The following is a 144,179-nucleotide window of genomic DNA, read 5'->3' on the forward strand; positions in this document are numbered from 1 at the left end:
CCGTGTCCTTTAAATATGGAGGCTGAAAAGGAGAAGGAGAGAAATTGTAACAGAACAGGTAAATACTGCTGTGGCTAATAACATTGAAGAAAGTATTGATAATGTACAACTAGATGAAACCTGTGATGACCAGGTTCTGTTTTTGTCATGTTTCTGTGTGTTTGGACTTTGTTTTATTTCATTCATGTTTCTGTGTGTTTGGATTTTGTTTTATTTCATTCTGTTTCCTTGATTCTGTGTGTGCTTATTGTATTCAATTATCCCTAGCCTGCTTTATTATAAGTTCCTTTGTTTCAGGTGTGTTGCCTTGTTAGTTTGTATGGTCCCTCTCATTTATGTCTTTTGCCCCAGCTGTGTCTCGTTCTCTGTTCCCCTCTGTGTATTTAAACCCTGTGTTCTCTCTTGTTCCTGGTCAGTGATTGTACGTTCCATGTGAGTGTTCCTGTTCCTGGTTCTGAGTTTATAACGTTCTGAGAAATTAAAGTCTACTGCTTGCATTTAGATCCGACTACCGCCTTTGCTTCCATGCAAATTCATGACATAATCACTGACCAAACAACGGATCTAGCAGGTAGTTCCCAGGACCCCGTGATGGATCCAGTAGAGATCATGCGTCTCCGTCAGGGGAATCGACCCATCGAGGACTACGTGACAGACTTTCTGAAACTGGCTCATAATCATCCCCTGAATGATTTGTGTTTGTTTGTCGTTTGTTTTCCGTGAAGGACTGTCTGAGCCCCTCTACTCATCGATGCCCATGCTTGATCCTTCCGGGACTCTGTTACAGTATATCGAGTGGGCTCTTTCTATGAGCGGTTCGTCGTTTGCAGTGGGCTTAGCGGAGGAGGTACAAGCGCTTCACGTCTGCCCAGCCGGACCCACGCTCCACGTCTGCCCAGCCGAGACCGCGCTCGACGAACCTGAACCTCACGTCAACCACGACGAGCCAGAGCTTCATGTCAGCCTCGACGAATCATTGAACAAATCAAGCCCAGTGAAGAGCCGTCGCAGAAGGAGAAGGAGGACTCGTTGGGCTCGCCAGGCTCCGGAGGGCGTTCCCAAACTCCTCGCCCTGCCGGCCCCGCCTCTGCGCCTCGCCCTGCCGGCCCCGCCTTTGCGCCTCGCCTTACCTGCGGCCTTCAAGTTCCGGGAGGCTTCTGTTGAACCCGGTTACAGCCCAGAGGTTCCTCCCGTAAATTTCCCCAAGTATTTTTTGGGGGGGGGCAGGAGGTACCCTGAGAGGGCCATGGAGGCGGCGCCTACATGGATCCTTGCACGGCTTAACACGCCTGAGCTTCCTGTACCGCCTGAATTTCCTATGCTGCTGGTCCCGTCCAGTTCTGTGATTCATACACCCTGGTCTCCGTCTAAGTCTGCTCCACCCTGGTCCCCGTCTAAGTCTGCTCCGCCGTGGCCACCCGCACGACCTGCTCCGCCGTGGCCACCCGCACGACCTGCTCCGCCGTGGCCACCGGCTCCGAGGCCGTCCTGGAATCCATGGTCCCTAGCTACCCTGTCTGGGACTCCAGGACGCCCGCCCCGCCCCGCCCTCCCAGGTCATCGTCTTGATCTTGAACGGCGTGAGGTCACGCCTTTCGGAAGGGGGGAATTATGTGATGACCAGGTTCTGTTTTTGTCATGTTTCTGTGTGTTTGGACTTTGTTTTATTTCATTCATGTTTCTGTGTGTTTGGATTTTGTTTTATTTCATTCTGTTTCCTTGATTCTGTGTGTGCTTATTGTATTCAATTATCCCTAGCCTGCTTTATTATAAGTTCCTTTGTTTCAGGTGTGTTGCCTTGTTAGTTTGTATGGTCCCTCTCATTTATGTCATTTGCCCCAGCTGTGTCTCGTTCTCTGTTCCCCTCTGTGTATTTAAACCCTGTGTTCTCTCTTGTTCCTGGTCAGTGATTGTATGTACGTTCCATGTGAGTGTTCCTGTTCCTGGTTCTGTGTTTATCCTGAGTTTATCCTGTTCTGAGAAATTAAAGTCTACTGTTTTCATTTAGATCCGACTACCACCTTTGCTTCCATGCAAATTCATGACAAAACCGCTGCTTTACCTAACAGTGAAGAGGGCTCTAGTGTGCTTACACAAGATTGTCCCACTGAAGATACGCACAGTGCTTCCGTCATTAGCACACATGTACTGTGCATGGAAGTGTGAAAGTTGATGAGGAGCTAGTTGTTGCCGGGGTAGCTACTAGCTAGTGATTCAAAATATCCAGAAAAACAAAATGAGATCGAAAACTTGCAGGTACAAAGTTAAATCTGTTGTCACAATGAACTGATGACTTATTTGAGAATGACTCTGAATGTGAAGGTCCAGATACTGGAGAAGAACATGAAGTAAATTCCCAAGGAAATTACTTACTTTAGATGTAATGCCTTATTTGTACACAGTTCCACAGTTGAGCAATTTTCTAGCCTACAAATCAGAGAAAAACCCAATTTGGAAAAATATTTTCCTGATTTGGATCTTTTCGTTGAGTCTGGTCCTACTGCTATGTGAACGGCGACGTTGGAGGAACTGTATAAACCAATACGCTACAGCCTTAAAAAATGTGTTAGCATGGTTAGAAAAGTCTAAATTCGCATCTGAAAAACATTGTGTTAAGTCGAAATAAGAAAGATTAAATCACAGACAGACGCGAGCAGTAGCTTAGCAGTTTCTCTTTCTTTACTTCCATCACATCTTCTTTTTGAACATGTAAACACATCAGTGCCACCAAGTGGATATCAATATTATAGCGATGCAATAGAGGACACAACATATGGAAGTAAAATAATGACAAATGTTTTTGAAATAAAAAAGCCTGTTGAATTGCACTACTTGAAAAAAATATGTATTGCATTAACCATGCTTGCATTTTAATGCATTGTATTTTTAGGGCTTGCATTTTTATGGGCTGAAATTCAACATGGTTGTATATTTAAGCTGTGAATATTTCAATTCAAAACATTTCAAACACATTTTCATTCATAAAAATTCAATAATCCATTTTCACCTTTCATATTTCACTTCCAAAATATTCAAACTGTTTAAAAATACAACCTATAATATTCAACAGGCAATTTTCGGTCCACTTTATTTCGCTTTACAAATTCGCTTCCACAAATTCAGTGGTTCAAATTCGACAGTAAATTCAACATTGACATCCAGGAACTGCAGGAAAAGCAGTAGATTACCGAGCATACTCTCCATCTGCTGTTAATCGATCTCACCAGCAGGGAGTGCAAGCGCGTGTTGTTGACGAAGACCAGAGCAACAGTTAGAGCAAACCATTCATTCATTCAAACACTGATTTATAGAAATGTAGGTGTATTTGTGATTATTTTGAGGGCTGCTTTTATGTTTAATTCAGTGTCTTCACGGTCCCTGTAGCCTACATGCATCTCTCTAACGTTATACCGTGAACAAGATTATAATGTTATTCCCCCGATGCTGATGTTATGTTACATTTGAGGTAGACATATTTCTCTTGGTTGTTCAACTTTAGTTGCCTTAACTTTATATCGCGGTGATGTGCTGCGCAGGTTTCCCTCAATAATTCAGGCTTGCTGGACATATAAAACGCTTAACATATCTTAATGGACTAATACAGTGATATTATAAAAGACCAAACTCGCACCTTATTGAGAAGGCTGTACTATATGGCTACAGGCAAGCAGATGGACTCAGAATATGAACTTAACACACAAAGTTTCACGCGTTTCCCAGTGATATACTGGCTATAAAGTTCGCTTGACATTGGACATTCGCACATTTAGGGACCGTCTCTAAAGTGACATACGACATTCCGTTTCTAACTTCAATAGCATTGGAAGAGAATGACTTGCAGTCATAAAAACAACTGTAAGTGTTCATGTAGGTGTCAGACGTGATGCACACCTTTTACATTTTTTATATTTATTCATAAATAGAAGTTTGCTATTGAAGTTAGAAACGTGTGTAGCCTAATGTCGTATGCAACTTTAGAGACGGTCCCTAAATGTGCGAATGTCCAACGTCAAGCCAACTTTATAACCAAATATAACTGGGAAACGCTTAGCGTGAAACTTTGCTTGCACGTTAAGTTTATATTCTGAGTCTGCTTGCCTGTAGCCATAGTACAGCCTTCTCAATAAGGTGCGAGTTTGATCTTTTATATCACTGTAGTTAAGCTACGTTAAGCGTTTAATATGTCCAGCAATCCTGAATTATTGAGGGAAATCCTAATACTGCAACACATCGCCGCGATATAAAGTTAAGGCAACTAAACAACCAAGAGAAATATAAGTCTACCTCAAATGTAACATTTGTTCTGTACATTTGTTTGTTCTCGTTCACGGTAGAGAAAGATGCATGTAGACTACACAGGGACCGTGAAGACCTGAATTAAACATAAAAACAGCCCTCATAATAATCACAAATACACTTACATTTCTATAAATCAGTGTTTGAATGAATGAATGGTTTGCTCTAACTGTTGCTCTGGTCTTCGTCAACAACACGCGCTTGCACTCCCTGCTGGTGAGGTTGATTAACAGCAGATGGAGATTATGCTCGGTAATCTACTGCTTTTCCTGCAGTTCCTGGATGTCAATGTTGAATTTACTGTCGAATTTGAACCACTGAATTTGTGGAAGCGAATTTGTAAAGCGAAATAAAGTGGACCGAAAATTGCCTGTTGAATATTATAGGTTGTATTTTTAAACAGTTTGAATATTTTGGAAGTGAAATATGAAAGGTGAAAATGGATTATTGAATTTTTATGAATGAAAATGTGTTTGAAATGTTTTGAAATTGAAATATTCACAGCTTAAATATACAACCATGTTGAATTTCAGCCCATAAAAATGCAAGCCCTAAAAATACAATGCATTAAAATGCAAGCATGGTTAATGCAATACATATTTTTTTCAAGTAGTGCAATTCAACAGGCTTTTTTATTTCAAAAACATTTGTCATTATTTTACTTCCATAACAACATCTTCCCCTTTTCAGAAAGAATACAGCAGTATGTATATCAAAACTGAAATAAACTAAATCAAAATAAACAAGTATTTTGAAACAACAAAATAACTGGTTTTAACTTTTCGTGTCTTTCTCATTCAAATATTAACTCTGCTTTCTCAGTTCTTCATTTCCTTACACATCTAAAACATAGTCCTTGGTCCAGACGGGTTTTTGTCTAACTCTCACAGACCTATTCAACGGACTTCATTGTTGTTCCATGTTGTACCTCAGTAGGAGTAACACTTCCATTTGATTTCGGCATTTCAGCGAGTCGTGAGGCATTCCACACCTTACCATCATCAAGCAGGTAAGAGTCTTCACCTTTCTTCTGTACAACAGCTTTTGGATATGTAAACTTCCGATCACCCTTCTTTACCATCCAATGTTTCTTAACTCGAACTCGATCACCAGGTCGGAATCTTGAAGGCTTTGCATTTCTCCTGGCATCAGTGTACCGTTTAACCTTGTCTTGTTTCATTCTTACGTGTTCTCGTATCAAGTTTCTGTCAGTTTCTTTTCTCGGAAAGTCCATGATTTGTAACTTGGTTCTCATACATCGACCATGGAGTAATTCAGATGGTGTAACTCCTGTAGTAGCATGAGGAGTACTTCGATAGTCCATCAAGAATGTTTGAGTGAACGTCTTCCAAGGTTTTCCTTGAATCGAAGCAGTTTGTAAGCAGTCTTTTAGAACTCTGTTGAACCTCTCGACTTCTCCATTCGCACGTGGATAATAAACAGCAGATCTGAAATGTCTTATGTTTCTCTCTCTCAGAAACTCAGAAAACTCAGCCGAGATAAACTGAGGTCCATTGTCGGAGACCAACTCCTTTGGATTTCCTTCTCTAGTAAAAACAGTCATCAAGAACTGCTTAACAGTGGATGTGTCAACCCTGGACACAAAAGCGACTTCCTGCCATTTGCTGAAGTAATCCACAAGCGTTATTGCATATCTGCAGTCTGACGGTGCAGTTTCGAATGGTCCGACAATGTCAATGGAGATCTTTTCCCAAGCCGCAGAAGGCAATTCAACAGGGTTGAGAGGAGCATTATGTATCACAGCAGACTTGTCGTTTTGTTTACACGTCTGACAGTTGCGTATCAGTGCTTCTGTCTGGTTGTCCATCTTTGGCCACCAGTACAATTTCCTAAGTCTTTGCTTTGTACGAACCATACCTTGATGTGATTCATGTGCCAGTTCAATGAGTTTCTTCTGTAGTTACTCAGGTACCAAGAGACGGTATGTTCCTCTGACAATGCATCCATCCACTTCAGCGAGTTCATGTCGGAGAGGGAAGTATCCCCGTAAGTCCGGATCAAAATTTTTCATGTGTTTTGGCCAACGTGTCCGTTGGTATGTACGCAATTTAGCGAACACTGAGCAGTCGTTACATGCAGACTGGAATTCTTCCTTGGTGATTGCGCTGGAAGAAAATGAAATCATAGCAACGGCCTCAATGGTTTCCGCAAAGTCATGTTCATTGTTAGCAAGAGGCAATCTTGATAAACAATCAGCAACACTGTTCAATGGACCAGGGGCCTGTTTCAATAAGGAGGTTCAACCAACTCTGAGTTAAAACTTGAACTCTGAGTTGACTTACCCTGAGATGGGAAACTCTGAGTTTTCAGTTACAGATCAGCTGAAATTAGTTAGTTCAATCAACTCTAAGTTGACTGACTCTGAGTTAAGCGCGTGCACCACAACTATAAAAAGCCATTATCAATGGAGTGCAGATATCATGAGTCACCATGGCAACAGCCCCAGACAAAAAGAGGAATTACTGTTATACAGCGTTGGGTGTAATTAATTACCAAGTAATCTAAATATTGTAATTTAATTAAAGGGATTACTCTTAATTCTTCTGTAATTTAAAATAAAATCTGATGTATTATAATTACATTAAATAGGCTACTGCATAGACTATAGAACAATTCTGTATAAAACAATAGTGGATTTAACATACATTTTTAAAAGGTATATTTTGAATGTAACCTTCTCCCTCTACACACTTTGGTCAATTCAAGAATAATTCATGCACTTGTATATTGTTAATTTGAAAGCTTTAGAAGTGCAGTTTCATGTCTCTCCTCGTTGTATTGTTCAAGTGGTTGAGGTTGATATGGGACTTAGTAATTAGTAATAAGTAGACCAATACTTTCTAAAGATAGTAATTATTACATTAATCTAATTATACTGTTGAAGATGTCATTTGTAGTAGTAATTAATAACTATTTTAGAGTATCTTACCCAACTGTTATAATATCAGAGGTGAAACTGGAAGAACAGTTATTCTACCTAATTTTAATTTGCATGTAGGCTATAGGTGCAATCCTGCAGGCATTAAAAGAATGTGGCAGCAGCTGCAAATTAAATATAAAAACATAATTAAATCAGGTAAGGCTTGAGCATATCATGGGTGTAGATTTGTGTACCTGACTTTACAAACATTTGACATGTTATTTTTTATATAGGGTATTTTTGATATTTTCATTTATTTTACTTTGGGTTGGGTTTTCCGTTGGTCCCAACAGATTCTGATAATAATATCTAATATCTGTCTTTTGGAGCCTCCTGTCCCAACAGAACCCCAGGCAGTTGTAAGTAGCCTACTCAACACACCAGAAATTATGACAAATAGTAGGCCTATTATAAAGTGTTCTCAACCAAATGTTCATCTTCACAGGATGATGGGGATGAAGAAACAGTTTCTGCTGCCACAGAGAGGCCAGAGGTAATGTTAAATATTAATATAATATTATTAATATAATGTTTATTAATATAACATTATTAATATAACATTATTAATATAATATATTTATAATAATATATACCCCCCAGGGTCCATCAACTTCTGGTGCACAGATGAACACACAGCAGTGATTTTCAGTAAATTCCACAGTTTAATTCTGTAGAATTTGTTTAGAACTACATGATGTAACTCTAATCTACTGTATTTTCAGTTGCCAGTTAAGGAGTTATATTCATCTTATAAAAAATTTGTGAAAAAACAACAGTAAAAACAGCAATGAATAAATGTACAGAAAGAATGAATGAGGTGTTTAAACACCGCTTCCTCTTTAAAAAAAAGGGGAGGAGACCGCAAGAAACTCTGGGTTTACCGAAGAAAACCTGCTCCCGACCAGGTTAGGTTCACAGAGTAAGTTGCCATGGTAACTGACTCTGAGTATAAGTTACCTCTCTTTCAGAAACGGGCTTGACTTACTCTGCTTTCTCGGGTTTGATATACCTCCCATTCTGAAACGGAAAACCCAGAGTTTCCCTCATTTCAGGGTTAACATACTCAGAGTTTTCACTTAACCTCCTTTCTGAAACAGGCCCCAGGTCTGTATTCAACATTGTAATCAAACTCCATTAAGCGTGCAGACCATCTACCAACACGTAACCCAGCTCGACTATTTCCTTTACTCGTGAGAAGAGTAGTAAGAGCTTGATGGTCAGTGCGTAGTAGGAATTTTCTTCCCCACAACCATGTACGCCATTTCTCCGCAGCCCAGACACATGACAGTGCTTCCTTCTCGACTATGGAATATTTTCGTTCAGCATCAGACAAGGAGCATGAAGCAAACGCAATGGTTCGTTCTGTTCTTGTGCCATCCAGCTGAGTCCAAACAGCACCCACACCATAGTCTGAGGCGTCACAGGAGACGATTGTGCTGTGATTGGGGTTGAATAAGGAAAGAGCAGGACTATCCACTATTGCCTGTTTGACTCGAACAAAACTTTCTTGTGCTGCAGTAGTCCAGCGGAATTCACAGTCTTTACGAAGTAAGGCTCTCATTGGCTCAACCAGAGTAGCATAGGCAGGCTCGAACTTACTGTACCAGGCACTAAGACCCAGAAACGACCGTAGTGTAGTTGCATCAGTAGGAGGAGGTGCATTTGTAATTGCCGTAACATGTGCATCATGACTCTCATCATCTGAGAGTCTGTATCCAAGAAAACTAAGTGTTGTCAAGTTGAACTTACACTTTTCTGCATTCAGTTTCAACCCAGCTTCACTAATCCTGTGCAGAACAGCTTTGAGATTGACACTGTGAATGGCTTCGGACGCACCATGGACAATCACATCGTCCAAGTAACACTGTACACCATCAAGACCTTTTAAGATCATGGTCATCATCCGTTGAAAAGCAGATGGTGCCGAACACAGTCCATATGGTACTCTACAAAACTGATATAGGCCTTCATGGGTAATGAAAGCAGTAAGTCCTCTACTCTCCTCGTGTAATTGTACTTGGTGGTATGCATTTTTTAAGTCAAGAGAAGAGAACATCACTGATCCATGCAACTCAGACAGTATATCTTCGATCAGTGGTAGGGGATGACTGTCTTGTACCACCGCCTTGTTAGGTTCTCGTAAATTAAGACACATACGAATTGTGTTGTTTTTTCGTTTTGTGACCACGATAGGAGAAACCCACTCATATGAATCAATCTTCTCAATTATACTATTCTCCTCTAGTATCTTCAGTTCGTCTGACACTGCTGCTCTCACTGATAAAGGTAAATGACGGAGTTTTTGTTGTACAGGCTTAACTCTAGAGCGGATCTTCACTTTGTGCGTGAAATTTTTAGCACATCCAAATCCAGCAGCAGTTGGTACGGATACAACAGGACTATCAGCAGAAACAAATGAAGTGCTGGATGATTGAAGCATTGCACAGTGAGTAGCAGGTTCAATCAAGCGACCACCCTTAATCTCAATGCCCAGTGCTTTACATAAGTCACGTCCACTGAGAGGAGTTCCTGATTTGACGATGTTAAACTCACCAGCAACCGTCATTCCGTAATATGTCACGTTCAGTCTCAGGGAACCACACACCGGTATGTTTTCCTTTGAGTAAGTCAAAAGCTGCACTTTCGGTGGTGACAGAACACATGAGCTGAAGTATTCTTTGAATATGTGTTGCGGTAGGATTGATGCACCAGACCCTGTATCCACCATCATCCTAATGGTACAAGTCTGTGAAGGCGATGTGGGCGTAGCTATAGTAAAAGTACCCACTGGAGCTCCCTCATCTGTATGGGAATCATTTACACACAACACTGTCACTTCAGGCAAGCATACTTCATTAACCGACTGTGATGCTGTCTTGCACACCTTTGAGAAATGTCCAAATTTTCCACACGTTCTACATTTGCAGTCTTTAGCAGGACAGGACTTATCATTTGCAAGGTGGTTAGCAGACCCACAGCGGTAACACTGCTGCTGTCCCTTCATACGTTTATCCTCTTTCGACGTAATCCTTGTTTTATTTTTGTACCTTCGCGTTTTTTCTTGCCTCTGAATCGCTGCTATTTGTTTTGATTCCCCCTCAGTAATGACTTTGGCGTCTGCTACTGCCGCTTCAATTTGTCTTGCAATAGCTATCGTCTTTTCAAGGGTTAAATCTGGTTCTAGTGACAGTCGTTCACGGATTCGAGGCATGGACGTTTTTTCCACAATCTGATCACGGATCATTTCATGCTCAATATTGCCAAAAGCGCATGTTTTCACTAGCTCACGTAGCGCTGCAACGTAATGATCAGTGGACTCACCCACGGCTTGAGCGCGTTGTCTGAAGCGATATCTCTCTGAAACCACATTCAGCTTAGGAGAAAAAAACTGTTTCAGTGCTTGTAACGATCCGTCGTAGGTATCAGCGGTAAGAGGCAATGTATTGTAGATTCGTTGCCCTTATGTTCCTAAACAGTGTATCAGCAGTGCTCTCTTTCTCTTGGCAGAAAACTCTTCTCCGCCGATTGCAAGCAGGTAGTTCAGAAATAACTTTTCCCAAGCATCAAAGGACCGTTTTGGTTCACCTAGATTAAATCACAGACAGACGCGAGCAGTAGCTTAGCAGTTTCTCTTTCTTTACTTCCATCACATCTTCTTTTTGAACATGTAAACACATCAGTGCCACCAAGTGGATATGAATATTATAGCGATGAAATAGAGGACACAACACAATGATCTTATGAAAAGTGTTAAAAAGCAGATGTGGTTTGTTGCTTTATGCCCCTTTGTAATTATTGTCATGACTTTTAATACTGAGTCTATGAATATCAATGGCTGTCGTAGTACAATAAAAATAAATGATCACTTCAGTTATTTAATTGTTATAAAGGCTGATGTGATTTTGCTTCAGGAAACGCACACAGATTTGCAGAACCAGTCACAGTGGTTTAGCGACTGGAAGTGTTTTAACGATTGGAAGGGCACACATGTTAGTACAGGGGTGGCTATTTTGTTTTCAGAGTTTTTAGATAATACCAGGAAGAATATTACGAGTAAATGTTATTTTGTTTGACACTTTTTTGTGAACTTTTTCTGTTTAATGCTCCAAGTGATGGCCAAGAGCATATTACTGTTTTTGAAAACCTATCAGATGCGTTATCGGACTGTCCCCGGGGATAATATTATTATATTGGGGAGGGATTTGAGGAATTAATAAGGAATTAATTTGATTTTTTATTACTCAATTCTAATTTGTTAAATCTAATTAATAATATTGCTTTTAATCTGTTGCCTCATTTTTATTGATTAGATATAAATAAAATCTATGTATTCATTTTTACAGTGAAGAGTATCAACAACGCAAACTAAAATTGATGCTTTTGTTATTTATTTTTATGAAGATTTATATCATTCAGAGCCATGTAATGGGGAAGAAACTGACGTACTTCTGTTATTTACAACGCTATCTCACGACCAATTCGTACGAATTTGTACGAGTGATTAAAAGGTGGCTAATTCGTACGAATTTGTACGACCTCACTCGTACGAATTTGTACGATTTGTCTAAACCCACGTGACGGTTGGGTTTAGGGGCGGGGTCAGGGGTAGGTCATTCGTATGAATTCATACAGGGGGTGGTGATGGCGCAATGGATAAGACACATGCCTTTGATGTGAGAGACCCGGGTTCGAATCCACTGTGAGACACCAATGTGTCCCTGAGCAAGACACTTAACCCCAAGTTGCTCCAGAGGCGTGCGACCTCTGACATATATAGCAATTGTAAGTCGCTTTGGATAAAAGCGTCAGCTAAATGAATAAATGTAAATGAGTAAATGTAAATACGATTTTGGCAAATCGTAAAATATGTACGATTTAGCAAAAAACGTACAAATTCGTACGAGTGAGGTCGTATGAATTGGTACGAATTAGCCACCTCGTAAAATTCGTACGAATTGCCGTGAGATCGGGTTGGTTATTTACCACAATTATCAAAGAAGGACAAGATGGATCTTGAGAGCCTTTTGACAACTAAACTTTCCCCTGGTTTGGACGGTCTTTCAGAAGAGTTTTTATAAGGCTTAATAATCTGGCATCTTCAATGCTTTGGCATAAGGTTACAGTGTTAGATCCCCCTAAAGAACTGCTTTTAAAGATTCAAAATGCATTTGTTGATTTCTTTTGGAATGGCCATCATTGGCTTTCTCCTGGGGTGCTTTATCTTCCCATTGCAGAGGGAGGTCAAGGCCTTTTACATGTTGAATAAAAAAATTGCAGCAATGAGACTACACACATCGTAACAACTGCTGCACTGCTCTGATGGTATGCCGTGTGTATTCTTAAATATCTTGGAGGAACAGACCTTGACAAAGAGTTATTTTTTAAACGAGAAGCCTTATGTTGAAATTATGTAAAATATTCCTCTTTTTAAATTCTATGTATCAATTTTTCAATCATGGAGTTTGTTAAATTTCTCAAGAGTGGGTGATGAAAATGATGGATGCAGAATCTTTGTTTTTAACCCTCTTTTTAAGCTAAAGCCTTAACTATCAGGTTCTGTATTAAAATGTTTTTTGATTTCTGGAATAACTAGAATTATGGACCTGCTCAATATAACAAAAGGTCAGTGGTGAATGGCTCAGAGATGAGATAGAGATGCTTTAGTGACATTGTGCGAGTTTGGAAATATGGTTTTTAATTGGTAAATATATTTATTTAGTTAGTTAGTTTGTTTTGTATATTAGCTCTGTAATGTTTTGGAAAATTGTGTAAATTAAAAGGGCTTTAAAAGTCAAGTCTCTCTCTCTCTCTCTCTCTCTCTCTCTCTCTCTCTCTCTCTCTCTCTCTCTCTCTCTCTCTCTCTCTCTCTCTCTCTCTCTCTCTCTCTCTCTCTCTCTCGTTTCATGTTCCCTCTTTCTCTCCCTCCAATCCATTTCCCATTTAAAGTGTCCTGGAATCATCCTGCAAATGTCAATTAATAGACAAATAGATTTCATCTCCTCTTTCGCACTCCTGCAGTCACGGTGAATGAATTTGACCTTTCCATCCTCTCCATTGTGATATAGTTTGATGTTTTGGTATTATTATATATTTAGGACTTGCAGGGATGTTTAACAGTGTATGTTGCTTCATGTTGTCCTTTCAGAATTTTACAGACATGAATGCTTTTGAATTAAATATATAAACAGATGTGCTTCCACATCTTCTGATAACTTTACTTCAGTATAAATATTATCCTCACTAGATGTTTTTTTACTCTAACAACAAATAATATCTTCATGTTTTTGTGACGGATGCCATTTCATGACACAAAAATTTGTTTTATATTTACTCAGATTGATGCCAAAAATTATATTAAAACATGCAAGAAAAAAGGCCAAATGGTAACACTTTACAATAAGGGTGCACTAATAAGCATTAATTCATGCTTAACTAATGCACAGATAATACTGAATTAATGTATTACTAATGATTATCTAAGCTATTCATTAATGATTGCCTCATTAGCAACTAATGAAGAGTCTGTCTGGTTAATATATTAGTTCATACATGAATTGTTATTAATTAAATATGTAATTGTGTATTAATTCCATAATCACTTATTTTATTAACTAATAGTGTTCATTCATTTGTTAATTACCACAATGAGCCTAATATGCATTAATACATTATTAATTACAACATTAGTAGTGTGTCAATTACTACAATTACTAGATGATGAGTTAATAATGATGTAACTCAATAAGTAAAGTCGCAACATAATGATTGTTAGCTAATGATTAATTAATCATTAATGACCATCACTAGCGTTTATAAAAGCTGTTTATTAAACACTGGTTTCCAAAAACATTGTAGTAATTGACACACTAATAATGCTGTAATTAATAATGCATTAATGCATATTAGTTTACCTGTATTATCTGGAAGTTGAAATATAAGGCTTTGGCTCATTGTGGTAATTAACAAATTAATGAACACTATTAGTTAATAAAATAAGGTATTATGGAATTAATACACACTTACACATTTAATGAATAACAATTCATATATGAACTAATATATTAACCAGACAGACTCTTCATTAGTTGCCAATGAGGCAATAATTAATGAATAGCTCAGATAATCATTAGTAATACATTAATTCAGTATTATCTGTGCATTAGTTAAGCATGAATTAATGCTTATTAGTGCACCCTTATTGTAAAGTGTTACCAGCCAAATATTTAAATTGCCATAAGAACAAAATATACTCTTTACTAAAAAAAAAAATATTGCAAAACAAATGAAATTATAGAAAAGAAAATTCATCAAAATAGTGTAACAATGTTGTTGGATCCTTGCAGTGCGCTTGTATGTGACCAGAATCCAATGCAATGAAACTGAAAAAATCAAAGGGAGAGGCTTAATGAATTTGAATAGTTTGGGCATGGAATTAATTATTTTTTTAATACTTTTAATACTCTACTTTTTTTAAATATAACTAGAGAACATTCAGGACATAACACCCATTGCGTGTGCCTTTCTTAAGCCCAGAGCATGTGTCAACGTGAATCCGTCGATCTGAAAACATACAGACAAATGTTGGAATAAAATGAGCATACCTTGTACAATAACAATCATAATATATATATATATTGGATTCTCCTCCTTGCTTTTCCCTTGGACCAGACACTTTGTGAACATGTTTAAGCAAGTTACAGATCTCATGCAATATGGGAAAGGATTTTTCTGAAGATACAAACCATGAAATAGTGCATGATGTCTTGCAAAAAACAACTAATATTTTACTAAAACTGAATCGAGATTATCAAACTAAGATTTAGAGCACAAAATAACTCTTTCAGATAAAGGCTTGTTAAGGAAAGTTTCTGTTAAACAAATTAATTGGATTAAAAGGGAAGCTGTAAAAAAGACACTGTTGAGCAGCAAACATATATAAAGCTGCTTGTGTCTCTGTCTGGAGTCCCAAGTACCTCTCCATGCAGGCTGGAGTTTGTGCATAAAGTTGCATTTCAGCCAAAGCTCACACATTTTCCACTATTTTCACTTAGTATAAGTTTAATCTACCTTCTAATGCAATCACTGTAAACAACTTCTCCTGTGTTTGAGAGATCGAGTTTCTCTACCTGTTCTGATACCTTGACCTTATTAAGAAAGTCAAAACAGCAGATCATCTCAGTAATTTAATTTCCTGCTTCCTTGTCTTTCCTTTGCTTCATTCACCTTGGCTTTCCTCATTATTGTAATGTAGAAAAGAGAAATGCTTACATTTTGGTTTGTTCATTTTTACCCTTGCCCTGACTCTTCCATTATGATAACCATAAAATCACTATGTAAAATCCATTAAGCTTCCATGTCTTACAGTCCTGAGTGGCATCTCAATCGGCAGAAGTCTGAGTCACTCACAATGCTATGGTTGAAATGATTGACATATTTGACCTTTTTTTTTTTTGTTTATGTTTGTCCTTGGAAGCAATAATGTAATTTGCTTACGGAGACAGCCTATGAACAAAATGCAGATATTTTAGCTTCCCTTTCGAAAGGTAACTCGCACTGCGTCGAATGACGCTTTGGGGAATGCCTCAGGCATGACAGGTGTCGGATGTCACAATAAAATCACGGCAATCAGATTGACCGGTGACAGCCCATGAATCATTAGCGTGCAACCTGGAAGTATAAAAGGGCGCCTTGCAAACATGAAAATCATCTTTTCGTCTTCATGGACTTTTCTATTTGTAAACGCTGAAGGATTGCGGTAAGATAAATTTTAAAATGAAACGCACGAGGAAGACTGATTGTTTTCAGAAGTGTGCTGACCCATGCCCAAGATATTTGCCGCCAGGTGACACACATGAACTGTGCGTTTTCTGTCTGGGTGAAGAGCCCGCTCAGGCGGTTCTCTATAGGGAGCCTGTGCAAACTGTGAGCGTTTTTCTTTGAGAACGCACTGCTCTCATCTGGCCCTTTTCTCGAGTTAGGAGGGCTCAGTATATGGACCTACAGTATTGATTCAGGTCCCGCTCGTGCTGAGGCAGAGCGGCGACTTGCATCATGGGCATCATCTCTCCCAGAAAGACCTCGCCGATTGCCTTGAGAGGGGTGTAAACCTCTCAGACGATTCGGCGGCAGACGAGGGTGAGTTGAAGGTGGATGAGGAAGACTATTCTCCTACTGTTCCTACAGTGAGTGCTCTTCAGGACGAGCAGGAGATGGATGCTGAAGGTGATAATCAGGTAGATCCTGAACCCTCTCAGCCACCCTGCCCCGTGTATGCTGAGCTGGTGGATGTTATTGAAGGCTGCAGCTGCCGTGGAGGCGCGTTAGGGGAGAGACGGCTTACGGCAGGCTTGACGATTGGTTTCTCCCCAGCCATAGACCACCAGCTCGGGCGAGCCTTCCATTCCTTCCTGAGCTTCACAAGGAGATCGAGAGGGCATGGAAGAAACCATACTCTGCCCGGATCCACCGACATCAGCGGGCTAGTTTCGCTGATGTTGAGGGGATCGGAGAGCATGGGTATGTGTCGATGCCGCCTATTGACAAGACATTTGCAAATGTGACGTTCTCGTGTATGGGCGGGCGTCGACACTGAGAGCTCCAACCCTGCCATCCAAACCGCTGAAGACTACAGCACGTTTGAATGGCAGAGAATACACGGCAGCGGGTCAGGCCGGTGCTGCCCTGCACACCATGGCGGTGGTTCAGGCGTACCAGGCCGACCTGCTGGGGGATCTCGACCAGGGGGCCACTAAACATACTGCCGCTTCGATCGGTCGGTCGATGGCGGCGATGGTGGCAACAGATTGTCATCTGTGGTTAAACCTGGCTGACATCGGGGAGAAAGAGAAGGCCTTTCTCCTCGACTCACCGATTTCGCCCTCTGAACTTTTTGGCACCTCCGTGGAGGCGGTGGTTGGAAAGTTCAGGGAGGCGAAGGCGCGCTCAGCTGCTTTCAGGACCTGTATACCGCTGAGATCCAGATCCACGCCCAGACAGGCGGGAGGGCCTGGCCCTTCACGGTCCGAGGACTGTAGACAGGGCCAGAGAGCCAGTGTCGCCTCTCGTGCACCCCCTCCATGGAGGAGCAAGTCACAGAAAAGGCATGACTCCCGCAAGAAGAGGGATTTGAGAGAGGTGATCCAGCTCAAATGCATGCAGTGTTGGTGATGGATCATCTCTCCAGAGGGTTTGATTACATCTCAGCCCTCTCCTCTCTTCCCGACTCCCCAGGCTTTCTTACATCAGGCCTGGGGCTGGGCCCATGATGAGAACGATGTTCTGATGGCCCTCATCAGCTTGGTTAGTGAGATTGCCTCTTTCAGGCATGTAAAGTGGTAGACCCCATGTTCATAGAGAACCGTCTGGTGAGTCTTCACTCCACACGCCGCAGGTGAGCTGAGTGGTCTTCTCTAAGAATTTTTTTTTTTTGATGTATTTCTCTACAGATCTTTTGTTCCCTGTGTAGAGTTATGGTGTCATGCTATTGTACATTAAGTTAAGGTAAGGTAAACTTATATTGATATTAGGGCCCTGAAGTTCCCCTGTTGGCTAGAATGATATAAAGAAGCATCATGTTACAACGCTGCTTGATTCAAGCAGATAGATAGTGGCTGTTAATGCATGAAAATCCAAATTCAGCATTAACAATCACCATCTTTATTCTAACTTGAAGGGCTTTGATAACATATCTGTGAAAATCCCAAAAGGGCTCTTGAGGCCAGCTTACCTCTGGTGGTTGGTCTTAGTAGTTCGGGCAATAGACTCACCGTTAGTAGCTAGCCGTATTAGGCCTCCTGTGGGTGGGCCCAATAGTTATGTTGGTGTAGTATGGTTCCAACAATGTATGATTGTAGCAGAATAGACTTGCTATCAGCTAGCAGGCCCGACCAGGCCTCCCTGATAGGCGAGTCCCCAGCAGTATGAAGATGGCTGACAGCACTGACTTGCTTCAGGCCTAGTAGGCCTCTTTAATCCTCTAAGTGAGTCTGCGAGTGACGGGTATACAAACAGCAGTGTTGATGGTCAGGCTCTGACCTTAGCAGGTTTTTTTGACCCTGAGCCCCATCATGGGGGGCTCGACTGTTATTTCTCTGGCCAATCAGACAATTGGCCTCAGTGGGCCTCTCTGGAGACAAGCCCCAATTACGATCAGCCGAATAGGTTTGACCACTGTCAGGCGGTTGGCCTTATCAGGCCACCATGTAGCTCAGTCCCCAACCTCTCTGGTTCGTGGCAGTTAGTATCTTACATAAGATGTATCAAGGTTAGATGTTGTGGGAAGGAGGAGGCGGGAACCGGCTAAAGTTCAACAATTTTAATAATAAATAAATAAACAAATACAAAAACGAAAGTAAAGATGGCAGTCCCTCACGGTCAACTGCCGTCACACATAATAAAACAAAACATCAAATAAAATAGTCCAGGCCTGGTCCTCTCTCTATCTTCACTATCGTCGCTCCTCCTTTTATGCTTCCGCTCCTCCGTGAGAGATACGAAACTGGTGCATCACGCCGGTGTCACTCATCAGCAATGACGCCACCGGCCTCGCACCATTCTCTCGTGGCCCTCTGCCTCTTCCTGCTCGCCACAGAAGACTTTCAGGAGAACGGCTTTAACAGGCCACTCCGAGACTGAGCCCCAGGACCAGCTGGCCTTAGCAGGCCGCCCTGGGACTGACACCCGGATTCAGAGTTCATAGCAACCAGTTGTTTAGCTTGCTATCAGGTAGTAGGGCTCTTCAGGCCTCCCTGATGGAGAGTTTCCACGTATGGTGGTTATCAGGTAGTAGGCCTCACCAGGTCTCTCTGAGGGCTAAGTCCCAACCTTAGGCAACTGGACAGCTAGCCTGACTAGCTATCAGATAGTAGGCATCACCAGGCCTCTCGGAAGGCGAGTTTCCACATTTGGTGGTTACCAGGTAGTAGGCTTCACCAGGCCTCCCGGGAAGACGAAGTTTCCACATGTGGTGGTGGTCTCAGGCCTCCTCAGTGTTTTGAAACACAAACGCTGGGTAGATCCGTGGATTGAGCAGAGAAACTTTCCTCGTTGGCAAGGGTTATAAGCGCTATGCTGAGTCATGCTCTCCGGCTGGGCAGAGTGGTTAACTGTCAGCTTTGCAGTCCCTCGGGTTGGATGCCTTATCTAAAGGCAAGTGTCCAGAGGCTCTGTCTTTGGACAGACAGGAAGTTGGCCAGTGACAGCCCAGTGTGACCCCTCAGGTGAGTGGTTCTAGCGTTTAATTTGAATTAGCTGGTTCTGACAGTTGTCACTGCCACTTGGCATGCACTCCCCTTAGCATGGCGGCGTGGGTATATTGTTCTCCAAAGCATCATTCGATGCAGTGCGAGTTCCCTTTCAAAAAGGAAGGTCTCAGTTTACGACTGTAACCTATGTTACAGAAACACTTCGTCTTTTCGCCATGCCTCGGGGCCTGCCTGCCTAACAGTCCCTTTAGACGATAAGGTTATCATGTTTTCAATGCGCCCTTTTATACTTCCAGGTTGCACGCTAATGATTCATGGGCTATCGCCGGTCAATCTGATTGCCATGATTTGATTGTGATTTCAGACACCTGTTACGACTGAGGCGTTCCCGAAAGCGTCATTCGATGTGTCTTCTTACCTGTTCTCAGAGTCATTTTCTGCTGTGTGGTTATAATAACCCAACGGGTACGATTTATATCAAACACTGTTGAAAACCTCAAGGCTGTTCTTGGAAATAAAAAAGGACATTGAATTATATTTGTGTAGTATGTTAACCCTCTGGGGACCAAAAATGCGCCGGTGTGTTTTCCTCAGTTTTTTTCACATAGCAGCAAAATAGACTTAAAATACTCCCGTAATTTTTTGTCATACAGGTAGACTTGTAGTCAAGACCGCATAGACCGAGTCCAAGACACTACCAAGACCAGAGGGTATCGAGACCAAGACAAGACCGAGACCAAGACCAAGACAGACCAAGTCAAGACCAAGACCAAGTCGAGACCAAAACCGAGACCAAGTCGAGACCGGAGGGGAAAAAAAACAGACTAGTGTTGAAGCTAAGCAATAACCTGTATGAATTCAAGAACAGCAGCATACTAGGGTTCAGCCGCAGTTTACATTCAATACATATTAGACGGTATTACTTCAACTACACAGGCAGAACAATACAGAGACAGACCATGTCGTGTGTGTGACTGTGAGCTCACTGTAAATGTTTTTGCAGACTGGGTGAGATCAACTATGTGTAGCAATTGCATGACGGCTGTTACTGCACTATTAGACTCCCTTAACTTTTGTGTACTGTTGAGGACTGACATGACTGGTACTACTGACTGGTTCATCTGACAAAAACATCAAACACCTCCAACACCATCTTGCTCCTCCAACAACTATCTAAAGAATGAGAAATATGTAACCAATTGAAATTATACTTAATGTGTAGATGAAATCGTAAAATCAAATTAAATATACACAATTATAAACTTGGATAAGGCCTAATGTTTAGTCAACACAACAGAGATATGCAGATGATATTTAAGACCATTTATTTAGTCTAACACCATCTTAAATACAATACTGTAATCAAACAACACACACACACACACACACACACACCGTTGACGGTGCGCTCAAAGTCATCTGTCAGTTGTGCAGTTACCCAAAATCTCTTAAATGAAGTTAAAACCCATCATGTCACTGATATGTGATTTTTAAATCAAGTGATCAAAGTGCTCGTTGCGCTGCGATCAGTGGCGCGGATACAGTGTTTTCTCGTGTGGCTCGCACACACGCCGCACTGTCTTCACTCGGACGCGCGCTTCAATCCGTTGCGGATACTCTCTATTCGTTCTGGTGAAATCACAAAGCATAATGCACACAAACGTGTCGCTGCTTGATATACAACCACTGATGAACATAATCGGTTTTGATGAGAGAAAAAAAAAACTATACGAGAAAAAAAAACTATACGAGTGCGGATTAGAACCCAGAACCTCTAACACAGTTGGTGAAAGTTTTACCGTTGGACCATTAAGATATTGTTCAAATAGGCGAAACGGCTGTGTCACAAAAAAATACATGCATGTGATTGGTTGCATTTGAAGGGCGCGAAATAATAATAATGTTGCATTATCGAACGCTGTGTCGTCGTGGATATTGTAGTATTGTATTGCTAAATCCCCCGACCACAATGTCGGTCTGAGACAGCGAGACCTAGACAAGACCGAGAGGTCCGAGACCAAGACAAGACCAAGACCAAGACCAAAGACCGTCAGTTTCGAGACATACATCACTACATACAGGCTTAAGAAATATGAAAAAAATAAACTGTTAAATGTCTTCTTATTTATGGGTTAACTTCGAAATCGAAATAAAACACTGTTTTTTTGTAAAATAAAGAAAGTAAACAGGGTGTGCTTTCTGCCTCTCCGTCTCCATTACTTTTTTTTCTAGTGCATGTCTGTAAACTTAAACAAAACTCAGCGAATATTATTCACTCAGACATGAGCTATATATCTCTATAATTATTTAAGTGTGTAGTTTTAAATTATCTAATTCAAAACTAAAACAAATATTCTCTGTTTATGTAATCTATATAAAAAGAGCGAGAGATCAGCCGTTCTCATTATCGTTCTGGCACCTCATTACTCTGCTAATTTGACACGCCCATGGAGAGCGCGCGCTATTCAAACGAAGATAATCTGAAGCAACACATGCAAACCAGTCAACGCCCACAACAGCTGGAAAACACACTGTATTGAGGAATAATAATATCGTGATAATCCTGGAAATCAGTGGTGACTGCTGGTCTTTCAAAGAGGGGAAGCTCATTTTCGGCCTACATCATAAAAATGGTCCAAAACTTCCATCAAAATATGTGTATCGTGATTGTCAAAACATTAGGTAAATAAACAGAATTTTATTAAATTTAGTAAAAACATGTTACAATGTTTACATGGTACAATGACTGTAGGCTACTGATTTTATTATTACTTGACACATGATTTCATTTCAATTCAATTGTATTCTTTTGATTTGATTCGGATCTTGATTCAATATCGATTCATTTGGATAAATATTAGGTAGCCTAACTTACATTCATTTTTTTTTTGCAAGAAAAAAAATCTCATCTAATGCTGTAAACATACAGAGAGCCCTGTCAGCTGGTATTATTATTAAAGGTTAAATAACAACTCAAATTAAATATAATACAAATATAATATAAATATGTCATACAGTGCACATATTTAGCAAAATAATCCTCTCTGTAGCTAAATTTTCTAGCCAACTAACGTGCAATGGTTATTAAATGGCTTTCTTGATCCTGAGGTACGTTAAACCTAAACGTTGTGACATTTTTCTCCAGCTGTTTTATTGATCCCTTTCCGCGTTGAAAAAACACTGATTGCTCGATATTAAGTATGAGCATGGCCGTGAGTTGTGGGGGGCAGGGGCGGAGCCAGACGATGTAAACATTCGGGGCTTAGCCCAAACCTAGGGGGGTCCGGGGGCATACTCCCCCGGGGAGATTTTTTTTCCCATTTACGTCAGCTAAATGCACTATTTTTCAGGCTGTTTGAGATAATAGAATGCCTAAAAATCTATACACTATCTGGGAAAATGATGATAGTTAGGCCTACTCGGTAAAAAAAAAAAAAAAAAAAACTGGACGCGCGAATGAGGTGAATTCGCGCCTGCCGTGCTAAATGCCTCATTCGTGCCGCAGGACCTCCAGACTGGCATAAACGCATCTTCACATTTACTTAAACATTGAAATCACTCGCGCCAGACGCTCTAACGTTACTCGCGTTTGGTGTGAACGCAGCATACACTTGTCCGCGGTTCGTCCGACGCTACTTCTGAATCTCTCTCCGGCCGGTGAGGTTTAGGCTACTGTTAGTGTTCCATATAAAAAACTTTATGTCCATATTAACTTCAGCCGGTTAGCCAGTAAGCTCGCTACGACGCCGGTGAAAACATCAACAGCCCGCCAGCCCCTGATGACAACGACGAAGAAGAAGATTTATATTCTTCGTTAGTTTTTTATTGGCAGTTGGCAAACAAGCTGAGTGATGCGCGATGCATTACCGTCCGCCACCACGCACGGTAATAGAGCTTTTGTTTCATTTTTTGCCGCTCCAGTCAGAAAGACTGAGAGGAAATGAAACAAAGTTGAAGTTATTTTAAAAAACCTAAAAGATTCGGGGCTTTTGACAAAACATTCGGGGCTTAAGCCCAATTAGCCACCCCCCCGCTCCGCCCCTGGTGGGGGGGTTGGGGGGGAGATACCCCCCCCTCCCCCCCCCCCCCAAAAAAAAATATTTAAATCTATGCATTACAACCCCCCCCAAAATGTATACCATGATCACATGAAAACCCCCCCAATGTTCAAACCAAATCTACGCCCTTGAGTATGAGGCATATACATTTTGGTAAGTTGTATTGGATCTTTCAACATGCTGATTCGTGTTTATTTATTATTTACTAACGTTAGTTGTAAAGAGTGAAAGATGATCTGTCACGTCACATTTACAAGTGCTAAAGCGATATTTATTGTTTGAATTTCGTAATACAATTTACAGAATTGGAGAGCTGAGAAGTTGCTTATCAAAAGTAACCTTCTCTTTGTTGTCTGTCAGTGTCGGTGTCCTCTTTGCTTCGCGATTTTTCCCTGCGTGAGAAAAGCGTTTTTCAGTTTACTTTTCACTGAGCTCGAATAGCTTCAGCTATTGACAGAAATTCTGTCAATCAAAAGGAGATGACAGACCCTCCAATCACCACGCAGACGCCCGGAGTCCGGGCCCACCCACTCCTCCATTCCCCCCAGAGACGCTGAGCGTCCGTGGGCGGGACATAATCGCAGCATTTATCCAATGACCGTCTAGTTTCGGAGCACTGAAAAAAACTGTTCAAAGCAGCCCCATTGAAGTCAATGGACGCTCGGCTTCAACAGAAAAATGCACTGTGACGCTACGGGAATGAATGAGAAGGAAATCGAGTCAGCTGACCAGCTGCTGATTCTGAACAAACTCGTCTTCGAGATGAACGTGTTCAAAAGCATTTTTAGTCAATAAAATGTTAACAAAATAGTACATATATTTGACCATTAATTGTTGACATTATAGAGGAAGCCGAGCTTCCCTTGCAGTCTTAAAGAAATCGCCACTGCTGGAAATTTTACCTCAAACGTGCTGGAGTAGCCTAACAACGGATCCAGCTGCAGATCAGTAAGTGCTTTGTTCTAATCGCGATATGAAATGGTGTCTGCAAACCACAAAAGACTGTTTAAATTTGAATCGCGTTTCTGTGTTTGAATGAATGCATGGCACAGATAGGCTATTGCTGTTGTTTACTACAGCTCGCACGTCTGTGTGTGAATGAATTATTTAGTTTAGCTTTTAGCAAACTCTCTATATTGCCTACTGAGATGAGTACAAATCGACTGAATACGCTGAAATAAAATGTCTTTGTATAAGCAACATATTAAACTGCAAATTAACATTTATGCCCTAATATATATTATAAAAGACAATATGTTACAGACGAAATATGAAAGACAACATTTAATTTTGGATAGATTATAAAGTTTTTACTGCCACATCAAAACCTAATTTACAAGGTGCAAACAAAATCTTAAAAGGTCAATATAAGCCTTCTCTTTAAATTATTTTTGTGTTTTATTAGTGACAAATTTGGGGAGAGGATAGCCTACATCCAAAACTTTCTGAAAATACGAATGAGAATTAACTGCACAATTACTTTAAATGTTTACCTTGGATATTATACAATTTGCAAGCATACAAGTTTGTTTTTTCAAGATGTTTCCAACTCTGAACCAATTCTGTAGTTATTTATATATATATATATATGTGTGTGTGTGTATGTGTATGTGTATGTGTGTGTGTGTGTGTATATATATATATATATATATATATATATATATATATATATGTGTGTGTGTGTGTGTGTGTGTGTATATGTGTGTGTGTGTTGTCTTTGCATTCTTTCTTGTGGCTCAGTGACACCTGAATGAAAGGCTCATTAGTATGCAGCATTAGCAGGTCTTTGTCTTCTCTCAGGTGTGAATGAGGACATTATTCATGACCTTGTTGGATCATTCACGCCCACCTGCATATTGCCTTTCCAAACAAAAAGTGTCTTACAAAATTTAAATACATCTATTGTTTAATGTGAACGATTAGCCCGGTTGATTTTCAGATAATTTTGAAGTAAAAACTCTAGCCGACAACTTCCATTAGTCAAAAGTATTGTGGGAATATGTGAAGTTGGTCGTTTGGGGTCTTATATCAGACAATTTAAGTTTGAGTTTTTTGAATAACCACGCATAAATAATATTCTCTCAAAAATGCAAACATGTACATACATGTTGCTAACATATTATGATAGCCATGTTCGTGCTAAATAGAGTGTAATTACACCTTTGCCATTAATGTTTATAAGCAACAGAAAAAAAATACAAATATCAGGGCATGTCAAAACATCTCAAGGACCCCAAAAACACCTTGGTCCCCAGAGGGTTAAGGTTCAAGAGTTATTGAAAAGAAAATCCAAACAACTATCTACATGAATATTATTAAATTTGAATGCAACTAGAAGATAATGTAGGACTACCAATGAGAGGTCATATTATTCAACCTCAGAACAACTCAAAAGACTCAACAAAGAAGATACAGAATAACACAAAACAGCTCTAATAAGTCATCCTTCATAATCTTTATCAACACACGACCAGTCCTAATGGATTTTATTTACATGAATTTCATGTGACAATGCCATTGAAATGCACTACAAAAAACTGCCCTGGATCAAGCGGAGGTGAACTGTCTTGCTCAAGGTCGCATTGTCATAGCTAAGAAATCACTCTTTTTTTAAAATAATCAAACCACCAATTAGTTACCATCCCTGAGACTAAAGGGTTGGTTCACCCAACAAAATGAAAATTCTTTCATTAATTACTAACCTTCATGTTGTTCCAAACCTGTGAGACTTTCATTCATCTTTAGATCCACTTTATTGTTAACCACTTTATTTACAAAATATTAATCTAAATTAGTGTTTTTTTTTTTTTTGTTAGTCAGATTGAATTCAGTTTAGATTTTTAAGAGTACTTCACAGCAGACATCATTATGTGTTTCATATACTGGAACTAGTAAAGGTTTGTCTGACCAGAAAACATGAACCCTGTTGAACATATCTGCTGAAAGTACAGTCAAAAATATAGGTCTATATATTCTCTTTTTTCTTTTCTTTAGTTTTACAGAAATGATCCAAACGCAATGTTTGCAAATCAACAACAGGCATGTGCCACCCGTCACAGGCAAATAAACATGTCGGCTATGTAAGTAAAAACACACACACACAAAAAAAATAGTAATTTAATGTAGTTATTAACTTAACATGAATTCATACAGTATTGCTCCAGGTCATAAAGGCTACAGTACCATTGCAAATACTGTTGGACAAAATAATTGTTTTTTTTTTTTTAAGACTGGTGACTCCACATCCTCAAGATAAAATAAACATTTACCGTCCTGAGTTTGCAGTGCATATTGAATGTGATGATATTAAAAGGGCGTGTACCATGTAATAACGGCAAGAAAATATTTTTTTTCTATTGTGATAACTTTGTAAGTCACTAACAAACAATTCTTAATAACGATTAAGGAACAACAGACTAATCCTTAAAGTGTAATTTCGCCAATTTTCAACCTGCTTGGTATTGTTATAATGTCAGACGTATGTAAATTTATTAATTAATGTTTACCCGTGTTACCTGAACCAAGAAATTCACTTTTATTTGTCAGCAAAAGTCCGCCGGATGACTTTTGACAGCTGGTTGAGCCAAATGGTAGAGCACATTTTGAGTCACTATATTTTATTGAGAGGAGTACCTAACTAAACTCAAGAATGAGACAAATGGCTAAACACTTCTTCTAACATGGATGTCAGAAACAAATAAAGCACTCCTGCCATGTAAACTGTTCTTGGTGAAATTTTTGCAAGGTAAGCCTTTTTTTCTTCTTCTCATATTACACTGTAAGAGCCCTACCTTTACAAAAATTATGTTACTTGTAAACCGTGCTCACCCAAAAGGTTGATTTGTCACATTATGGTAAACATAGAAAGGCTAAGCTAATGTTTTCAGATAATCCATTTCTGCAGTCAAAATTAACTATTTGCTGAGAAATATAGACTTCTGATCATTCATAGCTATGAATAACACAGCTATGATTATTTCTTCAGATAAATTCTTAAGTATGTATTTTTTTTTGCCACTTTTGGATATTTTTTTAAAAGTAAATATAATGAATTCATAGAATTAATGTGTAGAAATCATAATTATCAGAGGCAATTGCTTGAATGACAAATGCTGGTTTACTAACATTACTAAAATTGTAAGAGATTGTTATTTATTTGTTTGTTGTTGGTTTATTTGTTTTGTTTGTTTTTTTAAATTACTAAATGTATGTGTCATATATATATATATATATATATATATATATATATATATATATATATATATGCCAATATATTGGCAATAAACCAAACAAGTGGGGTTTTAAAGTTTTCTGCAGAGCCAGTTCATCTGGCATCATCCATGACCTGCTGATGTATCAAGGGGCATCCACATTCTTCAATGTCACCCTTAGTGAGGAGGAGCAGATGCTACCTTTAGGAGCCAAAGTGGTGCCAACTCTATGCAAAACTATACAAGTTCCGACCATACCGCACTGGTGGAGCTCGTTTGATGACAGATAAAGAGCTGATTAAGAGAGGACATGGGTCTTATGACTACAGGTCTGCTGAAGGGGTGATTGCAGTAAAATGGTTTGACAACAAATGTGTCAACCTTTTGAGCAATGCCAGTAGGATCAAGCCTCTTTCAGCTGTCATACGGTGGTGCAAAGAGTCTAAGGAAAAGATCACTGTCCCGTGTCCATCACACATCCCTGCTTACAATGAGCATGTAGACTTGGAATTAAGCCTTTTTCCCCCGTTATTGATTCACGGGACCGGACACCAGTTATCTTGCCAAGAAAAACCTTTATTCTTATATGTCAGGAGAGAAACTTTGAGAAGATGTTGTATTCATGCCAGGTCTATGTGTTTCCGTGTTTCTCTGAGGTGGTACAGTTAGATTGAGCTTACAGCTTCTATGTAAGGTAACAAAACATGTTGCTTTGAGCTTCTTAAAATTGGAACGTATATGTCATACGTCCACGTCATGCTTAAACATGTCGCAATCCACTACCATATTAAGAACTATCCTTGTTGTTTACATTTGTGATACACTTGCATCAGTGGAAACATACTACACTGTACACACGCCTCTTAGCAAAATATAGCTTCCCCCGTCTGACATGTGATCCTCACATGGATCCATGCTATCTATAGTGTCCTCATGCATTCAAACACATGCATTTAAACTCCATAAGATAATACAACTGATTATGCAATTATGGCAATCGGTTCAGCGAAAAGAGGAGGCGTGTTCCGGCGCAAAAGATCCCTGGTGCTATTTTGCAGTTTGAGAAAACAATTCCGCCACTGACCAGGAAAAACCTAGTTTAAAGACAGTGGCGCGTTGCGCGTTAATCATATGCTATTTTAAGGGCGCATGCTTGGCCATTATGTAGCGTGTGAACAACGCGCATACACCTTGATTCTCTCATCTAAACAGACGCAGCAGTTTTCATTTTTGCAAATCATACATTATTACAAGGAAACATACGAGGGAAATCATTGTTGTGTCCATGAAGATGTGAAAAAAATAGGCATAAATCTAGCTTACACATTTACCCAAATTATTATACGCCTGTTTAACCGAAGCTAATTTGGGTGGGTTTCTCCCATCCCCATACAATGTCACTTTTCTGTCTTTTACGGCCCTGACGAGAACATGGTCTCCTCGGCTGTGAATCGCTCCTGGCGTGCGCCTGGCAAATCCGCCGTTATAGCAATCCGCCGTTATAGCAATCCGCCATGGAACAAGCACGCCTGCTCTTAAAGGGAATGTGAGAAGACGCTCTGATTGGTTTATTTTACGTTACGCCCAAACCACACCTATGAATAATGAAGCTACTTCAGACCAACACATTTTAGATTTGCGTCGGGCGCAAGAGTAATTTATCCCGCCGGTATCTGCCCACAAAGTTACTTGCGTTTCACGTTTTATACTTTTGTTTCAGATCGATAAAATAGGGCCCACTGTTTTGCACGTTTAAAACGTTAAAGCTGCTTGATTTCAAGCAATCTATTGCATAAAGTGCTATTTAAAGAAACCTGACTTTTTATTAGAAAGCCTAATTCCAGAGCTTGTGCAAACATTGATGAGATGCTTTTCTTTTGCTTTACTTAAAAATGCTTGCTGTTTTCTCAAGTTTGTTGTCCGTTTATTTTGTTATTGAGAGGAAAACAAAAAGGAACTGGATGAATATCTGAAATCTGACTTGTGATGCAGCTTGAATTATAATAACACCGTGTTCGTTCGTTGGTCAGGGTTACGACTGTAACCCCTGTTCTCTGAGAAGGGAACACTGCGTCGATGATGACACTTTGGGGAATGTCCCTCAGTGTAGCGCCTCTGAAGCATGAATGAAACTAAGCCAATCGTGATTGGTGCTGCATCATGACATAACATGTGTCGGCATACACAGAAGCTACAAAGGGACGCCGGCACACAACAGCGTTGTGAGAGCAACTTAGGTTGCAGCACTAGAGCACTAGAGTGCCTAGCGTAGAAAGGTTGTCCAGATTGTAAAATCTGATAAAAGTATGAGGGGTGGCTCATCCAGCTGCATCACAAACTTCTTGGATCGGGCCCCCGAAAGGAGGGCTCTAGAGAACGCCATGCCTCTGGTTGAATGAGCCCTCACGTCCATAGGTGAAGGCAAACTGTGCACCTGATAGGCCATAGCCTGAACGATCCAGTTGCTGATGGTCTGTTTGGATGTGGCAAGCCCCTTCTTGGGGGACCCGAAGAACACCAGCAACTGGTCTGACTTCCACCATGAAGAAGACTTCTGAACAAAAATTTTGAGAGCTCTGACAGGGTAGAGCAAATTAAGTCTTTCTTTATCCGCTGTTACGTGAGGTGGAGCCTGCAGAACCAAAAGCCGTGCCACATAATGTGGCACTTTAGGAACATAGCCTGGCCTGGGATGCAATATAGCCTTAATATCGCCTGGAGCAAACTCCAAGCACCCATGAGATATAGAAAGCAGGGCTGGATGCGTGAGGGAGAACCACAGTGGATAGTGTGTCGTCTCTCGAGACGCGAACAGATCCACTTCCACTTGGCCGAACCTCTGACATATTGACTCCACCACCTCGGGGTCTGCTCCCTGATTCTGATCTCCTGAGATGCATGTTGATCTGAACCGACGCTCACCTTTTGCGCCTGTCTGTGGGCGGAAAAGCAGGTAGATGGCTGCGGCTGCCCACTGGGGGCAGACTTCTTGGATTTTGAGCGGCGAGGTAAATACTGCTTGAAGGCTGCAGATTTTTTTATAGCCTCCTGAAATCTGTCCACGACAGTGTTGATTGCGTCGCCGAACAGGCCAGAAGGCGCAATCGGGGCATCGAGGAAGAAAGCCCTGACTTTCTTCTTGATGCCCGATAGATTTAGCCATAAATGTCTCTCCGAGACCACCATAGCCGCCATGGAATGGCTGACAGTGCGGGCCGTTTCCTTGGTGACTCTGAGAGACAGGTCTGCAGCCTTACGCAACTCCACCATGTCACCTGGAGTTGGTCCCTCGCACTCATAAATATAATTTAGAAGGTCGGCCTGGTATGCTTGAAGTACTGCCATAGCAGCCCGACCCGCAGTCATATAATCCCTGCCCACCAGGGTTTGGGATACAAAAAGGCACCAGGGTTTTTAGGGACGCCACGTCTGGTAAAAGATCCATCTGCGGCCTCATCCCATAGCCACACTCTCTCGCCCCCACAATATTACTGTAGTCTGATACGGGGGGATTGGCCAGACAAGAAGAGTGTGGCTTTTCCCATGATTTACACAACTTGTAAATCTGGAAAAAAATACAAATCCTGGCAATGAGGTTGTTCTCTGTGCTGCAGGAAGCGCTCATCAAGTTTGCTTTTCACTTACGCTTCCTGCCTTTCAAGTGGCCAGCTGATATTTAATCTGTCCACGTCACGAGAAACAACCTCAACCAGGTCCTCATTTACGGGGACATGGAGTGGGGAGTCATCTCCAAAATCCCCGTCCTCGATGCTGAGCACATCCACTTCCTCGAAAGCAGACAGCTCAAACATCGGGATCTTTGCTCGTGAGGAAGAAGCCGCTGGGCGGGCTTCCGCATGAGGCGGTAGAACATCGGAACTGGCAGAGGATTCCTGAGGAAGTGCCTCAGTGTCAGGAACCCCTGTCAGATCCATTTGTGAACCCCATGTTGCCCGCACGAAGGAGATCGCGAGCTTGACCAGCCTCGTCAAAGATGGCCAAGCGGGAACACTCGGATCGGTAATTTCTCACAATCCTCACAAGCAGCTCCCTCGAGAGCTGCCTGAGCGTGCTGCGCTCCCAAACAATGCACACACAATTGGTGTGTGTCCCCACCCGTGATATAACGAGGGCAAAGATGCACACACCGGTTGTACTACTGACTCACCATGATAATATATGTATATATATATATATATATAATGTATAGTGCTTGCAAAATGATAGACAACATCAAATATGACACACACGACAGAGAGCATTTGCTGAAGAACAGAAAGCTAATGCTGTTGTGTGCCGGCGTCCCTTTGTAGCTTCCGTGTATACCGTCACACGTAACGTCATGACACAACACCAATCACGATTGGCTTAGTTTCATTCATGCCCAGGCCCGTCGCGACAAGGCAAGCAAACCAAGCAATTGCTTGGGGCCCCGAGCTGGCCTGGGGCCCCAAGACAACGACTGGTTAAGAATAAAATGCAACGACAAACTGCGTGAGCACCCCTTTGATAGTCAATGTAGTAAAGTGCAATGACACTGTTATCGGGATACCCCTCAAGAGGGCCCCTCTCGCTGACAGCAGCCAGCCAACCACGCGATCTCTGCGGCCGGCAAAATACAAAACCTCCTCGGTAGTCATAATGAAGCGGAATTATGCTTCAGGAAGCCAGAAAAGAAAAAGAAAAACAAGATAGTGGTAAGGGATAAATTACACTGGATAAAATAGCTCTACTTGTCTTGTACAAATGGTGTAATTTTGCAGCAGGTAGGCTAGCAAAAATATGTTTATGTTAGCTACCTGCCTGTCGGCAAATGCTGCTGGTAACGAACAGTTAGTGCAACTTTTTTTTTACTGTAATGTGTTTTTTAACGGGATAAGGAAGATGCAGATCTGTTCCAGAATCACTGTTTATCGTATTTAATGACATGACATATAGCTTGTAATAGGTTTTGATGAAAGTGGCATAGCATGCTATAGCCTACTAACTATTCCACCGAGATAATCTATTTATGGGGGTTAGGAAAACCACACAATAAATTCTGTGCATCAAACATTAGCTTGGGATGATTTTAAGCATTGGTAGTTGTGAAAGCAGCTGCATCCCTTCCCTTCTAATATCAAAATATGGAAATGCTAACATATCTTTTCGGTAACACTTTATAATAACCATCATTAATAGATGGTAAATTGTTAGTTATTTAATCTTTAGTTAATTGTCATTTAACAGTTAGCAAACAGTCTTTTTACCCATCTATAAACTGTATTTAACCAGAAAGAGGCAGAGGAACATGATTTTTTCATAGCTTATCTTAATGTGCTAGTGTCGTGTGATATACGGTAGTAACAGTTTACGCAAATATGACATTATTTTTATAAGTCACCAATGGACCTTGAACAGTTACTTTATTCTGTGTGGCAATTTTTACACTGTTACATTTTGAAGTACAGTATCAGGACAACCCACGTGTTTTACTGGTACTGTTTATTAACTATTTAACAAGGTATTATAGTCATCTGTCACAACTCTATAATAACCTTCCAGATAATGTTAGACAGTTTTGAAATTAAGTAATTTAGATGCAAAATGTTCCTGTTGTTGACATTTTTTTGTTTTATGATGCAATGAGTTTCAACATGCGTACACACAAAGGATAAACAATGTACGTAAATATATACTATATACTATACTATACTGATATACTAACATCCAATAGGGAGAATGTCTATAGTGTTTCAGTAAAATACGTCATACATATAATTGTTTACAAACATTTTGAAGAACTTGGAGAACTCTAATCAGATGGGTAAAAGATCAAAATGAATTATGATTATGGCATTGGTTTGATTCACAGAATAAATTATTTGAATGCGCATGTTTGAGCACTATGAGATAAAGCTTGTCATTTTAATAAAGAATCAATTCCAGTTTTAATTAGTTTCTCTCTTTTCCTCATATCCTCCATCTCGATCCGGCCATATATTGATTAACTTCATCACAAATCACACAAACGCTCCCAGCTTTATCAATGGACATACCAACACACAATACTGAAATAATAAAGCCCGTCCAGAATATGTGCAAGTAAAACTGTTCAAGCCTGCCCGTCTCATGTTCATCTCAACTAAACTCCCACAAGTGTCATAGACATAGATCCCAAAGCAAGAGCTCTCTCAGATCAACACAGAAAGCAATATAATAATCACAACATGTATGTCATGGAATGCTTTCGTTTCCACTGAATTTCTTACCTAGATCTGATGCCAATGGATGGAGTTTTGAGTTTTCTCCATATCCAGTCTTTCAATCTGTGTGGCCACACAGGAGCCACAGCGCCACCGAATGAAAATGTGGGGAACTACACAAAAACTGTAACACTGTCAGAAAATATAAATATCAAATTTATGTAGCCTATGACATGTATGATTTATTAATTCAGAGATGTGTGGAAAAAACATGAAATGCGTTCCACGTACACAAATGCCTTTCAAACACTTTGGACATGCTTTGAGATCAAAAGGTGAAAAAATGTATTCAAAAATATTGTCAGCTGCTAGAAAGTGAGATCTTAAGGCAATACATTTTTGTGTTTGTTTTAAACCTATTTAATGGATGCCTCAGAGCTGAGCGTTTCTGGGGGCATTTGCTGGGAAATTGCTTCTGAGGTTCCAATTATATTTCAAATTACACTCAAATTAGGAAAAATGAAAAATCCCTCCTTTTTAAATAAGAGCAGGAGGACAGAATGACACTGAGAAAACTGTAAATGAAGAACCGCAGCAGGACAGCAGCTCAATAACTGTGCTTATCCACATGATGCACTTCACTTCAGATACTCATTTATTTGTCTGTTTTAATCTATTTTTTAAAAACATTATAATTATTACGCCGCTAACATCTTTGTCTTGACTTGCTTGATCAACTGTAAGTATTAAAAAGCAATGTGGTGTTTTTGCATATCAGTACAAATAATGAGTTCATAAGAGAATTAAAATCATTGTTTGTTGGTCCTGTTTACTTGCACATAAGCAATCGGTTTATCATTGTTGCTTCATCTACATTAAAACTGCAAAGCATCTCAAGAAATAACACTCTAGGTCTGTCCAATCACAGAGCAGTTTGGGAGAAGTGTTGCTCATGTGAGAGACGGTTTATGGATAATAACAAACTTTTACGGGAGAGATGAAAACCCAGAGCAACCATTAGGGAAAACTATAAGTCAGTGAAGAATCACTGCAAAGAAAAATAGCTTTCTGCAAAGCTAAATTTGTCCACCATAATTTTTAAAGGATAAGAGAACAATCAAGTGTCGGTAGAATTTAGTATTAACGGTTAGTATTTTGAACAATTTACAAAGAGTTCTGAGATTTTGGACATAAGGGGTACAAAAGAAAAGAAAAAACCCAAATGAAAAGTAGCTTTAAAAGGGTAATAAAAAAATAATAAAAAAATGCTATTATAAAGAAACTCAATTGGATCTTATCAACAAATAATGTCAGCACCATAAAATCAGTATGTGTCTGATACTTCTTTACGGTTCACATCATTGTGAGTTCTTTTAATGTCACTTAAAGAGCAGAAGCTGCATGATTGCATGCAGGCATAACCTACCTTAAAGCTGAAATATTAATGACTGCTCATTGCTTATTCTGTTTTATTCAGCAATACTGAAAGAATGCCCATTTTCTCTGGTAACAAACCTTAGCTGTGATTTGAAGAAAAAAAAAAAACCCACACATTTTGCATTTTGTTGTATGATTTCAACTTTATATTAAAAGCATTTAACATGTTCTTGGGAGGCTTTCTTATTTTAAAACAATAAAAAAACTATATATATATTAAGATTCATTGTTTTTACAGATTCAAAATTATTTGTACATATCTGTAAAAAATTAAATAAATTTTTTTTTTTTAAAGGTACACCGACGTGGATTTTTTGGCAGTAAGAAAAGGTAAATATACAATAAAATCTAACTAGAATTTACTTTGGAATTAGAAGAGCATTTTTAGAATAAAAACATCAATAGTTGCATCAGAAGTATAGCGTCATCATCAGTAACTCACGTTGTGTGTTTTGATAAAATAATCATAATTTGTTTATTATGATTTTTTCCCCCCTGAGGTGTATCTATAATTTTAATAAATTATTTAGTTGTTGACAAACGTGACAGTTTTAAGTCAGTATACAGTATATTTTCAGTGTACGATAAAATCTAAAAATATGCCTCCAACTATACCCAAATTAATTTAAAACAACAGATAGAAATATCAGACCAGAGAGAGAGAGAGAGAGAGAGAGAGAGAGAGAGAGAGAGAGAGAGAGAGAGAGAGAGAGAGAGAGAGAGAGAGAGAGAGAGAGAGAGAGAGAGAGAGAGAGAGAGAGAGAGAGAGAGAGAGAGAGAGAGAGAGAGAGACTCTCTCAGGAGGTCAGATGTCAGTCTTTAGTATTTGTTCTAAAGTAGAGAGAAGGTTCCTCAGGCCGTACATGTATCCCTCATCTGGACTGTTGCTCGGAAATACATGAGCAAAATCGATCATCTTCACCTCCACTGCCTCCTCCTGTCCAAACTGTTTCTTATCCCCCATTCCAATTTCCGCATGTTCCTCTTCTACACTTCCTGCACACATTCTGTTAGCGTTGGTCTCACGGCAGTACGGATGACTGTGTGTTAAACTGCCCTGAACGCTCAGAGCCTCGTGGTGTTTGTTACATTTGCTCTGTGGCTCCCCCTGCTGATGTCCTGTTCCTGTCTCAGCTTGCGTGTGTTTCCATCCGTTGACTGTGTGAGGAGAGCCTTCATACACCAGCAGCAAAGAGCTGGCGTAGAAATGCAGCTGAGTTTGACCCTCAAACCAGCGGAGAATGCTTCGGATTTTAGAAATGATCAGGGAAACTGCATGCCTCTGTAAATCTTCACCATTATGGAAGAATCTAGTCAGGCCTGAGGAGAAAAAAAAAAATCATAGATTCATTTTTGAGTTTTGAGACTACATGATCACACACATTTTCCAGTCAAATTACATCAAATCACTGGGAGACAATTTTAGAGCTGAACATAATGTTATATCCCAGGACATATTTTCTTTTGATTTGTGTAAATGAGTTATAATAATAAGTGTTCTGAATCTGATACAGGATTTGAATTGTTATATTGTGGGGGTTTTTTCTGGGTGTTTTTCTCTCTCTCTTTCGCTCTCTCACTCTCTATCTTACAATGCTCCAAATGAACATCATTGGCTTTCCTCAGTAAGCACGTGGATTGGATCCTGAAAGAAGGAAGTGGGGATAAGAGTGGAGAGGAGCAAAGGACAAGGATGAGAGTCCTTTTTCCTCTACCCCAGACACCTCAGTGCAAGCATGTGAACGTCAGTCTGTTCCTTGTGAAAATTGTTGCATTGTTGTGAAATAAGGGGACATCCGCACACCGAGAGTCGTTTTCGATTATTCCCTGCCGGTCTTCCACTTCAGGGTATCATGAAGGGCTCTCACAAGACACTCGACACCAGCCATGAGGGTTGGTTCCCTTGCGGAATTTTGTTGAGGCATGGCAATGTCTCCCCAATATATCTCCATGGGTTCTGCGCACTGTAGAAATCGGGTAATCGGGCTGCAGTTCCGGGTCCGCCCACCGAAGTTCAACAGGGTGGTCTGGACTGCAGTAGACCCACAGCCCTGCTGGTAAACTCCCTGCTGGTAAAGGAGGCCATATAACATGTTCCTCCACCAGACAGGGAGTCGGGGTTCTACAGCCAGTACTTCATGTTTCCAAAGAAGGATGGAGGGTTGTGTCCAATATTAGATCTAATACATCTGAACTGGTCTCCTATTATCGTGATCCAAATCAGATCCGAGGACTGTTTGTCACGATAGACCTAAAAGACGCATACTTCCACGTCTCAATCCTTCCATCTCACAGGAAGTTCCTGCTTTCGGGGGCAAAGCATAACAATATCGGGTTCTTCCATTCGACCTAGCACTCTCCCCTCGCTGGCAGTTCGGCATCAGGATGTCGTCCTTGGCCATATTCAAGCTTGGGGTTGAGACTCGATACGAGAAAGAGCGTGTTGACACCCGCCCAGCGGACTACGTTCCTGGGGGTGGGGTGGGACTCAACGACGATGCTGGCACGAATGACTCCTGCATGTATCGAGTCCATCCTGGCCATGGTGACCAGGATAAAGCTAGGCTGTGCCATCACTGTGAAACAGTTTCAGAGATTGTTCCATTCTATATGATCAGGGTTACGCTTAGATGCCTTCGTTCCCTGTCCATATAGAAGAAACCTTGGTTCCTGTCCCAGGGCCCAGTGTGGGGAGGACCATGTCACCGAAAACCGTTTCCACATACGCATCCCTCACTGGCTGGGACGCGGTCATGGACGGTCGCTTTTCGAGAGATCTGTGGCAGGACTGGCACCATTCTTGGCATATAAATTGCCTGGAAATGCTGCCGGTCTTCAGGGCTCTGAGGAGCTTCCTCCAGACGTCAGGGGTCACCACGTTCTGATGCGACAATGACAATGTTTCGGTGGTCTCCTACTTGATTCATCAGGGGGGTCTGAGATTGCGCCCTCTATCCAGATTGGCGCATCAGATCCTTCTGTGGTCCCAGGGGAAACTGTTATCTTTCAGAGCAATGCACGTTCCGGGGGACCAGAATCCGAGAGCAGACATCCTGTCGAGGCAGGGGCTGAGGCCCGGGGAATGGAGACTTCACACCGAGGTGTGAAGTCGATATGCGAGAGGTTCTGCCCAGTGGATTTGTTAGCGTCTCGAGGGACGTCCCACTGTCCACTGTGGTTTTCCTCTCACCCACACAGCCCCACTGGGGTTGATGCCTATCAGGTGCGCAGCTAGCCTTCACCTTCGGTCATGAGGACTCATTCAACCAGAGGTGTCCTCCAACACCCCATGGTGTCCTCTAGAGCCCTCATTCAGGGGCCCCGATCCAAGAAGTGTGCGATGGGCCACCCCTCATACTTTTATCAGATTCTATAGCCTGGACATTCCTTTTACGCCAAGCCCTCTAGTGCTCTCGTCCTAAGTGTGCCTGTGCGCAGCTTCACACTGGGACAGGCAGGGCCTGTTGTGGCATAATGGGTACTCGTTCCCCAAAGTGTTGTATCGGCACATTTAGAGTTCCCTCGAAAGGGAACATCTCGGATTACGACTGTAACCCTTGTTCCCTGAGAAAGGAACAAGACACTGCGTCCCTTCGCCAAGCCTTCCCCTGCCTGGGAGCAACTTGCTCCATCACAGAAGCTAACGCGGTTGTGTGCTGGAGTCCCCTTTGTAGCTTCTGTGTATGCCATCACGTTACGTCATGACACAACGCTAATCAGAATTGGCTTAGTTTCATTCATGCTTCAGACGCGCTATGCTGGGGGCATTCCCCAAAGTGTCGTATCGACGCCATGTCTCGTTTCCTCTACTCAGGGAACAAGAGTTACAGCCGTTACCGGAGACATTTTGTTCTTCCCTTAGTAAGATTTTGTTTTTGTGTTTTGTTATTTTGGCCCTCTCCTTAAGCTTTTTGTTGTTTATCTGTATTTAAATAAATGTTTAAGTATTTATCTGCTGTGGTTATTAGTGCTGGCAAAATCAAGATCAAAGATGGCTGTAAAAATAAATCGGAATTGTTTATCCTTTTGACCTCCCAGACAGGCCACATCTGGTACATGTAGATTCAATGCTATTTGTATTGTCTTTCAGATATGGGCATTTTTTGTTTGTTTATTATGTTGTGTTGTGTACTACTTTGTACTTTTTGTTTTGTGCTGCCTATCTTGACCAGGACTCCCTGGTAGAAGAGGTATTGTATGTCAATGGGACCTTCCTGGTTAAAAAAGAAATAAATATATATATATATATATATATATATATATTAAAAAATGCATACCAGATGTGTGCCAGATCTGGGGCCTCATTTATAACTGTTGCGTACGCATAAAAAGAGGCGTACACTACTTCCGACGCATAAGTTGTGGTTTATAAAAAAAATCTTGACGGGAAAATTTGCACACCTGCGCGCAAACTCTGACCCATTCGAAGGAACATTTTGGAGACGAAGCAGTTTGGCGACACTGATGGTGAGCTGAGGTACTGACGGGAGATGGAGGAAAACTACTTTATATCTTCATTATAGACAGGTTTCTTGTATACAAACAATACTGGATGCGTGCACATTCAAGAGGCAAAACCGCTAACAGGTGTTATGCTGAGTTCCGCATTTTCAGCATCATTAATCCAGTCTTCAGTGTCACATGATCCTTCTAAAATTTTAATTTGATAAAAAAAAAATTATATTAAATTTGATATTTTTTTCAGGATTCTTTGATGAATAGAAAGTTCAAAAGAACATGATTTATTTGAAATATAATCTTTTGTAACATTATAAATGTCTTTACTGTAACTTTACTGTATCATTTTAATTAATCATTGATGAATAAACGTATTGATTTCTTACATTTTAATCCATCTTTTTGCAGTTAGTGTAGTTTACAGCACAACAGTTTCTCTGAATCTCTCTCTATATTAACACAGTATACTGTAATTAAAAAAACAACAATGAAATAGATAGATAGATAGATAGATAGATAGATAGATAGATAGATAGATAGATAGATAGATAGATAGATAGATAGATAGATAGATAGAGACAGACAGACAGACAGACAGACAGATCCATGTGCCTTAACATAAACAAAATAAAAGTAAAAAATAAATTATTGGAGTCAGACCATTTTTAATGGTGTCCTTTCCAAGACTGCGTCCATAGAACTGGTCAAGAGTAATGTAACCGTCTGAATTGATCTGGTACACCTGAGGTGAAAAGATGATAGAAAAGAAGATCAGAGGAGATCCATCAGAGACATTACAATAAAGAAAAATATGAAAATATGCTTCAAAAAATAGTGACCTGCCTTGCTGTCTAGACTTTAGTAAATGTACAAAATTAGACAAATGTAAATGCTGTCTACATAGGCATCGCACTAGGTTTTAGAACAGCACTGGAGAAACTCGCATGCATACAGACTTAAAACTGTGATGAGCCTCACTGGATGGATCCTTACAGCCCTCCACACTACAAAACAAATGAAACAGACTGAAATAACATGGAAAGCAAGAACAAGAGAGAGAGCGAAAAGGAAGGAGAGGGTGACAGCAGCTGGCAAATATTTCCCAGCCTGGAGACACTGAAACCAATTAGGTGCAAAGAAACAAGTACGCAGAAACCAGAGAGAAAGGATGATAAACTGAGGAGGGACTGGAGGAAGGAAAAACTGAACAGAGGAAACGAGATGGAGACTTCACACTTAATGGAACTCACAAAAAAAAAAAAAACAGTCAATAATAAACATTGCAATCTAAAATGCATTGCAGCAACAGCATCAATTCTACAATGGACTTGTTGACCTGACTCTTTTCCAGGGTCATTTTTCTGTCCTTGCAGTAAGAAGAATTTGGCACAGTCAGTCATACTGTATGGAGCTACCTGGTGTGACATAATTGGCAAAATGTAATTTTGCTTTTTATTTATCATGGTTGGTTTAAACCTTGCAACACCTACTGACTGTATATTATACCACACAATCTGATTGACCAGGCCAGGGTTTTTTCTAAATTGTTGATGCCAAGGAGCCCCAAATTTGATGATCCAAATATATAAAGGCAGCTATATAATATATTTTCATGCATAAAGACCCACTTATACTGTGTGAGAAACTTAACCAGTACCAGGTGTGCAACATAATTAGAAATCATGAAACAAAGAGCGGGAACAAAATAAACTGGAACAGAACACAGGAAAACAAGGTGATACAAACTTTTTGAAGGCTGTTTACATGACATCCGGTTTCAACTAAAAACTTTTTATGCACTTTGGCTATTCATTTGCATGACAAAGTGCAAGTTTTTGAAAACGATACCATTATTGTCTCTGTGACTACAAAAACGTCAATTTGTAAAAACGGTCATGCGCATGCGTATTACCAAAAGTCACTTGAAAGTCAAGCCTGCAAGGTTAGCAAAAAAATGCATAACACTGTGGTACAAAAGACAAGAGGCTGTTTGTTTGAATAGATGTCAATGGATGAGAGGCTTCACTATGCTGAATAAACTGCTTATCTGTGGAAATAGCTTATGAATTGACAACCCATCGGCTAATCTTCAACATGTTTGCTCTTATTAAACATTTGTTTTAAATTGAAGAGTTTACACTGAAAAAAAAAAATGCTGTTTTATAGGAGAAGTCATGGACAATTGTGCGACAGGTATGATTAAGTTCATGGCACTTCTCATTCATTTTTGGTGTTTGACTGTCGCCAATACGCTTTCTCCAATGGTAGAGCCACGGACCTTCATTTTTCCCAATAATAAGACCATCTCTGGTATTACGTGTTCAGTCTATAGGCACATAGTATTTCTTTACAAAGTGACATCGCAAACTACTGGCCTGGCAGCATAAAGCATTTTTAATTGGTTTTGTGGATCCACGTGAACAGGGACCATTTTGACAACATTGTCGTCTGTACAATGAAAAACATTTCCGTTTTTAGTATATTGTTGTCTTGTAAACGTTCCCTAATAGTCCATAAAACAGAACATAAACCTGACAGAAAAATTCAATAAAAGGTCGGTCACTAACAATCCATGCAGTCAATGAGCATGAAATGTCACAGTTTGTATCATGATAAATGCATCGGATCTTTAGACTCAATGATGGAATTAATGTGATCTCTTCTCATGTTCCCTTCTTCACAGTGCAGCACAATGAGGAGTAGAGAGCAAAAGCAGAGGAGTGTGTGTAACTGACCACTGGTTTCATCACAATCTTATCATCAAATGTCTTATCAGTATTCCTCAGAGGTAATTAACCGAGTGTCTGGATAAGCTCTGGATATCGATCATGCCTTAAGACAGCAGACAGGGATTTCTGTTCTGCAGCATTGAAGGCGAACCTAGAGCCCTCAGGTGATCTGAAGCTTAATATTGTGTTTATGAACTCTCACAGTTTGTAATAAGGAAATCAGATACGAAGGAGAGTATACGGAGATAAAACAACAAGGGAAAAGGAGATCCTGCATAATGAGTATAAGGAAAGTTAACAAATCACACACGCATGCTGTCTCACCCTCATTCCCAGTAACAGGAATCCGATCTCTTCCATCAGAGGATACTTGCTAATCTGCTCTTCGCGTTTTTCTAGTGACGCAAACGGGTCGTAACTTCTCTTCCCCATCTTTACATCCATGATGCAGGGCCGTAAGAACCTCTTCGTCACATCCTCCAGTTTCAGATACAGCTCTGAGATATGAGAGATAAAGAAGACACGGTTTTGTGCATTTGATGACAGAATGACAGCCGTTGTTTTAGTACATCTATTCTTATGGCTGGCAGACGAGTTTTCTGTTCAGTGTTCTACATTGTTGTTGTAAATTCTGCTGATTTGTCACCAAGATGGCTAACACAGTTTAAAAATGACAAATGACTTGTGATAGTCTTAAAACCATAATGTTAAACCAATATACATACACATGGGCCTACTGTTCAATACACAAAGTTCGATAAGATTATTTCATGTTTTTGAAGGAACCCAGGAAGCTAATGTTCTCATTAAGTTATGAAAACGTTATTTCTGAATGGTCCCTAAATGTAAAAACGAGAACATTGTGTTTTATATTTTTGCAAATATTATGAGAACATTGCTTTTGAAAGTAAAAATAAAAAATATGTTTGAATATACGTTACGTAAAAATATTTATTTATTTTACTTATTTTTATTTTTTTAAATAAGATTATTATATCATTTAAACTGCAGGCCCAACTAGAGTTGCCGAGTCGAGGAAAACCATTAAAACATGTATTCTTCTTCGGTGTCTCAATGGCTCACAACTGATTTCTACAATCACACTGAACACTGTACCTTTAAGTGATGTTTCAGAGGCCAAGCCTCCACGATCAGTGAATTATTTCTGACAAGTTCTTTTTCAGTGCTGTCAACTGACACAGTATTTATGGTGTCATCACTGGGATGGCCACTCACAAACACAAGTAGGCAGACAGAGAACAGCAGTGTAAAGTCCAATGATAAACTGAACACTCCTTTAATGTCCATAGACTACATACAGACTAAACAAACACACACACTGCAAAGCACATGTACTTTGGACACATGGCAACATGCATAATGATGATAAGAGCATTTTAATAAGCTTACAAAAAAAATGCCACTGCTGTGCTGGATGACACCCCATACCACATACCAAACCATCTATCAATTATTAACTTATTAGCAACCCTCTAAATTTGCCAAACATAGATAACACTCACTAGAGCTGACCTTCAAGCTTGACTGCTAAAGGAACCATTTTAATGGACAGGATTGCTGAGTTCAACCGTGTGACACAACACTTCATTAGTAATTTAAAGTCAACTTGAAATTGCATATGACCTTGCATTTGATCAATGTTCCTTGTGCATGATTCATCTGTGCATATTATTCCAAATAAAACAAATATTTGCCTTCATAATCTTATCAAAAAGTAACAACGTGCTCCACCCCTGTTCAATATACCCTTTTTTGTTCTTAAATACATACGATTATGGAAGTAAAATGGGCTGCAGATGTTATGTCATGTTAACATCCACATCTTGGTATGAAAACTTGGTTACACTTTATTTCGATAGTCCACTTTAGACATTCTACTAACTATAAGTAACTTTTCAACTACATGTCAACCAATTAGAGTATTAGTAGGCTGTACTGTCAGTAGACTGTTAGGTTAGGGTTAGGTGATAGGGTTCGGGTTAGGAGAATAAATTGCCAAGTTACTTACAGTCAATATAATGTCTGTTGGGGGACCAACAAAATAAAGTGTTAGCAAATATTAAGCAGACAGTCTACTAATACTCTAATGACAGTTAGTTCACATGTAGCTGCAAAGTTACTTATAGTTAGTAGAATGTCTAAAGTGGACTATCGAAATAAAGTGTTACCGAAAACTTATCTCACCATGTGGCGACTCCCGTGGTGCCCATGTGCCGTAGAACCTGGGAAGATGTTGTTGCAGGTCTAGTAGTCTTGTGTCTGTGCAGTCTTTGGCATACACCTGCAGGAAAACAATTGTGCCTTGTGACATGTGCCTTTACTCTGAAACCAGTAGTGTAACTATTGGTAAATTGGTAAGATTAGTTGGTAAGACTTTTTTATGTTTTTAAAAAATAAATTTATTTTGCCCACTAAGGCTGCATTAAAAAATACAGTAAAAACAGTAATATTGTGAAATATTATTACAACTTAAAATAACTATTTTATATTTATTTATATATATATATATATATATATATATATATATATATTTGTTTAATATTTGAAAATAATTTTCAGCATCATTACTTCAGTCTTCAGTGTCCTTCAGAAATCATTCTAATATGCTGATTTGCTTCTCAAGAAACCTTTCTTATTATTATCTATGTTGTGCTGCTTAACATTTATGAGGAAACTATAAAAAAAATTCAGGATTCTTTGATGAATAGAATATTTATTTAAAATAGATTTCCTTTGTAACATTATAAATGTTTTTATTGTCACTTTTGATCAATTAAACGCATCCTTGCTGAATAAAAGTAGGGCTGTCACATTTCCTCGATTAAAGTACTCGATTCCTCGATTGCAATTTACCTGTGTTGATTAACCGGCAAAGTACCGGAGATGGCACATTCCAAGGATGAGAATCCATGAAACGCATGATTAGACAGGTTTTATAAGGCTGCACAATGTATTTAAACCATTTAAAAATCATAATATAGCGTAGTGCTATTATAACTGCGACTTTAAAAAGTATAGCCTTATGTGCTGCGGGTTAGGAGTGAAGCGCCACGCTTTATTTACATGCATACAGGTTATGTGTTTCTCAGAGCTGCTTCGTTCACACTCACAGTAAATGCTGCTCAACACAAAACCAGTCTCTGCATGTGATGTTTGTTTGGGTTTCCAATAATGTGCATTTGGGAACGCATATTAAGACTGGTGTGCTTTGAGTTTCATATTGAAGTGTTGAACTGTTATCATTTACATGTGTGGAGCGCATCTCAGCAGCTTGGCTAACAGACAGTATGCTGTGAGTTTGGGTTGCTTATACCGTTCATCTAGCAATGCAACGTGCACCATTTCATTAGATTTGTAACGTAAGCCTACGGAGAATACATCAACATGTTTGTTTCTATGCGAATTGTTGTTCGTCGATTTTTATTACAAAAAAATAAATAAAAATCCAATTGTCGAAATAATCGACCGATTACTTGATTACCTTCTTAGTGACAACCCTAAATAAAAGTATTAATATATATATATATATTTTTTTACAGTATTTATTTTAATGGAGTGAAAGGTGTTACTGTATTGTGCTTGGCTGTCAGGAGTTTTTTTCTAGTATTCAGGGTGTTATTTTGGTTTAGGTTTGTCCCTCTGACATTATTTGCATGCAACTGTCGCTGCCGTATTGTACAGTGGATTTAAATTACCTGTGTGTAGAAGTGCATCTCCCGTGGGCCTCTCGGAGGAGGTTGTAGCTGCTTCAGAATTGTTCCATCAGGATGCTGCAGAACACCTGTGCAATTATAGTGAACCAAACACTGAAAACCTGTCGGCACTTTATCATCATGACAACGTGTGACTATTTTGAGTGTGAATGCTTTTATGGCAGCCGGGAAAACATCTGAAGGAAAACTTAGGAGAGAATAAAGCCACATAAATGACACTATAAGAATTAGCCATATTAAGTAGTGCCAACAAACTCAGGATTTAATAAATAGGGTACCTAAATGGGTGACAGGAAGTTGCAGCTGATAAGTGATTTTTTTTTTCTTTATGCTTTGAAGCATGTAACTATGGTTGGGTATCAAAAATCAATTCCAATTCTAAAATCAGATACTTAACATTAGGCATCAGATACTTGTAATGAAATTCAAATTTCGATTCTGCTTACCGATTCCTGTGTGCAAATTTAAAAGTGATTTCAAACCTTTTTCAAGCGCAAGAAGACGCAGAAGAGAACTCAATTCAGCACTTGCTCCGTGCGCGCACATCCAAAGCAAGTGCATAGAGCTGACTGTCATAGTGCGTGATACCGAATTGAGTTCTCGTACACGTCTTATTGCACTTGTAAGCACAAATACAACAACATAATGTCAAAATATCCTTGTAAACGCAGTCGGTTTAGTCCTAAGTGCACGTAAACATTTGAGAAAGAAAACGCATGTGTAACAGTTGGGACTACCAAAAAGTTTCGGCGGAAACAGCTATTTTCGGTTTCGGGCCGAAATGGTTTTGGACTGAGTGACCAAAATAATTATATTATCTAATGCTGCATTCATTTTATTAAAATACAATAAAAAACGTAATATTCTGAAATATGTAATACAATTTAAAATAACTGTTTTCTATTTTAATATATTTGAAAATTTTATTTATTCCAGTCATGGCAAGACCAATTTTTCAGCATCATTACTCCAGTCTTCAGTGTCACATGACCACACATAATTATTATATGTTGATTTGGTGCTCAAGATTCAAGAAACATATCTTATTGTTCAAAACAGTTGTGCTGATTAAATTAAATTTGGGTGGAAACCTAATAAAATAAAATAAAAATCTGGATTCTTTGATAAATATTACTTTCAAAAGAACCGCATTTATTTAGAATACAATTATTTTGTAATACAAATATATATTTTTAATCAAAAGTTATCCTTTGATAATAATGGTAGGTGATACAGAATAGTAATTTTGGGGTGAACTATTCCTTTAACACAAGAAAAGACAAAGTGCTGACCACTGGCAATCTGACAATCCATCAGATAACAGCTCAAATCTCATTCACTCAGAAAATCCCCATGACAGAGCCACAAATGACACATAAGAGTTAGGCTACTGCAACAGAGGAAATGATGTCATCTGACTATTGGTAGATAGAAGGTAATTGTTTCTTTTCATAGAAATCACCATGACATATGTTAAACAAATGTGACAACAATCCTGTGACCCTTTAATAAACTATAATTAGTTATCTAATACTTTTAACACATATTACTCAACCAACCCTGTTAGGAAAACCTGTGCAAAGTCCTCCACAGGTCACAAGTAAATTTACTCTGAGAAAAAGAAAAAAACAAATATTTAAAGAAACATGTAGGATTCCTGTTGGAATTTAATAGTTTATAGCAACAGTCCTACAAGATCCTTATAAACAAACAATTATCAATAGGATAAAATGTCCTATATACCATTAGGAAAATAATTTAAAGAAAATGTATAGATCAATCTGCGGTTTCCTTTATTATTCCAACATTATTCCACAAAATACTCTTTTTAGAAAGAAAGGAATTACAATTGATCCAGTAGAATGCCATTTGATTATTATAGGATTGGTTTATAAAACTATAAAATTGGTTTGATAGTCATGTAAAAACTTTTTGATAATGAGTGTTCATAATCAAATCCAAACAGTATGATGAAATCCAAGTCCAAATATCAAACAAATTAACTAGACTCTGATATTCACATTCCTTCATTAATCCATAAAACCTAAAAAAAACAAAAACATTACACATAACTTACAGCATTAATAATAACTTTACAGAAGTTAAGAATAAACTGACCAGTGTTATTGATCCCGCATTTATGGCCGGCCACCTGATGAGAAAAGGGCACGCATCCATCCAGCAGCACCTGCTTTACTGACCCTTTCTTTTTATTGTCTTTTTCCAGCGTTCGAGCTGATGAGTCCATGATTTCACCATCTGACACGTTCAGCGTGAACTTATCCAAGTTGAACGGAAACTGGAAAAACTTCTGTAAATGATTTTCCATAACTGACAGTTATTATATTAATTTAAACTCAAAATGTCTCTTTCATCTGAACAGATAGGCGTCTGGAGCCCCGAATGTTTTCGTTCATTCACTCGTCTTTAGTTTGTATCTACACTACCAGAGCGCGACGCCTCGTTCGGGTTGTTGAATGAGTCGTGACGCGAGCACGCAGTCCACCAATCAAAGTTGGCGTACTCACAGGTTGCGTTCTGGTTCAAGCATACTGTCTATGGGTTCAAGTGAATGGGACGTGACGTCGGCACGCAGTCCACCAATCAAAGTCGGCGTTCTCACAGGTTGCGTTCTAGCGTCCCGTCCGCGCTATTTTTAATTTTTAGAAAAGTAATTGTTTCTAATTTTGAATCCGCTAATGGATTTAACTAAATTCACAATTCACAAAGACGAAATCCGCAATCTAAAGAGGGGATTTAAAATAACGCAATGACTATCAATTGCTTTTTGTCGTTGAAGAATTGCATTTTATTCAAGTGATACACTAGTGAAATCTAAAAATGTTTAATTTTTAAAAATCTCACAAAACCAGTCTCAGAAAGTCAGTTTGACGTTGTTTATTAAACATCAAACTTATGCAGTGTACTTTTCTGAGAGAGAGAGAGAGAGAGAGAGAGAGAGAGAGAGAGAGTGAGAGAGAGTGAGAGTGAGAGAATTTCACAGAAAATGTTCATCAAAACATGATCTTGCTTAATGTAACATTTTCTCTTCTGCTAGAAATATATCTAGTCTTTCCACGAGCAGAGGCAAATATAGCCTTCCAAATTAGATTTTTAAATGACATAAAACAGTACCTATCAAATTCAGTGACATCTGATTCAAAAATAGAGAGATTAGACGAGAGTGTCACTTTAAATACATAAATGTCAGTGATCATTTAAGGTCACATCATGTGAAGTTCAACAGGCAACGCGCACACAAACAGAAAATGAGAAGGTGGCCATTTGGTTTCACATTTCACATTCATATGTATCTCTTAAAACAAACAAAGATTCAGTTCAAACTCAGACTAATGTGTTTTTATTCAAGTTTCAATCTGTAGTGCATCTAAGACCACATTTGACCAGTGTTCAATCGCATAAACATGTTTAGGAGATTTTGGCTAAGTCAGAAATCTGTACATCAGTCATCCCATAAAGTCTAAGTAGATAAAAAGAGAAAATAGATATGAAAATAGTATGTATTGCTTAACAACAACCCCAGAAAGCAGATCACTGGAACCGGTCAAGCATACATATGATTAAACACACAAACACGGGATAATATAATCACACATTTAATCCCAGCAGCCCCGACCACACATGTAAAGCGAAGACACATAATCTCTATCGCGGAGAATGGACTTTCATGAACAGTGGAATCGCTCAGGCCTCCTTGCGTTTTATGATCAGAGGACCAACGTTGTCTCCCGTTTCCAGATTGTGTTTCGCATGTGCGCCATCACAGTATGGAAACTGTAGAGAGAAAGAGATCAGAGAAAACAATTTCATTACAGATGAGTTGTGACAAGTTTGAAGTCACTGAATCTCACGGCTCATGTGACAAAGTGACCATCACCACTAGGCTTGTTGCGTTAGCCTGTTACCGGTCATAGTTCGAATAACCGGGGGGTCCGACCCCCCTAGATGAGACTTGGACCCTTCCAAAAGGGATGAAAATAACAGTTTGGTGGGTACTGATTTTTTTTCATCAAATATAATGTTAGCCTATCCAAAATTGTATGCATTTAAATGCAGTATTACCATCACATACTTACAATTCAGGAAATAATCTAATGAAATACGATTTTCAAACCCTCACTCCCCATTGGGCTGAACCATTTCTCTGGTACGTTCAGACTGTGTTCTTTGATATCACTTCACCAACTGTCAAAACGTAAGTACCGGGTAGGGGCGAAGGCGCTGGGGTGTCAGCGAAAAAATGTAAAGTGGCTGAATCAACTTTGCTTAACATGAGGGAATCTGCACTAATATTCAGGGAATTTTGCATATAGATGAGTGGTTCTCATGTGTGTAAGCCTAAATAAAGTGGAAAGTGACGTCACCAGTTGAAATAGCTGTACCCCCCCCCCCAAAGCTCACGGTATAATTCGAACACTGATACCGGTGTTACGCGGTGTTAGGCCGTACACCGATTACATTACTTGGCCACCGCGGCACCGTCTCTTGTTGTCTCTTGCCTTTCTTATAGAAATAAAAAAAACTTTTAGTTTAGTTGGACAACAGAAGCTACAATTGACCCTTCGCAGGGAGCTTGATTGACAGGTGATCTGACCAATCATACTTCGCCATCCGCCATTTTGTCCGACAAAGTACACGATTACAGCATATATTTTTTCTAGACCTGTAATGTTTATTGTAGAGTGGTTTGTGTCTGGTTTCTGCTGATCTATAGTTTATTAGTGTTTCTACTGTTTTCATGGTTTAAATTAAAACGTCTGATTCATTGAAATTAAATGTATAATGAAATGTTCGTCTGATTCATGAAATTAAATGTTCGTCTGATTCATGAAATGTATAATGAAATGTTTGTCTTGATTCTTGAAATGAAATGTTCGTCTGATTCATGAAATGAAATGTTCGTCTGATTCATGAAATGAAATGTTCGTCTAATTCATGAATTGTTCATCTGAGAAATTAAATGTATACATTTGGCACAATGTATGAAGGCCATAAAAATAAAATAATTTTTATTCCTGCATTTTATTTGTATGTTTGTTTACTATGGGTGTCATAAAGAACCTTTTCATAAATGGTTCTACAAAGAACCTAATAAAGTGACATGAAGAACTGTTATAGGTTCTTTAAAGAACCCTTGAGGAGGTTTGTTATGGCACTAAAGAAAAATAGGTTCTTCATGGAGCCTTTCAGTGAAAAGTTATTTGAGGAACCAATAAAGGTTCTTCTATGGCATCGCTGTGAAACCTCCTTTTTGGTTCTTCCTGTCACCTTTATTTTTAAGAGTGTAGAGCAGTGGTTCTCACCTCCAGTCCTCGGGAACCACTGCTCTGCACAATTTGTATGTCTCCCTTATTAAACACACCTGAATCACATCATCAGCTCGTTAGAAGAGACTCCATGAACTGAACTGAGTGTGTCAGATATGAGAGACATACAAAATGTGCAGAGCAGCGGGTCCTGAGGACTGGAGTTGAGAACCACTGAACTAGAGGGAAGAGATGATCGGATCACAAGCAGCTTTAACTGATGCTCTACAGCGATCTGTCACGACACATTAAAGAGCCACAAAATTATATTTATTGTTTAAATTTCTTTTTAAAAATTACCAAATTTGAAAGGTGACACTTTGTTTAATATCAAAAGTAACCGAAAAGTAACCTGGTCTGTCTGTCAGCGTGTTGGCAGTGTCCTCTCTGCTCCGCAATGTATTTTTCACTGTGTGAGAACATGGTGTGGCGTGAGAGTGGGGTATCTTGTCGGACATAGCGACAGTAACTAAGGGGGGCGGGTCTTTGCGAACGGTCAATTATAAACTAAAAGTGAGATAACCGATAAGACGATGGCAGAGGATTTAGTGCGCAACAGTACCTGAGCATCATTGACAAATCTCTTATCTTGTAAAATGTGCAATCATAACCGCTGTTCCCCATCAAAGTCCCTTTCAGGGTGCAGCCATTTTTACATTTTCATACAAGTGCAGCTCCTGTCTCTTTAAATGGTGAAACATCAAATTCTCCAAAGCTGTTCACCAAGCTTAATACAATTTCATCTGACAACAACTGTCTCATAAATGTTGTTTCTTATGCTCATATAACATAAAAAAGCTTATATTTCAGGCCTGACTGGCCAATGCGATGCTGCATCCGAAATCGAATACTTCCCTATATAGTACCTATGCGAAAAACGGTACGCCAAAATAGTAGTATGTCCGAATACATAGTATACTACTACTTCTGGCGAGATTCTGAAGTCACTTTACTGATTCTGGACACTTTACTATCCCATGAGAGAGGATTTGTGAATGGAGGTGAAGCGACTAGGGGTGTAACAACATATCGTGTCACAATATATCGCAATACAAAAATGCAACAATATGTATGGTGGATAGTGACAATATTCATTGTGTATAGTTCACCCAAAATAAAAATTACTGTGCAAGAAAAAAAAAATCAAGTTTTCAGTTTTAGTGTCAGTACTACATTAAACTACTATATATAATGTTGAATAGAATGTATAATAATGCAATAGGGGAATATTTGTGGGTCCTGATAATGCCAAATGTCTTCTGTTACCTGTAAAAAGAGGCCTAACAGTACTCAGATCATGACAGTTTGCAAGTGACCTGTTGCAGGTGGAGGGGAATGGCAGTTGGACCCACCCCCGCATAATCGAAATGGGAATGCTAACAGACAGGTTCAAGATAAACACCTCCTTGAATCAATCACACCCATATATACTGTACATATATGTACATAATAAACATTTCTCCCGATTTCATGAAAGTTGGTGTCAGGTGGCATCTGTAAGAGACATTTAATTTAAGTTTCCAGGAGGAACTTGTGTTGGAAAATGGGCAGAACATCAACACTCACCTTTCTGATTCTAGAGTTTCTCTATTTTGACAGTCAATGGTTCAAAGTTTGTCAGTTTGTCATTCGTTTTACTTCAGTTCTTTCTCACCTTTTTAGATCTCCAGCACCGACAGTACACGGCTTTGTCGCCCAGGTCCTCGATGTCAAACGCATGCACCACTTTGGGGTTGTCTTTTTGCAGATCAAGGTTCACTTTAGGCTTCACACATTTGGTTTTGTTGAAAAATGTTTGGTAGATGAGGATTCCCACTGCGGCAGCTCCAAACGTCACAGACACTGCAGTGATGATCTCAGCTAGAAGAGGACAGAATTAAGAGATCTTACCATACAGACGTTCAACTGGGATTAAATGCTTGCATAAAGAATGAACAAATTTTAAAATACTTACAAATAATATAATTAATACATTAATATTGCTACTTACATTAATCATATAAAATGTACTGTAGGCTATAACATTTCCCCCGCACCCCCCCACCCCACACAGATTCAACAAGCCTTTTAGTCCAATAAAACTATTAATAATGTTACTTAAACTTACATAAAATGACTACTAAAGATTGTGTTGTGCTGTGACTCCAATAACATCACAATGACAAATCTACTTGAAACATTACGTTGAATCTGTATTAAATGCTCATAGTAACCATATCCATGTTAGTCAAATTGAAACAATATTCAATTTATAGAAAGCAGATACGAACAGAGATATTTTATTAGATTCTCAACTACACAGCTAGCAAAAGCAAACACAGATAACGTTACATCCAGAGACGCTCATTTAAACAACTTCAGAAAGTGTTTGTGAATCACATCTTGAAAATGTACGTTTATTCCATTAGTATCTTTACTGCTAAATTCCGAACAAACAAGCACACACAGCATGAGCAAAATAGCACATTTCTACAACACTTCTGAACACCTTTATATAACATCTTCAATAGGATCTTTACCTTTATGGGAGGAGATTGACGCGCTCATGTTTAATTAGTACTGTTCGTATTATTTTATATTATTGTTTGCTCATAATTTAAAGATCTTCAATCGTCCTCAAGGCCAAGTGGAGAGTTCAATATGTTTAACTGAGCGCTGTATTTACGCAAAATGCGAGTTACTGCGCACAAGTGGGACTTTTACATTGACATCCCCTTCAGTTCGAGCATGTGTACGGTGAAGGGTGATCATTACACGCCAAAACGAGCCCTCAGTCCAAAACAAAAGTATCTGTGACTTTAATGTGTATTATGTATTACTTAGTGATTTAATTAAAGGAAATGATTTCAACTAATTTTCTATTACGTTTTCTTTTGTTTTCTATATAAAATAATGACAGTATTTTCATAGAATGAAAATTGATAGTTTCAAAAGCCAAGCTCTGAAAAGACAGAAAGCATAATTTATAATATCACATTTATGGTTAAACCATTTATTATAAAATACTCTTAATAACACATTACACATTATAAGGAAACAAAACACATTTGTTTGATGGTGTGTAACAGTTACTGCATTTGAAAGAGAAGGAGTTTTAAGGAATAAGTAATCCTAAATCATGGTCTAAATGTGGGAAAATAAATGAATGCAATCGTAAGAATTATTAGGTTCAGACGATTAAAATGGTATACAGGGAGAAATATATATGAGAAAGTACTCTTATTTTGAAGTTGTGTAGCAGGAAGTTATGCTCTCTACTGCCGACTGGGATCACGTTGACAAACACACGTGTGTGCGCAGCAATATGGATCTGTCCAAGTGGTGTAATCTAAAGTCCGAACCGAGTTTAAAGAATTTGACAGAGGCAGGGTTCGGTGTCCCGAAAGACAAACAGCACGTTCCCGTGCAGGAGCTGGTGAAGGCGCACATTGAGTCATTTGATCAGGCAGTTACTGATGGATTATGCCGGGTTGTGGAGGTGAGGTGCAGACACATGCTTCATGCATATATGCTCTATAGACATGCAAGTGCTGGCTATACAGGTAAAATATGTTTGTGTTTAGGCCATTCCTCCTTTGGAGTTCTTGTACAAGGGAAACAGGGTCAGTCTGTCTTTTGTGGAGGCCATCATTCAAACGCCAGCGGTTCCTAAAGGAGGAATCAGCCGAGATCTGCGGATGTTCCCTGCCGAGTGCAGAGGCAGGCGCTGTACATACAGGGGGAAGCTAGTGGTAAGCCTGAGGATTGATTGATTGAATATATATGAGTATATAAATATGGTGAATTGATTGTCATATTGGCATAACTGTGTGTGTGTGTGTGTGTGTGTGTGTGTGTGTGTGTGTGTGTGTGTGCTAAAATATATCGTGTCACATATCGCAATGCAACTAAGTTATGTATGTGTAGAGTATATACAAATTAGTTTTCATAGTTTTAGTGTGAGTAAGTTACTACATTAAACTACTATATAATGTTGAATATAATGTAATGCAATAGGGGAATATTTAAAAAAGTGGCCTACGTTATTTTAAATGTATCTAGTCAGTGACAGAGAGCATATTCGTCTAAAATAATTCTGTATTTTCAGCTTCAGAATCATGAATATTTTTATTCTGGTGTCACCATTGTCCTGTGCATTTTGTTACCAGCATCAAGTCCAAACCTATTAATTTACACCCACAATGTAATATCAAATATAGAATTTTAATGAACGGTACATTTTTTGTTAACCTTTTATCATATGCCTTGAAGTATCGCAATACTATCATTCAGTATGGTCAGTATCTTGATACCGGTATGTATTGAATCGTGACATGAAGGTATTGATACACCCCTAATATTTATCGTTTATATATATATATATATATATATATATATATATATATTAGGGCTGTCAAACGATTAAAATATTTAATCGCGATTAATCGCATTAATGTCATAGTTAACTCGCGATTAATCGCACATTTTTATCTATTCTAAATGTCTCTTGATTTCTTTTTGTTCCATTATTTTTTCTCATTTTAATGCTCTTATCAACATGGAAAAGTGGATCGGCTTGCTTTGTGCAAATGTTTTTTATTGAAAACTGCATTGGCATATACTGTGTTCAATTTCACACTAACATTATCACTTGGAGCAAATAATCTCTCACACAATGTAACATTGTCCATTAATAAAAGGGTGAAAGAAATACTGACGAGGTAACGTTACTGATGTTGACGAGTGGCCGTAGAGACGCATAAGCTGTGTGTGTGCTTGACCATCAAGTGGTTTTTCCGACTGGATGTGCTGCGATGATTGCTCCGTTCACAACGACACAACACACAGATAACTTTGGTCTTGTCAACTAAACCATTTGGCATCTTTTTAAAAGTAAACTTTCCATTCAGAATCTTATTGGCATCTATTTCGGCGTCTCGCGCTCATCATTCATCCACTCAAAACGTAACGTTAAAGGGGGTCGCACACCGGACGAGAAGCGCAGCGCCGCGTATTTAAAATTCGAACACATTATTGTCTATGAGTGTACACACACCGGCGGCGCCATTCTGCGTTTTTATTGCTGGCCATAAACTGAGAAAGTGCGTGTCCGATGTGCGAAACGAGTTGTCCTAGACGCGGCTCGGCGCTCCGCTTCTAAAAAATTTTACAAAGTTTGCTAGGCGTTAATCTCGCGATAAAAAAATTGACGCCGTTAACATGGGATTGCGTTATATATAAATATATATATATATAAGAGAAGTGTTAAATTTTTTGTCTTGGCCCCTTTTTTTTTTACCAAGTTTTTTTTTCCTCTCCATTCATTACTGTAACACCCAAGATCCCAGACAGCTACATATTGTCGATCCACATCTGTTACGTGTGAAATCCATGTGTACCACCTGTTGCTGTCTGGGATGTGAAGTTGAGGGACACAAGTTTTTCTTAAAATATAACAAATCTAAATCTGCATACAATAATATGCAGATTTCTTATAAACTCGATTAAATATGCATAAAAAAACTAATATTTTTCACCCTACTGAATAAATAGTTTTTTAAAGTTTATTTTCACTTTTTCAAATTAGAGGAACCATTTGCCACCGCAATTAAAGAAGCAACCCTCTACAATGCAAGTTAATATGCGCATATGTGACTAAATTGTCATGCTACTAGGCGTCTAAATAATGTCTATCATTAGTGTTTGATTTAGACGCTAAGTGCGGTATAAGTTTAGCACGTGTATTTTCACTCACCTTGAACACTGACTGAGTGCTTGAGAATTTTGCTCTCAGTCAATTGTACTATTTCAATTCAACTCAGTGGATACGCAGAGTGTTTGACGTAGCAATAAACTCTGGTGTGAGTGCGCAACGCTTGCTGTCACTTAGCTGTTTCTCTCACATGCGTGCGCACGAGAGAGTACAGTATGTGGTTTCGACATTTGGGTCATTATTCAAGCCTCTATGCACACCTTGGCAATATCACCATTGTCTAGTAAATTTTATATATATATATATATATATATATATATATATATATATATATATATATGGATCATTCCACCAAAACAGCTTATCTTTGTTAAAGGGCACATATTTTTACATTAAGATACATTCATATTTAATTTGTTCCGAAAGTACTTATTTTACATCAGTCAATCAATATTTTTTTTTAATTATAGAACTTAAGTTATTAGAACCAAGGTCTGGTAACCATTATGAATGCATATTTGTCATTTTAACAGAACTTAGGCCAGGGTGTGGTGCTTGAGACATTGTTGGTCAGTGTTTCTGTTAGAAAAAACCCCAACAATAATACTGATAAGAGAATACTACTGCTACTAATTCGACTACTAATAACAGTATAAAACGCATAAGGATTGATGAGTTGCTGGGTTAATGAATATTAATCACATTATCATTCACCCTCATTTGCTGAAATCTGAACGGGGACAGTAATAGGCGAGCGCTAGCCAATGAGATGGACGTTTGCGCATTAGTTCCGCCCACTACAAGAGAAACAGACAGTGGATTCTGCTTGTTCTCAAAGGCTGAATAATTCAAATAAACTTGAAGTGAAATTTTGACAGGAAAATACAACAGAGAATGTAATTTACATGTAGTGCGTCACTTTTACGTGGTAATCATAGTAACTAAATCCATGTCATGATGGGGTTTGGCATCACAACGGCTTTGCTTCCAGGTGGACCGTTAAATCCTGGAAATCCTGTAGAATTCAACCAATCAGATGAAGACTTTGAAGCTCCTGAAGTGTTTCCCATTTTGTGTGCCTTACACATCAGACGTTCAACTAGTTAGGTCACTGCTCTTGATATCCAGTCTGGGTCCTGGAGCCAAGCCAGTTGACGACCACTGATGTCAGTGTTTTGTGTTTTCACAGGCTGACGTGAGCTGGTCTATTGATGGCGTTCCCAAAGGAATCATCAAACAGTCTATGGGACAGGTGCCGATCATGGTCAAATCGAAACTCTGCAACCTTCATGGTCTGTCACCCAAAGAACTCATCGAGCATCACGAAGAAGCTGAGGTATAAATCACACGTCACAGAACTGCATGTAACGCCACCATCATACTGTCTTTTGGATAAAATAACACTTAAGTCTTGTTGTACCGGTAGGAAATGGGTGGTTATTTTGTGGTGAATGGCATAGAGAAGGTGATTCGTCTTCTGATCATGCCGAGGAGGAACTATCCCATCGCTATATCAAGAACAAAGTTTAAGAGCAGAGGACAGGGCTACACTCAGTACGGTGAGTGCTCTCTTCTTTTCCAGAATGAATAATTGAAATAGGATTTATTAAATACACTGATTGACTTTGGTATTAACTGTGTGCAGGTATTTCAATGCACTGTGTAAAGGACGAACACACAGCCATTAATATGAATCTACACTACCTGGAAAATGGAACAGTGATGGTGAATTTCATTTACCAGAAAGAGCTGTTCTTTCTTCCCTTAGGCTTTGCTCTGAAGGTAAAATAACATTTTAATTTTTTTATAAACTGTCCAAATCATCACAAAGGTGTTTCTTTTGTGATAATGACCAGTTGACACTTCCCTACTTATTACCATGTTTATTTTAGTATTAAATGACCTGATTTCACAGACAGGGCTTGGATTAAGCCAGGATAAGGCCTTAGGTAAATTAGTGCATTAAAGGAGAACTCCGGTCAATTTTAACATTGAGCTCAATTTTTAGTAAATTTGGAGAGCTGTCAATACAGAGAACAACGACAAAAATTGGTGTTGCCTACACCGTGTTATCCTCTTTTTAAAATTTGCACCCTATTGACTTGAATGGGGTTTAATTTTAAACCTGCTTTTATTTCTCTTATCATCCTTGATGTGTCATACAAGTGCCCAGCCATGTTGAGTGATTCCTTCAGAGTGAACACGAGTGAATCTGACTGCAGTAGATGTGAAAGATATTAATACAAATTATGTTATATCAGCCAGCGCAAATACCTGTATTTAGTTCCTGTTTTCGGTCGGAGTCCAAAGTAGTCGATTGTCGAGTTCGCGCGCGTGATCATAGGTAACTAAACCTATGCGCGTGAACTCGACAATCGACTACTTTGGACTTCGACCGAAAACAGGAAGTAAATACAGGTATTTGCGCTGGCTGATAAAACATCATTTTTATTCATATCTTTCACATCTACTGCAGTCAGATTCACTCGTGTTCACTCTGAAGGAATCACTCAACATGGCTGGGCACTTGTATGGCACATCAAGGATGATAAGAGAAATAAAAGCAGGTTTAAAATTAAACCCCATTCAAGTCAATAGGGTGCAAATTTTAAAAAGAGGATAACACGGTGTAGGGAACACCAATTTTTGTCGTTGTTCTCTGTATTGACAGCACTCCAAATTTACTAAAAATTGAGCTCAATGTTAAAATTGACCGGAGTTCTCCTTTAAGTAGCTTTTATAAACGTGCCTTAAAAAAACATTACTGGTGTGTCTCTTGAGACAAAACAATGGCCCTGATACATTTTAAGATGCGTCAATGAGGCCTTGAATATTTTGCAGGTGGGAAATTCACACAAAAATGTATAAATTAGCTTGTTGGTTGAATACACAAATTAATCCACACATATTATTGGATTAAGTAATTTTCTGCCTTCTGTTCTCGTTTACTTGTCTTTTTTGTAAATTATATTCAAGGTTTAAATCAAGCTTTCTTGTGCTGTGTGTAAACCCATACACATCAAAATTACTCCATTGTAAAAACACAAAACCAAAGTGAGCATACATTTAGGTGAGGTAAATGTAACTACCCCCTCAAATGTACCGATCTTCTGTTGGTTGCGTCTACTCTTTGTAATACAAATTTGCAGTTCACAACTTGAACTTTGAAACGCTGCCTGCTTATTACCATAGCTTGTGTTTCTGGTCTTCATATTTGTATGTATAAATGTCAGTCACTGGACCAAAAAGTATAGTGGTTCTGCCGCTTAACAAAGTTTAGAAGTCATTATACAAACATATTTGACCAGCTCGACTGATCAATCAGAATCAGATTTATAATATTTAGGTACTGGTGCAGGTGCATAATCACTTTTGAATTTAATGTTTCAAATGCTTTTCCTTTAACCCCAAAAGGCTCTAGTGGATTTCTCAGATTACCAGATCTACCAGGAGCTGATTAAAGGTCGAGAGGAGAACTCTTTCTTTAAGAGCTGTATTTCAGAAATTCTGCGTATGGTCATGGACCAGGGCTGCACAACTAAATCCAAGGTGCTCAGTTACCTGGGCGAGCGTTTCCGGGTCAAACTCGACCTCCCAGAGTGGTTCACTCACGAGCAGTGTGCTCAGTTCCTGTTAGAGTAAGTCCTAGGTGTTACAGAACCTTTTTTCTTTTTTTTTGCCATTTTGTTGATGTTTATGGGTTGGGTGATTGTTAAATAATATTTTTGACTTTAATAATATCAGTTAATTTAGATATTGCCATTTTTTTTTTTTATGTGAGATCTGTTGGAAGTAGAGCTGCGTGATATGGCAAAACATAATAATTGAATTTCAATATTTATACACGTCATCAACAAATTCCATCAAATGTGGCATTTTTACAGTGTTATTCTTCTGTTTGCAGTGAATGTATGTGTATTCACCTAAAGTCAAATGTGGAGAAGTTCTACGTGTTGTGCATGATGACACGGAAGCTCTTCAGCTTTGCCAATCAAGAGTGTATGGAGGAGAACCCTGACAGTCTGATGTTTCAGGAAGTTCTCACACCAGGCCAGCTCTACCTCATGTTCATGAAAGTAAGATCACCTTTATCATCTGTTCACGTGTCTTTCTTGCACACTCATGTCAATGCTAGGGATGTTAACCGATGACCGTTTGACCGATGGTTGACCCCATCAACGTTAACCGATCAAAGTTGTTGGTAGTCGGTTAAAAAAAAGAAAAGTGATCTCTAAATTAGTCTATTATAGACAGTGGACTAAACGCTACTACAGTTAGCCGTCTCATTCCAAGATCTTTTTGTGTGAAGTGAACAAATCCCTCTCACTCAATTTTTCATAACTCGCCCGTTTGTACTTAATAAACCAATAAAAACTGTAGACCTTATGCTTCGGACTCTGGGTCCGTATGAATTAACTCAAATGATCCATAGGGAATTTTAATAACCAATCATGAATATGATTAATATTTTGCATATTACAGTTACATTAAATTATCGAAATTGAAAATGTATAGATTATATGAACATATGAATAATCGCTCACAACGTCTTATAATTCCTCATTCATATATCAATAATCTTATTTAATTTCGATTATGAGATAACCTTTAAGGGAAATTCATGTAATGATCAAATAGGTGTTTGTCCTGCAAGAACCATCAAAGATCAATCCATCAATCTCTCAGTAAAGCCATCTCCTTATAAACTCCCAGAAACATTAACTTCCGGCCGGGAACATTAATTTTCCTGTGTTTATAAAATTAAAACTAGTAAATAATAAGAGCTCTGGCAGCTCTTGGATCTTTAGATCTCATTGACTCGTTTCACAAGCATTTTCACGGAAACAGTTGAATATATTGTTTTAATAAATGCACAACTACAGAATATAAGTACTACACATACTGATTAAATGTTTGTACATATCTTACATGTGAACAAACAAGACAACGAATTACAGATGAGAGAGAGAAGGTGAGAGAGATAAAGTTCTGAGGGGGTTGGTGCTATTTAGAGCAGAAACGCACACCTCGCACGCGCGGGGAGCGCTTTGCGGAGGTTTTGGTCGTGCGAAAGAGAGAATAAGAGAGAGAGCGAATGAGATCGAGGGCAGGGGTGCGCGCTCGATTTGAATGCGGAACAGAGAGAGAGGGAGCGAGAGAGATAGAGAGAGAATGTGAGAGCGAGGTCAGGGGCGCGCGCTCGATTTGAGTGCGGGAGAGAGAGAGGGGGAGAGAGAATGGTCACGAGTGACTATAACAACAACATCACAGAAACCTTGAGAGCCATCAAAGTGCATCGAACCTTAAAACATTAAAACTCGTTAGAGTGGATACTTGCAAAAGTTCTTTGTGTGAGTCTGAGAGGAGCGCGCGTTCTCGTGCTGAGGCGCGTTCTCTCGTGGAGGCTCGGACAGGGTGCGTGCTCTCGGGTTGAGGCGCGTTCTCTCGTGAAGCCTCGGAGCAGGGCGCGTGCTCGTTGCCAGAGCACGTTTTTTCCGCAGGAGCTTTGAAGAAGGCCTCTTTTGGAAGTGATATGTTACTGAAGGAATTCAGGCTTCGTTCGTTTGACTCGTAGGTGGAAGCGAACAAAGTGGAATTTGAAAATTAAACAAAAGACTGAGATAAAGAAATAAAAGTAATAATCATACCATTACAGTCTATTATCGAGATTCAACTCCGTTAGATTTAGAGAATTACAGAGACATCAAACACTTCCGATTTAGATTATAGGGATACAGAGTTACATAAAATATACAGATTAGAAGCCTTTAGAGTTTGATTAGTACACATTAAAACTTACATTAAATCCCAAAACCTGTCATGACATATAAATGGCAACACAGAATGCATTTGGTAATGTTTTAAATATGATTCGTTTGAAGAAAAGTCTCTTGTGTGTGTGTGTGTTCCTCTCTGGAGACGTTGGGTGTCATATTACGTGTGTGTGTAACTTGCTGTGAGGAATGTTGGAAAGAGACAGCTCTCTTGTCTGTTCAGACAACGAATGAAGTGTATTAGAGAATCACGATTCATTAATTTGAAAAGCAGCTGTCAATGTTGCTACAAAACATTCGGCGCGAGGTCACAGCGTTTGGGTTCGCGCGCTCACAAGGTTTGCAGAAAGTAAAGGCTACAGGCTAACACACTCGAGGTTAGAGCCAGGGCAGACGACAGGAGGAAGCGTGCAGAAAATAGTAGTGTGTGGGACCATTTCACCAAACAGAATGACACGGATGTAACGTAAGTTGCAACTTGTGTGATACAGTGCTTAAATATGAAAATACATTACAAATACATTTCAGTGGTAACAGATAAGGTGATGATGATCATCATCTTTCTTTATTATTGTTAGCACTAACGTTACCTCAAACTAAAGCGGCGTCTCTTCGGTTTGGAGCTGTCATTTTCTTAAATGAGCCGTGGCAATGTTTCAAATGAGCTTCTAACGCTAGACAAACACCTTTATTTTCAACGTGATCACCTTGTACCCAAACCATTTAGAAACTAAGGAGCCATTTGTCCTCCGATTACATACAAGCTCCTCTGCGCCGCGTTTGCGGGACTCATGTTTCGCGCTGTTGGGGATTTTAAAAAAGTGACGTGAGTGGAAGGGCGGCGCCGTGTGTGTGTGTGTGTGTGTGTGAGCGGGAGGCAGAGCGGCGGAGAGATGCGACAGAGTTGCGAAATTGCAGGCGCGGCTCGAAATGGCTGTTATTTCAAATAGCGTAGCATATTTTAAACTAATCGGTTAACCGGTTTCAACCGGCTAATGAGGCTCGGTGGTCGGTCAAGAATTGTTTTAGTTTTCGCCATCCCTGGTCAATGCTCCTTTCATAAACGCTACCATTCAAATGTTTGGGGTTGAAATCAGTCTAATACACATTCTATTGCTTTCTGTCATCTGGTGTGAAATTGGCCTTAACTGAATAAAAGCCAAAAGACTACCACAGTGTGTATAGCTGCAAGTGCAACCTGCAGTACATTACAAAAAAAAAAAACTTCCTAACACTGTTCTGAATGTTCCTTAGGAGAAAATGGCAGGCTGGCTGGTGTCGTTTAAAAGGGTCTTGGAAAAGAAAAGTGAAAGACTGGGAGAGCTGACCACAAATAGTTTAACCAAAGTCTTCAACATGGCTACAGATCTCACTAGTGCCTTTGAGTATATGTTAGCCACAGGAAACCTCCAGTCCAAGACAGGTATGAAACTGGTATTGTAACTTGCCACATTACTACAGATTGAAGTCACAGAACTGATGTGCGGTCACAGGCTTTCCATGTGCATCAATAGATACCATTTGTCTTTTTAACCCCAGGTCTGGGCATGCTGCAGAACACCGGACTGTGTGTCGTGGCGGATAAGCTGAACTACATCCGTTACCTGTCTCATTTTCGCTGTGTGCACAGAGGAGCCGCCTTCGCTAAGATGAGGACCACAAGTGTGCGGAAGCTGCTGCCAGAGTCTTGGGGTTTCCTGTGTCCGGTACACACTCCTGACGGAGAACCGTGCGGCCTCATGAACCACCTGACGGCTCAATGTGAGATTGTGGCAGAGGTGCATCCCACAACCACCCTGCCTGCCCTGCTCTGCTCTCTGGGTAAATAACATCTGATCATTGTCAAACAAGTTGGCTCTAGCAAAATGCCTATAATTAGGGATGGCCGGCTGCATGGTTAGTCGAAATAAAACCAAAATCTCAATATAGTTGGTGCAATTACCAATTTGCAAAGACTGTGATTTAATTAAATAAATAAATGCGCTGCATGTTTCAGAGTGAGGCGTGGCACTGCTTTTACAAGCGTGCAGCTTATAATCCAGTATTTTCAGTGTCTCAGAGTGGCCCTGTTCACAGTAAATGCAGCTCTGCACAAAATTATCTCTGCATCTGCTCTGAGATTTGGTCATGCATAACATGCAATTTGGAACACAACATGTACCAACCTTCACAAAGAACTTCTAAACTTCTAAAAAGAGAAGTTTTAGTGTCTCCCTGCACTTAAAAAAAAAGCACTGGTTTAAAGTCTGAACATAAATGAATTAAGACCATAATCATTGTATTGTAATTTTAGTTACAATACAGTACTACAAAATAAAATGATGCTTACATTTTTTTTTTATAGTAAATTATTTCTTATTTTGTCTATTTTTATTTAGATAGTTGGATAAGAATCATTGTAAAAAAAAAAAGATATATATATATAACATATATTTGTGTGTAATTATTTAACATCCACAGCAAACCTGGAGCTTAAAAAAAGTATTTGAATTGCAATTTTTAAACTATTACATCGTTTTCCCCAATTCATGCAGCCCTACCTATATCTTGCGAAGACTTCAGATGACGCAAACTCTGAATCAACATGTACCAATGCTACATTTCTCTAAATGTCATAATCATTTGTTAATAAACAAGTATTCATTTCTTCAATGAGCTCATTGTTTCTGCCTTAAATTATTACATTGTTTAAATTAATAAATTTTTAGCTAACTGTGATTTTATATACCGGTATGTACATTTCTGAAATGCATAACTTAGACCGTTACCTCTGATAACAGATTACTCTAAATGGTAATGTGGACTAATGCATTTTCTTTGAAGCTGCTTTGAAACGATGTGTATTGTGAAAAGCGCTATACAAATAAATGTGAAGTGAAGTGAATTTCCAATTAAATGGGATATTGATTGTCTATTCTCTTAAAACTATTTTATCTATCACCAGGTGTGACTGCTGTAGACGGTAGCCCCAGTCAGCCTTATTCAGACTGTTATCCTGTCATACTGGACGGGGCCATGATTGGCTGGGTGGAAAAAGAAGTGGCGCCCTCAGTCGTCGAATCTCTCCGCAGATTTAAGGTGGGAAATTATTTAGTTTCTTAATGTAGTTTTCTTATCCTTGATCAAGTTATGCTGCGGGTTTTATCATATAGATTTGAACATTTGTGTCATCTGCAGGTGCTGAGAGAGAAAAAAGTGCCACCCTGGACTGAGATTATTCTGGTTCCTCAGACGGGTAAAGCCAGTTTGTACCCAGGCCTCCATCTGTTCACCACACCCTGTCGCATGGTGCGGCCCGTCCGAAACCTTGGCCTGGGCAAACAGGAGCTTATTGGCACCTTTGAACAGGTTAGAAAGTTGTTTTAGAAAAGTTGTTGAAACTCAAGTACCACTGATAATCAGTGGAAACCTATTTGGTTGGTTTGACAACCTGCAGAAGTCCTATATACTTCCTTTGAACATTTCTGATTGTTTTGTTTTTTTACTTGGCATATACCTTCACTCTGTTCTGATTTAGCATGATCCCAAATACATAAAAAATGGTGCTTGAATGTTTAAATTGACAAGGCTTAAAAACGTGCAAATGATAAACTTTCATGATGATGAAGCACCTCCCCAATCGGGACAGTGACCGACTGTCAACCCTTGGCCATCGGGCAGTCCTTAAAGTGTCTATGTCAGGTTAAATTTTTAATTTTGATTAACACAAAATAGTGAGGGGAAATACACGTTTGACAAGTTGATGTATTGTTTTGTATGTTTTTCGATTCCTAAAGGCAGAATATAAGATGAAAAAGTTCGTTATTTTCAGTCCTCCCTTAAAACTGCTCCTCATTCCAAACGAATCGTTTGACGTCATAACAGGGAGACGTCTCCCCAGCTCGCTGAGCTGTGTTGATAATTGCACGAGTGATAGAGCGAGAGAATTAGTGATTAGGACATTTATTTAGTTATTTAGTTAGTTATTTAAGTTAGGTCGTTAGTATACGCAGGCGTATTTTCACGATGGTGAATTACTGCGTTTGTGCTGGGTGCAAAAACACCGTTAAAACCGGTCACAGAGTCCACTGTGTTCTGTGCCTGGGTCAACTTTATTCGGAGCAAACGCGCCGACTTCAGTGCTGCTTCCGTATCCAAGACTTCGGTCATTTGCAGCGCCCATTTCACTGAGAAGGACTACGCGGTTGGAGATCTCATGAGTTATAAAATGGGATTTAGGTGCCTACGGTGTATGCTACTGTAGTAGAAGCACGTCGATCGCGCCCCTCTCTCTCCCTCTCTCTCTCTCACACACACACACACACACACACACACCAACCAACCAACATATTCCAGCATTGCAATATTGACATCGATCGCAGCCTGTTCATTATAGCCACGGAGCTTCAGAGCTAAGGCGGAGCTACAGATTAGGTGTCCCTAAATAACCCGCGTATCTAACAGTAGTTCCGCATTAATTAATTTGCACGCGAGTTAATTTTTTTTTATTTTATATACTGTGTATTCTCCGTGTATATTCATGCACTGAACCGTGACACCCGTACCGTTTCGGTTCAATACGAATACATACCGTTACGCCTATACTTACCAGACACCTGACCAACTATCCACTGGTTCTTCTTCACACCAGATATTTGTTTCTTCGATATGAATTATTTACATTTCTGTTTGGCTCCTCATCAGTCTCCCGCCTGGGAGGCTCAAAATTGTATGGCTGTGGGCCATCGTATAGGTTTGAGGGGGATTTTGCATCTCCTCAGACTCAAAACTCTCCATACTTGAATAGAACTTTGTTGGCACGTCTCCCTTGTATGACGTCACAGCTCAGCTGCGTTTTAAAAATATGATCTTGACAGAAATGGCTATAAAGCTTATTGTAGGGCAGTTACAGTAATAATTTTAATGATAATTACATTTTCACTCAGACATCTAAACCTTATTTAATATATCTAAAAAAAAAATTTAACCTGACATACACACTTTAATATCGAGACCTGCATTTAGATCTAGCGTGTCAGTTGTTCACGTGTAAGCCTCTTTCTTTCTCTCACAGTAAGTGTGAGGGAAAGCGACAGAGGGGGCTCTCAACCGAGCAAAGTAAAGCTCAGCAGGCAATGAAATAATATCTGAGCTAAACTTATTTTTTTGCCTCTAACTCAAACACAGATGACTGAAATCGTGCAATTCACTAGCCATTGGCTAATTAAAGACAATTTTTTGTCATCTATCATGAAATTTGGTCGCCTATGCAAGTGATTTACTCGCATTGTGTAAAGGGTTGTAGTTCTTTCCCTCACTAAAGCAGTTAAGTACACTGTCTTTCACCTTTTCCCAATTTTGAATGATTTTTTTTTTTGCTTCAAATCAACGTTTTTAATGTTGTGATTTTCCCCGTAGCTGGATGGTTTGTTTTTTCGCTGATAACTATAACAAAGACTCTTTTAAAATCCCCATGGGAAAAATACTTCTGGAACCAAAGGCACAAAAAAAGAAAAGAAAAGTGGGCTGGCAGTGTTCATCACTCATTTCTGTTTCCAGGCGTACCTGAATGTGGGCATCTTTGAGGAAGAGTTAGAGGAGGGAGTGACCACACATCAAGAGCTGTTTCCTCACAGCATGTTGAGCGTGGTTGCAGAATTCATCCCTTACTCTGATCACAACCAGAGCCCCAGAAACATGTACCAGTGCCAGATGAGTAAGACTTCCTCACTTCCTTTGTGTTTTTGATGGATTATATCTAAATAACTACATGTCTACAAATATCATAAAACAAATGAACTATGAGCTGCAACTTACTTGACATCATCCTGTCTTAGGTAAACAGACCATGGGCTTCCCACTGCATGCGTACCGGGAACGATCCGACAATAAACTGTACCGTCTGCAGACCCCCCAGAGTCCTCTGGTCAGACCCGCGATGTACGACCACTACAACATGGACAATTACCCTATTGGCACAAACGCAGTAGTGGCTGTCATTTCTTACTCTGGCTACGATATGGAAGATGCTATGGTAAGCATAGTTTCCCATTCGTACATTCCGAAACGTTCTTCTGCATTTGTTAATATTGTTCATCCTTTTTAACTTTCTCCAGATCGTCAATAAGTCCTCATGGGAGCGTGGCTTTGCTCATGGTTTTGTTTATAAGACTGATGTCATAGATCTGAACAAAAAGGTCAAAGGTGAAGACAGCATTGTGTTTGGGGTAAAGTCAGGTGACACTGAAGTACTGGGCAAACTGGATGAAGATGGATTGCCATTTATTGGCTCCGTGCTGAAGTATGGAGACCCTTACTACAGCTACATCAATCTCAATACCGGCCAGAGTCGTGTGATCTTTTTCAAGTAAGACATCACTTTAGTTACTTGCTTTAGTCAAAAAATGCCCTTTTAATGGAGTTTTAATTTAAAGACAAACTTATGTGATGTGTTTGTATTATAATGTTTAGTGCAGATGTAAAGACTCCTGCAGATTTGTTTTCTCTCTTTTTTCTTTCTTTTTTTTTTTGGTCGTAGAATAAATTGTGAGAATATCTTGATCTTGTGTTTACCACTGACCTTATTTCAGGCATTTAATCAAAAACCAATTAAAAAACCCATTGACTTAAGGACAATAGAACCTGAAGTACTCAAATATTAACCTCATTTCTGGGTTTTGGCCTACAAAAAATACATCCCTGCAGCATTGATTTCTGAACACCTATTTCTCCTCAGGTACCAGGAGAGCAGCATAGTGGACAATATCAAGGTGTGCAGCAATGACACCGGCACTGGCCGTTTCAAGTACGTGTGCATCACAAACCGCATTCCCAGGAACCCCACCATTGGTGACAAGTTCGCCAGCAGACACGGTCAGAAAGGAATCCTGAGCCGCCTGTGGCCCACGGAGGACATGCCCTTCACCGAGAGCGGCATGAGCCCGGACATCCTGTTCAACCCTCATGGCTTCCCCTCCAGAATGACCATCGGGATGCTTATCGAGAGCATGGCTGGAAAATCTGCGTCCCTCCACGGCCTGTCTCACGACGCCACACCCTTCAAGTTCTCAGAGGAAAGCTCTGCGTTGGAGCACTTTGGCGAGATGCTGAAAGCCGCGGGATACAACTTCTACGGAACAGAGCGGCTCTACTCCGGCATCAGCGGCTTGGAGCTCGAGGCAGACATCTTCATCGGGGTGGTTTACTACCAGCGCTTGCGTCATATGGTCTCTGACAAGTTCCAGGTGAGAACTACGGGAGCGAGAGATAAAGTGACCAATCAGCCGCTGGGAGGGAGGAACGTGCAGGGAGGAATCCGGTTCGGAGAGATGGAACGGGATGCTTTGCTGGCTCACGGGACGTCGTTTCTGCTTCACGACCGGCTGTTTAACTGCTCAGATCGCTCCGTGGCGCAAGTTTGCATAGATTGCGGCAGCCTGCTGTCGCCGCTTCTGGAAAAACCGCCTCCTCATTGGTCATCTACACGGCATCGGAAAACTTTCTGCTTGTTGTGCAATAAGAGCGAATCTATTGAGACTCTATCCGTTCCTTATGTGTTCAGATACTTCATAGCAGAGCTTGCAGCAATGAACATTAAAGTCAAATTAGAAGTCAAGTAAAATTGTTGGACTGTATTCAGTTTCTTTGCATACGTGGAAAATAAAGTGCCTGACAGTATAATGTGAAGAAAAAAGGTAACATGCTTTATTCGCTTGAGTGTTTGTCTCATTTGTATAATGAAATACCTCTGTATCAGTGGTCATCAACAATATTTCCGTTCCATCAATAGTAATTAGCACCAATGTGGACTGTTTTCATATCAATAGCAATTAGCACTTATGTGGATTATATTAATTTTCAATCAAGGTCATACATATGAATTGGTCATTTGGTTCTAAACATTTTTTTGTACTTTTGAGGAAGCACCAACCCACCCTCATTAATTGTTCATAATTACTTATAATTTTATTTAGTAACATTTTAATTATTTCATTAAAGTACCATTTATTAAAATGAATGTCTCTGAATAATTACACTGTACAAGTACCATTTAAGTACTGCAAGCTTTACTTACCTTATTGGTTTGAAACTGATTCTGTCTCTCCAATTCACTGGGGCTCATTAAAAAAAAAATCACAACAGAGTAATTTGTTAGTAAAGCAGACTAAACTACATTCTGTTGCAGTTGAGGTACGCAGTTGTGATATATAACACATCCTTACTTCAGGATCAAGAATTTCTATCTAATCCATGTTATATCCAAAGTTAGTTACCGTGCAGTGGTCTGAAAGAAAAAGAAATAATATATCAACATTATCAATAAATGGGATACAAGGGAAACAGCAGGTGATATGAGCAGATAATGAATGCATGAATAGGATTTGTGGCGAGCTGAAAAGAACGTAGTCTTTGGCACTGTCATTCCTCAATCGCCATATATCACACGTTGACCTGTTTTATAAAAATCAATAAACAACTTGGAAGAGGCTAAATCAATGAGATAGTTGAGACTAAAATGTAATGTGTTTAATGCACAGCATTGAAGTAATTAAATAGTCAACTTAGTATCATACGAACAAGCAGTTGATAGAACACACTATCTTATTCATTAGAGGCATATACTGAGATAAAAGCGCATTTAATACTTGACCATGTACCGAGGACACAAGTACTGCGACCATCTGCATCACTCTTAGAACAATGTATGGAAATGGAGAGGCGCCAATACCAATATCAGAACCCCCTTAGTTTTCTGCCAGAAGCTAGTTATTTTAGTTTATGAAGTTTTAAATAAAGATATTTTTTTCTTACAAAAGCCCATCGCTTTTCTTCAGAAGGCCTTCATTAACCCCCTGGAGTCGTATGGATTACTTTTATAATGGATGGATTCACTTTTTTGGACATCAAAATCAGGGCCGCCATTCACTACCATTATAAAGCTTGGAAGAGCAATGATATTTTTATAATATAGGCTAACCCTTATTGTGTTCATCTGAAAGAAGATATACACCATGCATCCAAAGCGTGTGCGCACAAAAAAAGTTATTTTAATGTGATTTTAAACCATTCAAATGCAAGTCAAGAAGACTGGTTTCTGTGCTGCGCGTACATCCAAAGTGTGCACACAGAAAGCCGCCTCTCATACTGAATAGTGCACAATACTGAACTGAGTTCTCTTCTGCGTCTTTTTGCACTTAAATGGACAAATACACACAAAAATGTCGAAATATTCTTGTTAACATGCAGTTACATCTTAAGATAACGTAAACGTTCACAAAGAAAACGCATAACAGTATATTAATTGAATCCGTGCAAGTGATAGCAGCCTAAAATTTGTATCTCTATAATAACATTAATCAAACAAAAGATAAAGAGAAAATGTATGTTTTATTTATAAAGTGCAGTGTTATTTTACATTTGATTACAGTTTCTGTACCTGGAAATCTTGAAACACTTCATTTCAATCGTATCTGTTCAGTTTAATTTATTTGTGCGTTTTTTTTTATTACTCAGTGTGTACTTGTATTTAAAAAATACTTTAAATGTATATTAGTTAGTTGTGTTTCGCTACAATTAAATGTTTTGCAATTAGACTAAAAATAAATGTGATAAAAAAAAAAGGTTTTACCTTATTGGAATTGAAATTAGGAATCGTTAAGAATCGTAATCGATAAGCAGAATCGGAAAGGGGAATCGCTAAAATTCAAACAATACCCAACCCTAATTAGAAATAAAGGCAAAACAACATCACTGTAAAAACGGCATGATTCTTGTCATTTCAATTTTTAACATACAATCATGGTGTCTACAGTGTATAATCTTTACTTGCAAAAAAAACGCTCCACGCAACAATCATAATGCACAAACTGCACATTCTTGTGGCGATTTTTCACCAGTGTTTTCTCCATCCGCTCGCATGATTACTGACCGCATACCTAAAGACGATACATCACCCATGATTAATTTATTCCTCAACTTAAATTGTCCAATGAGGTTACAGAGAGAAAGGTGTGCCACGTTGAACTTACCATAATTACCCTTTTTACCATAAAAATATCTTAATTTGTGTTCCAAAGATGAATGAAAGTCTTTTCATGGAAAACTACATGAGAGTAAGGCATTGATGACAGGAATTTTGAAGTGAACTATCCCTTAAAAACTTTTTACCTGACATGAGTCATCACATTTTTCAAGTACATCTTTAGGTCTAGACATCATTTCAACATCAGTTCAGCTAGAACATCATTCAGATTCAGTACACTAGGTATAGTGTAGTCTGGAGTCACAGAGCCCTGCGGGAGAGATTTACAGTCACTGTTTATCCATACGGTTGCTCGCACTCCTGCATTAACGCCTCCCTGGATGTCAGTACTGAGAGAATCTCCCACCATGATGCAGTCCTGTGGCAGAACTCCTGCAGACTTGAAGCAGTGAGTGAAGATGGAGTGCGCCGGTTTCTGCTCAGGATGATCTCCTCCGACTACCACCACACTAAAGAGACCCTCGCATCTCACAGCTTCGATCTTCTCCCACTGCGTCTGAGTGTCGCCGTTGGTGAGCAGAAGCAGTTTGTAATTTTTCCGCAGTTCTTCCAGTAGAGATCGAACCTCGGGAGACAGAGTCAGTGCCTGTAAACGTGTGTTCTTCCATGTGTAGTAGCAGCTGTTGGCCAGATCCGGATCAGGATCTGTGCCCTGTGTCTCCTGTAGGGCTTCATACCAGTGATGGATCCTTACACTATCTATTGATTTTCCTTCTGATGGGTCGAACGATTCATGATGAAGCTTTCGTAAATAGCACTCACAGATGTCTCTGATGTGGCTTTCCAGCACAGGTGTCGACGTCAGCAGCTCATACACCTAAATAAAGCACACAGCACAAATCATAAAATAATTTTTTTAAACAAATAAAGTACAATTTGGATTATTTTGTTTTTTAATTAAAAGACATTCATACAGTCTAAAGGATTAGTTCACTTTCCAAAAAAAAAAATGCTGATAATTTACTCACTCCGATGTCATCCAAGATATCCATGTCTTTGTTCAGTCGAAAAGAAATTAAGGTTTTTGAGGAAAAAATTCCAGGATTTTTCTACACAGAATGGAATTCAATGGCAACCATCTATCCCAATGTTCAATGAAAGGTTCAAATGTCCGTCTCAACGCAGCTTCAAAGTCTCTACACGATCCCAGTCGAGAAATAAGAGTCTTATCCAGCGAAACATATATGTACTTTTTAACCACAAATGCCCGTCTTGTACCATCTCTGAGATGTGCCACGTATTACGTCATCACGTTGGAAAGGTCACGAAAAAAATAAAAAAAATAAATGAAAACTAAGATGTCGGACGATTTTGAAGTTGGAGGAGAAAATTTGATTTTTTTTCACCCTTCCCTGCCTTTCTGAACCGGAGTACACAGACAAATAACTTAGATAGATGATTTGACGCGTGACCTTTCCAACGTGATGACGCAATGCATCTCAGAGATGGTACACGACGGGCATTTGTGGTTAAAACGTATATAAGAGATTTTTTTTGTGTGAAAATAACCGATCGTTTCGCTAGATAAGACCCTTATTTCTCGACTGGGATTGTGTCGAGCATTTGAAGCTGCATTGGGACGGACACTTGGACCTTCTTTTAACATTGGAATTTTTGGTTGCCATTGATGAAGTCCATTCTGTGTAGAAAAATCCTGGAATGTTTTCCTCAAAAACCTTAATTTCTTTTCGACTGAAGAAAGAAAGACATGGATATCTTGGATGACATGGGGGTGAGTAAATTATCAGGAACAATTTTTTTGAAAGTGAACTAATCCTTTAAGGGTTGAACTTGAGTTATTGTCCAAATAATTTTCAAAATCAGTTCAGCAAGAACATCATTCTGATTTAGTATACAGAAAGGCCAAAAGAGCCTTTTAGAAACGGCTCTACTCATAGCAAAGGTCTCACACACTACTGGACCTGGTAGGACTATACAGACTATGGTCTTTCTGACCATTTTGCTGTATTTTTCAACCTGGGTCTATTTTTTTTTTTAATCAATTGATTAAACCGTATATGCAACTACTGTTGCTTCACCTTTCACTGAATTGGGCTAAAAATGCTTGGATGATGAAATTTTACAGCTTAATAATGCTCTGGCTACAAAACTGGATTTATTTGCTCCTCTTAGCTTTTAGTCAATTTATTCCTGCTTGGCCAACTTTTACAAACTCTAGGTATTAAGTATCATTTGTATGCCGATGATACACATATCTATTTATTGTAAACATGGTCAAAGTGAGGCTGTCTCATTGCTCATTAAATGTATTTCTGAGATAAAATCATGGAGGGCTAATCATTTTCTTTGTCTAAACACAGTGATAAACAGTGATAAAAACTGAGGTCCATTAGGCTGGCCAAACACCTCTTATCATGGAGGGTTCTGTACTTGAGTAAAAATTGAGGGAGTGATCTTTGATTCTTCATTGACATTTGACATCCTGTAGCCTACAGAATGTTGTAAAGACATTGTCTTTTGGTTGTCCATGTTCCATGGGTGACAGAGCTTTTTCTATATGCTCCCAGGTTTTGATTTTGCTTCTAGTTGAAATTTAGGAAGAACCGAATCTTTGAATTTTTAAAAGATATTTGAAAAATTATCATGTTGGCTGATTGTTGATTGTGGTAAACATTGTTGATTTCCAGTTGTGTTAATACACCTATGAAGTATTGTTGATTTATTTTGTATTGTTTATTGTATTTCTACCTTTTAAAGCGCTTTGAGAAGCTCCTTTGTTTGGAGGCACTACAGAAAATAAAGTTATTATTATTATCATCATCACCCTTAAAGTGTCCAAAAAACATGGTAAAAGTACTACTTCGATTGATATAGTGTATATCAAACTGAGGGGGGCTGGGGGGGATAACATTGGACTGAAAATGTATCCTATATTTTTTATTCTTGAACAATAAAAAAGGTTGTTCTTTAAAGTCCCCCTGTGGTGAAAATCACGGTTTTAATATTGTTTATAATATGTCAATGTGGAGTTTTTAATATGATTTAATACAAACCATGTAGAAATGTATTGACTAGGTCAACACCATTGCTGAGTATTTTCTCCTTAAAACTGCAGTGAATCAGAGACAGTTGAAATGGCTGGTGTTTCCGACGTCACAAACTACCTTGTAACCACTCACGACAACGTGTGATCGTCAACTATGCACCTCTGACCTCCTGGTGTGTGAGTGTGTGGGGGCGAGGCTAATTAGCATATTCATACAAATGGGTAGGCTACTAAATGAGGCAAGGGTGTAGATTTGCATTCAATGCGTGAATAGTTATTATTTATTTATTTTTTCAAGGAAAAAAAAAACTTTAATCTATAATTAAAATTTAATTATGTAATTTTGGTGTTCAAATGTGAGTTTTAAGGGATAAAATAACAGGGGGACTTTAAGCCTTTTTAATAAATAGTTTGTAACATATATAATAGGCCTATTGTATATTTTGTAACAATGTATACTTCAGAGTACGTCAAAGCATTTGTATGTATGTGTCAAAAAAACATGGAAACATTACAGTACCAGTAGTAGGCTACTGTCAGCTTTTCCTTGAAAGCGTCAGTTTGAGTATTATTCATATTCATGCATTTACCTTCTGAATGGCAAATCGTCCTGCACCAGCTGTATCGACCAGGGTGTTGTCCAAGTCGAATATAATCGATAAAACTCCTCGACTTTCCATCATATTACACATAAACGTCCGATATTGACTACAGTTCCGAACACGCGGAACTCCGGCTACTGACGTCAGATACCGCACTCACTTTTGCATCATGGGAGATGCAGTTCCCGAGAACAAAAAAAAAAAAAAAAAAATGCCGGTTGCATTTAAACTGCTAAGACTGTTAGTCATATTTGTTTAGGCTTTTCATAACTTATGCAAGTCAGTTACATAAAAACGTAGATTAGTCTAATTTAGTATCAAAAACTGTCTTAGCTATTTTATGCAACTGCATTCAGGTCTACTGACATTAGATCAGGCTTGACTATTTTTTTTCTAGTAAAAAGTTTAACTGGAAAAGGCATATAATTATAATATGTAGCCTATTATTATTGGTGTTTTTTCATTTATTTATTTGTACATTTTACTTGTTGTTGATCACGGCATTTCCTGTGATTTATTTAGGCCTAGGCTATTTGATAAAAAGCATTTATGTTAAATGTAGGTTATAAGCTAGTAAAATTGAATTGTAAAAGCTGTATTCTGCAATATAAATTCATATTTATATTTATCCGCGAGAAAAAGACACATTTATATCAGTAGCCTAAGCTAATGCACACGACAGTAATCAGGTGGAAAATCTGAGCGGCAGCTGAATGTCGGAAGACGTGAGAGTTGGCAGCTATGAATGAGGTTAGCCTACGTGAAAACTTTGGTTTGTTCTCAATAAACATGCTCTTTTTCAGGTTCTTATCAGATTAAATGTGCTGGCATTTGAAGAAGAAAAAAAGAACACACCTGTGTCTGAACGTAACGAGCATATCTGTCTAAGGTGGTTCCATTCCATCTCATGATAGTGTAGAGCAGGCTACGTGTGAGTGAGATGTGAAGGCTCCATCTTAACCATGTGACAAGTTACTGTTTTTTACGATTTACACCTAGCCTATAGCCAGGGCAGATTTATAATAATAAAAGTCTAAAAACGCTGCACAATTGCAAATTTTCTACTAAAATATAAAACATACTAAATAAATAATTTAAATAGGCCTACATATTTTACTTATCATCACAGTTGAAGACTTTGCCAATGTGTAGCCTACTGTATCATTTGTATAATAACAAATATATATATATATATATATATATATATATATATATATAGGCTATATATATATAGGCTATATATATATATATTCACTATAACACTTCTTTTCACCAAAAATACAAAAGGGAAATAATAAAACTTATATGTTTTGAGCAATTGAGATGCAACCACGTCCATGGCCACATGAGGGCATCATTATAGCGGAGTGAACACTAAAATTCATCCACATAACTACAACTCTGTCCATCATGGCTGAGACTGAAACTTGTGGCTCTTTTAGTTATTGGATTGAAGGATATCCTCTACTGTAAAACAAAACTGAATGCCTTCCTATCACAACATCTGTATGGTATGCTGCGACCGTATCGTAGAGAATGAAAGCAGAAACTTTGCGAAATCGTTCAGAAACTCTGAAATAGCACCTAAAATGCATGAGAATTGTTTCATTATTGACTCGTCCTCGAGTTGTTCCAAAGTCATATGCTGATATTGTTTTTGTGAAACGCAAAATGGGAACATGAAGAGTCATGAAAAATATATACTATATTTACAAATTGATATTATTAAAACAAATGCTGCATCTTTGAGGACAGCATGATACATTATAATTTACAATCATCTTGCAATGTCTGCATTGGTAAGAAATTAGGTATGTTTATCTATCACATTAGCTGTGTTAATTATACATCGTTGCATAATTATACGAAACTTAACCCACAGTTTAAAATAAATGCATTACATTGCAGTAGAATATATAAAAAAAACACAATGCATTTATTTTAAATGGTAAGTTCACCCAAAAATCTAAATGCTGTCATTAATTAATTACTCACCCTCATGTCGTTCCAAACCCTTAAGCCCTTCGTTCATTTTCGGAACACAAACCCCCTTAAGCGGCACCCCCCACCCCCTTTTTTTTTTTTATATAGACATAAAAATGCACATTCCGAACTTAAATGGTTGTAATTCAAGAATGCTTTGGAATATAGATGTAAGATTGGTCTTGTTTTAAAGAAGACATTTGGCATATTTTTGTAGACGTGAAATAAATTAAGAAAGTTTAACAGAAAAAAAGTTATAGAAGTTGGAGTTTATGAACATGTACAATGTTAAAAATTATTATTCATATGTTATATAAAATATATATTTTCAAAACCTGGTGGACTCTAAAAATTAGTCTGAACAAGTTGTGTTTCAAATTTTAGGTTGATATCTCAAAAAAAATAAGCTTTTCAGTAAGATTTTGTTTGGGCGCAGTACCAAACTTTTTCACTAGTTGACAATACTGCCCATATAAGGGCACCTCCATTTCCATATGCTGTTTGAGTGATCTGAACCATTATTTTTACAGTTTTCATACAATTTATGAAGTAGCATCACACGCGTGTGATGTTGCTCACATGAACAGAGTCGGCCAATGGTGAGGCGGCGTTGCAATGACGTCGCTGCCTATGGTTCAGAAACCTCTCAGATTTCATGAAAAATATCTTAATTCATGTTCCAAAGATGAAGGAAGGTCTTACAGGTTTGGAACGACATGAGTGTAATTAATGACAGAATTTTCATTTTTGGGTGAACTAACCCTTTAAAGCACACTTTTCAAACAAAATATTCCCTCCCTAACCAATCAACCAAACAGATAAATAAATAATTTTGAACTGCATATCCATAATTTATCATTTAAAAATGTAAGACAAAAAGTATTTTGACGCTTTCTGGTTATGAAATGGTGGAATATGTTCATTAATGTTCATTAATAATGGGATTAATTACACCTGTGGCTACTCAGCATACCCATACATCATCTAAGCATATTTACGATGAACATACTGTTCTGTCAGTAATGAATAACACAGGAACAAATGAGTAATGCATTATTAACATTCTAGTAACTACTATTAACCAAAAAGGAACTCTGATTAACAAATTAATTAAATCAATTAAAAACGCTGTATTATGCTGCCAGGCCAGTAGTTGGTGATGTCACTTTGTAAAGAAACACTAAGCGCCTGTAGACTGAACACATAATACGCATGAACATAATGTCGCTGTTTTTAGAAATGTGTTTTTGTAGTTTACACGGAGACAATAACGGTATTGTTTACAAAAACCTGCACTTTGAATCCCGATTTCAAATATTTGCGTTTTCAGGCCCCCAAAATGCTGTTGTTGCGTAAATGAACGGCCGAAATGCATACAAAGTTTTTCAAGTTTAGAGTGTAAGGGGCCCTGATAATGTTTAATTAGTACTTATGTCTTGCAGGGTTCTTGGTATTGAATCAAAACAACTGCATGTATTATGATATAAAAAAAAAGGAGCCGTGCAAGGAGATCTGTTATCAGTTGATGATAACTGTGCAGTTTGCATGTAGAGGAAGACATTGAGAGCAGTTAGTGTATCCAGAGGAAGTGTCATGTATTGTTATTTCAAGCATTAAAATGACACTTCAAATGACACTTGTCACTCCCTCTCTCGTGTATCTCTCATTATGTAACCTTGCGTGCACTCACACCTGGCCGAGCGCCAAACGTTGACACGCAAAAATGTGTCACTGCATTCTGCTCTCGTTTCGGGCATGATCAGAAATTGGAGCATTTCTCACGCATGTAGATTCTGCTCATAGCACAGATGCCAGTATCTGTTTCAACAATTCCTGCATGTAAAGTTCTTTTCAAAACACGTTCTGTAAACAGAAGTTTCAGGGAGGGGAAGTGTGAGAGAGTTATGGCTACCAAAACAAACACTACAGCAATTACAGCTAGCCTCCATTTGAAGTATTTCTGATGGTTCGTGTCATTAGCATTAGCAGCAATAATACAGTTTTGTTTAGGAATAAAAAAAAATAAAAAAAAAGTAAATGCAATTTTAGCTACTTCACTAAGCATATTTATATTTTTAATTATTAGAATTGCAATTAGTATTTTGATTATTTAGGACAGGGTTGCCCAATCCTGTTCCTGGAGATCTACCTTACTGCACACTTTAAACCTGAATAATTTTTTTTTTGAGGGGATCAGTTCATCAGAAATTCAAAGTTTAAGCAGAGCAGATTTTTATTTTGTACTATATATGTTAATTGCTCATAACTTGAAGTATTTGGGTAAGATATATACATTTAACTTCAAGGTACAATATGTAAGATTTTTGCATTAAAATATCCCAAAATTACAAGGCCAGTATTATATTATTTATGTAATTATTTTAATTTCTTCTATGTAAAGCACTTTGAATTACTACTGTGTATGAAATGTGCTATATGAATAAACTTGCCTTGCCTTGCCTATATATTTTGTTAAGTTGATTACTTACAATATCCCAAATGTTTCCAACTATTTTTAAATCGTGAGAAAATTGCGATTTTAACCAAGGAAACGGGGCATGTGAGCAGGGGTGAGCTGGGAGTCGCCAGTCAATGGCGTCATATCCGCGTCACCCTCGGTTTCCGCTCCTACTGCGTGGAGTCCTGGACAAATGCGGAAGTTGTAGTTGTAGCATCTATCAAGCAATAAACATTAGCTTGTTTCGTGCAGCTTGTTATTCTTTACCGATTGCAGCTGGTTCTGTCGACAAAGACAAGTCCCATAGACGTAAACGTCAACGTACGGGTCAACCAAACGACCCAAGAAGAATTTGGGACAAGAAAAATAAAACCAGGAGGATCAACATCGGTGTGGCATTTCCTAAATGGAGAGAACTTCGTGACAAACTTTAACTAGAAAGAGATGCCGATCTTATAATAGTAATGTTTATACTGTTAATAGTTGTGTTTTGTAATAGTTATGTTTATGTAAGGAGAGTATTATATTGCTTTAGGTTTGTGTTTAGTTTATTGACATTGTTTATCACGTCTGGTGTTTATGGCCATGTAAATAAATAAAGCATGTGTTATACATAAAGATTAATCTTAATCTTAGATTAGTCTTTTGGCAAATGATGTGGGTATGTTCGAATGTAGCCTACTTTTACAACAATTGTTTAGAAAACGTAAAACTGCGCAGCGTTATCACAACAATGAATTCGACAAATACAGTAACATCTATGATAACCAATTAAGTATTAAACCTTACTTTTCTTGCGGTTAATTCATTTTAATGAAATAAAAGCATGTAAAAAAAAATAGAACTTTACCTCATCCATGAACATGATTTTTCGATTCCCGTCTGACTGATATTAGCCCCGTTCTGTCAAAACTGCATTGGCTGCCTATTAAACATCGTATAAATTTTAAAATATTGCTGATCACTTACAAAGCACTAAATGGTTTAGCTCCGCAGTACTTGAGCGAGCTCTTAACGCATTATAGTCCTTCACGTCTACTGCGATCTCAAAATTCTGGCCAGTAAATAATACCTATATCAAAATCGACTGCTTGCGGTAGATCCTTTTCCTACTTAGCACCAAAACTTTGGAACAGTCTTCCTACCACTGTCCGGGAAGCAGACACACTCTGTCAGTTCAAATCTAGACTAAAAACACATATCTTCGGCCTAGCATACACATAACACATTATAGACTTCTATAATTAGGCTGCATAGTTTAGAACAGCCGGGACCGGGAACACTTCCCGTAAATCCTGATGTACTTGGTACATCATAAGAAGGATGGCGTCTACGCTAATATTAGTCTCTCTGTCTAACCCGAGGTTTACCGCTGTCCACCGGAACCAGGCCGTATCCAGATCTGATGAAGGACCAGCGCCAGGACACGACGACGCCGCTGACCTGAAGTGTCAACCAGTCTCTCCTCCTCTCCACTCCGACTTCAACCAACCGGAACTGGACAAATACTCTGATTCATTCTGAACTTCATACACTGTTCATTCATTGGCCAGAGGAGAACTGGCCCCCGACTGAGCCTGGGTTCTCCCAAGGTTTTTTCTCCATTCTGTCACCTGATGGAGTTTTGGTTCCTTGCCGCTGTTGCCTTACCTTCTGGCCTGCTTAGTTGGGGACATTTAATATTCAACAATATTATAGATCTGCCTTAAAGGTGGACGATGATGAAATTGTTTTTTTGTATTATTTTCATGTAATCACTGTGAAGCTGCTTTGATACAATCTGTATTGTAAAAAGCGCTATATAAATAAAGGTGACTTGACTTGACTTGACTGATATACATCCACGGTGGAGTTGAAAATGACAGTTCCCATCATTCCACGCTCATTCACATCGTCATCAAGCTACGCCGTTGTTGTTGTTTGGAATGTAGCGCCCTCTAGCGGCAGAAAATATTGCATATTGTACCTTTAAGATTATCATGAAATCTCAATTTAAATATATTTAGTAGTGGAAACATAACTAGCTAATTCACTGAATGCTAGCTTGCTAATTGGTAGCACAATGCTTCGATTAACAGCATTTTGAGTAAAGTGACATAGAACACTTAAATACAGGCTAGGCATTTTTTCTGTTATGCTGGTTGAAAGTCTCTTCACATCCTGATGGCAATCACTAAGATAAGTGGTCTAAATGTATTTATGTATATATCTCGTCCGTGGATCATAAAATGTTTGTCCAATCATTGTATTTGGTCTGAATGCAAGGATACAAAGTTTTTCCTGCCTGTCAGCGTATATATTTTTATACCTCCTCGCACCTGTCACGCTTGGTTCCCAAATGAAGATGCCGATAAAGCAGATTCAAATAAAAGGAGGATTTACTCCAAACGTGAATACAAGCAAACGTATGAGACAGTGTGCACTTAACACAAACAATACCGGACACTGAACTGAAGATTGTCGAAGGGAGTTCTGGGTGTATTCAGCCGGGAGGAATTGGCTCCAGCTGTCCTGGTTCTGGTGGCAGTAGGACCTCAGGTATCTCCTGATTTCCTGTATCTTCCGCTCAGTCTGGCCGTTAGTTTGAGGATGGTAACCGGAGGAGAGACTTACGGATACTCCGAGGAGTTTTAAAGCAGAACTCGGCAACTCTAGTCATTTCTTCGCTGATTTTCACTTTTGTTGTCGCATGTTTTCCCCATGAGCTCCCCCTACAGCTGTGGGGAGTCATTTTCACAACACTGTCGTTAAAAACTCACTTGCGGCACCCTCCTCCCCCTTTCAACCGCTGCTCATGTGCATTTGTTGTGATCGGAGCAAGCCAACTTTATCGTGTGAAGCTATGTCTACCAAGGTGGGTAATACATTATACACATTATCATAGAACATTGACATGTACATTTTGTATTCTGTTATCAACCATAAAGCAGTTCGTGTTTCTCGCTTGTTCTCGCTTCTCACGAGACTTCCAATTTCTATCTTGCCGGGACGGTAGTCCCCAAGTTGCAAAGTTGGTTTTCCGCCTGGGAACGCTGGGGGGAGCAGGAAAAGTCACCAATATCACCAGAACAGATTGTTTAACCATCCAAATGATTTTTAGACAGTTTTATTAAGTTAAAAAAGTTGCCAAGTTCTCCTTTAAGAATGCTTGCCAGACTCGAGAGATTAATTGTGGACCCCGGTCTGATACAATGTCTTCAGGGATGCCTGAAATGACAGAAAACGATCTGGAACAATGCTTCAGCCCCTTTGAAGGCAGTTGGCAGTCCCTTGAGGGAAATTAACTTACAGGCCCTTGAAAAGCAATCCACAATGACAACTACACAGGTGTGGTTGTTTGAAGATGGTAGGTCCATCATAAAGTCGATCCCAAGATGTGGCCATGGACGATGTGGAATTGGCAGGGGAACCAGCTTTCCTTCAGCGAGTTTCCAGGTTGTGCTGGTAACGGCACAGACTGAGCATCGTACCGGGTGGTTTACCTTGACGTACCGGGAGATTTCTTGAGTCATGGAGGGCCACCAGTAGTGTTGACGTTGGAGCGAGAGGGTACGTTTGCTATTTGGGTGTCCAGAGCCCGGAGACGTATGAGCTGAGTCCAGAAGGGGCAGATGAAAGGTGGGTGGAACGTAGATCAATTCTGGACCTCCTGGTGGAGCAGGGTTGGAGCGAGTGGCTTGGGTAATTTGTTCATCATTGGCCCATCTTATAGGACTGACGATCATGACTGGAGGGAGGATAGGTTCAGGAGAAGAATCACCAGGATCAGGTTGATAAAGACGTGATAAGGCATCTGCCTTACAGTTCTTATCCCCAAGTCGATATGAGATGGTGAAATTAAACCTGGTGAAGAATAAAGCCCACCGGGCTTGACGTGGGTTCAATCTCTTAGCTTCTCGTAGATACTCAAGTTTACGATGATCTGTGATGACCTCGAATTTGTGAAGTGCTCCCTCCAGCCAGTATCTTCACTCTTCTAGAGCTAGCTTGATGGCGAGCAAATCTCGATTACCAATGTCGTAATTCTGCTCCGCTGGGGAAAGCTTTTTTGAATAGAAGGCACATGGATGGAGTTTAGGAGGATCACCCTGCCGCTGAGAGAGGACCGCTCCGACCCCGGAGAACTAGGCGTCCACCTCAACGATGAACGGGAGATCTGGATTAGGGTGGACCAGGATCGGAGCGGTTTGGAAGTCTATTTTGAGTTGTTGGAAAGCTTCCGATGCTGCAGGGGTTAAGGACAGAGACTTGGGCCGGCCCTTAAAAGCAGAGGTCAGAGGTGAACGGAGAAGGCTATAGTTGTGAATTAACCATCTGTAGAAGTTTTCAAATCCTAGAAAGCGCTGGAGTTTGATGGTTTGATGGTAGTGGGTAGAGGCCAGTTCTGGATGGTATCCACCTTCCTCTGGTCCATCTGGATGATATGTTGGTCGATGACATACCCCAGGAAGTGGACAGAGGGGGTATGGAACTCGCATTTCTCCAGCTTAAGGTAAAGATGGTGATGACAGAGCTTTGAGGACCTGCATCACGTGGAGGCGATGTTCGGCCAGGTTCCGGGAGTAGAGTCAAGTCACCTTTATTTATATAGCCCTTTTTACAATACAGATTGTATCAAAGCAGCTTCACAGTGATAACATGAAAATAATACAACAAAGTTTGTTTCCAGAAAAAAATTGCGTCATCATCCACCTTAAGTAAGGCAGATCAATAATATTGTTGAATAATAAATGTCCCCAACTAAGCAAGCCAAAATCCAAGGCAAACAGTGGAAAAGTAGATGAGGATGTCGTCTATGTAGACCACGACGAATCGTAGAAGGAATTCCCGGAAAACCTTATTCATATAGCCCTGGAAGACAGCCGGTGAGTTAGACAGGCCGTACGACATGACCCGATATTCGTAGTGCCCAGAAGGGGTAACGAAGTCATTCTTCCACTCATCACCTCGGCATATACGAATGAGGTTGTACGCGCTCCGCAGGTCCAGTTTGGAGAAGATGAGAGCTCCCTGTAGCTGTTCCGGAGCAGCCAGGACCAGAGGAAGTGGATAGCTGTACTTAACTGTTTGGGAGTTGAGGTGATGGTAGTCGATGCAGGGCCTCAAGCCTCCATCCTTTTTTGCAACAAAGAAGAAGCTTGAAGCGGCAGGGGAGGTAGATGGTCTGATGAATTGTTGTTGAAGTGCCTCCTGGATATACTTCTCCATGGCCTTCTGTTCCAGGATGGACAGTCGATATACTCTGCCTTTAGGCTGAGACACATATGCAGGGGGTTAGGACATGTACAGTAGTACGGGACAAAGAGTTTATTTGAGGTGGATGTTGAATATTACTCACCGCTGGGCGTGGTGGACAAACTGGACAGGCGGTTATGACATGTTTTTCTCTCCCACAGTACAAACATAGGTAATGGAGAATTCTTCGCTGACGCTCCGCATGTGTTAGGTGATAGGAGTCTACCTGCATGGGTTCAGGTGCTGGAAGGGCGACTGATGGTGCAGAGGGTGGAGGAAATGCAGCGGGATTCGGGAGAGAACAGGCGGTGAGACGTTGAGAAACTCGGATGGCCTTTTGGATGAAGTTCTTTACACCCATCGCGTCATCATATACAATTATCAGTTGACGGATATCAGCGTTGAGTCCCTGACGAAAGGCGGTGAGCAGTGCAGTTTCATTCCAGCCACAGCTTGAATGCGGAACTGGAGAGCGTAAGCGCTGACGGAATTATTGGCTTTGTTGAATAACTGGTCGTGAACTGATAAATCCGAGGTGGTTTGTCCAAACACTTCTTTGTGGCTGAAAAAAGCTGACAGTGAAGTGATGATACTGCTGAGTGCAGGAGTGATTGACGTGCGGCTTGAACAACATCAGGTTGGTTATAGGGAAAGACGAACTGCGTGAACCAAATCTGCAAACGGATCGGTGGGACGATTCGTGATGGAAGAGATACGGCAGACAGATGACAGAAGACGGATGACGGACGACGGAGTTCAGAGGAGGAATCCTTGAGGTAAGTAGGCAACGGTAAGTATCAGAGAGGAGTCTGTAAAGCGTACGTAAGGACGAAATCAGACAAGGAAGTGAAGGAGATGTGCCTCTTTATAGTGTGTGTAGATGATGATGTGCAGGTGCGGTGAATTAGAATTCCGGGGAGAGTGAACTAGTGGGCAGAGTGTGCTGATCTGGTGACTCCGTGACAGCTTTGCTGACAAATAGCTTTTTTTTTTTTTTTTTTTTTTCTGACCATAGAACCTGGTTCCTTTTGAAGTTACAGTTGTGTCTAACAACTGAATATGCTAGAGTTTGTTTTTGGATGAGAAAGGAGGATTTTTCCTCCCAAACAATTTGTGGTGATGTAGGGGTTGTTTGATTATTTTTTCAGGCTTTCTGACCCCAAGACTCAACTAATCTCTGCAATCTCCAGCTGTGATCCTTGGAGAGTCTTTGGCCACTCAAACTGTCCTCCTTGCTGTGCATTAAGATATAGACACATGTCTTCTTCCAGGCAGATTTGTAACTTATTTTCTTACAGCCACTTTATATTTTGTGAAGCAACAATCTTTTGCTGCACATAATAATTATATTCTTTGGTTTTACTCATTGTGATGGATGATTAAGGGAATTTGGAATTGTGTTTCCTAGAATTTATACTTTTGTGAAACAAGAAGTCATCGCTCGACAATTTCATGTTCCTAGGTAGGTGTGCTAAAAGATTTACATATCAATGGGAATATACTTCAGAGATATTTGGCTAACTTTTTTTGGGGGGAAAACATTTATTTCATGATGTGATCATGTTTTTTTCGTAATAAAAGATCAAAAGTATGAACAATACATTCTTACAGATTTATTTTTACAGCCATCTTTGATTATATTTACCAGGGGTGCCAATAATTCTGACCACAACTGTAGATATATATATATATATATATATATATATATATATATATATATATATGAAAATACACATTTTATGACAATACATTTTTTAATAATCGTATCATAATTGAGTTATGACTTTTGCATGCAATAGCAAAATGGCATTTTGACTATTCATAATTTCACACAGATATCTACAAATAATTTTTACAAGTAAAATTGCAATAATAAGTGATACAATTAGTTATTATTAGAGATCATTACTGCATTTTTTACAAGTAAGAATTCCATTTTTACTATTCAATACTGATATGTATTGTAATATGAAGACTTAAAAATTTAAAGATTTCAAATACTCAAACATTGAATGCATGAGTTAAAGGGCATGAGAAATGACACTGGAAATCTTTTAGCCGCTCTTCTCCACAGACACACTGCGCTCTGTTTTGCTTTTCATCTCAGTGGGTGGTCATGTCTGCAGTCTCACGCGATCTCTGTGTTCAGCACAAGCCTCCCCCACAGACAGCACGGCGTTTGGGTCACCTTATGTTTAAATATCTCAGATAACACCTGCGAAACAAGAGATCAAGCAAGTGCATGAGGGCACGGCTCCTTTATTCATGCAGTATGAATTATTTTCTCTTCTAGATCAGAACATCATGCAACGCTCATAAAAATATATTGAATGAGAAAAGCAAATGTTGTTCAGATGTTCCTAATTTAGCAGGGAGTGTTTGAACTGTCCATTTTTTTACAGTTTTAAAAATAAAAAAAAAGACACTGACAGCAACAACCTGTCAACAGTAGCGTGGTACACTGGGTTAATGTGTCATTTATGCAACACAAGATCAGCTGATATTGCATAGTTTTCAGCACCTTACACAAACACACTATGTGGTTTGGAAGAAATCTTTACACACCTGTTGTGACCATGATGTTGCCTCAGCTCACACCACTGTATGTTTGTTAACAGCAAGTCTAAGCTTGTATTGCCATTTAAATAATTAAATTGCATTGCTGAAATCTTGCATTACTGATATCAGTAAAAGCCATATGATAGCATTAAGAATGAAATCAAACAGTCATCACACAAGAGCAAAACTAGTTTATTTTATTACTCACCTCCACTCAATTCACTGAAAGTGGCATTTATAGATTTGTTTTCATTTTATAAATTAAAGTAGCATAATATGCCAATTCCAAATATGCCATTGTCAGTAATATGATCATGTTGTTATGACATGAACATGTTTCATTTTGACACAAACACAGTATTTTTATCAATTCCTTTTACTGGTTTAATTTATATATACATATTTTTTTTTTCTCTCAACAAATGTTGCACCTAAATAAATAAATTGTAGCTATTTTTGAGAAATGGTAAAAATTATGTACACTCACATGATTTGAAAACTTAAGTCAAATAATAGAATAATTATTTGAAAGGATACTTGCTGCTTCTGAATAATGATCATTGAGGATACTTGCTGCTTATGAATAATGATCATTTGAAATTATAACCAATGCATAATCGCACACTTTCAGCTGCAGAATTAACTAACAAGGAATAAATACATGTGCAACAGTTTTTTTTTTCAGCAAAGTTGATCCGTTGATAATTTAAAAGTCGTGTATCGAATATTATACAGGATTTGTAGGGTTAGGAACGTCAAAAAGACTTAAGCCACCATAGCAAGATCCCAGCAAGGTGCCAAGCATTTAGCCACTCGATACAAGTCCATTGAACTGTGGCAGCACTGGTTACTGTTATGTGGATGAAGGTAGATGAACCCAAAAGCAGACTGAATGCTCAAACACAATTTATTGTAGACAAAACAGAGAAAACAAAACCCACGAGGGGGCAAAACAAGACAAAAGGTAATTAGCCTTGACTAAGACTCGACGATGACAATGACTAGACAGTAACTAACAGCAAAACAATTCTCACAATACATTTAACAGGATTCCAGACATAGTACTCACAGAGGTATATCATAAAGATAGACAAGCAAACGATAGACAGAGTTTGACAATGAACCGACAAAGGACAGAGAAACACAAGGGGGTTATAAAGGGAGGCTAATAATGAATACAACAGGTGAAACTGATAAGGTAATAATAAAAAAACGAGGATAACAAGGGGGCGGGGTTACGTAACGAGACAACACAAGCACATGGCCCAAACAACAGGCCATGCGCTTGTACACAAAACATGGGTCTGCCATGATCCTGCCACAAGACCATGAAAAACAAGGACATGATGGCAGAATCATGACAGTTACCTTCAAAATTGGGCAGGCAGAAGTGATCGAGGCCCTCACTCAGAGATTGAGAATGTAGACAGGAAGTTCCTGCATGATTAATGATTGAAGTCATTCCAGCTGAACACTGGCTGTTTTCTCCCTCCTCATAGGCTGTTGATTACCTATCTCAAAGTTTCCATTAGAGTCATGGAGTAAGAGGGATACTAACACATATAAACCAGATGGGTTTATGGACATTAACTACATTCCACACCCAACAACAATACATACAATTACAAAAATCAACACTGATCCTGATAAAAAGACCAGCAAGAATTTCCATGCACACCACATCCTTCATAGAGAAAGCAACATGGTATAGTTTATTCAGTATTGAAAATGATCTATAAAACACTAATACATAAGTTCTATATTGTAGTTGTGGTCCTAAGGCTTTAGTCAAAGCTGTCTAAATGGCATACTAAAAGACTGTATAATTGTACTTCTCATATTATTGTTGCGAATCAGGGGTCAAGTATATCAAGTGCCTATGCAAATGATCCTTCAGAAATCATTCTGAAATGCTAATTTGGTGCTCAAGAAAGATTTTATTATAATATTATTATTGTTGTTAATGTAATCTACATAATATTTATATTGTGTGGAGACATATTTTTTGAATAGGATTCTTTGATCAGTTGAAAAAGCAGGTTTTATTTGAAATCGTTTCTTTGTAACAATGTAACTGTTACTTTTGATCAATTTAATGCATCCTTGCTGAATAAAAGTAGTCATTTCAGTCACACTTTAATTTAGGGTCCAATACTCACGATTAAACTATAAACTTAATAAACTATAAACTACAACTTTTGCCTCAATAAACTCCTAATTACTGCTTATTAATAGTTAGTAAGGTAGTTGTTAAGTTTAGGTATTGGGATTATGGATGTAGAATATGGTCATGCAGAATAAGGCATTACTATGTGCTTTATAAGTACTAATAAACAGCCAATTTCCTAATATACATACTAATAAGCACCTAGTTGAATTGCACCCTAAATCAGTGTTACCGTATTATTATTATTATTATTTTTTTTTAAGAACAGTCATATATAAGAACATTCAACATTTAACAATTCATTTTTCATTTAGAAAAAGTATAAACTGTATGGACACACAACATGTTTTTTTTTTTTTCAATGTCAATATGGTCATCGAGGCAATGTTGTTATAGTTCTCATGGTCTCTCTGGTTCATATTGAGCGTTAGATGGTCATTAATGAGGTATCTAATGACAGATGTCTTCCTGACACTGAGTCCTTTCTGAGTGATAGAAACATGATCCTGATAAGGGGAACTCCTGCTGAACAATGAGCTCTTGTATCACACCACCAGCGCATTTCTGAAGAAACCACATAGTAATGAGTGTGCTCAAATTAAAATGAAAAATATTTAGTTTTGTCAAACGGTTTTACTGTATGTGTCAAATAATGACGTCGGAGTGACATGTTACACTTGTGGAAAATTTTATGTGAATGTTATTTCCCTTAAAACAGTGATGTCAATACAAATCACATTCCCCTGAGGCATGAACTACAGATGATTATCTTTACTCTGTTACAATGAACACATTTCCACCCAATCAACCAATATATATATATATATATATATATATCAAGAAATTTTTTATATTTTTTAAAGAAGTCTTTTATGGTCACCACGCAGCATTTATTTGATCAAAAGTAAAGTAAAAACAGTTGTGAAATATTACTACAATTTAAAATAACTTTTCTATTTGAATATATTTTTAAATGTTATTTATTCCTGTGATGGCAAAGCTGAATTTTCTGCATCATTACTCCAGTCGTCAGTGTCACATGATCCTTCAGAAATCATCTAATATGATGATTTGATGCTCAAGAAACATGTATTACTATTATAAACAGTTGTGTTGCTTAATATTTTTGTGCAAACCATGTGTGTGTGTGTGTGTGTGTGTGTGTGTGTGTGTGTGTGTGTGTGTGTGTGTGTGTGTGTGTGTGTGTGTGTGTGTGTGTGTGTGTGTGTGTGTGTGTGTGTGTGTGTGTGTGTGTGTGTGTGTATGTGTGTGTGTGTGTGTGTGTGTGTGTGTGTGTGTGTGGGTGGGTGTCAAATACTGATGTCGGAGTGACATGTTACACTTGTGGAAAATTTTATGTGAATGTTATTTCCCTTAAAGCAGTGATGTCAATACAAATCATATTCCCCTGAGGCATAAACTACAGATGATTGACTAACATCATTTTAAGTTACAAAATATAACTCTGTGTACAATGAAACAAAAATGGCATTCCAACATCTTTCATGATCTTGTGTATAAATGAATATCAAAAAGACACTGGATCCTAAGCATATTGTTAATTTACCTCTTTTTTTTTCATGAACAGCTTTTATTTTTTTGCTTTTGGGTGAATATCTTCCAAATACCAGGAAGTTGTAAATCGCTTGATAATAGACACAGACAAAATGGCACCACAGTGATCTCTAGCAACCATTAGTATAGGTGGCATTTTCTTACATCCAAAGCAAATTCACACCAACTGCCAGAAACATGTCCATGCAATCTTCACCCCAAGATGAATGAGAATATCTGCCCAAAACAAACAACATATCTGCTGTGTTGGGTGAAAAATAGGACATGTTACTTAATACTTATGAAACTTAAGAGAGGATGAATGATAGACACCAGATAAGTGAATGATGCAATTCTGCAAATGTTTCCCATGAATTAAATGAAAGTTCAACAAAGTCCATTATCTGATGATCTGATGGCCTTTGGGACTATATATAAGAGCTTGCTCTTTAAAAGCCATCTATTTTTGTCCTTAGTTGCAAGGAAAATGACGTTTGAACAGCATAATATTAGATAGGGAGGCGGGGTACTATACATTTTGCCCGCTGATTGCGTTATTTATTTGCATGCTCGGTCCGTGTTGTTTTAGTAGCCAATTTAGTGAAAGCATTAGGCAAATTGGGTGAACAGCACAAAATCATAATCATTTGGTCGACATTTTACATTTCTGCTGCCACAATCAAAAGAGAATGTACACAAACATATATTATAAACAAACACATAGGCCTATATATTTGAGTCACTAAACATATTGCCTTGAAAGTTTTAATTGTGTAGAAAAGGGCAGCTTTTACTGCTTTTGAGTTACATGAAAGAATCAAAACCATAATGGGTTTATAAAAAATCATGGATGGTGAATAAATGAAAATGAAAATTTTTTTTAGATTTGGGTGAACAGTTCCATTAATGACATATACTAATGGATGCTGAAAACCTTCCAGTTGACATCAAATAGCAACACATAAACACAACAATCCGTCACCAGGCTCAACTACAAGTGTTGAATTTATCAGCCTGCTGTAAATTAAAAGAGAGATTTACCACTGTCATTACAGCAACTGGCTGGCAAGAAAAGAAAACGTTGTAATACTAGAGAGCCAGGGCAGTATTATACAGTCAGAGGATAATAGGAAACATGTTTACAAAATAAGCCTGCAAACGTGATGCAAAGTAAATGGTAAACTGAGAAAGATGGTTAATGCTCTTGTTTGCGGATGATCTTACAAGGGCTATGTAATTATATTTATGTATTAATCGCCTTTAGTTGACAATGTTTTAACAACTAGTACGAAACACAGAAACTTTCTGGGTGGTCCATGAAAGCCTGTAGAATGAATGGTCCTCAAATTGCAACTTCAGACAAAACAGACGATTCACCATAGTTCACAAACTATTCATTTTTTAAAAAATGTGAATGTTAATGTATAACATTGAAATTTCATTACCTTTGGGAAATAAGCTATTAAATAAGTTACGATTTGAGGAGTGTGCACTAATATTTTCAGCTCCATTCGTTCCCGTGGTGTGTCAAGGACACGCCCACAATAGGGGAAATATCATAAATATTCAGGTCTAAACCCACTGGAACAATTTTTCACAGGAACTGCATATTACACAATACAGGGAAAATCAAAATTCTGTGATGTTTACGCACGCTCCTGAGAGCCTCTCACCCTTTCAATGACACATTGAATAAATGCTTATACAATGTTCAGGATAATGCCGAAAGAGCTACTTATGTACTGTGTAATGCAAAGAAAAGAAAAGGCACTCATTTAAACTATAGTCTCAAGTAGCCAGATCAAGTATATAGTATATATGGTCTCAACTATACTTTATAATCAAACTATCATAATAGTGTCATTTTAATTAAGTGGCATTGTCGTTTCCCGGTCCTCGACGGACAACCCACCTGACCTCCTTATCTACCTGTGTGTCTTGCCACTTTTGATCAAACAGGTTTGATCAGTCATTACTACAATTAGCCTAAATAATTTGGGTAAATGTGTAAGCTAGATTTATGCCTATTTTTTCACATCTTCATGGACACGACAATGATTATTGTCATGATATCATGTGGTAATATTTTTCCTTGTATTTATTTATGGTTTGCAAAAAATGGGAACTGCTGTGTCTGTGTAGATAAGAGAAGCAAAGTGTATGTGTGTTGTGCTTGCTTACTTACTTACGCCTTCAGCCCAACTTTGGGCATAGGCCACGAACAAGGGTTCTCCAGTCGACCCGGTCCTGAGCCAACTTCTCTAACTGTCCCCATGTGTGGCCAGACCTCTTCACATCTGCATCCAGATCGCGACACCAGCTGTTCCTTGGCCTGCCTCTCTTCCTTTTCCCTTGTGGGTTCCAAAAGAGGGCCTGTCTTGCTATGCTTGATGCAGGCTTGCGAAGGGTATGACCAACCTATCTCCAGCGTCTTTGGAGGATCTCTTCCTCAATAGGCTGCTGTCCTGTTCGCTGCCACAGCTCCAGGTTACTGATGGTTTTCGGCCAGTGTACCCTTAGGATTCGTCTGACACAGGTGTTAATAAAGGACTGGATTTTCTTCATGGTAGTGACTGTTGTTCTCCAGGTCTCTGCACCGTACAGTAGAACAGGCTTTATAATGGAGTTAAAGATCCTGATCTTGGTGTTCCTAGACAGCTCAGAGGATCCCCAGACTTTCTTCAGCTGGTGGAAAGCTGCCCTTGCCTTTCCAATCCGCACCTTCACATCTGCCTCTGTCCCTCCCAACTTGTCGAATACGCTGCCAAGATAGGTGAAGCTTTCCACTTCCTCTAGTGCTTTTCCTTCTAGCCTGATGGGAGTCGTGTTGTTGTTATTGACTTTGAGGATCTTGCTCTTCCCTTTGTGTATAATGAGTCCAAGGCTTGCTGAATGAGTTGCGATGATATTGGTATTTTCTTGCATTTGTTGCTGGGTGTGGGAAAGAAGTGCCAGGCCGTCAGCAAAGTCGAGGTCATCCAATTGTGTCCAAGGTGTCCATTGGATGCCATTTCTCTTCTGGGCAGTTGATGTCTTCATTACCCAATCTATTGCCAACAAGAAAAGGAAGGGTGACAATAGGCATCCTTGTCTCACCCCTGTTCGCACTTGGAAGTCATCGGTAAGCTGCTGGTCTTTGGGAGCTTAATGAGATAGCCCTCCTTCCACTCTTTTGGAATGTTTTCCTCCTCCCAGATGTTTTGGAATAGAGGATAGAGCATTTCCACAGTGGTTACTTCGTCCACTTTTAAAACTTCTGCAGGAATGGTGTCTGGCCTGGCTGACTTCCCGTTTCTCAATTGCTTGATGGCCTTATACATTTCTTCCTTTGATGGAACGCCACAAACGATAGAAAGGTCACAGCTGGCTGGCTGGATATTTACTGGGTTTAATAGAGAAGGTCTGTTCAAGAGATCCTCGAAATGCTCTGCCCATCTATGCTTTTGCTGTTCTATCCCTGGAATAGCTTTTCCTTCTCTGTCTCTAACTGGCCTCTCTGGTTGGCTGAATTTACCTGAGAGCTTTTTGATGTTTGTATACAGCTCTCTCATGTTACCATTTTGTGCCGCATCTTCTGCCTCTGCTGCCAGTGCCTCCATGTACTTTCTCTTGTCTGCCCTTATACTCCGCTTAACTATTCTGTTTGCTTCTATATACTGCTCTTGGGCCTTGGCTTTTCTAGCACGTGTCCGGCTGCTGTTTATTTCTGCCTTCTTCCTTTTCCTCTCCTGGATCTTTTCTAAGGTCCCCACTGAGATCCATTCTTTTTGCCCCTGCTTTTTTTTACCTAGCACTTCCTTACATGTTGATGTTATTACCTCTTTAATGCTCTGCCATTTTTCATCCATGGAGATGATGATCGGATGTAACATCCACTCCCCTTCTGACCCGTACATCTTCAAGAGATCTTCTGAACTTTTTCCCGATGCATACATGGTCGATCTGGTTTTCCGTCATCAGGTCTGGTGATACCCAGGTAGCCTTATGTATTCGTTGGTTTGTGTTGGAAAAAGCTCCCGCCTATGACTAGGTTGGTAGTGGCAGTGGCACATAGGTTGGCAAATCTCTCCCCATTCTCATTCATCTCCCCCAAGCCTTGTTTTCCCATTATTTCCTCATACCCCTTGTTGTTACTGCCGGCATTGAAGTCACCCATGGTGATGATGATGTTTCGTCTTGGGCATGCCTGGATGATGGTCAGCAGCCTGTTTGTCAACATCAGGGCCACTCCCTGGCTGTGGGGTGCGTTTGCTGCCTCGTGGCCTGAGAACAGCAGCAGCTCCCCTGTTGCTAGCTTCTTCTGACCAGCACCTATCCACCTAGACTCACTGATTCCCAGAAGATCTAGATTGTAGCGTCTCATCTCGGCTGCCACTTGAGCTGTTTTGCCGGTTTCAAACATGGTTCTGACGTTCCATGTTCCGATGTTAGTGGTGGTCCTGGTTGTTGGCCTAGTAGCTTCCAAAAGGCTTTCCCTACTAGGCGTCATACTTTCTCCAGCTATGGGTCCATCCTCTCCCAGGGCCTTAGTTACTTTTGAATTTCTTGTTCACGAATCTGTAACATTATTCTTTTTCCTGGTGTGAGGTTGTTGGCCCCACGCCCAACCCCCAACCTGGAGGACCAGGTGTTGCTTTTCGTCTGTCCTCTACCCATGAGTCCTGCCCGGCATGGTTGAACCTGCCAGGGGCCTTGCCCCCGCTGGTATAGCCCTCAGGGTCACGGAGGCACGCAAGCCTCTCCACCACGGCAAGGTAGCAATACATTGGGGAGGATGTGTGTTGTGCACACGCTACATTATGGCCAAGCATGCACCCTTAAAATAGCATGAATAACGCGCCACTGACTTTAGACTAGGTTTTTCCTGATCTGTGGCGTTTTATGAAACTGCAAAATAGCACCAGGGAACGTTTGCGCCGGAACACAATCCTCTTTTTGCTGAACCGCAAATGCAACTTTTAATGACTTCTGCCATCTCAAAATTATTCAGTCCCCAGTATAGAATTCCTCACAACAGCACAAATCTGCAGATCAGGTGTTGTCTAAAGCACACCTGATGCAACTAATCAAGGGCTTCATTAATTGCACCAGGTGTGCTTGAGCTAGAACACATGAAATATATGAACTGGCTAGGTTTTTAACAGGGCATACAAATTATATTTCTGAGAAGGCAGGTTCAGAAAACCCTTGAGTGACTGCAAAAGACCTGCAGCAAGACTTGGTGGCAACAGGCACTGAGGTTTCAGCTTGCACAGTAAGGCGCGTACTAAACGCATGCCAGTAGGGGAGAGCCGGGACGATTGAAACGCGGGACGGATGAAACATTGCGATTTTCTTGAAAACCACTCACGTCATGTACGTCATATTTCTTCAGCACGTATAACACGCAATGCCTACCAGACCCGCGAAAACATTTCTTCTTTACGTCATGCCGTTTTGGATTTAAAGCCGGAAAGCTGTTTTTGAGTGCAGTAAGTGAATTATTTCGTGCGGTACTTTTTTTTGACTGACAAGTTGTATTTATTGTTTCATGTGCCATTGTAATGATAATACGGCAGGTGTATTAGTACTGTAACACACCCTTAAGTGTGCAATATCAAAGTTTTTTAGTTTAAGGGAAAAACGGGTTTAACTGGCGGGATGCGCTGTCGGGACGGATGAAACAGCGCCTCCTGCCAGTTAAACCTGGTCATAGGAAAACCGCTGTTCAGGCTATTCAACTAGTAAACACTCGATATGACTCAAGGAAGAAGTATAAGATAATTAATTGTAAACGGATTTGTCTGTCTTCGTCAAAATAGCCTATTAGAAAGATTACACAAAATGCGCATAGGCTTATCGCCTATGTTTAATGGGTGATAGAACAAAAATGGTTAAAATTAACCTTTAAATTAAAATAAATTACAAAATATGTTTGTAACAATATGTACATAAGTTACTTGTCAGGTATTGTTAATAAAAACAAGCATTAGATGAATAGTTGCCGTTTAAACTGTTATGTTTCATCCGTCCCACCCCTGTGTTGCAACCGTCCCGCTCAGGCGGGACGATTGAAACAAAGCACAACTACCGATCAAAGTCAATTTGTACTTAAATCATTCTATATTTGTACCGAATAACACATGATACTAAGAGAACACATATGTGCGTTGTTGATCACACACACACAAAAAATCTATCTGTAACCTTATCGTAGAAAATGACGTTTATCTGAAAAGTGTTTCAACCGTCCCGGCTCTCCCCTACTCTAAGATGTACACCGCTACTGACCTAAAAGCAAGTAAAGTCGGCTCAAATGTGCTCAAAATCATATAAATAAGCCACAGAAGTTTGGGGATTGAGTTTTGGGACCTGCAGAGGTCATTAAAAGTTGCATTTTCAGTTGAATTTGGGTAAAAACCACTTGAAACATTCGTTGTGTTGAGCTATTTCAATTGCTTTTGTTTGATTTATTCATTGCAAACAGCTGAAAGTCTGTCAATTTTGCCAATAAACCTGATTTGCAATAATTTTTTAATAATATAGATTATCTGTATTTATGCAAATCCCATTGGTGACACTATTGGCATAGAAATTACACACTTCATCTATAAATATCATACAAACGATGCTCTCCAATAATAATGAGTAAGGGAGCTGTAGAATAAAACTCGGATGTACCTTTTGCATCTGTTATCTCTTCTGAATGTCAAGAGCAGTCAATTAAGCATTTTAAAAAACACCACATACACATATAAACAACATTAAAAGCTTGATTTTCACCAGGGGGACTTTAAACACACATAAGAAAATCTAATTATTTTGGAATTAAGCACATTATAACTTCAAGGTAACATTAATAACAGATAATTTTGACAATACCAAGTTTATTGCGCAAGTGATATTTTTTTCCCATGTCTGTGTAACTGAGTGTAAACATTGCGAAATGTGATATTGATGTATTGTTGTATAGGAGGCAGAGGTCATAAAAGTACAAAAAAAAAAAGAATAGTGTACTTCCTCAAATCATCGATACTTTTCAGTTGTAACCATAAGAAAAGTCAAAAGGAGTCAAAAATGCTAAATATGAAAAATTAATAGTGCCATATTTATATATGTTATATTTATATTATATAAATATAATTATATTATAATTATGTTTTTGAAAAGCAACTAATATATATATATGTGTGTAAAATTAATAAATGAAATAAATTATACTGAACATACGGAAATATTTCAATCATAATTAGTCAAGCCATTTAAGTAACAGATGTCATGTCAATATAACATGCCACAATAAATGAGGATCAGAAAGACAAAACTTTAAAATAATTTCGAAATTCTAAAATTTTAAACTAAAAATAAAGAGACTGTTTCCTTTCCTCTCGCTCCCTGTCTGGACCTTCCGTGAGAATATGGTTGTTAGAGAGTTGCTAGGGTGGACCAAACACAAGCGATGGCAGTACAGAGACAATATAAATCACAACAGAAACTCTAAATCAGCTTCCATGTCCACTGACAAAGAGCAATAACAATACAATTTTGTCTGTCTGACTCACTCACGACATGTACTTTCACATACTTGAACTAAATAGAACGCTGCAGCGAATGTGCACGCTCTCAGCTATTTCTTGCACATTGCATTTCTTTGTTTGCACGGTCACAGTGGCCAGTGCAGAAAAAATGAGAGAGAATTGCAGAGAGAGCGGTAACACAGGTGTATGTGTGCGTGTGAGCAAACTGCCTCTTCCCCCTCATCTGGCTGATCCAGTTTGGTGTGTTCCATTCATACTGACACCGATTCTATTACATGATTGCATAAGTTAGTGTAAACTACAAAGAACTAAATGTGCTGCCTTGTAAAAACATCCACAGAGCTTACTGACTGACACACACCCACACACACACCCACATATACAGCTGTTTTCTCACACATCAGAAAAACCTTTCATCAATGGAAACAAGAGGAAGGTACTTTATGTGCCATTCATAAATTCACCTGAATGCTGTCAGACTGTGGCTGCAGTGCACATATGATTTCATTTAATTAAATAAATAATTCACCCAACTTATATTGATTCAAAGCTCTTTCTTTAATCAGGAGGAATCTGGATTTTTTTTATGTACTACATTTAAATAAATGCATTAATTAAAGAAAATGACTACATCAAAATTAAAATATTAGCTTATTTTGAAATCGAATTGCTTACACACAATTTCTGAAACTATGGTTCCATTTCTTAATTGAAACTTCACACACAAAACAAAACATCTCTTGCAAAAGCAAACACTTTGTTCAAAACTATATAAACTCTTCCAAAAAATTTTGTGTTTGCATAGTAACTCAACACACAAACATAAAATGATTAGCCACATACACACCAAACTACACATATTTACACTATAAATAGAAATTCAAGGGGGTAAAAATCTCAAAACACTGAGTTTTGATGTCTAAGTAATCAATTTATGTATAAGTGTTTTCACACATGATCACCGAGTGGTGGTCATCAGTAAATGAATGTGGCATTTAAATGCCAGTCTTTCCCAAATTAAACAAATGAACGTCCTGGTAGCGTATGCAACCCACGGAGGACGTAGTCGCCGTCGACTGAATGGTGATCACGCTTAGGGAGCCTGTCTTCTTCGTACTACTATTTAATCAAGCCAATTCCACATTGGTGTGCGTGATTACATGCTCCCCCCCGAGGCGCGGGTATAAACATGGAAGTGGCACGCTCGCACCAGTTGCTTTTTCGCTGAGGAGCCGAGCGGCCCCCGGAGTCAGCGGTGGTACAGCAGTAGTAGTGAGGGGACTACGTCCTCTGTTCCCTCCTTCAGGGAACGGTGGGTTGCATACACAACCAGGACGTTCCCTTTCAGTCGAGAACGTCAGAAGTAGCCGACTGAATGGGGATCTATTGAAAATGCCACTAGTGTGTACCCACCTTCCAGTGCCTAGACAGAAGCCTCCTGATCCCCCCGCGATTTAAGACGGAGAAGGGACAGGGCTTTAGGCCAGGGAAGTCACTGCTGTTCCTACAGGACCACTGGGAAAGCGTTCCCTGTACATGGAAGGAAGGGACGCTGCGGAATCCACATCCTGCCCACAGGAAGGTAACATGTGGAGAATACACATATGGACTGGGTGAATTGACGGGCAGCCCAACATATGGAATGTCACTGGGGAGGCTCCAACCTATAACAGGGGGGAGCTACTAACCAGTCAGTGACGGCAGAAAGCGGAAAGAGAAGACACGAGGATTCATTAAGGATGAATACACATGGGATCACCGTAGGGACTGCAACATATGGATTAGCACAAGCACAAATTCCACCAGTGCATACGAGTGGTAGGCCTGGCTTCGGACGCTCCGCCGCATTCGTGCCCAGAGGGTGTGGAGGAACTCAACAGGGTTCGGTTTAAGAGGGAACTCTACTGGAGCAAGAATTGCCCACGTGACCAGTCCATAGGAGGGGAATGGCGCAGCAAGCCGACACTTCGAACAGTGAACAGGCTCACAGTGAAACTGGCTTCATGAAGGGAGCCCACAGGACGCAGCGGTTTGACTATAGGTGGCGCCCAGCCCCCAACTCTAGAATATCTGTCAGCGAAGCACGCTGTCTCAATGCCTAGGCGGGAGCACACACTCACTTCAGAGGAGCTCACCACCTAGGTGGACACATTGCATCTTGGGATTTTCACCAAGATGAAGGCAGCCACCATTTCAGTGGGCCAATCTCGCTTGGAAATAGCCTTCCCTTTCTGCTGATTTCCTTAAAGGGATACTTCACCTCTGGAAAGATGAATGTGTATTTAAAAAGGGTCATTTATGTAGTAGAAATGTGAAATTACTTTTGAATTTGGAACCTTCTAGACTGAGAAAAGCCAGAAAATTTATTTTTGGTTCATGTGGATGAAAGACAACAACTCCCAGAATGCACTTGCTTCGCTGCCCTACGAGACCACTCCCATGCAGGCTCACTACCTGGTCCCATCTTTAGGGAGAGGTAGGAACCTTGGGCACATATCCAGGCCGGGGTCTCAGCTCGTGAGAGTTAGCCGGCCCGAATTCCAGGCACAACTCGTTGGCCGTCCCTACCCTCTAGTAGAGACCAGGCGAGCAGGAGATCTGTTTCTTTAAAAACAGAATTTTTAACTCACTGCCTGCAGTGGCTTCAAGGGCAGTGCAGTAGCACCAGAGATAAGGCCTAAGAGGGTAAAGAGGGGCGCAAGGCAGATACATTTCCCTTGCTCCCTCAGGAACCTGACGATCAGGACGTGCTTCCCATGCTACTGCATCATGATGAGCGTCAAAACATTTTTTGGCAAAATACTTTTGAGGGTGGAGGACACACTCCTCACTCCAACCCATCTTGCAGGAAAGAGAGCACTGAAATGACCGAACAGCTTCAGGATCTCCTGAATAGGTTCCACTTCTATTTGGCGTTCAGCAAATTCTGGGGAAAGTCAGGAAGGGCTGTAGAGGGAAGCAAGTTCAAAAGAACTAGGTCTGGTTGGGCAAATAAGGGGACAATATCAAGACCTGCTCCACTCCTGACCTAGCACAGTACGTGCAAGCGACATGAGTGCACAAGACAGGTGTGAATAAATCACTGAACTTGAGTGGGCGCCGAGCGATAATGGATCGCATAGCCGAGTCTGATGGTCACAGTCTGGTTTGGTCTTTTCCGCTTCTACGAACCAGGCCCAGGCCCAGAAGACCACAGATGTACCCGAGGTGGGGCAGTGAGGTGGAGGCCAGGGATGTGAGTGTGCAGTGCAACACTTACCTGTCTCCACTGGGCGGCAGGGGATGCATGAGAAGGTGGATGACCGGGTCTTCGAACCGCACCAACCTGAGGGATGAGGGGTGCAAGGCTATGCAGGGTCACACACTGCCAGACTGGCCCTCTTGAGACCCAGGAATAGGGAAGTTTGCTCTTTTTCTGAGAATGTGGGTATTCCCGCATAACAAAAAAGCTGGAGGGAGTGGGTCGGTGGCCACTCCAAGAGCAACTTCCCCTTCCCTGGGTGGCACGTCCAGGTTCAACGTTTCCGCTGTCGCTTACCACCTGGCTTGGCAGCGTCTGGAACGGGCTGGGCGGCCCTTCTGTGGCCGGCTCCACGTCGAGATCTGGGTGGAGGCTGCTGCGATGGTGGTAATGATTAAAAGGCGTAATGATTACCGTACATATATATATATATAATTTTTAATTCTTTTAAATATTTATTAGCATTTTATTTAATATTCAAATGTTTATTACATTTACAATTGTATTTAAAAAAAATTCCAACAGAACAATTATTAAATTAACAAAAGTAAATTATTAGAATTGATTTAAATATTTATAAAAAAATTATTTAATATTCAAATGTTTATTAAATATATTAAAAAAAATATTAATTAGAAAACAAATACAACAAAATACATGATTTATTATTAAAATTATTACTAATTTCACCAAATTAAGTGATTAAATTCATGGTGTTTTGTCATTTTGAACCTTGACAGCACATTGCCACCATTCAAATTCATTGAAAGGACAGAAATATCAGGGTGAAGTTTCTGCTTATTGTCTCAGCTAAATGAATCATACAGGTTTGGAACAGCTTTCTGCATGATAATTAGCATGCAAATAGTTCATAGCTGTGTAATCTTTTCTAGTTTAAGAAAGCTTGTATAAACACACTCTCACACAGGCCAGCAGTGGAAGGAAGCAGTGTGTGTGCAGTGCTTCAGACGGTCATGGCACATCAAAGTGCAGCGACACACATATAATCCAGATTGACAGGCCAGCCATTCTCCTTTTCAGATTACCTGTGGCAACACCTCTCCTTTCTTGCTCATTGAAGCAACAAAGCAACCAAATACAATTCCTATAGCAACCGTTACGGTAGTGACCAACCTTAAACATGCACGCTGTCAGAATTCAAGGATGTACTGCACTGAAATATTTAGGACAGTATAAATTTATATGGCAAAAAAGGCAAACTACAGTTACGTAATGAGAGTTAGTTGACATGTAGTTGCAAAGTTACTTATAGTTAGTAGAATTTCTAAAGTTTACTATCAAAATAAAGTGGAACCAAAAATGGTATTTTTATCAAATACATGCAGCCATGGTGAGCATAAGAGACTTATTTCAAAAAACATAAATAACACAAAAGAATCATATCATGTATTTGTTTTTTTAGGTCCACTTTAATAGTTTTTACACCACAATTTTGTTTTGCATCGTTATAATTTTTTTGTTTATGACTATCAACTTTCTGCAGATTAGTTTCATTAAATGTTTTTTTGTTTTTTTCACTGACGAAGAATTTTAAAATGTTGATAAATTAGCATACATTTGATTCCTTATGATACAATGCCTTTAAAGCTTGACATCAAATATGTTCTGTGTTTTATAGAAAACATAGTGGAACGAGGCCTTGTAAAAGGATAATACTCCCAAATCACGTCCATGTGTTTGTGTGCAGAGGATTTGTGATGAGGTGAATTCGGGTTTCTGTTTTTTGGGGCCGCTGTGGGGCAGCTTCTGTTCCACCGAGACCTTTTCATTTCACAACAGAAGGACTGAACTGCAGTCTAAAGTGACAAAACAAATGGCCGATCTAATTAGAGAAATATCAGAATTAATAGAGCATATTACTTTTGGAGGACTCGGGAATGCAAAAACCCAAACAAAAGGGTCATGGTCCAGTAATTATTTCCTCTCTTCTGTTTTAAAAACATGGGGCAATGACATTATCTAACCATAAAAGTATTAAATATTATTGGATCATTCACATGAAACCCGCCATTTGTCCCTATACAAGTGATATAATAAATAACAAATAAAACAAAGTACTGGGGGAAAACAGATGTGCCTACAAATTAAACAAAAAAATATTATATATAAAATGATATAGTTTGGTTTTTTTTTATTTTATACTATTTTGGATGTTTTATGTTCTCACTAATATTTTGATATAAATTATAATTTAATTTGTCACATCATCCTTCAGAAATCATTCCAATATGCTGATTTCCAGAAACATTTCTCATTATTATCAATGTTGAAATCTGTAGTGCTGCTTGATTTTGGAAACATGATACAAATTCCTTGATGATAAGAACATTTTTTAAAAAGCCAATAGTGTTTATTATAATATCATAATATAAAATCATTGAGCCTCTTATTCACTCACTCACACACACACACACACATTTATATATATATAAATACATGTATAAATGTTAATAGATTAATGTAGTTTTTTTATTAATCACACACTTGTCGATAAATTAAGCATACACATTGTAGAGATTGGATTCAAGGATGAATCTCACACAACTTTATTTTCTGCAAGCTTTTTTCAAGGTAAATTTAGGTGTCCTTCCAAAAAGGACACTTTAATAACAAAATTATATAAGGCTTCATATAATTCTTAACGTTATGCACTTAAGCACCCATGAAAACAAATAACATGTAGATATTTTTTCTTTTCAGAATTTACCGTGTATACGTAGTATAGGCTATAGGCTATGTAGCCTACAGTGCAACAGCAAAGCTTGCTTGTTTACATTTGTTTACAAAAACAACGTGAATACTGCGAATACAAACTGTACTGAAATGTGGTGTGCACAAATGGACTGTGCGAGCAGTGCATCAAGAGCACACATTCACGGTTTGTTTTCGTATCAATATAACGCACTCACTCGCGCTTACTTTACGACTCATGTACGTCAACGCAATCATCTTTACATTGATTTCAATTTGCATCCGTCATAAATTTGACTAGCGAGTAGTGAGGCGTTTGCTTTATCCAGCCAAGAAACGTCCCCACAAACATTTGGACGTTTAATGACCTTTGAAAAAGAAGTCCGTCCGTCTGACACGTCCCGTCATGGTTGAAAAATAGTTCCAAAATGAAAATTGAACCGACGTCTATTCACACAGGGAAAGTATTACCTGGTGACCTCTAGTCAGAGGTTGTCTGTGATCTTAATCCCCCGCGAATCGGCCATGTCTGTCATTTGTAAAGTAAAAATTCCTTACTTTCCTAAAATTTCGAATCCAGTGCGAATAGGGCTAAAGATTTGACATTATCTGTTCTGTTTTACATATTTTTTAACCGATTTATGCCGTCCTACCGCGACTATTTTTGGCCAAAAACACGACGTTGACTTCGGACCAATGTTTGCTGGGGTAGTTTGCCTGGTTTTCTTTACATTGGCGCTGTGTTGGACTGATTGTTTGAATACATTTTTAAGACTGACATTTTTCAGTCGGTGTTCACAGTGTTTAAAATATGCTCCTGTCGTTGGAAAAGATCTGTACGTGTGTTCAGTTCAGTCTTAGAATGTTCCAGCAAGTCGTTAAGTGTGTCCCCTTACTTGATCATTGAACTTGCCAGGAGTTTAGCGGCTTCAAATAATCAGATTGCAAATAGAGATTTCCGCGTACCATGATTACATGTGCTTGCGCCATTGTAGATGCTCAGTGTGATTACACACACATACACAATATACGTATGACATCTTTGATCTAGTAGCCTGCAAATCCACCAGTTGCCATCCAACACCACACAAGTATTTTACCTTTATCCCAATATCTGGCTGTTTATCACATGCTCTGAAATCCTGCACGTCTGCAACGGGTTTAGATGAAGGTCACTGTCCTTCTGTGCATTTCTCGGCAAAATCATCTTTGGCATCAACTGTAATATTCATATTCACCGATTTCAGAATAAGCGCTCATGACATTCCTGCCATGTTATGGCAACAGTGCGAGATGGTCTTGGTTGAGCAGTCTGGCTCCATGCTGTTAGAGGAGATTCATGTTTCCTTAACAGCCCAGTTGGACATGAGAAAGATTTTACAGCCAGTGAAGCCGAACGCTCATTAGTGCCTGTGTGTGCAGGTGTGTTCAGCTGCGGTGAATCTCATCAACACAAACACATGGTCCGGATAGAATCAGTGCACTTGTTTCATATTTGTGATTTTGAAGAAAAACTTGTTGAATGGATAAGCAGAGGTGTAAAGAGTATGCCTATACCTGAAAACCACACAGGGTTTAGATTAATCCAGGATTAGGGCTTAGTTCGATTTGGACATTTAAGTAGCTTTTATAAACGTGCATTAGAAAAAGAAGAAAGAAAAAAAACTTTACTTTAGTTGCTTTCAGTTAAAACAACTCAAACTTGCATTGTCTGTGAAACCAGGGGTTAGAGTATCTGATTTGAACAGTATTTAAGTATTTTACTCTTATTGAATGTTGGCTCAAAGATGCACTAGTCCTCAACGCCTAAGAGACATGCTAGTGAAAAACAAGAAACAGTTGATTTGTGAAGACACCTCAATATTGCAATAGCTACCTGTAAATCAATGTCAACACAACAGTCTCTTAAATGTCTACACTCGTCTAGTTAACCTGAAGTGCTCAAAATGGCCATAAGTAAACCAATATCCTTCAAAAAACAAAATGGATAGGCCTAAATAAAATAATGTTAAATAAAATAACTAAGCCTACTTATTAAATGCAATTAAGTGAAAATGTATTCCGTGCAAGGGCTGTAAAACCTGGCTCGAAGTCTTTTACCGTTTAATCCACATCTCCAAAAACGTAAAATTCACATCAAAATACAAAAGTCTTTATGCTCACCAGGGCTGCATTTATTTGATCAAAAGTACAGTAAAAATAGTCATATTGTTAAATATTATTACAATTGAAATAACTGATATCTATTTGAATGTATTTTAAAATGTTATTTATTCCTGTGATGGCAAAGCTGAATCTGGAAATACCAACAATTTGTTGGTACCTGTACATGGTTTTGTCTATTCTGATGTCCTCCTGTAAAACGGTACACTCTTTATCTTGGAGCCAGATTGTATGGGTGGAGAGGAAGTGGCTTGTTTGTTTGGGATGGCGTGGACTCGTGCCAACTGGTTGTTGCATGTGTACGTGCGATTTCAGCACTCACCTTGCATTGTTCTTACAGGCAGTCGGAGGGGTACCACCGCGCATTATTGTACCATAAACCTGGAGATACAAACACAATCAAACGGACAAGAGCATCAACAACAACAAACGTTAGCAGCTGTTTTACACACAAAGGTCTGTGCAATTCTTAGTATGCATAACAAAGGTGATGAAACCTCTAAATATTACCACTTATTCTGATGAAAGAAAGAATGATGTATTAATTACAACAAAAAAGTCCGGAGGAAATGTAACAAATTCCTCCCTGAAACAATACTGTGAGGGCAGGCAGAGCCTCAGATATTACTAGCTGCAGGGGAAATTCAGCATGTAGCCGTGTCTTGCCAAGAGGGGATTTTTCTTCCTCCTCCCCACTCTGTACAATGTCACGCAAGTTCCTTGAAACAAAAGCTAGACAGAAATAACGAGAGAAGAAACGCTAGAAAAACAGAATTCATGCCAGCGCAGAAATAATTACAATGTTGAATAGTCACATCTCTGCCCTCTCTGCACGCGACGGACAGTCTTGTCTACGCAATGCTCTGGTACTTTTTTAAGATTGATCTGTTGAAGTATTTTCCGAGGGACAGCTTGTGTATGTACTAGTTATATATACCGGTACTTAAATAAAATAAAATAAAATAAAATAATCATTATTTTGTTTTCCATGGAAAGAAAGTCATAGGTTTGGAACACTGAAAAAAGTAAAGTAAAGTAAAGTAAAGTAAAGTAAAGTAAAGTAAAGTAAAGTAAAGTAAAGTTAAATTAAATAATCACATCTTTTATTTTCCATGGAAAGAAAGTCAAAGGTTTGGAACACTGAAAAAATATAATAAATAAATAAATTAAATAAAAACTAAATCATGGAACATAAAATAACAATACAATAAAAAGTATTCAAGTATTAAACCATAATTAATCAAAATAAAATAAGCTGATTATAACCAAAACGGCAACATAAAAAAGCTACAAAAGTAAATAAACCTGCGAATAATTTGTAAAAAAATGCACCACTTAATTTATTATTGTCACAATGTATGGTAGGAACCTAAGTGCCTGGATAGTACCATGGGCTGTCTGATCTGAGATTTTTCAATTCATATTAATAACCTCTTAAACTACTACTGTGAAAAACCTTGTCAAAGTATAGCAACTAGTAGCCAAAAAAAAATTGTATTCCAAGAATATGCGGAGGATAAATTTGGTCACTTCCCCATTTCATGGTTACTGGATTTCCTGGAATTATGTTTTTAGAAGCTCTTCGTGACAAAAATAAAAAACACTTTCATGGTGTGTCTTCCGTCTTAGAGGCCTTGCGTGACTCTGCAGGCTGATGTCACTCATGCATGACCGTCTGTCATCATTAACTGCTAATGAAAACACTGCCGTCATGTCTTGTAGTGGGGAGAGAGAACATCTCTTTGAGCACTGGGTGACCTTTGACCTCTTCCAAGGGGGCTGAATAAAATAGAGATAGAGAGTTGAAGTCCACTGACACGTAAAAATTCAGTTTGTTTAGGCTGGTTTACAATAGGATTAGCATTTGGCAACTCAACACAGCTTGATATGAATGGCAAAACAGGTGTAAGGAACTGTTTGTTAGGCAACAGCATTAATGGGATATTTCACCCAAAACATTATTTACAATCATGTCGTTCCAAAATTTCCGTAGACTCCGTCAACTAAACACAAAATTAGTAGTAATTAACACTGTATGGAAAAAGATGCAAAGAAAGTTAATTGAGACTAAGTATTCTAGCTATTTTTGCCTTTTTTTTTGCCGGAAAACTTTTTATGCATTTTGGCTGTATTTACAGCGTTTTGGAGGCCTGTAATTGAAAACGTGTTTCAAAGTGCAAGTTTGTGAAAATGAGACCATTATCATCTCCATGTAAACCATAAAAACGTGAATTTTCGAAAATGCGGATTATCAACGCTATCTCACGCTAGACCAACGCTAGACCAATTCGTACGAATTTGTTCGATTGATTAAAAAGGTGGCTAATTCGTACGACCTCACTCGTACGATTTGTCTAAACCCACGCGATGGGTAGGTTTAGGGGCGGGGTCAAGGGTAGGTCATTCATACGAATTTGGCAACTCGTAAAATATGTATGATTTAGCAAAAACATGTGAACAGAGATCATTTGGAAAATTTTGTACAATGTAAAAAGCAAAAGAAAAACTTTTCCCTCTTTAGTACATCATTGACATTTCTTCAACATTATGCAAATATCTGTTGTGTTCCATGGAAATAAAGACATAGGTTTGGAGCACAGAAAAAATAAATAAATAAATAAATAAACATTAAAAAACTGCAACATCAGAAAAATAAACCTACAAAAATTCAATTGGTTAATGTATTCATGCCACAGTGGATGCTGGGAACATAGCATCCACATTGTAGTATAGATTCAGACCCACTAAATCACTGTTTAACATAAAAGAAAAATGTCTATGCAATACACTTACTAATGATTTCTCAAAAAGAACATATTCACTTATTAATTAGCAATAATGTAAAGTCGCCGCTAGTCTGGATTATTTTATACTCACAACTTACTGTAATTATTTTTCAAAGTATTTATTGCTTACTGTATGTGTTGTCAAATAAAAATAAAAAAACAGCATTGGGCAATCACACCCACTGAAAATAGTGTGGGCTGACATTAAAGCGCAGTCATGCGGCTGATCACGTACCACCATGTCGCTTCCTGCACATGCTCCCCAAAGAGCCCATCTTTAGATGTCGGCTGCAAACGTTTCCTCCACAAAAAGAGAAAGGAGAGAAAAGAAACAAAAAGAATGTAAATCTGACATGGGTGACAGCAAAAAATGCCCTCCTAGTGTCAGGAAGAGGGAGACGCCTTCACGGACTAGTGACTCGCTTTGGCAAGGGCCTCCGCAACAGTTGGCTGGACAAAAAAAGCCCCGCAGCCTGATGGAAGCTGTACCTCAATTGGTTGTTAATTTGTGGGGTCGTTAGGATACTTCGAAGACTCATTAGCATTGTTTGCCTTTTCAATCGTTTTAGTATGTTTTTGAGCTTTTGTAGGGGGAGGAAAGAAAGGGTTTTTATCATTTTCCTGGGAAACTGAAGGTTGAAGAGAGTGTGGCGTCACGAGGGTCATTGTGTTGTAATGTGGGAAACAGGGCCGTAACACAGCGGCAGGGTGATGCTCTGGATTAAACTCTCTGACACCATCACATAGAGTGAAGCTGATAAATACAAATATCCTGCTTGCATGCGTTTGCAGATGTGTCTGTGTGAGTGTGAGTGTAATATGGAGAAACAAAGAGGGGAAATCAGAGGGTCTGGCAACACAACTGTATCACAGGATGCAGAATGGGTAAATTCTGCAAATATTGTTATAAAAAGTTACAGTCACAGTGGGGCCCAAAAGAACACTCTCGACAAATGCGCCGGCTGATGTTGAACAGTATCAGCATTGTCCCTCACTTTTCAAAGACACACCTATGTGCACGCATACTAGGTTAGACTAGTGCACTTGCTTATTTAGTGCACGCATTCACTGCGTGAAATTTCTTTAGTAGAATTTTTCGCACGTTAAAAAATAAATACGACCTCACGTTATGTCAATTCACGTTTGCACACTGCCTGCGAAACTTTCGTTCGTCATAAAAAAATTCGGATCAGGTTCGATTTTCTGCGTTTTTCGCATCCGTAGCAAACAATTGAATGGTGTTTTGACAATTCAGAGCCACCGAATGACAGATACGAAAATTTCGGACACTGTGTGCAAGGACCTTTAGTCTACTAAAATGCATTTAGAATGCCCAAAAATGGGGAAAAAATACATTTGGATGTCTTTTATATTTATATAATTTAATACAGTTAAAGGTTGTGTAGGTAAGAATTGTCTAAAGAACTTTTTTTCAAATTGGCATAAACTGTCTTTATATACCAATACATAATTAAAATGTAAGTACTTTGAAAAAGAGAGTATAAAAATTGAGTGACTCTAGTGTATTTAATCTTCAAAAAACACAGCTCATTAATTCCTACCGGGACGAAACAAGTGATTGGCTTGCGCGACTGTCACTCTCCGTCGCCATGACTACCGCCGCTATTACTGGCTCTGCCGACGTGCGCGCAGTCGCGCACCCGTTTTTAGGTGGGACTGAATGGAATTAATGAGCTGTGTTTATTGAAGATTAAATACACTATAGTCACTCAATTTTTTATACTCTCTATTTCAGAGTACTTGCATTTTAATTATGTATTGGTATATAAAGACAGATTAAACAAATTTGAATAAAAGTTTTTTTAGACAATTCTGACCTACCCTACCTTTAATCAATATCACACGAAGAGTGCCGTTTTTTTCTCTCCAAATATCAGCATGATTACAAATGTTATATTGATTTCATACAACAGTTCAATAAACAAGAAGTTGATATTAAGTGACTTCAATTTTAGAAACTAAATTGCCTGTTTTTGGTCCTTTTTGCAGAGAAAAATAGTCCCAAACAAAACCACAGGACTGTTTTGCGTCTCTGAGTAACGCAAGGCGGAGTTTTGTGAAATGACTAATTCAATGACTCACTCATTTAGACAGTCAAATGCTTTGTTCCTGAATGAATCAGCCATTTTAATGAATCGGTTGAAACTCAATGTGTGTCTCATTTCGAAGGCTGTATCCTCCGGAGGTCGCATTTGTCGACCACATACGTCATAAATTATGTCTTAATACTTCACCTCTGGAAAGATGAATGTGTATTTAATATGGGTCATTTATGTAGTAGCAATGTGAAATTATTTTTGAATTTGGAGCCTTCTAGACTGAGAAAAGCCAGAAAATGTTTTTTGGCTTATGTGGATGAAAGACAACAACTCCCAGAATGCACTTGCTTCGCTGCCCTATGAGGCCACTCCCAAGCCACACCTACCGGTCAGAGCGCAGTTAAACAACTAGGCTAGGCTACTAGTTGACTCAAAACTTAAAAGACGCCGTTTTATCTTGAGTCTCTGTGACAAGTCTGCCCGGGATTGTCTGGAATTGGCCCAAAATGTCCGGGATTTGGCTTTTGCGTTCTACAGTCACCATTCATTATGTTTACTGTGGCGAGCAGGACAAGGCTGAGGGCCGGGGGAGAGCGACGCGAGGCCGGTGGCGTGATTACTGATGAGCGGCACCTGTGAGACGCGCAATGCTAAAACGCACATCAACCAATCACTTGTTTAGCATCCCGGACATTTTGGGCGATCTCGACGGCCGGACATGTCCGGGAAAAAGGATGAATGGTAACACCTACTACTCAGCTTTCTCCACAGAACAAGAGCCTGTTAGCTTAGCTCCCAAAAAAAGATGGCTGACACTATTTGTACATTTTGTGAGTGAGATCCCACCCTCTATGGGCGGGTTGAAAACATGCGGAACTAGCTACTACTACTGGCTATAGTCTCTAGCCTCTGGCCAAAAAATAATCCGATGACGCAAAATTACGATTTTTGCATCATCGGAGGGTTTTTTCCAGACAAAAAATACATAAATCTCTCGTCTCAGGGGGACATGAGGGAGGGAAGCATGGTAATTCGAAAATACTACAGGTTTTCTACTGATACAAAGCTTAATGCTAAATGCTGAAGTATCCTTTTAAGAACAGTAACCATTATAACATTGACCGTAATTCCTAGTGAAGCATAAATTGTAATCTCTTAATGACTTTGGAATGTAGTGGTCAGTATACTGAAACGAAGCCGCCACAATGACGTATGCAGCCTTCGGAATGAGACTTGCTGCCACCTACTGGCGGTTTAAAAAAACAAAAATTAAATCTTTGATTTAGTGGTAGTTATTCGTCTGCCTCCTTCATCTCCAATACCACGCCTGACAGATACATTACAAATGAGAGAATATCAGAGGAATATCAATGAAAAAAAAGGGTTATGATCAGGCAAGAGCTTTAGGACCCACGTTAATATTAGAAAAGCTTTCCAGTGCTGGAGAAGAGGAGGATGAGGCTGTGTTGTTTTTGCTCCATACACGAGTAACGTTGGAGATATGCTGTTGTTGTAATGTTAGCTATAGTAACAAGAGTTTTATTTAATGTTCTTCATTGTCGTTCGTTCGTCATCTTTGCTTTATTTTGCGCAAAGCATTATTTTACTTTCACTTCAGCTTTGATAAGTTGACATGCAAAATCACACACAGTATTGTTGTTATAAGGGAGGAAGTAAAATATTATTTACCAACTCCTATATTCAACAACACATCTACGATATCACATTTCACACACTGTTTACAGTTTCACAGACAGTGACAGGGAAAAGCCTTTTTGCTTGTACAGGTAAAAAATAATGAATTAGCATTTTAATGTGTTTTGTTCTTAATTATTAATCTTAGCTTATTGCCGGTTATCATTTTATATTGACACATAATTTTTTTCTCAAATGCTGAACTTTGCACTCAAATTTTAGCTAACAGGATTATTTGAAAAATGTACTTTGCATTTTATTTAGCATTTTCTCTTCAATTACCACATGGCAGGTTAGCATTCCCAGGCTCCTCCTGTTCATTTACCTACCCTTAAATAAACCAACACGATCTCATGAAAGTGCGTATATCTATACCACGAAAGTTATTTCTCGTGCCATTTATTTGCCAAAATTGTTTTTTCTTTCTTTTTTTGCGTACGCACTGAAAACCGGTAGGATTAGGGGTGGGGAGTGCGTGCGTACACGCCATAAAGCGTGTATCATATGCACGCGAAAACTGCGTATCATATGCAGGCAAAAACTATTTTTTGGGCGTATAAATGGCACGAGAAATAGCATTCGTGGTAATGGTATAGATACGCACTTTCATGCTCAGGTAAACCAGTCTTTAGGATCTATAAATCAACTAAGCCATTAGCAACACAGAAAAAAAGTTGTAGGCTAAGCTTTAAAGGGCAGCTCCAGTTGTGTCTGATATCACCTCTCATGATAAAGTGCCTGTGCGTGACTGCAGCACTCAACTCAACGCCCCATGGCGATTTCTCCAGTCAGTCTGTTTCCTCCAGAAGTTGACTGTTCTGACTGAGCAAAGAAGATAAGCCAGTCTCAAGCACGCACTTTTTTTTTTTTTTTTTATCAATGTGCTCATAGTCGTGAAACAACTTCGGCAGTCATTGCAATTACTAAGTGAAATATTGTACATATTATAGTTAATAGTCACTGGCCTGCCCTAGCCACACTCAGCAGTTATCAATAGCCTATACATTTTCCATATAGCCTGCTATTTTTGTCCAATCAGAAAGGAGCAGGAATTATACATTTAGAATAAGAAAAGAAGTCAGGTTTTTCCTGTTCCTAGTGTTCAACAAGGGATTAGGTACTTCACTCAAACATTTCACTACATTTGCAACCATAAAGTAACTTCAATGACGAGATACTGTCATGCTAAATGCCTTAAATGAAAGAAAAAACATTGCCTTGTTTGTTATAGCCTAAATGTACCGGTATTAACTAATAATGATAAATGTTGTTTCGGCGTTTAATAACATTTATTTTAGTATTTTTTTTTTATAGATTCATGTTAATTCACAGTGCATTAACTAATATTAACAGATCTGAAAGGGGCTATATGAAAGATTTTTCATGTATTAACTGCATTTTTTATTGCGAATGTGTGAACAGCCGAACGAAACTTTAAAAACGAGACCTTCCCAGACTTCCTAGGTTTTCTATGAAAGCCTGCGGCTGACTTTTATGTAAAGGACTCGTTTTTGCGGGGAAAATAAAAAAGATGTGACTTTTACGAGCGCTCCCGAAAACCTCTCTTCCGTTCATTGACACATAATAATAATAATAATAATAATAATTTGTTACATTTATATAGCGCTTTTTCTGAGACCTCAAAGCGCTTTACATAGAAGGGGGAATCTCCTCAACCACCACCAATGTGCAGCATCCACTTGGATGATGCGACGGCAGCCATATTGTGCCAGAACGCCCACCACAGGCAGCTTAGTGATGAAGCTAATCAGTATATATGGGGATGATTAGGAGGCCATGATGGACAGAGGCCAATGGGCATATTTTTGCCAGGATGCCAGGGTTAAACCCCTACTCTTTTTTGAAGGACATCCTGGGATTTTTAATGACCACAGAGAGTCAGGACCTCGGTTTAACGTCTCATCCGAAGGACGGTGCTCTTTGGCAGTATAGTGTCCCCGTCACTATACTGGGGTGTTAGGACCCACACAGACCACAGGGTGAGCGCCCCCTGCTGGCCTCATTAACACCTCTACCAGCAGAAACCTGGATTACCCAGGAGTCTCCCATCCAGGTACTAACCAGGCTTAGGTTCAATGGGCAACCGGTCTTGGGCTACAAGGTGATATGGCTGCTGCTGACACATGAAACGAATGATTGTGCAATGTTCAGAATAATACAGAAAGAGCTGTACGGTACTGTAAGTAGCTAATGTGTCATGCAAAGAAAAGGGAACAGCCTAATTCAAACTACATTCTCACATAGCCCGATCTGCATGTCTCATATAGAGTGAGTCATAGACTGTAAAAAAAGATCAATGGCGACCCAATACGCTCTCTTCCATTGGTGAGAAGTGAAGCCGCCAGTGTCCCGATATGGGGCTGACCTCTTGGGACCTGAGTCTGCGCAGTAGCGATCTCGGGACCTGAGTCTGCGCAGTAGTGAACAGGAAGTAAAGCCGCAAAATCAAGGCCCCGCCCTCACTCTCGCAGAATCAATTGCAAGCACACGCTCCTGTACTTTTTTTTATTAATTATAGAAATTTAGATATTAAATTTAAAGCTCCAATCTCCTCAGTCCTCCGAAGATCTCGAAAAAAAGTCACACTACTTCGCTCAGAGAACCTGTCAATCTCAGCTGTCAATCATGACGTCACACCACCGCGTCAAATAACTAACTAAAAACAAACTTATTTTAAAAAAAAAACACTTGAAAGTACATGAGCCTGATACAAACTACAGTAAATGACAGAAACCATCTTTGGAAAAAAAATTTTTTGAAGTGTAATTAAATTTTTTAGTTGGTCTCACGTCACGTGCCGTTAAATGGGGAAGCGGGGTTTATGTCACCGGGGGGCGATCGAGACACGTTGCCATCACTTTCCAGGTCTTGTGCGGCACGTTTGGAGTGAGGCTAAAGGCCGAATTTCGCCCCCTAGTGGCAGCCGCACGGAACATTGAACTTTGGTCGTGAAACAACCGTTACCCCCGGTTTATTTACCATGGTAAAATTACTTACTTTAATGAATGTAATGCATGCATGAATACATCCACATAAAAACAAATGACCCTCAGTACAGTTATTTCTGCCATAATTATTAATAGCCACCATTTTACAGAAATAAACTGTTAAAATATTGGTAATTCTAGCTTTGCGCTCATAGTTTTGATTAGAATACATCACATCCGGTCGGCCGGTTACATACGGTCTAGCTGCTCAAATCGGATCTGAAATTTCCGCATACGCATATGATCGGAACTCCACGCAGCTCCCGTACTACTCTCCATTAGAAATGAATTACTTTGACTTTATTCGTAGGAATTCGTATGACCTCACTCGTACAAATTCGTATGATTTGTCAATATCCATGTAATGGGTATAGGTTTAGGGGCGGGGTCAGGTGTAGGTCATTCGTATTCATACATTTACATTTAGTCATTTAGCAGACACTTTTATCCAAAGCTACTCACAACTGAGGACTAAACCAAGCGAGTCATCGTGAAGAGGCAAACACAACAAGAAGTGCTCAAAATACAAAGTTCAGGCATTGCTCAGAGTAGCATAAGCCAGACAAGGGAGGATTAAAGGAAAAGGAAATATTTTTTTAATTTTTTTATGTTAAGTGCTCACGAAAGAGATGCGTTTTCAGTTGTCTTTTGAATGTAGTCAGGGATTCTGCATTCCTGGGTGGGGAGATCATTCCACCAGCATGGAACCGTGAATGAGAATGTTCTGGAGAGTGATTTTGTGGCTCTCTGTGAGTACCACGAGCCGCCGCTCATTGACCGATCGTAGGCTTCTGGTAGGGATGTAGACTCGTTGGAGCAAGTGAAAGTAGGAGGGAGTCTGTGGTCGATCTGTAAGCAAGCGTCAATGCCTTGAACTTGATGCGAGCAGCAAGTGGTAGCCAGTGCAGAGAGATGAACAGAGGAGTGACGTGGGCCCTTTTGGGCTCATTGAAGATCCAGGCTGCAGCATTCTGGATCATTTGTAGAGGTTTAGTTGCACATGATGGAAGTCCAGCCAGAAGAGCATTGCAATAATCAAGCCTAGAAATAACCAGGGCCTGGACGAGAAGTTGTGTTGCATGCTCAGTTAGGAAAGGCCTGATCTTCCTGATGTTGTGCAGTGCAAACCTGCATGATCGAGCTATCTTTGTAATGTGGTCTGTGAAGGTCAGCTGATCATCAAATATTACTCCAAGATTTCTGACTAACCTTGATGGGGTGATTGAGGATAAATCTAGCTGGATAGTGAAGTCGTGCTGTAGAGACGGATTGGCAGGGAGGACGAGAAGCTCAGTCTTTGCCAGGTTGAGCTGCAGGTGGTGTACCTTCATCCATGACAGCTTGACAGCTTGAGATACGTGAAGCTACTGTGGGATCATCTGGTTGACATGAGAGGTAGAGCTGGGTGTCATCAGCATAGCAACGGTAAGAGAAACCATGTGCCTGTATGATGGGTCCTAGTGATGTGGTGTAAATGGAGAAGAGGAGGGGTCCAAGAACTGAACCCTAAGGAACCCCTGTGGTCAGTTGATGTGCTTTGGATACCTCGCATCTCCATGCGACTCTGAAAGACCTACCTGTGAGATAGGACTCAAACCATTGGACGGAAGTTCCAGTGATGCCCAGTGATGAGAGGATGGACAGAAGGATCTGATGATTCACAGTGTCGAAAGCAGCAGACAAGTCAAGTCAAGTCAAGTCACCTTTATTTATATAGCGCTTTTTACAATACAGATTGTATCAAAGCAGCTTCACAGTGATAACATGAAAATAATACAAAAAACAATTTCGGCAGATCTATAATATTGATCTAAAATTTGATCTATCAAATATAGGCAGATCTATAATATTGTTGAATATTAAATGTCCCCAACTAAGCAAGCCAGAAGGTAAGGCAACAGTGGCAAGGAACAAAAACTCCATCAGGTGACAGAATGGAGAAAAAAACCTTGGGAGAACCCAGGCTCAGTCGGGGGCCAGTTCTCCTCTGGCCAACGAGCGAACAGTGTATGATTATGATTCAGGAGCATTACAGGTCAGAAGTTCAGAATGAATCAGAGTATTTGTCCAGTTCCGGTTTGGTGAAGTCGGAGTGGAGAGGAGGGGAGACTAGTTGACACTTCAGGTCAGCGGCGTCGTCGTGTCCTGGCGCTGGTCCTTCATCAGATCTGGATACGGCCTGGTTCCGGTGGACAGCGGTAAACCTCGGGATAGACAGAGAGACTAATATTAGCGTAGACGCCATCCTTCTTATGATGTACCAAGTACATCAGGATTTACGGGAAGTGTTCCCAGTCCCGGCTGTTCTAAACTATGCAGCCTAATTATAGAAGTCTATAATGTGTTATGTGTATGTTAGGCCGAAGATATGTGTTTTTAGTCACAGATCCAGGAGAATGAGAGCTGATGATTTGGAAGCAGCTTTTGCGATCCGCAGGGCTTCTGTGACCGACAGTAATGCCTCGGTTGAATGCCCTTTCTTGAAGCCAGATTGGTTTACATCTAGCTGGTTGTTCATACGAATTGGGCAACTCGTAAAATAGGTACGATTTAGCACAAATTGTACGAGTGAGGTCGTATGAATTCATACGAATTAGCCACCTTGTAAAATTCATACGTATTGCCGTACTTTTTTATCAGACATAGGCTACATGCACTTTTAATTACCTCAGAGTTGTAAGAAATTATAGTCTGCCCCGATCCAACTTCCACTCCAATATATACATTTATATCAGAATGTTCCTTCACTTAAAAGAGCTTAATTATCATATAGAGACAATTACATCCAATCTCAGTAATATGTAAATAAATAGTATCACAGAGGGCAACCAACGACCATTTTGATTACAGGGACTTCAAATAGCTTGTCACCGTAAAACATTTGACCGTTCTAACAGAAGATCAAAGATGTGATCACTTCAGATAGATTGTATCATCTAAACCTTTTGCTGTTCTGATTTCATTTACATTAAGAGTTGACCATTTGGGTTGATCATATCCTGAACAAATGGTAATCAATTGTAGAATGGGAATGGGACACAGAGAATCTTCTCAGACAAGGGGGTGTCTCAACTTCATTAACATACAGACCACAGCTGTCACGATAAGAGCAACTTCATTTGCATTAAGAGTTGTAAACTGTACCAGGATAAAAGGTTTGAGATTTGGATGATCTGGGTTCATTCCGACACCGGTGAACCCAAGGTGCTTTTGTGTACCTTGCCACTACTTTACTGTAATAAACTTCATTTTTGAGATCTTCGACGTCCACATAATTTTTTCTTACAGAGTCCTCAGACAAGACATGATGCTGGTGAATTGCAGAGCTTGTGCAAACATATCCACATAGATATGATCAGATGCTTTCTTAACTGCTGCTTTCTCACCGCTGTCTTTTTTGTTGTGTTTATTTAGTTTTTGAGAGGGAAGTGTGCAGCACATTTTATTCATTTATTCAGCCCCCCCTTTGAGAGCGGCTTCCAGACGCTCAACAAAATAACAAAGACAACACCCAACAGTCCAGGTGGGTGGCGGAGACGGAGGCAGACCAGGGGGCGGGATGGAGGGCCAGGTCCGTGAAGCGGGAGAGGACCTGGAGACTGCGGCAAGATGGGAGACCAGGGCGACCATGGCGGAGACGACCCTTCTGGTGGCCACGGTGGAACCGGCAGTTCCGGAGACCATCGTGGGACCTACTGCCCCCCCCCAAAAAAAATTTATTGGGGGCAGCTATGGGGTCATAGGCTGGAGCAGGCACCGGCTCAGGAACAGGCACCGGCTCGGGAACAGGAACAGACAGCATGGCGGCGGCCATCTTGTCCGAAGATTCTGAATCGGCAGAAGTGACGTGAACAGTCTCTGGATCGGCAGAAGTGCCGAGTCTGAGCTTCTTCACGTCAGTCCTGCCGAGCCTGAGCTTGTTCACGTCAGTCCTGAGTCGTCTGCCCCTGATCCCGAGTCTGTAATGGTACCTGTGCCTGAGCCGGATCCTGGATTCCCACCCGGCCTCCCTCTCCCACCTCCTCCCATCCTCAACTCTTCAACCCTTCCGCCGCTGCCTGTAAGCCCCTCAGCTCCTTCAGAAACTACCTCTGCAGTAGTAGGGTCGCCATGGATCTGCCAGCCCGCAGCTCCAGGACTGTTGGGATATTCCCGGTCTCCGCCTCCAACCTCCTCAACCACGACACCGCCTCAGCCCATCTGTCCATCAACTCCACCTTGGCTCCTACCTCCCTCTGCTCCACCATGGTCCATCAGTTCATCATTTCCGCCAGGCTCCCTCATCCCCCCGGATCTGCTATGGTCGTTCGTCGAACTTCCCTCGCCTCTGGACTGACCTCCTCGGACTATGCCTCGTCCCTTCATCCCCCCGGCTCCCTCAGACTCCTCACTCCCTCCCACTCCTCCTGGGTCCTCTGTCGCACTGTCTCCACTGCGACCTTCTGTATCCCCGCCTACGCCTCAGTCGCAATTTACGGCGCGAGGACACATGCCTTGCTGGGAGGGGGGAGTTATGTCACAGTTATGTTCATCTGTCCTGTTGTTTATCTTGTTTTCATCAGTCACATGTCTTCCTTGTTCAGTTTTCCCGCTCCTTGTTAGTCTTCAGTTGTATCACCTGTGTCTAGTAATCATCATCATTTGTAACACCTGTCCTTCAGTCAATCATCGTCATCTATGTTAGTATTTAAGTTCCCTCTGTTCATCTAGTCCTTGTCCGATCTACGTCTTACTAAGTGTGTACCTCCCGTTGCCTAGATTGCCTGTGTCTTGTTCTTTGTTCAGTAAAAGTAGATGTATTTGAATCTAAGTCGTCTTTGTCTTCTTCTACCTACACCGCACCCTGACACATGGAGAAATGTCTTAAATTATTGCATAATACATTCAAGTTTAATGGGTTGTTTATGTAATATTTTCTAGTGATATATGTTTACAAGCTCTTTAATTCATAAAATTCAATTAAAATGAAAAAATTAATTAAAACCAAATTAATTTGGCTAATTAAAACTAAATCCATAAAATAACCGTATTATCAGGACCCCTAAAAGGCTCTATATATGAAGCGCCTGATGTAGAACCTGTATGTATAGAGTTCCACAGAATGCACTCTGTCAAACTGACACCGGCTCTATATAAAACATGCACATAAAAATGACAACAAATAGCTTTTCAATTGCCTGGAAACACCTGGGCCGCAGCAAAGTGTTGCTTGTGTCTGTCAGGGCCTGTCTCAGCATGGCCTGCATTGGTCTTTGACACAGTAAAGAGGCCTGGGGATTTTGTTCGGAGGGTGACCATAAGTCAAAAGGTAAACTGTGTAGAGACTATAACTAAAAGAAACAGAAGCACTGAATCTAATGGATAAAATAAAATGCATCTCTACCTGGAATTATCTTTTCCCAAACAGATAGCCTATGATACATCACAGTGATCAAAAACTATAAGTGTATGTTTAGCAAAATTATAGTTCCCCAGATTTATTTGTAATAAATAAAAAATTTCAAAGTATATTTTGAATGAATATGAATGGAATGAATTACGTTTATTTTTATTTATTAAAAATAAATAATTATTTTTATGAATAAATCAATGAATCAATGTGTGTGTGTGTGTGTGTGTGTGTGTGTGTGTGTGTGTGTGTGTGTGTGTGTGTGTGTGTGTGTGTGTGTGTGTGTCATGAGCAATATATTCTTACAGCATTTATTAACCTTTCTTATAGTTATTACAATTGTTGATAGCGATGTTAATTCACAGTGCATTAACTTAACAGAAGAAAGGGCCATATGTAACAGAACATATGTAAGAATGTTCATGTAGCCTATCAATCGCTGTTTTTTATTGTCAGTGTGTGAACAGCTTCTAACGAAACTTAAAAAAGTAACCTTCCCCGACTTCCTAGGTTTTGAAAGCCGGCTGATCGTGAAGGACTCGGGTCGTTTTCACCGGGAAAATCAAAAAGATATGACGTTTACGCGCGGTCCCGAAAGCCTCTTCCGCTCTGACACATAAAAAGGATAACGGATATTTTTCCCCTATTTTTATTTTATTTTTATTTTTTTAATTAAGGATTAAATATATAACACTGGCCTACATCATTATCTGTTAAAACGTCGAATAAAAAAATAGCCTACAAAACATGAGCACTGCGTCATTGACAGATATCAACACACTATTTTAATAACAAAATAGAATAATAATTCAACCTTGCAATTATTTGCGTATCAATATACAGCATTTTAAAATGTGGAAAATAATAGAATGTAAAGGTGTGTTGTGCACAACCACTTATTGCACATGTACGCCTATAGGCCTACTATTTTATCTTATTTTATTATTAATAATAGCCCATTTAAAGCTGTCAAGTCCTAAATGCTGTAAAGAGTCAGTGTTCCTCTGGGGATCAATAAAACCTGTTCAGTGTTTTAACGTGTCATGGCGTGAGCTGCACGCGCGCTGTCCGTGGTACTGAACGCTCGAGATGCCGCTGAACTAATTCGGCATACTTTTAGATGTATGAATTACTCAAGTATTTCGTTTTTATGAATATATCTTTATATGAAATCTGTCTCTTTTATAATAGTAATGTTATTATATAATAATACTTTAAAATCATAGGCATATTTATTTTTATATAGCCTACGTTTTAAACAAAAAAACTCAAAATAGCCTGATTCAACTGAGTTTTTTTTTTTAAAGAAGCAATTATGAATCGATTTTAAAAGATGATTCACTCGGAACACATTAATCGAGCTGTTTAAGCACACACTGAAATTGTGCATCTGCTTTGTGAAAACAGAGTGGATCGTGATCATCATATTTTAAAATCAAACATTGTGAAATGGAGCTTGTCCTCCTGTAAGAAAATACATGTGAATTATTTTGACAAAAAAAAACTTTTTTTTATTATTGTAAATATTAATTAATTACATTTATAATAAGATATAACGTTACAGGTATAGCCTTAAATGTGTTAAAGTAGGCCTATAATGTTGCAAGTAATTAAGACTTTAAATACAAAATACGGACGACAAAATTTGTAGAATTACAAACAAATAAAACAGGTCTTTATTTTCCCTTCATTACTCAATTTAAGTGTCATATAATTTGGCGCTGGTAGGCAATGTGGTCCTCCTAGTGGCAACAGGTGGAAACAGAGAAAGAGGAAAATACTATCAAAAATCTCCAGCGTTACATAATTTTCCATCACTTGTTCTGACTTGCACGGTACTGAAGTTGCAAACACGAGAAAACTAAAGCATCCTCATTGCAATGTTCAAACATAACTGCTTTGAATTATGCAAAAAATATTAACCCATTTCCGTGGATAACTAGATTTAGACGGTAAAATATCATTTATTTTACCCTGGAAGTAGGACACGTTTTGCCTTGTTCCACCGCAAAATTAGCACAATATATAGGCCTACGTTTTTTCTTTGCATCATTCCATAATTTCAGTACATTATTGGAATTAAAATGACTATTACCAGGTTTTGATACTTTTTTTAAACAGCATGATGACATGTTTTCACGCGAGATAGATAGATAGATGTAAAAAAAAAAACACAGCAGTTTAAGTCACGCATTCAGAGAGAGAGAGAGAGAGAGACAGAGAGACAGAGAGAGAGTGTGTGTGCGTGTGTGTGTGTGTGTGTGTGTGTGTGTGTGTGTGTGTGTGTGTGTGTGTAAAGGAGGAGACTCAGTGATGTGATTTAGTCGTGGATCAATTCTTGGATAAACTCATTTCATCTTAGACCAACCATCACAACGCTTCTAATTTTATCCCACTCTATAATTTCATATGAATCACTCAGACACGCCGCAAGCGCTGGAAGCTTTAACAGTGATCTGATGCTCAACAGGTAGGCTATAGCCTAAATCGTATTTGACCACTTCAAAGTGATTCTGCGTTGATTTCGAGGCTTGCAGATATATCAAAAATGGATTTCCTAGCGGCTGTGGGTGATTTCATTCAGCTTTCGTCGCGGAGTGCTTTGCTATCTCTGCTGGTGTGTTTAACGCTCATGTTCTGGCGGCGACCCGGTCGGTGTCAGTTACCGGGTCCGTTCCCATGGCCGGTCATCGGTAACGCCGCTCAGCTCGGCACCTGTCCTCACTTTTTCTTCACCCGAATGGCCCAGAAATACGGCGACGTGTTTCAGATCAAACTTGGCAGCCGGGACGTGGTGGTTCTGAACGGAGACACGATTAAAGAGGCGCTTATTAAAAAAGCCGTCGATTTTGCCGGCAGACCCGACTTCGCTTCGTTTCGGTTCGTGTCCGGTGGGAAAAGTATGGCGTTCGGTAACTACAGCCAGTGGTGGAAACTGCATCGAAAGATCGCCCAAAGCACCGTGAGAAATTTCTCCACAGCCAACATCCACACCAAACAAACGTTTGAGAAGCACATCGTGTGCGAGATCGGAGAGCTCATCCGTTTGTTTCTGACTAAAACTCGCGATCAGCAATTCTTTGAACCGCATCGGTATTTGGTGGTGTCGGTGGCGAACACCATGAGCGCCGTGTGCTTCGGGAACCGGTACTCATATGATGATGCGGAGTTCCAGCAGGTGGTGGGCAGAAATGATCAGTTTAGCAAGACAGTCGGAGCTGGAAGCATCGTGGATGTGATGCCCTGGCTGCATTACTTCCCAAACCCAATCAAAACTCTCTTTGGCCAGTTTAAAACTCTCAACGCGGAGTTTTACGAGTTTATTCATTCCAAAGTGGTGGAGCACCGCAAGACTATTTCATCGAGCCTCGTCCGTGACATGACTGACGCGTTCCTCGTAGCTCTGGATAAAGGACTGACAGGGGGGCCGGGGGTCTTTCTGGATAAGGAGGTCGTGCCATCGACCATGTCAGATATATTTGGAGCCAGTCAAGACACTCTATCTACAGCTCTACAGTGGATAATTCTGTTACTAGTCAGGTAAATGTTTTTTTTTTTTTTGTCTACCATAAATGTACAACCTTTAAGGGATAGGTCAAATGCCGTAATTTACTATTATTGCTACTTAGCTTTTTTTTTTATTAGTTTTTAATATATATATATATATATATATATATATATATATATTAATGAATAGAATCAACACATTACAATTAAAGAAGTATAACACTATTTTTTAAATAAACTACTTTTGTGGGAATACACAAGAAGAAATATTGCTGGACGTTCAATCTGCTCAGTGGACAATGATTTATACTGTGAAGCTCCAAAAAGGAAAAAAGCAACATGATTTATTCAATATACTCTGCTTGACAATATCAATCATGCACATTCATTGCATGAAAAAGAGCCGCTGCAATGCATCTCCTTATGTTGCCCAGAAAAAAAAGAGAAAAATATGGGTTTGAAACTAACATTAGTAGGCTAGTACATTATAACAGCATTGCTATTTATTTATTTAGCTGAACTATGCAGCACTTTAAAAGGATAGTTCACCCACAAATGATAAATGTGTCATCATTTACTCAACCTCACGTTGTTCCAAAACCTGTATGAGTTTCTTTCTTCTGTTGACACAAATTAATATATTTTGAAGAATGTAACCAGACAGTTGACGAGAGTATAGGCATTGACTTTCATAGTATGTCCTCATACTTTTATTTCATAAAATTTCCTACTTTGGAAGTCAATGGCTACCATCAACTCTTTGGTAACCAACATTCTTTAAAATATCTTATTTTGTGTTCAATGGAAGAAAGAAACTCATACAGGTTCTGAACAACATGAAGGTGTGTAAGTGATGACAAAATCTTTATTTTTGGGCGAACTATAGCTTTGCAGTGCGACAACTTACAGATTTACAAGAGTCCACAAGAGACAGACGGATCTCATGACACCCAACAGCTTTCGTGTGTTATGTAACTCTTCCGTGCAGGTACTGGCAGCAAATAATGAGGGCAGGTTACAGAAACACAAAATGAAATCTGACCCACTAACACTTTTAAACATGTAGGCCACTCTTTGAAACTCAACACAATGAATGCTTCATGCAGGAAACTATACAGATGAGACTTCAAGCTTATTTTATATAAACAGATATTAGGATACAAATGACATTGAAATCCTCAATGAAGCAGCTATTCTGCTTCGCAATACAGGTGTTTTCAATATCGATTTCCATAATATATTTTTGGTGACTGGGTGAACTCAAGCAGTAGAAAGTTGAAAATGCTGAAAGAGGTCTTCACTTACATTACAGGTATCCAGGAGTCCAGAAACGTCTTCAGGAGGATGTAGACAGAGTGGTGGATCGCAGTCGCCTTCCAACCATTGCAGACCAGCCTCATCTTCCATACTTCACAGCCTTCATCTACGAAGTCATGCGATTCACCTCGTTCATCCCCGTAACGATCCCCCACAGCACAACCACGGACACGTCCATCAATGGTTATGGCATCCCCAAAGACACCATCATTTTCATCAACCAATGGTCTTTGAACCATGACCCGACCAAATGGGATCAACCAGAGGTATTCAACCCACAGCGCTTCTTGGACGAGGATGGAGCGCTCAACAAAGACTTAACCACCAATGTGCTGATCTTCTCTGTGGGGAAGCGCAGATGCATTGGAGAAGACCTGTCCAAGATACAGCTTTTCCTCTTCACTTCCTTGCTGCTACATCAGTGTAGCTTTACAGCAGAAAGTATTCCCAGCATGGACTTTGAGTACGGGCTCACGATTAAACCCAAAGCCTTTAAAGTGTCTGTCACACTCCGTGACAGCGCAGAACTCCTGGACGGCTTGGGAGAAATGTCTCAGACTCCTACAGAACAGAGACAAAGACCTCAAGTTTGAAGTGAAATCAAAGCACGCAACTGAAATACTCTGGCAAATGAAGGTTGGATAAGAAAACAAACAATGAAGAATATCTTATATCTGCATGTATGAAAAAAATATCAATATATTTATAGACGTCATTTACTCAGGCAAAAATGTTCCTGCACAGAACGAGCTACAGTACTAAAAACACACCCATGCATTACTGTAACTACACAATACATTGATTTATGGTATACTCTGCAAAAGCTACACAACAGGACATTACATGGTTGCTTACTTCGTACAATTGAAAGCTTCCATGTTTGATTTCTAAGAGTTTTGAGACATTAACATGCATAACATTATTTAGTCGAGAGATTTGCATGTTACTAATTCTAGTTCTCCTAGTCGGTGTATAGCATGCAGACATACAATTGCTTTTATCTATTTATGTTGACTTTAACAATGTTCTGTTAATATTTTACATGACTGCATTTAGCTCAAAGTATTTTTTCTTGTTTAGTTGTTTAGTCTTGTAGCTAAAACTAGCCCTGTGCTGCATTGTAAACGTCACTATATAATGTTCATAAAATCAGAAATTTGTACAGTATACTCTTACAGCACTTTATTGTTCCTCTTAATCCCTGTGCACCTTGATACTATTTCCTGATTCTCACTACAGCATTGTTGAGGTCGATGCCTTGTCATTACTGACTTCTTATCTATAATTACCAAATAAACAGAGGTGGGTTTAACACAGTCCACTTCCATTGTGTTCCCCGCAGCCTCCTTCCCAGTCTGGAGAATCTTGCAGTGGGTCACAGGAAGTCTTCTATTAAACTATTCTAGACATCTATGTCTATAATAAGTTGAATGTGATACACATTTTGTATCCCTTGGGTCCCTTCTAGTTAGGGGAATCCTGAAGGGGAATTTCAGGGTTTGTTGAGACTAACTGTATAGTGTGTGTTGTGACTATTTTGTTGTAAAACTGTAATAGCGATGTTTGATTTGCGGTAATATCTTTTTGTACTGTTATAGCATTTGATGTTAATAGACTGTTATTGAACTGTTAGATCTACTATATATTTTTGTGCAAAACATTAATATGTAAGTTTATTACTGAACTGCTAATATTTAGTTCTCAGGCCATGTAATAGCAACATGAAATATTATATTTTTCTACTTCATTTAAGCTCTGTCATTTGAAATTCTAAACTACATACTGTATAGAGTTTAGTTTTGAGATTAAATGTAGTGCATATATATATATATATATATATATCATTACTCATGACATGACTTGTATGATAGTAAATGTTTTATAAATGCTGTAAAAAAAAAATTGAGTAAATAAAACTGGCTGATTTAATGTTGTATAAAAACAAGTGGCTCCCAACTACCCTAGGAAAATAGTGACTAGTAAAAAAAAGAACCATTCTAACTTTATTACACACATCATATCTGCACGCAACCACTCAATTGGGTATTTAAAATAGAAGGAAAGTGTGTAGGATATACCCTTCCCTATGAAGTGCTTTATCTTGCTTTCCCAGCACATCCTGTTCTGTTTAGCGGTTTGAGTGCGTGACAAGTCCAGATAAAGCCAGCTGATTACTGATACACCAACAGCCGCCTGCTCCCATCCAATATCCCATCCCTGGTAAAGAAAAGAAAGCACGCTTCACTGTTGTATGATCAACAGTAGGACTGTGGCAGAAGTGCTTTCGCCAAGGATACTACTACTACCTCCCTGACTTACTACTTATACAATATCATAGTTGTTTTTGATAGTACTAGATTAACATGGGAGGATTTGAACTTGAAAAACGGAGTGTACTGATGTCTTTCCGCTATTAAAAAACATCCCTTCTTATGTTCATTCATGTTTATTTGATGCTATAAATTAACTAGAAGGAAGAGATGATCGGTACACGAGCAGCTTCAACTGAAGCTCTACAGCGAACTGTCCGACACATTAAAAAGCCACAACATGGTATTTATTGTTAAAATTTCTTAAAAATGTCCAAATTTGAAAGTTGAGACTTTGTTTCATATCAAAAGTAACCTGATCTGTTTTGTCTGTCAGTGTGCTATCCGTGTCCTCTCTGCTTCGCAATGTATTTTTCACTGCGTGAGAACATGGTGGGGCGTTAGAGCGGCTTAGCTTGTCGGACATAGCAACAGTAACTAAAGGGGTCGGGTCTTTGCGAACAGTAAATAGGTTGACTTTTTTTCTCCAATTTGAATAAAGCTCAGAATTTACAGACTTTTTGAGAGTCTCATTGCTTGCTCTGCTGCCGGTTCTAAAAGTCTTCAGATCTAGAAGAGACCCTTCAGGAATCCAGGTAATGTCCTTCAGATATTATTTCTGTGCTGTTTCGTGAGAGAACCGACTTACAAACATCAGGTAATGAGAGACTAATGAGATGGTTTTCATTTTCATGAGGATGAACAGTTATCCTGTTATATGATACTTCCACACACGGAAGTGGTAAAATGTACAGAGAAATCACAATGAAGTTAAAGGATCCTATATGAAGACTTTGCCCTCTTCATCTGTCATGTGGCGACAAACAATGCCTCTTCACTTGAACGAATGACGAAGGATTTCATTGGCTGGTTTATGTAGTCCACAATCATCTCCTTATTTAATGAGCCTTCTTTCCAAAATATTATCAACCCACCCAAAAAGTAAGAAACAATAAAATGGCTAATAATCAAAATTATATATAAATGGAGACTGCCTCAGTTCCCTATCAGCCAGTCACATGCGACATTAGGTCAATGACTGACTGTAACAAGGTTAGTTGTTCAGGGAAGGAAGCAGGAACCGATGAACATTTAAACACGTTAATCATAAAATAAACAAACACAAAACCAAGTAAAGTGGCAGCAGCCCCTCACGGACTACTGCCACACACACATAAACAAAACATAAGGTAAAGTCCCAGGCGTGGTCCTTTCTCCTCTTGCAATGTCATCACTCCTCCTTTTATTCATCTGGATCTCCTTCCGTGAGACTCAAGGCCTGAAGCTGGGCATGCAAGTGACACTCATTAGCAATCGCGCCACCCTGCCAATCTCGTTTCCACGGCCCTCTGCCTTGTCCTATTTGCCACATACCCCCATCGCAGGCTGTGGGGTACCCACGAGACTGCAAAGTGCTGCCCGCGGGAAGACGACACAGCCTGTCCCAGCCCCCGCCAGGCCACCTAAGTGTCAGGCGAAATGGCGTTTCTGAGACAGATGACCCAGAGATGGAGGGAGCTGCTCTTAAGGAGATTGTGAGCGCACTGCTCCTTCCACCAGAGGAGGGCTAGGTGGAGAATCCTTTGAGTTTAATTTCTGTTCTGCTGCTGGGCTCATGGTCAGCGGTACCCAACATTTCAGCAAAAGAGCAGTTTCCTCAATCTCTGGATCCCAAGAGGTCTGCGGTTCGAGGACGCAATGCCTTCTAATGCATCTTGTGCCATGCCCTCACAGGAACTGTGGAGCCAGCTTAGTGTTGCACCGCACACTCAGTCCCCACTCCGGGACGCGGTACCTTCCGGGTCTGGCCCCTGTGCTCCATCTCGCTGCCCCACTGAGGATACGTCTGTAGTCCCAAAGGTCCTACTTGCATGGCATCTGGGAGCCTGGCTAGCACTTCCCAGCCCGTCTCGCTGGCTCCCTCGGATGATCAGACTCGGGCTATGCGATTCAGTTCCAGTTTATCTCAGTGGCAGACAAAGATGCTCCTGTCCTGCTTGCAGAGATCACAGCCCTACTGCCAAAGGACGCGAAAGAGCCAGTCCTTCCAGCCGATATAAAGTTAGGTTTTTTACAGCCCTTACTTCATTGTACCCAAGAAAAGCGATGGGTTACTACCGATCTTGATCTTACATCGGGCCCTTCACACGCTTTCGGTAAAGATGCTAAGACAAACGCATTTTTGAGTGCGTTAGCCCCCAATATTGCTTTGCAGCGATTGATTTGAAGGATGCGTACTTTCATGTCTCGGTTCTCCCGCGACACAGACCATTCATACGCTTTGCGTCCGAGGGGCGGGCATATCAGTACAAGTTCCTTCCTTTCGGACTGTCCCTGTTACCCTGCGTTTTCACGAAGGTCGCAAAGGCTGCCTTTGCCCCGCTAAGGAAAGTGGGTGTTCGCATTCTCAACTATCTTGACGACTGGCTCATCCTGTCCCACTCGTGAGAACAGTTGTGCGAACCCAGGGACCTTGTGCTCAGGCACCTTAGCCATCTTGGGCTTCGGGTCAGCTGGGAAAAGAGAAAACTGTCCCCGTGCTGAGAATCTCTTTTCTCGGTATGGAGTGGGACTTGTTCAACGTGACCGCGCGTCTCATGAGAGAGTTCGCTCAGGCAGAGCTGAACTGCTTGAATTTATTTCAAGTGAATTATTATCCACTCGGATTGCTTCGTATGAGACCGATTCAGCACTGGTTACACGGCCGTAGATGGGCATGGCACCAAAGCACACACTGGGTGGCAATCACACCGGCCTGTCGCCGAGCTTTCAGCCTGAGGTCAGACATTGCGTTTCTATGGCCAGGAGTACCCCTGGAAGTGTCCAGGCATGTTGTTGTCTCCAGACTCCACCACCGGCTGGGGTGCTGTATGCAACAAGCATGCAGCGTCAGGCTCCTGGACAGGACCTCGACTGCAGTGGCATATCAATTGCCTTGAACTGCTAGCAGTACTGGTCAGAACGGACAACACGTCGAGTGTTGCGTACATCAACGTCAATGTGGTCTATACTCTCGACCCATGTCGCAACTCGCCTGCCATCATCTCATCTGGAGTCAGAAGTGTGGTGAGCAGGATGAGGCTGAGGCCTGAGAGAGAACGGTGCGAGGCCGGTTGCGTGATTGATGTTGAGCGACACCTGAGCAATGCACCGGTCTTGTGTCTCTCACGAAGGAGCGGAAGCATAAAAGGAGGAGCGACGACAGTGAAGGATGAGAGACCTGGGCTGTTTTATTTTATGTTTTGTTTATATGTGGCGGCAGTTATCCGTTAGGGCCTGCTGTCTTTACTTTCATTTTGTATTTGTTTTATTTTGTTATTAAAAGTCTTTACATTTTCACCGGTTCCCGCTTCCTCCTTCCCATTACAAAAATGAACTTTGCTACATTCGTCAAGTCAAGTCAAGTCACCTTCATTTATATAGCGCTTTTAACAGTATGGATTGTTTCAAAGCAGCTTTACAGTGATAATAGAAATTAGCGTAACAGTGAAGTTGTGAAGATCATTAGTCATGAACTTAGGGGCCGCTAACACGACACCGTTCTAACAGAAAACCCTAATGCACTCCAGACGCCCATCCGCACAAAAAGTGCCTGGTATCTCGAGAACGCACTCCCTGAAATAGGTTCGAAGGTGCAAACGATTATTCGTTTTCTCTGCGAAAACCTCAAAAAAGCAAACCTGCGAAAATGCAGACGGCGCGCACATGCGCATCACGTGTTGGGTCGATAGGTATGCGCGTTTGAATATATATGTGCGCAGGCGTGTAGTCCTTCACAAATCGTTAGGCCTTAAAAATTTCAAGCACATTGGTGCCGAAACCCGAGAGGAAGGAGGGACACACTGTCGGAGAGCCCTGTTTGCTGAGGGGGATCACGGTGCCGAGGAGGTCAGGCAGCAAAGGAGCGGTGACGCCGATTGAACAGCAGGTAGGATGGAGAGCTTGCTGCCGTGCTTCTGGGTCGAGGAGGGGTGGCTGCCGTCCGTGCGGTAGCGGAGTCGCCACTCCTGTTCAACGTGGGCCAAAGCCTGCTGGCGTCTGCAATGATGGGGGCGGAGCAGGGGGACTCGCTGAGCCGTCCCCCAACGGATGTGCAGTATCGCCGCATGGGACCGTGAGTGAGTCTGGTTGGGGACCAACTGGCAGTGTGAATTTTTTCCCTCTTTCGTCTCTGTCGCTCCTCATGCTTTTCTCTCGCCTTACCCCAGATGTCGCCGTGACTGGTCCCCCTGGAGTACCCCTCGGCCTGCGAGGGGCGTATGAGCAGGACAAGGCTGAGGGCCGTGAGAGAATGGTGCGAGGCCGGTGGAGTGATTGATGAGCAACACCTGCGCGACACACCGGTCTCATATCTCTCAAGGAGGAGCGACGACAGTGAAGGATGAGAGAGGACAAGGCCTGGGCTGTAACAACAACAAACTTTGCTACAAGAAGCAACTCAGGTCGCTTCGTGCCATTCACATTCTTGGAGAGTTCAATCATGCAGCCGACACTCTCTCACAACAGCTCACACTCCAGGGAGAGTAGAGACTCCACCCCCAGGTGTTCCAACTGATTTGGAGATTCTTTGGAGCCGCAAAGGTAGACCTGTTTGCCTCTCCGGACATGTGCCACTGACAGTTGTTTTATTCCCTGACCTTGGGGACCCTCTGCACGGATGCACTAGCACACAGCTGGCCCCGGGCCTTTGCAAGTATGCGTTTTCCCCATTGAGCCTGCTCACACAGACTCTGTGCAAGATCAGGGAGGACGAGGAGCAGGTCTGCAGTCAGTTGAGATTAAGATCCTGTCTCTTAAGACTACGCTCCTGACTGCACTCACTTCCATCAAGAGGGTCAGGCACAAAGTTTCTACCACTTCCTTCAGGGACCAGGTGGTGAACTTGCAAGCACTGCCCCCGGAAGAGGCCGACCCAGGCCTAGCATTGCTGTGTCCTGTTCGCGCACTACGTTTGTGCTTGGGCCACATATGGAGCTCCAGAACCTCCCTCTTTGTCTGCTTAGGAGGCCAGCAGCACCCTTCAGTAGACAGATGCGGCAGAGGCGTCTGATGCCAGGTCTAGCACTTGTGTGTATGCCCGGGTGGTCAACCCCTGTGTTAGACTAGGTCCATATGTTGTGATTCCTCTCTGGGTGATCCCATATGTGTATTTTCCATGATATGGCTTCCCTGTTGGCGAGCCCATGTCTCTCCCTGGGCAGGGTCCACTCTGCCGTCTCTGTAATAGTACTGACTTCATCCCTGCCAAGGCAGAATCTACCATAGAGACCTTCCATATGTAGCACTTCCCTAATGGCCAGTCCATATGTGTAACTCCACGTTCCCTCCCTACAGGCAGGATGTAGTATCTGTAGCATTCCTTTCCATTGGGAATAGTGTTATCCAATTAGTATGTGGTAATAAGGAACAGCAGTGATCAACATTCCCCACATACAGCCCTATCCATTTTCCCGCCCCAGAAGGTGCGGAGAGATTAGGCAGCTTACACGGGGCGCTGGGAAGGCACATCGATTGTGTTTCTTTGGGATACTAATTCGTCAGTCACCGACGATGTATTTAATGTAACCCCGACTAATGTAACCCCCATTTCCTAAAGGAGGGTATGGAGATATTACGCCATGTCGCCACAATCCCTGTAACCACAGCTGAGCGTCCAGGAGATTGGCTCGGCTCTTCAGTGAAAACTTAAGCAGTGAGAGCAGCATGCTTCCTTATATCCCCGTGTCACGGGGAGTGGTTTGCAATGCAAATCTCACTTGCCAATGTCTATTGGCTTGTTTTGTTACCACTCAAAGGTGATTGGGCTGTCAGGCGAGATCCCAATTGGTCAGTCACTGACGTAACATCTCCATTCCCTCCTTCAGGGAACGGGGGTTACATTAGTAACCTAGACATTACCTTTCATTACATGATGTCAATTCACATAAAACATGTCAGTACATAAGAGTTTCTAATCAGAAGCTGTTTGCTGCTGAATACATTATTAACCCAGTCCTTGGTTCAGGTGTCCAGACATGAAAAGGTTATTTCCGTTTACAACTGATGGGTGAGTCAGTATGAGTGCCCTGTAATATCACTCGTGACACCTGAAAATCAGCCCTTTTCATCACGTCTTCCTGGCATTGCCTATGATTGGCTGCTCTCTGGACAAGAGTGTACAGGCATGATACTGACTGAAAACTACCTGACCAACATATATGAAGTTGAAAGTAAAGTGTAACTTCTGTTCCACTAAACAGAATTAAATAAAAATAATGGCACTTATTAAGGTCCAAGCCACAACATGAAAAATAAAAAAAGGTTTAAACAAAGAAATTTGAAAAAGTCTGAATTTTTTTATAGACGGAAATTTAACTTAATTCTAGACATTTGATTTGATTCTAGCCCATGTGGTTCCCAAGCAAACATGTAAATGTCATTGCACTTGAGTAGTGGGTGAAATTTGTGCATCATCATATCAAGTTTGGCGTCTCTGTGATTTACATTTTATGATGTCCAGGCACTTTTAGGGCAGTAAAAGAACAATATTACCTGTAATAATAGCACTAAGGTTATTATAGTTGACTAAAACTAAAAACAGAAATTAAAACCATTAAAAAAAACTGTTAGGCTACTTGAAAAAAAATGTTAACTGAAAATTAAACATAAAAAAATATTATTTTATTTTAACTAGTTGACAAAGGCAACATTACTCATTTGAACGTAGTTTAACTTGATGTACTAAAACAACTAAACCTAAAACTAAAATAAAAATATTAAGGTTTCTAATTTTATTTTGGAAGTCTCCTACAACAGGTACATGCATCCAAAGGTCAAAAACACTTTTCTCATAATATACATTGAAAGTCTGAAAACGGTTTGTTCAAAGATTCATTCTCTCTAAACCCCTCCTTTCCGAGAGACTACTCTTCTCTGATTGGTCAGAAGGCCCAGTCTGTTGTGATTGGTCTACTGCTTACAGCACACAACAGAAACAAAACGCCTATTACCATATAAGTGGATTTGCTGAGCTGAAAACAGCATCTTCTCGGCATGAACAACACTCTTCTAGGCCTCAGAATATTTGAGGGCGGGCCAAAGGAGACATTGTTAGCGGGCAGCCAATGAAGACCAAAGGCTGGTATTATGCAAATTTGTTGTTACATTATATAACAGGAAGTGAGACTGGAATTGCTGATGACTCGTTTCGGCATGTTCAGAATCAATTATTTCATTTAGGAGACAATAACTTTGTTGAGCACTTTGATCTTTAAAACTTTGCAGACCTTTTTAAATTCACAAACAGCTATATTACACACTGCATGAAAGGTAATATTCAAAAAAGCTAAATAATGACACTTTAAAATTAAAATTAAAACTAAAACGTAAAATGTAAAAAAAAAAAAAAAACTGATTCAAAATATTAATGAAAACAATAAAAAATATCTTGATGATCTTTCATTTCTCATGCAAACAGGCAGCCCAACCCTAAACTCACATCCCTGGTTAATTTCTAAGTTAGGCTCAAGTAAACTGCAATCATGTTTGGTGTCGCTAATGCTGCTGAAATGACCAATTCACTTTTAAAATGAAATATGACAAGATATAAATGAGTAGTAAACTAGGCCACACCAATAGCATGTTAAAACATAAAAAATATGATCAACGTACAACACAGTCTGAATTCACCTTATTGTATATTGTAATGAGCAGCAGCAATGAAGAGATTATCTTCATATGCACGGTTACAGTATCAATGTTCTGTACAGATCACAAACAATCTACAATATAGAACAAATACAATCATGTAAACATACAAACAATTATTACATTCTTAATGCTGGATCGTATAAACACTAAAAATTACATTAAAACAATATTAGCAATTCCATAAGAGGAAAACGTATCTTTCACTTACCGGTACATGGTCCCCATAATTTCTTAAATGTAGAGGTTTAGCGATTATCTTTGGTCAAAAAAATTTATATGAATTAAAATGTACACAAGTCATCCAAGTTATGTGCATATATATCATACTGAAAAACAAACAACAATACAGATTCCACAAAGAGAACTCACATAAGTGATTTAATCCAGATTGAGCTGTTTGGGTATCCGTAAAAAAAAAAAAAAAAAAAAAAAAACTATATATATGCTATAAAAAGTATAATATATATATATTACAGAATTTCAGCTTTCATGCACAGTCTAATATCAGCGGCTTTTCAGACAAACTATTTATTGAATGTACCAAAGTTCTTCAAAATATATTCCGAGGTTTGTTTCAGACACTTACTAGGAGGTAAACTAGATCCCACAAATATAACTTTATAGCCATGCTGTTTTATGAAATAATCCGTAGATACATTAATAATTTTGGATGAAATCCTGATTACAAAGTACACACAAAAACTGCCCCCTAAAATGCACATTAAAACAAAAGTAATCGGATGCTTTTAATTCCGGTCAAGAATAAGTTGCAAGCTGCAAGTGTCGCTTCACCCAAATAATCCACAAAGTACTGTAATTATAAACATTTTGATCCTTTTTACAAAATCTAAAATATTTAGAAGATATCATTAATGTGAAATCAATAGATGACAGCCATTTTGTGTATTGCAACTATTACTGTTAAGGTCTAAAATGTTCCTCAGGGGAAAAAGAAAAAAAATTAAAAGAAATTGTCCTGTAAAACACATACAGTACATTGTTCATTTTAATGGACACGTGTCCTGGCCAACATTAAATAGTTCATATGTTGGTTTGTGGGTAAATGGCTACAGTCCAGTCACAGTCGAGTCTAAAGAGATGGAAGACAAAGACAGAGAGCCTTTTTTCCCTTCTGTTGGAGACGTATTAAAGTGATGCAACAAGAGAGTCCAATTCCTTCTGTGCCTCCTCGTCCTTTTGAGAAAGTGCAAAAATAATTCAGTCACTGACATAGGATTACAATGACAAGAGACTCAAACTGTAAATCTGATTCATCGGAATAAGAAAAACACCTCTTTAGTCACAATGCTCATCGCAGAAGCAGCGTCACACATCTGCCGGGCATGACTCCTCTGACCCAAGTCTTTGTAACACTGACAGGAGAAAAGTGATATACAATAAGTGCAGTTACAGTCAACCATTTCCATGTTCTTCATTTTCTTTTAAGGCTTTACTGACTCAGTTAAAAAACCTAGTGAGCAGCCTATATAGACGACATATCTGTGTTGCCTAAAGCTGATCCAAAAGAAAACATATATATATCTAAGATGGAAGATATTGGAGAAATAGTTTGGAGCCAGTATTATTTTTAAAATGTTTTTGAAAATACTCTGTTATGCTCACCATTGCAGCACTTATCAAAAATAAAAAACAACAGTAATGTAAATTATAACCATTTAAATAACTGTTATATTTCTATTTTTTACATATTCATGTGATGCAATTGTGAATTTTCCATATGTTGGATTTCCTCAAAATTGATCGCGTAAATGTACATTTTACACAGCTTATAGTACAGGTAAGTTAATTGCGTTCGAAAGTGCTGCTGCATTGCACACACACACACACACACACACACACAAACACACGTAATTGCGCGCACAGAATAATTCAGTATAGCGCAGAAATGTATTGTAAACTGTTCTGTGATTTATCAATTAAATAGCTTAGAAACAGGAAGTTCTAGCATATATTTCTTAGTGACTAAAACTCACAGCTTCACTAGTAGAGAGTACGTTGCAGGGTGCAAGTAAAACGCAATCGCTCACTCTCACACTAATGCATTCATATAAATGTAATCTTTACTGTGCTACTTTATCTATATCTGATTTAGAAGAAAAAAATAACTGATAAAAATAAGCTGTTATGTAGGAGCGCTGTGTCATATGCCATAGCTGTTCACAACCCGCGTTCAGTCTCAGCTTGAGGTTTAGGCTTAATTTTGTTCATCAATGACATCACTAGCGACTAGTCGACGTCGACTCGGATTTTATCACATTAATGTCGACTTTAAAAAAATCTGAAGTCGTTCAACCCCTAGTAGCTATCTAGGTAGGTGGTAAACAGCAAGACAGCTCACTAGGTTTGGAACAGAGCCAAAAAAATACCTAATGTCAACTTAATATTGATCATAAATAGTCAAGATCTCAAACAAAAGAGTCGTTACCTTGCCTAAAAACACATAGTTGAATTTCGAGTACTTGGGATTGATCTCCTCAGCCTGTAGAATCAAACACAGGACAAAGTAAGCAAACACAATCTGTCCTTCACAGTCAGACTGAAATGATTTATTGACTACATACTGTTGAAATCAGAAACCCCGTTGTTTATGTAAAATTACTTTTTTTATTCTTGCATTTCAGATGTAGTTACTTAAATGTGATCATGCACAAAAACACAATCTCTTTAAAGAAGGCTTGCATTGCTGCCAGGCAAACGTCTAGGGCCAATTCTCCAACATTTTGCATGTTAAATGAGATATTAAACCATTACATTTGAAGGCTGTAAACCAACACTCTATCATCAGAGCAATAAATAACACTGTCAACATTTAAGAGACTTACACAATCACACAAAATATAAACACTGCATTAGCCACATATATACGCTTGTGTTTTCTACAAACTAATAGGTAAAATCTATTTTAACAAAATTTACATGATTTTCCAACATTTTAGGACTGTTAATTTCCATGATTCCCAGCGCTGAAAATCTAAAAGAATTCTCATATTTTCAAGTTTTCCATAGTTTTAACCCACCATAGCAAACAAACAAACACACACAAAAAAAGGACTTCCATTTTAACATGTACATCTAATATTTGACCTTGCTTCTAGTTCATCTAGGACTGAAAACATTTTCTTCAAAATCACAAACATGGCTATAAACAGCATGGCCAAAAGTGTGTGGACAGACAAACATTATTCAAATTACTGTTAAAAATGTTGAGGTTGATAAGATATTTTAAATGTGTCTTAGAAGCCCACTAAGGCTGCATTTATTTGATCTGATTATTTGATTTGATTATTTGATTTGATTATTGATATATACAGTTAAAAACCAAAATATTATGAAATATTTTTTTACAATTCAAAATAATTGTTTTCTATTTCAATATATATTTATTCCAGTGATGCAAAGCTGAATTTTCAACATCATTACTCAGTGTCACATAATTCTTAAGAATTAATTTTAATATGCTGATTTGCTGCTCAAGAAACATTTATTTTTAGTATTATTATTATGATCAATACTGAAAACAGTTGCTTAATTTTTTATTGGAAACTGTGATACATTTTCAGGATTATTTGATGAACAGAAAGTTAAAAAAGAACAGCATTTATTTAAAATAGAAATCTTTTGTAACAATTTAAATGTCTTTACTGTCACTTTTGATCAATTTAATGCACCCTTGCTGAATAAAAGTATTGATGTCATTTTTGACCAACCCCAACTTTTGCACGTGCTTGCAGAACCCATATTCAGGCTTTCCTCTAGAAGACATTTCTGTATGAACCTTGCTTTGTGAATTATCATGCGTTACCAGGTATCTTAATTTCAACTAAATATATTTGTCTAAGAAGATGCACGGCTGCATGCTTGATTGTATGCACACTCTCCACTAGTAATAGGTGTAGCTGAAACCCATAACTGGGAAGGGGATTTCCACATACTTTTGGCCATGTACTAGCATATAATGCTGTATTCTGGTAGATCATTCAGTGTGTGGATAAAGAGATATGTTATTTGGACATACACTGCTGCTCCATTTTTTTCTCTACAATTATTGGATTATTAATGATTAATGATGAAGAACGATATATTTCTCTCCTTTAATCAGTCCTGCTGTTGTATAACTCTCCAGAATGTTGTGTTGTCTTGGCAGGGTGCGACAAGTCTAAGCACAGACCCCTTAAATAAGAAGTGATGGGTGAAATACAAAGGACAGGAAAACATTAGAGGAGAGAGAGCAACGTATGTTATGTAAAACGGTGAATCTAGGAACTCAGGTCATGCTCTTTCATAAATTAACATGGTTTGAAACTTAAACTGTGACCCCTTTGCAGAACATACTAGGCTATGTTCAGACTGCAGACAAAAGTGGCCCAAATAAAAAAAACTATTTCAGTGTAAACAGCACAAACCACATGAAATCTTTTTTTTTAATTTTTATTCTGATTTGGGCCACTTCCATATGTGGTACTAAATCAGATATAGGTCAGATGTTTTGCAAATCTGACCGGTCATATCGGAATTCATGTGACTTTTGAGTCACTCTAAATCGGCATTTGTCACAATTCTGCGCTGACAGGAGTCAGTCCAAAGAATTTACATACCAGTAGTTTTTTGGTCTCTCGGTTAATACGGAAGACAGCCGTGACGGTCAAGTATGCATCACTGCAGCTCGACACCTCCAAGTGGGAGGGACTTATGCCGAACAGGCGGAAACCTCCAAGTGGTTCATCATGGAGGTGTGGTAATAGAAAGACACGACAATTGTAGAAATTGCGGCTATAAAGGAAGCCAGCATATAGCTATTAAAAACATAAGCCAAGCTGACAGTGAAACTCACTGGTCCATAAAAAAATGGTAAAGCAAAAAAAACAAAAACAAAAGTTAGACAATTAGGCTGTGTATCAACTCCCAGGGCTTTGAATCTAGTTTTATGGGAACACTATTCAGACGTGTTGAGGAAACAACAGTACTTAAATATTTAAGAATCCTATAGTGAATGAAGGCCAGTATAAACGTTAGCCTGTACTGATGCCCTTATTTATTTTTCATAAAATGAGTAATTATAGCCATTTAACCTTATTGAAAGCCATCATGTTTTTACATTTTGTAGGCATAAACTGCAAATTATAAATTATCAGATTGTTTTTATTTATCATTTATTAACAATTACAGAAAAAAATGACAACAATGCCATTAGAAATGTAATCTAAACTACAATGAAAAGCACTGATATTAATTTAGCTGGTTATTCTTAAGAGACAAGCTACATCTTACTGTTGTCATTTATTTATATCCCTGTGATAAATTAACCAATTGGAGTCCGCTAGAGGAATGTACAGCCCACTTGAAGCTTTAGACCCTCCTACTTGGTGCATATCTCATAACAGTAGTGAGTGGAGAAGGTTTAAAGTCCCCCGTAGTGAAAATCAACCTTTTAATGTTGTTTGTATTTCTATCAGGTGTTTTTAATATGCTTTAAGACAAACCATGTGCAAATTCATAAGTCAACACCATTGCTGAATATTTTCTCCTTAAAACTGCAGTGAACCAAAGACAGTCTCAAAAACGGGGTTTGAAATCGCTTGTGTTTCTGACGTCACAAACTACTTTGTAACCAATCACATCAACGTGTGATCGTCATCGAGTGAATCTATGGAAGTAAAATAATGACAAATGTTTTTTAAACAAAAAAGCTCATTGAATTGCACTACTTGACAAAATATGCATTGCATTAACCCTGCTTGCATTTTAATGCATTACATTTTTAGGGCTTGCATTTTTATGGGCTGAAATTAAACATGGTTGTATGTTTAAGCTGTGAATATTTCAATTCAAAACATTTCACACACGTTTTATCCATATTCACCTTTCAGATTTCACTTCCAAAATATGCATTTTGTTAAAAAATACAACCTATAATATTCGACAGGCAATTTTCAGTCCATTTTTATTTCGCTTTACAAATTCGCTTCCACAAATTCAGTGGTTCAAATTCGACAGAAAATTCTACATTTAACGCGGGAATATCAGTGCCGATTGATAATATAGCTCCACAGCTGTTAGTCGAGCTCACCAGCAGGGGGTGTAAGTGGCTCTTAACGAAGAAAACTATAGAACAACGGGTGAGAGAGTCATTCATT

At 39.4% G+C, this 144,179-nt stretch overlaps 6 protein-coding genes across 7 annotated transcripts in view; 2 read left to right on the forward strand and 4 right to left on the reverse strand.

The window, feature by feature from the left end:
• Positions 1–35,622: 35,622 nt before the first annotated feature.
• Positions 35,623–48,803, reverse strand: ipmka (inositol polyphosphate multikinase a). Its single transcript, XM_079634509.1, has 6 exons — positions 48,371–48,803; positions 46,235–46,320; positions 44,724–44,820; positions 42,843–43,015; positions 40,450–40,531; positions 35,623–36,651 (listed from the first exon to the last, which is right to left on the reverse strand). The coding sequence occupies exons 1-6, from the start codon at positions 48,579–48,581 to the stop codon at positions 36,137–36,139; spliced, it is 1,164 nt and encodes a 387-aa protein (XP_079490635.1). The 5' UTR covers positions 48,582–48,803; the 3' UTR covers positions 35,623–36,136.
• A 794-nt stretch (positions 48,804–49,597) lies between these two features.
• Positions 49,598–54,349, reverse strand: cisd1 (CDGSH iron sulfur domain 1). Its single transcript, XM_079634510.1, has 3 exons — positions 54,099–54,349; positions 53,234–53,439; positions 49,598–50,047 (listed from the first exon to the last, which is right to left on the reverse strand). The coding sequence occupies exons 1-3, from the start codon at positions 54,124–54,126 to the stop codon at positions 49,958–49,960; spliced, it is 324 nt and encodes a 107-aa protein (XP_079490636.1). The 5' UTR covers positions 54,127–54,349; the 3' UTR covers positions 49,598–49,957.
• Positions 54,350–54,786: 437 nt separating this feature from the next.
• Positions 54,787–71,233, forward strand: polr1b (RNA polymerase I subunit B). The gene is made up of 15 exons (XM_079635326.1): positions 54,787–55,057; positions 55,143–55,310; positions 58,461–58,607; positions 58,698–58,830; positions 58,917–59,053; positions 60,686–60,909; positions 61,176–61,347; positions 64,300–64,468; positions 64,585–64,866; positions 65,990–66,123; positions 66,223–66,393; positions 68,584–68,740; positions 68,862–69,058; positions 69,141–69,391; positions 69,761–71,233. The coding sequence occupies exons 1-15, from the start codon at positions 54,827–54,829 to the stop codon at positions 70,641–70,643; spliced, it is 3,456 nt and encodes a 1,151-aa protein (XP_079491452.1). The 5' UTR covers positions 54,787–54,826; the 3' UTR covers positions 70,644–71,233.
• Positions 71,234–72,046: 813 nt separating this feature from the next.
• On the reverse strand, positions 72,047–76,844 carry nanp (N-acetylneuraminic acid phosphatase). Its single transcript, XM_079635327.1, has 2 exons — positions 76,664–76,844; positions 72,047–73,883 (listed from the first exon to the last, which is right to left on the reverse strand). The coding sequence occupies exons 1-2, from the start codon at positions 76,763–76,765 to the stop codon at positions 73,239–73,241; spliced, it is 747 nt and encodes a 248-aa protein (XP_079491453.1). The 5' UTR covers positions 76,766–76,844; the 3' UTR covers positions 72,047–73,238.
• Positions 76,845–125,555: 48,711 nt separating this feature from the next.
• Positions 125,556–129,925, forward strand: cyp1b1 (cytochrome P450, family 1, subfamily B, polypeptide 1). The gene is made up of 2 exons (XM_079635708.1): positions 125,556–126,742; positions 128,022–129,925. Exons 1-2 carry the CDS (start codon positions 125,751–125,753, stop codon positions 128,617–128,619), a joined length of 1,590 nt encoding a protein of 529 aa, XP_079491834.1. The 5' UTR covers positions 125,556–125,750; the 3' UTR covers positions 128,620–129,925.
• Positions 129,926–137,993: 8,068 nt separating this feature from the next.
• Positions 137,994–144,179, reverse strand: part of rmdn2 (regulator of microtubule dynamics 2) — a 79,811-nt gene continuing 73,625 nt past the window's right edge. The window contains exons 9-11 of one of the 2 annotated variants that reach the window (XM_079634612.1): positions 140,471–140,524; positions 139,317–139,397; positions 137,994–139,218 (exon numbers count right to left, since the gene is read on the reverse strand). In XM_079634612.1, the coding sequence (XP_079490738.1) occupies positions 139,171–139,218; positions 139,317–139,397; positions 140,471–140,524 (183 nt within the window). In that variant the 3' untranslated portion in view covers positions 137,994–139,170. The remainder of the gene's footprint in view (positions 139,219–139,316; positions 139,398–140,470; positions 140,525–144,179) is intronic. The other variant, XM_079634613.1, reaches the window with a different exon arrangement.

The sequence above is a fragment of the Phoxinus phoxinus genome (genome assembly GCF_949152265.1).
Source record: "Phoxinus phoxinus genome assembly, chromosome: 14".
NCBI classification, from domain to species: Eukaryota; Metazoa; Chordata; class Actinopteri; order Cypriniformes; family Leuciscidae; genus Phoxinus; species Phoxinus phoxinus.

Excerpts from the sequence above, each read along its gene's own strand:
- ipmka (XM_079634509.1), bottom strand. The coding sequence starts at position 48,581 with ATGGAAAATCATTTACAGAAGTTTTTCCAGTTTCCGTTCAACTTGGAT. Across the intron at positions 43,016-44,723 it reads ACCACGGGAGTCGCCACATG|AGCTGTATCTGAAACTGGAG; the intron begins GTGAGATAAGTT and ends CTCATATCTCAG. Across the intron at positions 36,652-40,449 it reads AAAGGACACCATTAAAAATG|GCCTGACTAGATTCTTCCAT; the intron begins GTCTGACTCCAA and ends TTTTCTCCTCAG.
- cisd1 (XM_079634510.1), bottom strand. The coding sequence starts at position 54,126 with ATGAGCGCGTCAATCTCCTCCCATAAAG. Across the intron at positions 53,440-54,098 it reads GTCAATCTCCTCCCATAAAG|CTGAGATCATCACTGCAGTG; the intron begins GTAAAGATCCTA and ends GTCCTCTTCTAG. Across the intron at positions 50,048-53,233 it reads GGTGCTGGAGATCTAAAAAG|TTTCCATACTGTGATGGCGC; the intron begins GTGAGAAAGAAC and ends TTCTCTCTACAG.
- polr1b (XM_079635326.1), top strand. The coding sequence starts at position 54,827 with ATGCTCTCTACTGCCGACTGGGATCACGTTGACAAACACACGTGTGTG. Across the intron at positions 58,831-58,916 it reads ACAGGGCTACACTCAGTACG|GTATTTCAATGCACTGTGTA; the intron begins GTGAGTGCTCTC and ends AACTGTGTGCAG. Across the intron at positions 66,394-68,583 it reads TTATTGGCACCTTTGAACAG|GCGTACCTGAATGTGGGCAT; the intron begins GTTAGAAAGTTG and ends TTCTGTTTCCAG.
- nanp (XM_079635327.1), bottom strand. The coding sequence starts at position 76,765 with ATGTGTAATATGATGGAAAGTCGAGGAGTTTTATCGATTATATTCGAC. Across the intron at positions 73,884-76,663 it reads GACGATTTGCCATTCAGAAG|GTGTATGAGCTGCTGACGTC; the intron begins GTAAATGCATGA and ends TGCTTTATTTAG.
- cyp1b1 (XM_079635708.1), top strand. The coding sequence starts at position 125,751 with ATGGATTTCCTAGCGGCTGTGGGTGATTTCATTCAGCTTTCGTCGCGG. Across the intron at positions 126,743-128,021 it reads ATAATTCTGTTACTAGTCAG|GTATCCAGGAGTCCAGAAAC; the intron begins GTAAATGTTTTT and ends CTTACATTACAG.